We start from the raw sequence: 126,341 nt of genomic DNA on the forward strand, positions 1-126,341 counted from the left end.
GACAGATGCATGCTTCCAAACACATACACTGCATCCGAAATTGAATACTTCCCTACTATATAGTATGCGAAAAACAGTACACCAAAAAGTAGTATGTCCGAATACATAGTATTAAAAAAACAGTAAGCGTAAAGTTCCCAGATGATGTGCTACTTCCGCAGATATACTGAAGTGCGCATTTGATGGACACCGATTTTGTTTTCACTATAATAATTACTACAAACTAAGTTTGGGAGATCCAACCAAATCTGTCAAGGGTCTTGTAATAGAACGCATAAAGGGTGTTGTAGTGACGTGACTCTTGTACTCAAGGTATATAATAATAAACAACAATACTAATAATACATATAAAATTATTCTTTGTTATACTCTTAAAAAAAAAAGTCCTATTTTTCTCAAAATGTTTCATCATACATGTCAAGAAGTGCACAGCATAAATACATGCTTTAAATAAACATTAATATAAGTTTTGTGTGCCACATGCAGGATTAAACCTTGCTCACCTTTCATGATTTTGCAGGTATAAAGCTCTTGATTGCTCTAACACTATATAAGATCCTACTGATCTCACTAAATCCCATCAGTAGTTAGGAAAATGCAGAATAAAAGTTAGAGACTGACAACTTTTCCTCTTATGTCAAAACCTTGAGTCTGACTATATCTTAAGAAAAGACATGTCTAAGATACTAACAATGATGAAGTGAAAGTTAGAAAGTGCAAGTGTAAAAATCAGGATTTTTTTTTTTTTTTTTTACCTTTGTGGGAAAGTAGCGACTGAATTTGAACTTCTTCAGAGTGACAGTCATAGTGTAGGTGCCGAAGAACAAAATGAAGGACATGAGAGCAAGATCTGGAACATACTTGCAGGACTTTCCAACCAGTGAGCCCCCATATTTCACACATTCCTTCTTACTCAACTGAGTCCAGTCCAGAGCTGTTACGTTTAACTGAGAAGATGGGAGAAATGCAGAGACAAAAGGTACAAATCAGGGATAGGAGGGAGGAATGTAGACAAAGTAAAGGATAGAAGGGTTTCATGGTGGATAAATGGCAAAAAAAAAAAAAAAAAGAGAAAAATAGAGAATAAAACAGGACAGGACCAAAAACACAGTGCAATACAGCAGGCAAGATCAGTAAAAAAAGTGTCAATTTTAATTAAATTATATTGGATGTCACTCATCTGACATAATACAAAAACACAAAATATCATTGTGGGCTATAAAATCAGTGATAGTTAGTGCAAATACAGTGGATTCCTAGGCTGTAATCTAATTGAGGTCATGCTAACACAAATGTTAATACAGATGTGAGTGAGGTGAAGACAATAGGCACTTACACCAAAGAGAGCAGAGGAATTATCTGGCACTGGGACTACAACATCGAAGATCATTGGTGCCACTGAACAAACAGAGAAAGGGAGAATCAGAGAGGAAAATGAGCAGAACGAATGGAAATATGAATAACACTTTGTTAGAAGGATTTATCCAGGATCAAAGCCAGCTTTGGCAAATGTAAATGACTGCAGGTGTTGCCCGAATAAAATTTTCATTTGGTTTTTGAAATAATCCAGCATGCCTAAACTACTTTCAAAAGACCTCACTGCTACTTTTCATTCACTTCTGCAGGCCATTAGACTAAGTACAAACTCATAAAAAAAAACAAAAAAAAAACATGCTATTTGTCCAGGTGAAACTCACGCATATTGAAATGTACTCACATCAATCAGCAGCCACGTTTGGGGTTTGCAGCAAAAACAAACATAACACAAATAAGTTACAATAATCACATGCACTCAACCAGTTCTCTTTAATCCAGCCTGGTCTCATTGTTAATACGTAGGTATTAATACATAACTTTCAAAGACACAAAACGTACATTTTTGAACGGTGCTGAAACGTACAATATTGACGTATGTATAGCACTAAAACGTAAAAATACTTTTACAGTGAAAAAAACCTAAAACTATAAAGATAAAGATATAAAAGATATAAAAACCTAAAACATGAAGATATATGTATAATTTCCCTTTTATCGTTTTGTAGATAAAAACCCATTTTATACAGAATGTTATAAGAATAAAACAAAATGGACAGAAATGTGTAGGAAAATGACAATTTTAGTAAAAATATAACATTAAAAAGATATTTTGAGCCACTAATCCTACACCTACACCTACCCCTAAACCTACCCATAACCATTTCTTAAAACTACGTACTGTTATAAATAAAAGATTAACAGACAAGCATAATCACAAAGCGCGGGCTTTGACTGTGACAGACGCTGCTGAGAATGAAGATAAAGAATGCCGGATAAAGGGATGATTTTAGATCTGTTCCTTACAAACAAATACAGCGAACAAATAAAATTGATGTGATTTGTGAATTTATGTTGTACTTTGGTGTATCTTATTGTTGTATTGTCACTCGCTGCATAGGAGAAAACGCCTTCTGTGTCGCACAGAAAACAAACTTTTAGGGTTTCAAAGTGTAGTCTTGTTTAACATTATGTAATTGTCATGATCATGAGTTGGAGTGCCCCATTTAGCCACTAGAGGGCACTCCAACATGGACTCTTGTTTCACTGTTTTGGACTTCATTACCCATACTCACCTCCTGGACTCATTATCAGTGGCGGCTGGCCAATAGAGGGCGCTAGGGCGCCGCCCTCCCTGAACCACACACGCAAAATTATAATCATATAAATTATTTAAATGTATATTTGTATGATGTAATATATTAGAAAATCATCTGTGGAAAATATTTTTTTTCACAATCACCATATGTCCTCTCTGTGTGCACCACTCAATTTCAGCTGAGGGGCAATCGAGAAATCGCCCAAAGGAGGTGGGTCTTTGTAGAATTTAGTCAAATGCCTATTCAATATATAAATATATTCAAGATGTGACATAAAATTTAGCCAATCAGCGTCCTCAATTCTTATCTGCAATGGGCGATTTTTTTGTCGCCCCCATACTGCTCAAATGAGGGCTTGGCCAGTAGTGGCGCGATTTTTAATTAATGTTATGTGACAATGGCGGACTCATGACTTTCACAGACATATTCTCCATCTATAAAAGTTAGAAAGTCGAGAAAATATTTCCATTTTGCAGTCAGGCGTGGACGAGCCTTCAGCAAGCACAAACTTCCGTGAACGAGCGCCGTCGCGCGCCGAACAGACGGAGTTCAATCTGAGTAAAATACATTTTGCTCAAAATATTTGTTGACGAACATAATTATGTAGAATTTCGAACCTACAACTAAGTGTATTTGTACGATAGCAGTAACTGTGTAAAGTGACTATTGTAGGGTAATCAAAATAATAATAATTATTAGTCTGTTCTTTTGTTTTTATTTATTTTCATTTTTAGTTTATTGTATTTAATTTCTGCTTCAAAAAACATTTTGTTTTTAGATTGTAAAGGTACAATTTTAGAATGTAGCCTAGGCCTAATGTGATTTGACCCCTTTTTTTGCACTAATTTATAGCATATACTACACAATTACATTCATGTTTGTTTTTATAGCCTTCAATATGAACATTGTTTCTAGGACAATATTGGGCAGGATCTTAAATAAAATAGTTTTTTTTAAATTAAATACAGATTTATTTATTTATTTAGATCTCAGCCCTATGGCATGCTTTAAATACTGAATTTTCCATGTTTTAGATAGATACATTATTATATCACTTGTTAAATGGTTATTTAACAATTAGCCTATTCATTCCTGCATTTCTAAATTTTTTTTTTTTTTTTTTTTGTGCCCCCCCAAATATTTTTTGCACCAGCCGCCACTGCTCATTATCCCATTCATTGCACCCAGCTGTTTTGTGTTTCCTCGTCAGTGTCTGTTCAGTTGTTTCTGCCTTTGTTTGTGGTTTGTTACAATTATGTTACGTTCACTTTTGTACCTCTGGCTTTCTGTTTTTTGTGGACTGTTTATGTGGAGTTTGACCCTTGCCTGTTTTGTGGATATACGACTTTGGATTACCCTACAATAAATGCTGCACTTGGATTTGTACATCTCGTCTGTGTGTCCGTGACAGTAATCCTCCGAAACAAGTTTGCAGCACAAGTCACGAACAGAAATGTTATTTCATATTAAGTAGATGAGTAAATGCATTTAATAAATTTGACTAAAAACATGTATTGGTATGACAATCGAATACAACAGATTTAAAACAATGCCACGATTTTAACATTAATACATAGGAATTCATACACATTCACACTTGGATACGTAAATGATTTACGTTTTATTGCTGTTAATATGTAAGTATTTTTACGTTTTAGTGCTATAAATATGTCAATATTGTACGTTTTTGTGTATGAAAACGTAAGTAAATGTGCGTGTGGTAGAACCACAATTTACTTAAAATACACACGGATTCTCGGATCACGTTGCAGCAAACACCCAGTGGAACTTTGTTTAATCGAGAAATTACTATTTGACATATGAATGTATGCATTTTGACAGTGCAGTTACTCCAAAGTGAAATTTATTCCGTAACACTTTACAATAAGGTTTGATTCCTTACCAAAATCTAATGTTTAAAGTATGATGAAATAACATTGAATCATACCTCTACAGCATATTAATCTAGAATAATGTTCACTCTACAGTACATACACTACCGTTCAAAAGTTTGGGGTCAGTAAGATTTTTTTATGTTTCTGAAAGAGGTCTATTTATGCTCACCAAGGCTGCATTATTTGATCTTGATCAAAAATACAGTAAAACAGTAATATTGTGAAATATTAATACACTTTAAAATAACTGTTTTCTATTTTAGTATATTTTAAAATGTAATTTCTTGTAATTCATGTGATGGCAAAGCTGAATTTCCAGATTGAGAATTACGGAAGTAAAAAAAAACAAACTCTAAAATAACTTTAGCAGTCCTAAGATACTAAAAAGATAAACACTATACTAAATCACAGGTTTTGATAGTTAAAACTAACAAAACCTTAAAAAAAATAAAAAGATAAATTGAAAATAAATAATTTACCTACATTTTAAAAATCTAAACTAATAACTTTATTAACAAATAAAGGTATTTTGAACAAATATGATTTAACAATGAACATAAGTACTGCACTGTTAACTAATTGCACATTATTGCACCATTTGTTCTTCATGTGTAAATCCTGGCACACTAAATTAAGGTAATATTGCTCTACATCTAATTTATTACACAATTAATTCTTCATTTCAGAACTGATGTGCTCTATGCCAAGAATGGACTTACTCGGATCTGGAGCCACACACTCGCACTTGTAGGCCGTAACGTAGTCTGGTTTGAAGTCGGTGTTGATGGGATAGTATTTAAAGGATCCCACCATCTTCTTGATGGCATCAGAGATGAAGATGAAGGAGATGAGGCTAGAGAAACCTTCCTCCGTGAAGCGCGTCATGTACTTTATGATGTAACTGGCATCCATAGCGACCAACAGTAAGCACTGCAAGCAGGCGTGTATTCCGATCCACAGCCTAAGCTCCATGTAATCAATCCCATTATTTCTGAGGAAAAGAAAGTTTAAAGAAAAAATAAAGAGAGATAAATACTAGAGCAGCGAACACAAGAGAGCAAGAGCTTATTTGCATCAGTGAAGAGAGATGATTTATGAGGGTCTTTTACTGGGTTTATGAAAGTGAGCAATCAAGGCTGTACTTTATTGTCCTCAATAATAGACTGTGAAACTATGATGGATTTGTGCGGATGGCTCTCTCACTTGCTGAATTCATAAAGCAGCTTCTCAAAGATGAGGATGGGGCCTGTTGAGCTGAGAATAATGAGAGGTTGACCGCCAAACATGCAGAATACCGTTCCCGCTAGAGCGGTGCCCAAAAAACTCTCCATCACACCCTGACAAGGAAACAAGGTGAGAAAGAGGAGGACAAAAAAGAAAAGGGCTATAGATGAAGCTAGGTCACAAACCTGCTTGTTAAATGCTCCATAAAAGATGATGACATGCAACTTTAAGCAAACTGTCATGTTCAGTGTCAAGTAGAAAACTGTGAGGTGTACCTGGTAATTGTCTGTGGCATCCCCTAGAAGGCCCCCAAAGGTGATTGCATTGGTTATGCAGCCCAGGTAGATGAAGAGCACCGCAGAGATGGACTGAATGTGGAAGCCTTCATAAAAGTCGCTCGGGTACCAGGGAAGCTTCCTCTTGATGTCAAGGAAAAGGCCACCACAGAACCTGCCCCGTAAACATAGATGTTTAATCCATTATTCATCAGGGACCTGTCCTCTTTAGCTTGTATTAGACAGACAAACAGAGGCAAGATCTATCTTGAATATTAGCACCGAGTACTGCCAGCCATTTTCTATCTCTAAGTCCTAGCATACCCTTTAGCGCAGTTCCAAAAAGCGCATTGCATTTTCCTTTTTGGACATACTGATCAAGATATGAACTCTACTAAGCCTCGGAGCTCTAAAGTACCTTCCAATTATTTGTAAAGTCAGATAAAACAAATATATATACCCAAAAGGTATACTCAAGAGTTTTTCAAACTTTCAGCTGAAGCGTTTTAGAGACTCTGCAAGGTAAAGTACAAGTACAAGAACATTGGGTCCTAAAGATCAACAGGCAAATGGCCATACACTCTGTGTGGCCGTCATTTAAATTTCAATTAAATTCCTGAATTTAAGCTGAATTTGAATTGAGGTGGCAAACATAAGGCAGAATTAAAATGGGATGGATGAATGGATTGATGGATGGATAATGTCTAATCATGTCAGTCAGTGTATTCACACACCCACCTCCCCGTAAATGCCAATTCTTCACCAAGTTCATGTGGAACAGGCATCTCTTCATCCTCGCCAACAGGCCCTCCACCACCTGCTGTCCCGTTCATCTGACCCAGCTCATTGAGGGAAAACACAGACTTCCTTTTCAGAGAAACAAAGAGGAAAGTAAAGATGTGAAGCATTTGGGCCGTAAAAAAAGCCACAGAAGAAGAATTAGCTTTACCTTTTGTCTGCTGAGGGAGTTTTTTTGGGGGGTTCTATGCGAATTTTGGGGTCCCATTCTCCAGGTGGAAGAACAATCACCTCATCCAGGAACTCATCAATGCCAGCAATCAGATCCTCCCGGTCCCTGGCTTTATATGCTACGTCACTGAAGAGCTGCGGATAAAATCGAGGAAATCAATCTTGGATCACTTTAAATGGCAATGTTTATCCAAGTTCATCTGGAAGAACTGAACATTAAAGATGATGAGAATGTACTGTAGACTGTATGAAAGATACTTATTGCAAACAAACAAATTAATCAAACTTACATCATCCACCATAAGAGTGGCAATGGCACGTCCAATCTCATTGTAAGATTTGGCTTTACCAGGAGGCCCAAGTAGCACAAACAAGAATCTGTCCATTAAGAGATACATATTCAAATCCTTAGTTCATTGAACTTTTTCCATGATCTTTTTACAAAAATACTGTGAATGTGCAAAACTGTTACCTGGTGGGCACTGGGACTTCCGTCAGACCCCCAAGAGTGGTGGCCTGAGACAGCCGAACGAAAGCAACAAAGGGTTTTTCTAAGAAATCCACTTCTCCCACCAGAACATTGGATGCCTCTGCATCTCTGGGGATTTTCTTCATGAACTTGTTCTTCAGCTGAAATCAAAGTGAGCAAAGAAAAAGTAATATAAAAGGATTTGATGGGTACAAAAGGACCCATATGTTGTTCCATCACAGGACCCTTGTTGTCATTTAACCCTTCTGTTCCATCATAATGTCATCAAGGTCTTAGAAAGTTACAGCCCTTTAACTCTTCTATTCCATAACAGGACCCTACTGTTGTCATTTAACCCTTCTGTTACAGGACCCTTAAGTTGTCTTTAACCCTTCTATTCCATCAGAGGACCCTCATGTTGTCTTATTTAAAAGCTTTTAATTGTATTATTGGTCAGGAAAAGTGCTAAATTTAAGCAAATGCACTACTTGAAAAGTAATTGCTGTCTCAGAAAAACATCAAAGACAGAATTACGTTTTTGTCAGAATATGGGAAGTTATGTGCGGAGTGATGAATCACAATGAAACACGAGTTGCATGATGATGTTCCAGAGGGGTGTCTTCAAAAATCTGGAGAGAAATATAGTAATAAATGCATGTCCACAACAGTGAAGCATGGAGGAAAAGGTGTCATTGTGTGGGGAGCCTTTTTAGCTGCTGGTACTGGTGAGTTACTTCACTGTGAAAAGTCAACTATCACTATCATTTTCTATGGTTATTTATTTTAATAACAAATATCGAGAGCGCATCAATGTAATACGTAAACAAAACTCTCAGCTCAACTTAACGCTGGGCTCTTTGTGAAGCAAGTTTACCTGTTTAAACACAAAAGTTTAAACACAATAGTTGATTTACTGCTGTTCACTACTGTTCACACACTCACTTGTACTATTCTAAACTCGCTGAAAACAAAAAAAAGTCAGTTGCACTTTATTTTACAGTATGTGCACTTTAAATGTTCTTTCAGTGTATTTACCAAGAAAGCACTGAATAATATAAGGTTACATGGGTTAAGATTAGGTTTAGGGGTGGTAGGTTTAAGTTAACCAGTTATTGTAATTACTACAATAAGTATATAGTATGTACAGGCAAAACAAGACTGTAAAATAAAGTGCAACAAAAACGTCTTCAGGCTTTATCACCACAATTATCAGCACGATTCCTTCTGTAACCCTTGAGTAAAAGGCAGTCTGGATTTAGATTAGCCTTTCTGCTTTCCTTCTGTCTTTTTTTTAAACAAATCATAAACCAAGCATTCATCCCCCGCTGTTATGCCATTCACAGGATTATATATCAACTGCACATTGTACATGAGGGATGCATATGAATGGAGTTTAGAAAAGCTATTGGGTTATCTGGCAGACAGAGCTCAATGTGTTGAGGCATATTTTCCAAAAACCAAAATATCTAACTTCTTTGGCTAACAGCAGAGTTCCTCCAAACAATGTTTTATATTTTTCATATCTCCATGAACAAAATTGAAATGAGTTTTACAAAATTTATACAACAGCCTTTTGAGGGAGTGAAATAAGGTTGTCCTATTTCTATAACAAGCTTGATTTTAAACAAGGAAGTCAAGAAAAAATGTTCAATCATTTTTTTCAATGATTTACACTACCGATCAAAAGTCTCTTATGCTCACCAAGGCTGCATTTAATTGATCAAAAATACAGAAATATTGTTAAATATTAAATATTTAACAATATTATTATTTTTAAATATTAAAAATTTTAAGTAACTGTTTTCTATTTTAATGTATTTTGAAATGTAATTCTTGTGATGGCAATCTGAATTTTCAGCATCCATTACTCCAGTTTTCAGTGAAACATGATCCTTCAGAAATCATTCTAATATGCCGATTCGGTGCTCAAGAAACATTTCTTATTATTAACGTATTATGTAAAATTAAAAAATTGTGCTGTTAATTTATTCAGGAGACACAATAGAATATAATTCATTAGAAATCTTTTGTAACATAATAAATGTCTTTACTGTCACTTTTGATCAATTTAGTGCACCCTTGCTGAATGAAAATATTTATTTCTTAAAAATCCCAAACTTTTGAGTGACAAGCGTACAGGTATTAATCAAGAATTTGTGTTGTATTGAAATATGTAAGATGATTAATATTATACTTGACTACAGATTCTGTGTTTATAAATTTAAAGTTTAGTTTCAATATGCCATAAGGAAGTTCATTGTTTTCTGCTTGTCTTTATATATAGTCTTTTTGTCAAAATTATTTTGTTTAAGTCCAGCTAATGGGAGCTTTTTGTTAAGACAGGACTAACGAGCAAAGATATAAATTACATTTTAAAGGTAAAAATAATTAATACATTCCTGATACAATAGCAAAGCACAAAAGCAGGACAGTAATAAATGCGTATTGTGACTGGTGGCTACAGCCTTGTACATTGAGTGCTTATGGAAAAAAACAGTGACACCATTTTCCAGAGGGAGCGGGCCGCAGCTCCCGGGTATCTCTCTGCATGTGAGAGCTTAGCACGAGGACCACATAGTCAGATGGCACGTTTTACCAATGGCAGATCAATAATGACCTAGACACCAGACTACAGCAATGCAGAGCACACCAGATCAGCAGAACCACATACACACAAATATGAAAATATGGAAAGTTTATTATGGCCGGAATTTCTCATTTTGGTGATGATTCTGAAGGACTACAGGACTTGCTTTCTGTGACCTCAAAACATGGTCAAATCTAAAAATATATCTTTTTAATTTATATTCAGAAAAAACATAAATTGCGTTGATTTAAGTTATCAATCATATTCCAATAGTTTGACTATAAAGAAATTAGAAGAGGCATTGATTTATAGAATCTGTCTGAATTTGTCAGTCTGGAAAACTGAAAACAGCAGCTAAAAATATCTTTAAAGCAAATACAAAAAATCTGTGCAGACGCTATTGTGAACAATACAATGGCTGTTGTGCCTTGTCAAATTGTGGCTTTCTATAACAGATAAAGACACATTGTGATACCATGTGACTCACCTGGTCCGTGCTTGGTGTGTCTGCAATGTCATTCATACTCCTGCTTTGAGCGTGGCCTACGCACACACAGGCACACATATGCACAGAAATGTAATTACAAATTTTTAATCAAAATGATAAATAAGTCTTACTCTACTCCAACAGGATATAAAGCTGACTAGCTATTTGACAACTAATCTAGCATCACTCACTAACTAATTAAACATCTGAATACTCTTTCTGGACAGATTTAATGAAAAACGTTTCTATAAAAAAGCTAATTAAAAACACAAAATGTTGATCAATCACATTACCCTAAGCAGAATTAACTCTTTAATCAGTTTTAACCAAACCTAAAGATCACTGACACTTTCTATGGGTAACACTTTACAGTAAAGTTTTATTTGTCAACTTTAGTTAACATGAACTAACAATGAAGAACAGTTATCTTAGTTAATGCTAATTTCAACAAATATCTGTTAATATGATTCAATAGACCTTGGTTGCCTAGGTTACCGATTTAGTTGAACACTTGTTACTTGTTGCTTTGATTGGTTTGATATTGTATATAATGAGCTAGCTTTCTGTCTGTCTTTGTTTGGTATTCGTTGCATGAAGTTATTCCATTCGTGTTTTGATCCAGAGAATCCTGAGTGTTGTGAGTTTGTAAATAAAGCACTGATGCACTTAGATCCAGCTTTATTTTCTTCCCAGCTCTTCAACCAGCTGTGACATTACCAGAATATGAAATATTAAAAAAAAGGATGAAAAGAGACACAGACTCACGTAGTCGGCCATAGTTTGCTTGTTTGCTGCGCAGATCTTCTGTAGAGCGATTAAAATTTGCTCCAGTGGCAGGAGTTCGGGCTGGGCTCCGAGCTATGAAAGACAAACAACATTACAACTATTTAAATTACCTATTAACCCTTTGGTGCACAAGCTATGAAAACCCCTTCTAATGCGCAACATGGGTCAAAAATGACCCGTATTCATTTCCTATGTAATTTCAATCATGGTTGAGTGTTTCTTTGCTGAATCTTTAAAATAAATGTATTTTATCATTTATTTATTCCAGGTATTCCTTAAATATCTTGTTTTTGATTGTCAAAAACCATTATGTTCATTTTTTCTTTCTTACTTTATAAACAAACACAGTTTTGTATGTCTACATCAATTTTACACACATGGGGCAAAAATTACCTGTATTTATTTACTATGTTATTTCAATCATGACTGAGTGTTTCTTCGCTGAATCTTTAAAAGAAATTTATTTTGTCATTTATTTATTCCAGCTATTCCTTAAATATCTTGTCTTTGATTTTCACAAATCATAGCTTTTGTGTTTCTACATCAATTTTACACAAATGGGTAAAAAATGACCCATATAGAAAGCTTTGCAAATGTTCGCAAGTAGGAACATATTTACTGCAGACAACTGCTCATCTGCCACACATTTCATGTCTCAACATGGCTGCTTTTGTATATTTGATGGATGAAAGTCATATTATATTTCATTTAATAGGCTATATATTATATTTCATAATTTTTATTTTTTGTCATAAACCAATGCTACTGGTCACCTTTTACATCTATCAGTGGTCCTGAAAAGTAACAGTTTTGAACAAGGTTTCTGTCCAACAGTGAAAATATATAATAAATATTCTTGTGCTTTTGATTTTCTTTATCTAGAGTGTTAGCGGCTGGTCCTCAACAGAACTGAGGTGGATGATGACATCACCGTAAAAAAAAGTTGAAAGTATACTTTGCGCACAGTCGAACACAATTTAAATTTGTATGTGCAGGTTGCACATACACAGTTACAGAAATCCGGCGGAAATTATAAAGTTACAAAAATCTGTATGCTGACCCTCACGTACGCATAAAAAGTGAAGTATACTTTGGCCTTTAGAAAGATAATGACACAAAAAAAATTAATTCAAAAAGAAAGGAAAAATTTAAATAAGGATTTGTTAATTGAGTAATACCTGGAATAATGAATGATGAAATTAATGTATTGTAATATATGCAATATAGAAAAGAACTCATTCAGGTCACTTTAGACTCATGTTGTATATGTCCAATACTGTTACTTTTCAGGAACACTGACAGACATAAAGGGTGACCAATTCCATTGATTTATGACCAAAAAATATCTATATATATATATATACATATAGCCTAATATATTAAATATAATAAGACTTACATCCATCAAATATACAAAAGTAGCCTTGTTAAGATGTGAAATGTGTGGCAGATGAACAGTTGTCTGCAGTAAATATGTTCCTATACTTGCAAAAATTTGCAAATATTAAAGATTTCTATATGGGTCATTTTTGACCCATGTGTGTAAAATTGATGTAGAAACTGCATTTGTTTATAAAGTAAGAAAGAAAAAATAAACAATTATTTGTAGAAAATCAAAAACAAGATATTTAATGAATACCTGGAATAAATAAATGACAAAATACATTTCTTTCAAAGATTCAGCGAAGAAACACTCAGTCATGATTGAAATAACATAGGAAATGAATATGGGTCATTTTTGACCCATGTGTGTAAAATTGATGTAGACATACAAAAACTGTGTTTGTTTATAAAGTAAGAAAGAAAAAATGAACATAATGATTTTTAACAATCAAAAACAAGATATTTAAGGAATACCTGGAATAAATGAATGATAAAATACATTTATTTTAAAGATTCAGCAAAGAAACACTCAACCATGATTGAAATTACATAGGAAATGAATACGGGTCATATTTGACCCATGTTGCGCATTAGAAGGGTAGTGATACAAAAATGATTTTTATTCAAAAAGTAAGAAAGAAAAAATGAAAATGAGGATTTGTGATGATCAAAAACAAGTTAATTGAGGAATACCTGGAATATTGTATGATGAAATTAATTTCTTGCAAAGATATAGAAAATAAAAACTCAGCTGGGTCATTTTTGACCGTTTTTCTAACAAGCTGATGTTAATGATCTATGTAAAAAGAGCAATGAAAGAATTAAAATGGGATTGGGATTGTTCACCAAAAAGTCTATACTCACCCTCATGTCACTTGAAACCCATATGATCTTTTTTATGCTCAGGCTGAATTTAACAATGTTTCTAAACAATGAAAGTGGATGGTGACCAATGGCTGTCAAGTTTCAAAAAGAAAAAAAAGCAGCATAAAAGTAATCTTCTGAAGCTTTGTGTTTTTGTGCTTCCTTTGCTTTTTGTCCTTTTCAGAGCTTGACAGCCACTTGGCTCTCATTATATGGAAGAGACCGGCCTGAATGTTCTGCTGACAAACTCATTTTGTTTTTTGCGAGAGTTTACACAATACAAGTTTGATGATTCAATACAGGTTTAATGATCATTTTTGGATGAACTGTCATTTTAAGACAATTAAGCAATTAGGCTGCATGCATTATACTTGAATATGCACAAAAAAAAACATCTTCAAATTGACAACTGAATCGCTACAGCACTATAATTTAGTTCTTGTTCATTTACTCCTGCATTTTTCAACCTATTGTGCAGAATATGTGTAGGGATAGAAAGAGAAAACATTTAAAGATTGAATGAACACTCACTGCCGCCTCCAGAGCCAGACTTTCCCAGATCTGCAAGGGAGCGATGGATTGGCTTCTTTGTCTGGTGTCTGTGCTTTCTCAACAAAACAAAGCTGATTTTATCTCTCAGCTCAGGGCTGATCAACCCTTCCTCTATCTGACGTTCGATGATGTCATCTACATGAGACAAAAGTTAAAGAAGTTTTCTTTTAAAGTATATTGGTAGCAAAACATAATGCAGCGAAACTGTAGAAAAACATTATAATGCAACAAAACTTAAAGGATTAGTTCACTTTCACATAAAATTGTCTTATCTAGCGAAACGATCGGTCATTTTAGAAAAAAAATGTAAATGTATATGCTTTATATAAACAAATAATCGCCTTCCGAGTGCTTCCGCCAAAACTGCACTTTTGTTTCCTTCAAAAAGCTTGCGCTGTATGTCCTACGCCTTCCCTATTCTACTTACGGAAAAAATGGAACTGGCGCTGCGTTCGTTCCGTAAGTAGAATAGGGAAGGTGTAGGACATACAGCGTAAGCTTTTTGAAGAATACGAAAGTGTGGTTTGGAGGTCATTGAAGTCCATTATGAGGAGAATAATCCTGGAATGTTTTCATCAAAAACCTTAATTTCTTTTCGACTGAAGAAAGAAAGACATGAACATCTTGAATGACATAGGGGTGAGTAAATTATCAGGAAAATTTTATTTGAAAGTGAACTAATCCTTTAAGAATAAAATGAAAAAGATACCCTTTTCTGAATTACACTTCAGTATGCAAGACAATATCTGTTGTACAAAGGATTAGATGTCATTGCTCACCGACTATCTGTGGGAGTGAGTATCCCTCCAGGTCCAACAGCACTGTGCCTGTCTGTAAGCATGTCCGCAGTTCAAACAGGCTGTGCAGTGAGAGCGTGGAAACGTGGGGTTTGCTCCATCTCTCCCCACCCTCCTCAACCTTTTCCTCAAACTTCACCCACCTGCAGATACGCACAGTTACACACACAAAGTTGAAGTCAAGCAGAGAAAAAAAGAAAATGTAAGTTACTGATGTTGTTCAGATGTGGAAGCTGTTTGTTTTAAGGTGAAATGTGTCATTTCTGTCTCACTAGAGCAGAGGTGCCCAAACCATTTAGTATGAAGGGGCATAAGTCAAACTTAATTTGAGTTTGATTTTCTGGCATAGGCCGAAAATAAATGTTGCATTATATTTAATCATATTACATTCAAATTTATCGTTTTCAAAAAAATCTAATTCACTTGTATTCTTAACACTTCAATGCTAAATGTAACTTTTTAATAGAAAGATGTGAAATGAAGATATGCTTCAATAACGTGTTTTTTCAAATCTCTTATATGACATATGACATAAAAGGCCAAATCAAAGGTCATCACAGGCCAACTTTGGCCAGTGTCACCTGGTTTGGGGATCTCTGCAATACAGGCAGCAAATGGTAGTGAAAAAATAATGATTATGGATCCTTTTCACGGACTGTGATTACATGTTTCCATTGTTATCAACATTGCATATCTAGTAATTTTTTTATTTTTTAATGTAATACACATTTATAATGCTATACTTTGTGTTATTGTTAAGGTAGGTTAACAACTGTAATGTAACTTGGTCGAGACAGGAACACAGTGAAACAAAGTACAGTACGCCCTCCTCTGGAAAGGCGCATCTTCGCAATGTACAAGGTCCAACTGAGGACGGAGGGTGCGATGTCCTGAGATGAAGCTGGCCATGGTTGAGACCCAGATGGAGCAAAGGAGATATGGAGCCTGAGTACCATCGCAGCATCGCTAATCTCACTACTCAAGCGGAAACCAAAGAAATAATCATGGACACGACTCGAATGAAACCTCTTGCTGCCAAGGACCAATTCTAACCCCCTCGGTCATTGTAGCACCTATTCGTTGGGATATAATGGAAAAATTGCAAAGGGAACAGCAGACATGTCCCCCTGACCTGCATTATGTCCATAGGTCTCTACGCCAACGAATCATGCAATGGGTTCACAGATCTCTTAGCTCTGGGCATCCTAGCATTCAACAGACAATTGAACTGCTGCTTAACTCTTTTTGGTGGCCTAATCTAATTATGATGTGACTGTTTATGTTAAGTCTTGCAGTGTGTGTGCTCAATCCAAAACACCCCGGGAACTCCCAGCTAGTGATGGCCGATTTCGAAACACGTGCTTCATGAAGCTCCGAAGCTTCATGAATCATTTGTTTCAAATCAGTGATTCGGAGCGTGTATCAAACTGCCAAAGTCACGTGATTTTAGTAAACGAGGCTTCATTATATCATCACTGTTTCGAAACATTTCAAAAGTTTGAAATTTCAGTGGTTCACCGGAAGAGGGCGATGATAAAGTTAACCCATGAATCATGCAGATTCACTGAGAACTGTTGACAAAGTGTGTATGGGTTTTACCTGATCTCTGATAAGTTTTATAAATTTGTAGATGTTTTAATTAGACATTAGAATAATCAAAATAAATAATGGTAGTTATTAATCTCTTATTTGCCTGTTTAGCTTGAGCCATGGAACAGAGAAACAAGCCTTGAAAATTGATAAAAGAACACATATTATACAGACACAATATATTTAATCTTATTAGATGATTAGTTATTTGCATTTGATTGATTTTACTCTCAATAAAACATTTGCAATAGATTTGTAAAAGGTGTTTTTACTGCATGTTTAGTGTGAGTTTTGTTGCATTTACACTGTTCTGACCACTAGGTGTCACCGTGGAGTCGGGTGTCAGATTGTTTCGAAGCCTCGAAACATCACGGCACATTTGATTCAACTGCTTCAGTGTTTCACGAAGCCTCGCTCTGCCCATCACTACTCCCAGCTGGTCTCCTAGAACCCTTGCCAATTCCTCAGCGTCCTTGGTCCCATCTGGCTGGGTGGCTGCCAAAGACATCTTAGACCCATCCTTGATTCAGGTATTCCACCAGACACATCCCAGTCGACATGTATCCAGACCAAGGGTATGGCCATGAAGAACACCTGGAGGTGTTCATAGGGAAAGGGATTTTGTAACATCTGCATCCGCCATCCATTCCTCCAACCGCCAGAGGGAGCCATCTCCTGAGACTACTGACTACTGCTTGTTCTTCATGCATCAGTTCCTGTTCCTATCTGTTATAAGCCATGTTGTTTGTTCACCATGTTGCAAAGTATTGCCAGTTTATCCTGTCTTTACAGAGCGTTTCTCTTTCCTTGTTTGTTTGCCACATGTATGTTTCTCTGTTTGTTCTTGACTATGGTTTTTGGATTACAGATATTTGTTGTCATCTCCCATTCACCTCTATATAAGTTTACCCAACTATGATGACTTCCGCTTCTGGAAAACCCTGGAAATGTGAAAAGGGTCCATTTCTAAACAGATGTTCCAAACTCTCCTTCTGCCGTGCAATGTCTTTGTTTAAAAATGGCTTTTTATTAATTTTTTTTATTAATCTTTTAGTCATTTTCTTCTGTTTCAATTAACAAAAATGTTTTTAATTGTTTTAGTTTCTCGCCACAGAGCCACAGAATCAACATACAAATGGCTTACTAATAGTTGTCTCTTCCAAATGGGATAGGAATATTTTGATATTACAAAAATACAGATTTTCATTTCAATCACACTTGTCAAACTCCGCTCCTGGAGGGCCATTGTCCTGCAGGGTTTAGCTCCAAACAGCTCCACAACACCTGTCTCAATCAGCTCCCTAGCTTCTGAGGTTATGAATCAGTATATCGTGTACACAAATTTGGGCACTGGTAAGGACAATAAGGACCCAGGCTCACTACACATTGGCGCACTGATGACTCTATTTCCAGTGATATGAAGACATCCTCATTGTACAGCATCACTACTGGTATTTATGAACAACAGATACATTTTTAGCTTTTCTATAGTAAACTTACAAATTCAATACCATTCAAGTGGTTTTTCTGATTACATAGAGCTGTAGCAAGTAAGAGCAAGTCATGGCAACCAGATACAGTACATCGCATGCAAATTACTTGAGCTATGTGTATTTTTGCAGGGCTAGCAATAAACACGTTGAAAATAATGCACTATAAACATGTTTGTCAACAGAATCTCAAAGTAGACTTTTATTAAGCAAATCAAGGAGTGAATTACTCACCCACTGCTTTAAAACAGATATCTGTTGAACATGATTCAATTAAGCAGTTTATATTCAAGCAGTTTATAAGTTTTGTTTGGCCGCTGTACCACCTGACTGCTGTAGATTCATTTAGGCGTTGATAGTGGTGCCATAGAAACGCATAATTCCCAGTCAGAGGATGTGAACAGCTCCGAATATAACGTCACGTGTTGTCACCTCAAGATTACGGTAATTACACGGTGGCGTGAATGCAGCATGAGTATTTTCACATGCATTGTGGGACTTTTTAGGGAGTGAACGTTTCAGTGCACTGGAAGGATTTTATGATTGAGACAGTGCCCTGATTACCGATTACTGCCCTGGTTTCCAGTAATCCTGAAGACCTTGATTAGCAGGTGTGTTTGATTAGAGCTGGAGTGAAACTGTGCAGGACAAGTGGCCCTCCAGGTTTTGACACTCCTGAGTTAAATGATTTTGAATTTCCAATAGGTGTAAGACTGATGCCATTTGTGATGCCTTTGTGTGTATGTTTTTATACCTTGCGGATTCTTTCCACTCCAGCTCGTCTCCCTCGTGTTGCAGCGTGTCCATCTCAGTGAAGAGAGTGGGTGTGGGCATGGTCTCCTCCTCATCCCCTAAAATGTAGCGCAGTCGCTCTGCTGCAGGGGACACTGTGAGATGAATAAGAAGAGAAGTGATTGAAAACTTTCTTGCTTGGATCTCACTCAGTCAGAGATCAGAATGAGGTAGCCTTCATAAATAAAAGGTTCAGTGGCATGCAGCACCACACACAGTGAAAGTATTTGCCCAAAAGCTGAGAAGAAAAAACAAGGACCCCAACTGTGCGTTTGATACAGTGCTGTGTTGGCTGCCTGTGCGTGGATGAACACCTGCACAGTGTAAGCCATTGTTCACTAATTTTCTGGGTGAGGTTTAAAGTTGTGACTGAAGCTAAGAATCCACACTGTGCATGTTTTTCTGGGCTTGTTTGAGGTGATGCCAGGGAGCATGTGGCAACGTCCAGGTCTTTCTATCCTTTTTTAGGTTTCATTTCTTTGCTCAGCATTTCTCAGCTCTGTTAGAGCTGAGAAATGCCTGACAGAGCTGAGAAATGTACCTGTTAGGTACATCTTAGGTACATCTTTATTTTTCACTATGGTTTGATCATCGCTGCCTGTTTCATCCACACACAGGCTTCCTGAGGACTAAAGACATGACTCAAGAAGGAGAACAGAAGCCCATAGATGTCAAGATGTGAATGAGTTGCCAGCATAACAAAGAGCCTAGAAAGAGTCTCTTTTAATGCCATAGTGCAAGTGAGAGAATAAGGGTCTTTAAAACTATCCAGTTTATTATATGTGAAGAGAAGCTTGTTAGACTAAACACTGAGAACACAGCTGACAGAGAAAGGTGAGTTTAATTAAAAAGGCAAGAGGCAAAAATGCAAATTGTGCTGCTGTCGTGGACACTTCAATTATCATAATTCAGCAATAATGAAACATGAACAAGTGATTACTAAGAAGCTGTTGACTAAATTACAGTTTAATGACAAATTATTAAAAAGTTCAGTCTAAGCATCATTAATGCATAAATCCAGCATTAATGTCAGAAATAAGTCAGTATGAAAAAATATATATATTATTTATTTTATAAATGCATTTTATAGATCTTTTTTTATGTTCTGACCTCATGTTTAATCAAAATGTCATAACTGGATCTTCCTGTTTAAAGTGCAATGCCCACACCTCAAAGTCTCATTTTAGATAATCCGTTATACTCAGATGTATATCACAATACACAAGAAAAGGTCAATACTTCGGTTTCAACACAACTTTAAATATTTACTGTTACAAATGGTGGTATGTCTAAGCTGAAGCTGTCTGAAGCTGCACTGAGGTGATGTGTAATTACTCAGAAAAGATCAATAACATTGGCTGTGTCCGAAATCGCCCCCTATATCCTTAAATAGGGTGCTATTTGAGGGGACAGACATTCATAGTGGAGTCCGAAACCATAGTGGATGTCATCGAGTGCATTCAATCCCATAATGCGACGCAATAACGAGTATCCAACCGATGTACTGTACACTCAACCGTATATCTATCGGTGCTTCTCAATACACAAATTGATGCTTCCTCGTTTCCTCGCACCTACGTCCTCCAGCCCGTGACCTGGAAACTGATTGAATTCAGCCATTTTAAAAGACATCTCAATTCTCTAATTTCACCACGAGAAGGCAAGGAACGAGAAGTGAGGAAGCTTCCTGAGGAGTCATGAGCGAGGATACACAGGTGTATCCTTCCCTCGCATCTTAAAGGGTTAGTTCACCCAAAAATGAAAATTCTGTCATTTATTACTTACCCTCATCCCGTTCCACACCCATAAGACCTTTGTTCATCTTCAGAACACAAATTAAGATATTTTAGTTAAAATCCGATGGCTCCGTGAGGCCTTCATAGGGAGCAATGACATTTCCTCTCTCAAGATCCATAAAGGTACTAAAAACACATCTAAATCAGTTCATGTGAGTACAGTGGTTCAATATTAATATTATAAAGCGACGAGAATATAAAAAAAAAACAAATATCAAAAAAAGAATGTTAAAAAAAAACAAAATAACGACTTATTTTTTGTGATGGCCGATTTCAAAACACTGCTTCATGAAGCATCGGAGCACAAACGAATCAGTGTATCGAATCATGATTCAGATCGCATGTCAAACTGCCAACGGCTGAAATCACGTGACTTAGGCGCTCCGAACAGCAGATTCGACACACTGATTCATTTGTGCACCTAATCTTCCTGAAGCATTGTTTTGAAATCGGCCATCACTAAATAAGTCGTTATTTTGGTTTTTTTGGCGCTCCAAAAAATAATCTCGTCGCTTTATAATATTAATGAGAGAGGAAGTATCATTGCTCCCTATGAAAGCCTCACGGAGCCATCGGATTTCAACTAAAATACCTTAATTTGTGTTCCGAAGGTCTTACGGGTGTGGAACGGCATGAGGGTTAGTAATAAATGACAGAATTTTCATTTTTGGGTGAACTAACCCTTTAAGGGGGTGGAGCTAAGATGCGAGGGAAGGAAATGAGGATGCACAAATAAGAAATGAGAAGTACCCTATGCACTCATTGGCTAGAATACCGATAATGCAATGTGAGGGTCGTGCCGAATGAATTCTTGTGTCTCGCCAGAAGATGGCACCTGCAGCTGAATCATCCATTTTCCAAACCGCTGGTCCAATGTGGGTACAGCATAAGATCACACAGGTATAAATTCCTTTTTAATTGATTATTAAATTGTTTAATTAAAGTTTATACATGCTAGTTTCCATGACAGAGTTCAAGATAAATCTTTTCATTACTACTGGAGCTGCTAGTTTCAAATGGGTCCCACTTTATATTAAGTGGCCTTAACTACTATGTACTTACATTTTAATTAATCATTTGATACAATGCACATATTGTGTACATACATGTTTTTACATTGTACTTATATTTTAAAAACACCTGCATGTAATTACATCTGTAATTAATTTCTGTAATTACATTTATAATTACACTGTTGACCATCCCTTACACCTTACCCCTACCCTTAAACCTACCCATACCACCAATCCTGTCCCTAACCTTACCCATATCCCACCTCAATAGCAGCAAAAGTGTTTTGCAATTCAATATGAACCCAATAAGTACACTTTACTTATTTTTTGATGTAAGTACATAGTAGTTAAGGCCACTTAATATAAAGTGGGACCTTCAAATGAGTATTAAATGGCAAGCACAAACTAAGCACTAAGCACCCTTGCTCACTCTTTTTCATTTACTCCTTCAATCCAGCGATTTTTATTGTTATGTATGAGTGCTTTTTTCTCCTTTCACAAACAAAGAAAAAAAAAATGTGTCTCATTTGATTGAGTGGACCAGCCGTCAATCTGAGTGGGCCAGTGCCTCCCTGGCCCTTACATAGCCTCGCCACTGGTGCATTTTCTCTAAATGTTTGCTTATTTCATTGTTCTGTGCTGGCTGCAAACTTTGATGCCCCATAAGTTGTTTATTCTCAAGCGTTTAGAGATGCATCACCATAATTGTTTTTCATGGTCTTCTGCAGTGACGACTCTATCCTGCCCTCGGCACAGCATGATATTGAGAGTGAGGGTGCGGGGTATATCCGATAAACCGAGCACAACTCTATTTCACACACACAAACACACACACGCACACGCACAGAAACGTACGGCAGTATTGCTCCCTATAGACCTCTTGAACTTGCACTCTCACTTCTGCCTCACAGGGCATTTGAATTTAACCACTTCCCATCTTTTGCATTTGTGCATTGTGATTCTACATTCTACTACCTGTTTTTGGGGATCATCAGTCTTATTGGGGGTCACCATATTGGCAATGAAAAAGTAGAAAGATCTGAAAGTTTTTACCCTGCTCAGTCACAAGACACAAGTATCATCATATTTAATACTGGACATATTTTACAAATCGCTAATGTGAAGGACTTCAAGCTCAGTTTTAGAACTGATTGAGGACTCACTGGTTCTGTTGATGTCTGGTGGCAGGTTGTGTTCTGGTTGATCCAGGCCTCCCGCCTCGAGATCGTACCGGTCTCTGTCATCACAATCATAGTGTTCGTGTCTGTGATGGTCGTGCCGAAGTCTTCGATCTACATCTGCATCACGACTCGACGCGGACGACCGTCTCCTCCTGCGTTTGCGACGGTAACCGCGGGGGACTGGTACACCAATGTAGATGGACTGATGGTCTGAGGGAGGCAGATAACACTATGAGAAGAAGCTTAACAACATATTATTCGATGTCTTGGATTTCATTGATCTTGGAAAGTAATTTCATGCTCCATAGAAGATGTTCTGGTCAGTCAAGTCAACATGTTCAAGACCAAAGTGGCATGATCTGGTGTATCTACTGATGCAGTAGCCCTCAATACTGACATTGTAGGATCAATAAATGGCCTATTTATTTCAAATAATTATTCATGCTTCCAGTTCTGTCAAAGCACAGACACTAACAAGAGAATGTCTAGCCATAAGAAAAACATACTGTTTAAATTAAAAACACCCTCAACCTGTCATTCATCAAATTATTAGAGCAAATGAAGTGTTGGAAAGATCCATTAATCCAGGAAAATATGAATAAATATTTTTATTATTATTGTTTTTGTTATTATTAAATGTTTTAAGTGTTTGCATTTCAAAGGGCTGTACAGTACAGTTCAAAAGTGTGGGGACAGTAAAAAGTACTTTCTATTCATCAAAAATATCCTGAAAAAATATATAATGATTTCCAGAAAAAAACAGCACATCTGTTTTTAACATTACTAATAATAATAAATGTTTCCTGAGCACCTAATCATATTAGAATAATTTCTGAAGGATCATGTGACACTGAAGACTGGAGTAATGACCGCTTAAAATATAGCTTTGCCATCACAGGAATAAATGACTTATTTAAATATATTAAAATAGAAAATAGTTATTTTAAATTGTAATAATATTTCAAAATATTTCTGTATTTTGGATCAAATACAATGGAGCCCTTAAAAAAAGTTTTAAAAAATCATACCGTCCCCAAACTTTGTGTATGTATGATGGAGTGTTAGCGTATGTATGATGGAGAAGACCACACAAGATTCACTGTCAAAAGCACAAAGCCTCATTACATTATTTTCTCCCTCAGGGAACACTGTTGCTTTTGTAATTTCATGTCATAACTATAATTATCCCTCATCTTCACATAACATATGTTTTATGAAATGTGAAGTGGAGGAGGAAAAAACTGTCTGGCTAATTGTGAAAGCAAGCGGAAATGTGAAAAACATTTTAAGCTGTTGGCACAGTAATAATAACTTCACTAATTTGAACATAAAGTGCTTTTTACAATGTTTAATTTTCTATCTTTTTGAGATGGCAAAATGGTAGAATATTTGTGACACTTTATTTCCTGAGTGGGGTCTGTTAAATCTTGAAAAGATAATGATAAGAAAAGGACAGTGGGGTAAAATGAGCCTGTTTTCGGTCCAGTTTTTATTGTAGCCATATTTTGGAGGTGCTCAGTAATTGATAGGAGCACATGTTGAAGTGTAACCTTGAAGCACACATTCTAAAATCGTATATATAATCTAAGCTATAAAATTCTGTTTAATGAGCCCATTTTGTTTGTAACTTTATCAAAGGTGGCAAAAGTAAATATGTATATGCATTAAAGGATCTCTGACAATAATAACTACGCTCTTAAAAACATATATTTGTTTATTTGCATTGATGATTCCACGAGGTACCTTTAACATCCATGGAAACTTTCCATTCCACAAAAAGGTTCTTTATGGTGGAAAAAGGTTCTTTGGATTATGAAAATGTTATTTACACTAAGAAAACAATGGTTCTATTAAGAATTGTTCACTGAAAGGTTCTTTGGGGAACCCAAAATTGTTCTTCTATGAAATCACTCTGAAAATTATTTTTCTGAGCCTTTATTTTCAAGAGTGTATTTTAGTTGCTTTATTTTTATTATGAATATTATTTATTTGTTTGATTGAATTTTTACTTTGCATTTGTCTTCAGGGGCCGTATGTATAAAGGCACTCAGAGTAAAAGTTTGTAAAAAGTGTGTAAAAATTCTAAGAATGACATAATTTTACTCTTATTCCTAGACTTAAGAATAAGTGTCATAAGACTAGGTCTTGGCTCCTAAATTATTTAGGAGAGCTGGAGAGGTCTCCTAACCTAGTTAGGAGTAACAAGATGGCAGCAAAGAAGAAGATGGAGTTGATAAAATTATATAAACTTGATTGACAATTCTTTTTGTAACTGACCTAATAAGAAATGTAATAACTTTAAATGTAATAAATTTAATAAAATATTACTTAAACAATAATTAATACATTTAGTGCATTTTAATGACTCTGAATAAACATTTTATAACTTTAAATGTAATCTCCCACTCTAAAAATCAATACTCTGACTGTAGAAATGAAATAGTAATGACATTTTTTGGTAACTGGAAAAATGCAGCAGTGCACCAGTGATGACTTGGACCCATCAGTCTACAGTAAGCTGGCTCTTAAATAGTACTATTGATAAACTTACCACACCAACTATTTCAAAATATTTATTTTTATGTTTATATTTATATTATTTAAATGTTTTAAAATATGAGGGAAGACTAAAACACTAAACTAAGCAAAGGTATTTATCTGACAGCAGTTTTAGCACAAAAAAGGGGGGGGGGGGGGACTGTAGCTACAGGTTTCAGAAAAACAAAAAAGCTCAGAAAAAAAAAGCACACATTGACTATAACTTTTTAATATTTCATTGGTCCACTTGTTTTTGCATGTGTTCATAATTTCTTTGTATGACAGCCTGGCCAAAAATAATTTCAAATAATTTGAAATTTCATTATCTCACATGAAACAACTGACTCCAAGCACAGCTACGCGATATGTGTACATCTTTTAGCACATTTTTTAAAAAAATATTTAAATTAAGGCTGAAGATGTCAATTTTCATATGGCTGGACATCACATTTGGTCACTACTCTATGGCAGTTCATTGACTTTCCAACTGACCATCAAACCATGCAACAAAAGCAAGACACTTTTATGTTGATAATGGGCTTCCCTTGAGTTGTTGGAGCCATTGCTGAACTCATGACACATCATTGCTCCAACTGTGAATGAGGAGACATATATCAATAGAAAAACATTCCTCACCATCAATACTAATTTGTGATAATTTTGCACAATTCAAAACTATTTTAAAAAATAAATTTAAAAATTAATAATTTCAGTGTCTTAAAAAAAAAAAAAAAAAAAAAACATTAAATTATTGGTCTTGTACTGCTGTGACTTCACCCTTGCAGGCTCACTATTGGCTGATTCAGAGGTTGAGGGAGGCCATTTTGAGTTGACATCATTGTAGTCCTTAGTTCACAACACTTAAGTCAGCACTTAAGAATCAGTCTTAGACTTTACTAAAAGTTGCTTTTAGCTTCTTTATAAAAGTCTCCTACTCTTAGAGAAGTCCTACTTTTTACTAAGAATTTTTTGACACTTAAGTCAAAACTTAAGACTATTCTTTCTGAGATGTTTTATACATACGGGACCAGTTTTTCTTCAGCCAAGCTAGGGTAGAATATCCTTGTCACCAACGGTTTCAAGGAACACATGATGAAGATGAAGATCAGGTAGAACGTCTTTAATAATCCACTTAGAAGGCAGTACAAACAAGAAAAGCAAAAGAAACTAACCGCTATGCGGAAACATGACCAGGGCCCTAAGAGTAGGAGACTTTTAAGTCTAAGACTGATTCTTAAAGGGTTAGTTCACCCAAAAATGAAAATTATGTAATTAATGACTCACCCTCATGTCGTTCCAAACCCGTAAGACCTCCGTTCTTCTTCGGAACACAGTTTAAGATATTTTAGATTTAGTCCGAGAGCTTTCTGTCCCTCCTTTGAAAGTGTAGGTACAGTATACTGTCCATGTCCAGAAAGCTAATAAAAACATCATCAAAGTAGTCCATGTGGCCGTTGGCATCCAGCTTATTGGTGCATTACTGCCCCCTTCTGCTCCGGACAGTGACGCTGATGACGTGTTATGTAGTGCGCCCGAGCTTCATTTACAGTCTGAGGGAGACACACGCTGTATTCAAGCTATTCTACATTGTTTGTATTTTGGTATATCTATATTTTTTAAAATGGTGCGTAGGTGTGCATGTCACGGATGTCCTAATCATGTCACAGTCCGGAGCAGAAGGGGGTGTTAATGCACCAATAAGCTGGATGCCAACCGCCGTAGAAGAAGAAGAAGCAGCATCACTGTGGATATACACAGACCCGGAAGAGAAGACAATGCTGAATAAAGTCGTATTTTTTGTTATTTTTGGACTAAAATGTATTTTAGATGCTTCAAAAACTTCTAACTAACCCACTGATGGCACATGGACTACTTTGATGATCTTTTTATTAGCTTTCTGGACATGGACAGTATACTGTACCTACACTTTCAATGGAGGGACAGAAAGCTGTCGGACTACATCTAAAATATCTTAAACTGTGTTCCGAAGATGAACGGAGGTCTTACGGGTTTGGAACGACATGAGGGTGAGTAATTAATGACATAATTTTCATTTTTGGGTGAACTAACCCTTTAAGTGCTGACTTAAGTGTTGTGAACTAAACCTCCCTCAACCTCTGAATCAGCCAATAGTGAGCCTGCAAGGGTAAAGTCACAGCAGCACAATACCAATCATTTAATGGTATTATAAAAAAAATTTTTTTTGAAAAAGACACTGAAATGTTTTAATATTTTATTTTATTTTTAAAAATAGCTTTGCATTGTGCAAAATTATCACAAATTAGTATTGATGGTGAGGAATGTTTTTCTATTGATATATGTCTCCTCATTCACAGTTGGAGCAATGATGTGTCATGAGTTCAGCAATGGCTCCAACAACTCAAGGGAAGCCCACAGTCAACATAAAAGTGGCTTTCTTTTGCCACATGTTTTGATGGTCAGTTGGAAAGTCAATGAACTGCCATAGAGTAGTAGCCAAATGTGATGTCCAGCCATATGAAAATTGACATCTTCAACCTTAATTCAAATATTTTTAAAAATGTGTTAAAAGATGTAAGCATATCGTGTAGCTGTGCTTGGAGTCAATTGTTTCATGTGTGATAATGAAATGAAATTTCAAATTATTTCAAATTATTTTCGGCCAGGCTGTCATGCAAAGTAATGATGAACACATGCATAAACAAGAGAGAACCAATGAAATATTAAAAACTGATTATGTTGTAGTCAATGTCATATTTTAAAACATTTAAATAATATAAACATAAAAATAAAAATATTTTCCTCATATTTTGATGGTTTAAGCAAAATTGTTTGCAATTAACAAGAAACTCTTGTTTGTATTTACTCTTGTGTACTGTATGTTCATCTTTTGTGCTTCCTTGTCGTTTGTTCATCAACTGCACTTTACTTTTCATGAAGCATTTTGTTGCGTGTCAGCTGTGATAAACAGACATCCACTCTCATTATGTGTGTTACAGAGGCCAGGCAGTGAGAGTTTTGCAGGTTAACTACTGCACACTGATGCCCGCTAGAGAATGAGGTGTTTAACGTCATTGATAGTGCATTCGCCTCGCATGACAGCAGTGATCGGGCCGGAGTTCAAGATCGACTCGGAGCAGGGTGGTTAGTATTGGAGTGTGAGTTTTGAAGGCAGCGCAATGTTTGTTTGGGTTGATTTCAAATATCAACAGTGTTCAACAACGATTTTGAGAAATCACGTGTTAAAATGCATTAAACATACTAAATTATTGTTTAAGTAATATTTATTACATTTTTTACATTTATTTAAAGTTATTACATTTCTTACTAGGTCAGTTACAAAAAGAATTAGGTTAAGACATCTCTCCAGCTCTCCTAAATAATGTAGGAGCTAAGACCTAGTCTTGACACTTAGTAACCTTTATGAAACACACTTATTCTTAAGTCTAAGAATAAGAGTAAAATCACGTCATTCTTAGAATTTTGACACACTTAAAGGGATGGTTCACCCAAAAATGAAAATTTGATGTTTATGTGCTTACACCCAGTGCATCCAAGATGTAGGTGACTTTGTTTCTTCAGCAGAACACAAATAATGATTTTTAACTCCAACCGTCGCCGTCTGTCAGTCAAATAATGCTAGTGGATGGGAACTTCTACTATAAGAGTAAATAAAACTTGCATAGACAAGTCCAAATTAAACCCTGCGGATCGTGACGACACATTGATGTCCTAAGACACGAAACGATCGGTTTGTGCGAACAGTATTTATATCATTTTTTAACTCTAATACACCACTATGTCCAACCGCGTTCAGCATTCGCTTAGTGAGGTCTGATCATTGAAGTATAAGCGCGAGACATCACTGCCGCTGTCAGAGCGCGATCAGGTGTATTAGGGTGATCAGGTGTATTATTGGGTGAACTATCCCTTTAAGACTAAAATTTTACTCTGAGCAGCTTTATACATACGGGCCAAGACCATGAGTGAACAAACACGGCAACTTAAATAGAAAGGTAAACGAGGGTAATGATAACAAACACCTGTGATGATTAATGAATTACCATAGCAACTAAAAGAGTGGTGGGAAAACTGAACAAAGGAAGACATGTGACTAAAGAAAACAACTGAATGTCCATGAAAACTCATACAAACTGAACATAACTGTGACAGTCCTGAACTAACCTCACTGCACAACATGAACTACTGTCATGCTGATCGCCTGGTTAACCAGTCAGTTCTTATATTTGTGTGTGTGTGTGTGTGGGGGGGGGGATTCATGCCTTAGGCTACTCACCCTCCTCCTCCTCCTCATAGCGGTAACGACTGTTTCCCATGCCTCGATCATGGTCCATCCTGAGTGAATGCAGATAATAAGATTTAATATTGATATATATTGTAAAGACAGAATGCAAAAAGGTGTTTGCTGGTTTTGAGTCTTTCATATGTCAAAATTGCAAAGCAAATGTGTATTTCTGTAACATCCTTAAAAAATGTCAAATCATCACGCTCTCTCGTTATGAGCTTTGTTCATGCACAACAGAAGGTCAGGGGCATGACTGGGGGCAGTGGCACACACCGAGCATTGAGCTGCCTGCTGAAACTATGCCGATCACAGATCAATAGCGAAATAATTAACAGAGCAAATGACCAATGGAAAGATACATAATTACACGACCAGAGGAAAACTCATGCAGTCTTACTGAAGGCCGGTCTCTTCCATTCATTATAAAGCCACTAGAATTTTCTCACTGGTTAAGATTTTGATATACACTTACATTAATAATGTGAGTGCATTAATAATGTAAGTGCATTAATTTGTGCATTAATGAGCACAAATTATACTTCTACATTTTATTAGATGAATTACTGCGATTTAATTACAACTGTGAAATTGAATTACTACTGCCCGCTGACTTTGAAAGATATTCTGGATACAATCCAATAAATGTGCAGGCTATTTATTCTACTAATCAATCTAGCTCTTTTGTAATTTAAAATGAAAATACATTACCGTTTAAAAGTTTCTGAAAGAGATTAATACTTTTTGTCAGCAAGGATGCATTAAACTGATCAAAAGTGACCATTGAGACAGTTACAAAAGATTTATATTTCAAATTATTGCTGTTAATGCTGTACTTTCTATTCATCAAAGTATCTTGGTTTTTTTTGTTTTGTTTTTCACAGTTTCCACAAAAGTAATAAGCATCACAACTTTTTTCAACATTCAACATATTCATTAGTTAACATTAGTTAACTACATTAGTTAACATTAACTAATAATGAACTGCACTTCTACAGCATTTATTAATCTTTGTTAATGTTAATTTCAACATTTACTAAAACATTATAAAAATCAAGAGTTGTATTTGTTAACATTTGTTAACATTAGTTAATGCTCTGTGAAGTAACATGAACAAACTATTAAACTATCGAACTAACAAACAGCTGTATTTTTATTAACTAATGTTAACAAAGATTAACAAATACTGTATTGTTCGTGGTTAGTTCATATTAGTTAGTTAATACATTAATGTTAACAAATGAATCTTATTGTAAAGTGTTACCAATGAAGTTTCTTGAACACCAAATCAGCACATTAGGATATTTTCTGAAGGATCATGTGACAGAAAACTGTAGTAATGGCTGCTAAAAATTTAGCTTTGCCATCACAGAAATAAATGACATTTTAAAATACATTTAAATAGATCATTTTAAGTTGTAAAAATATTTTATAGCATTACTGCATTTTTGATGAAATTAATGAGGCCTTGGTGAGCATAAGAGACTTATATGACTTTTTAAGATACTTTTTTTTTTTAAATATTTGAAAAATCTTACAGTTGTGTATTTTTAACCCAATCAACAATGTACACTCTAAAAAATGCTGGGTTAAAAACAACCCAAGTTGGGTTGAAAATGGACAAACCCAGCAATTTGGTTGTTTTAACCCAGCGGTAGGGTTAAATGTTTGTCCAACCTGCTGGGTAGTTTTATTTAACTCAACTATTGTTTAAAAATTACTGTATTGCTTAATTAAAATTAACCCAAAGTATGTTGGAAATGAACATTTATTAATGTTCAATGAATAATTATTAAACAATAAACATTTATTAAATTGCTTATTAATAAATGTATATTAATAAACTATTAAACTATTAAATTTATATTAATAAAATATTAAAGATTATTAATAAACATTCACCTTTTGTCTATTATTGTTGCCTCTAATTGCATCTGGTTTTTAATTTCCCAACTATTTTGGGTTCATTTTAAGCTAGCCATATAGCAATTTTTAAACAATAGTTGGTTTAAATAAAACTACCCAGCAGGTTGGTCAAACATTTAACCCAACCGCTGGGTTAAAACAACCCAAACGCTGGGTTTGTCCATTTTCAACCCAACTTGGGTTGTTTAACCCAGCATTTTTTAGAGTGTATATACCAAAAACAACATGCTCATTTTTCTGATCAAAGTAATAAATACAGCCAATAAATTATGCAACGTAATTAAGTTTTTTTCCCCAAATGTCCACACTTCTCTAATACTTATTAATAGGGCTGCACTATAATTCTTGCTCAGATAAGCATGAACTTGCTCAGGAGAAGAATCATAAACTTTCAGATCATAATAAGGAAGCATGGTGTTGCATTTGATTAGCTCTGTTGGGTTCCAAACTGGATAATTAGTTGTCACATTGGTGTCCTTCACACCCAATGGCCATCAGAGCAAGAGAGAGAGAACAATGGTGAAAGGGAGAGAAAGAGAAATGCTGTCGGCCATCCTCACTCCCAGGCTCAATCAATGGGTCCCCATTTGTACTCAACCCACTTACAGCACTGGCCCAGTGTCCTCTCTCTCTTCCTGTATGTGTCGCTCTAATTTCTTTTCGCTAACCTCCCTATTCTTTTTCACTTCAGGCACTCTCACTCAGTCTATACAGACCCACATTCACAAAAAATAATTAGTAATTTCCCTTGGTAAATTACACTGTTTCAGTTGCTCATTAGTTTATGAGCAACACTCAGAATTTTTAGTATTGACAGCGTTAATTCACCATGAACATTTTACTTTTCATTGCCAGCATGAGATGAGGCTATTAAAACACTTGCAGCGTCAATCAGTGATTAAAATGCTCAAAATAGGTCTTGTTCACAGGACCCCTTAAATAGGATGTACAGTGACAGCCATTAACAAGAAACATGAATATATTCATCAAGTTAAATGAAATCTGATTCAGTAATAATAAGTGATTTATCTTAACAATTCTACAGATTATCTCATGCATTAAAATGATTAAAGATAAATGTCATCACTCATCACTTTTTTAAATTGCTTTTTTTTTTTAAATATTGCTTTTGAACTAGCATTGGAAAGTTTGGGGGCAGTAAGATTTCTTTATTTTTTAAAAAGTCTCTTTTGCTCGCTAAGGCTAAATTTATTTGATCAAAAATACAGTAAAAAGCATAAACATATTATGAAATTGTATTACAATTTTATTCTATTTGAATATATTTAAAAAAAATTACTTGATTCATGTGATGGCAAAGCTGAATTTTCAGCAGCCATTACTCCTGTTTTCAGTGTCACATGATCCTTCGGAAATCATTCTAATATGCTGATTTGATGCTCAAGAAATATTTCTTATTATCAGTGCTGTCAATTGTGCTACTTAATATTTTTGTGAAAACTGTGATATATTTTTTTCCAAGATTCTTTGATGAATAAAAAGTTTAAAAGAACAGCATTTATTTGAAATAGAAATATTTTGTAACATCATAAATTGCTTTACTGTCACAGTTGATCAATTTGATGCATAATTTCTCTGAAAAAAATGTATTAATTTCTTTTAAAAAAATCTTACTGACCCCAAACCATAGATAAATAGATAGACAGAATAGATAGATCTAAAAACTTCCAAGGATGCCCCAGAACCCTCTCAAGGATTTAGCAAATTTGCTTAAAAACCGGCCCTTTTACCTCAAAAACACAAATTTGTAAAGATTAAAAGTGCAAACAATGAATTACACCAGCAACGGAGACACCCAAACAACCAAAATGCAGATAAAAACATATCAAATATATGTCGCAGAACCCTAACACCATATTTCATCCGGTCAATGGATTACCCAAATTTCCTTCTTACAGGAATACAGCTACATGTAGTAACTTTTAATGAGGTATTAATTTTTGTTTTTCAACTTAAAAAAACATACTTGGTAAAAATTCTTACCTGATCTTAGTAGCAGTGCACGGATGGAGAGGTGAAAAGTGAATCAAAAGGAATCATCAATACAGGAAATCATTGAGGACCACAGCTCTATGGGACACGGGACAAAAACTGAATATGTTACTAACTAATCTGTAACCCTCTGTCAGTTAATCACTCCTCACATACACACAGAGACACACCCACTCATGCTAACACATCCACAACATTTGAGTCAATGGTATGGACTGGTGACAAGGTCAATAAGTAGATAACCGAGACTCAGGCAAATGGACCATTGAGAGCTGTGTTAAGGGACATTACTGACTCGCTGTGCACTCTCATGTTCATTTAACCAGACTATTCACTCTGTAAGGGAGGGTTTCCCTTCACTAAATCCTGTCCAAAACATTTTGAACTGGTCGTGTTGGAATGCTGAAGAAATACAAGTCTTACAATAACTTTCATGACATGTTATTTGCTTGAATTGGTCATAACCCCCTATTATATTTTGAGGATACATTTAAACATGGATATTTTAAGAATATATTTAGCATCACATTCTTAGTCAAATGTCGTTGGCTACAAAAATCTCAGAACTAGCAATACTTACCAAAATGTTTTTCTTTTTTGTGACTTCTGTCCTACAGCTGGGATACTGGGATTTTGTGGCCTCAAGCTTTTTTTTTCAGGAACACAAATGACAGGATAATGTCAGGATATGTGCTTTGACATTTATTGACTACTAAGAAAAATCCAATTCATAGCAGAAGCTGAACTGAGTGCACAAACTCAACACTGTGAGAGTCAAAGCACACACACACACACACACACACACACACACATTCACACAAAATCAATGATAAATAGAGACTCAAGATAACCTGTGTCCAGCAGCTCATTGGTTGATGATCTCATCCTTGAGGATACCTCATCCTTTGTGATTCCTGTTGACCTCAAATGATCTTGGTAATAAAGTCGTGGAGACCTTTTCCAGTCATTTCACAGTCTTTGGGCTGTAAAACGCTTGATCGAGTAACTACTATTTGGAACCTTTGACACATTAAATTAAGCATAATTTGAAAACCATAAAGACATATAGTAGAATTATCAACATTTAATATTAACATTTGGTAGAATTATCGATCCTGTGCCTAGTGATCTACCTATCTGCATGCTCAGATCCAACACACCTGTCTGTAATTATTGATCTACAGTAGTGTTAGATCAGGGTTGGAACTTAACTTTGCAGGAAGGAATCTCAGTTATTCTCTAATGTTAATGTTAATTTCAACATTTACTAATACATTATATAAAATCAAAAGTTGTATCTGTTATTATTTAATGGACCTGAGCTAATATGAACTAACTGTTGTGTTTTTGGCCTCCGTCAGACTGCAATGTTAATACCACTTTCAAGGCTTTTTTTTAAGCACATTTTCCGCTCAGTAACAAAATAAACACAAAACAAAAAATGACAGCGGTGACAGCATAAAGAAAGCATCTGATCATAGCGATGTGGATATGTTTGCACCAGCTCTGCAGTTCAGCACTTCAGTTTATTTAAATACCACTTTATACAATAGACTGCTTTACAGCAAGCAGCTTTACAATATTAAATATAAAACAAGAATTTTTTTAGAAATTAAAAACTGCTATACTGTGAACCTTTAAAACATATAGCTACACCTAAATAATACTGCAGTCACTTTACAATTTTCCCTTAGATTGCACAAAATAGTGATTGTGATATAAATGCAAATTATACTGTATTGATTAAATATAATAAAGTTCTTTGTAAGATTTTGTGCATATGGTGGTGTTCTTCATGACTGTTTCTAAAATTACATCCTTTTTCTAAAAAAAAACAAGAAATATCGCAATATATCGGCTTTCTTACAGTATCGCAATATATCACAATATATCGTATCGTAACCCCTGTATCGTGATACATATCGTATCGCCAGATTCTTGGCAATACACAGCCCTAGTCGTGACACTGAGACGGTGCATTCCAAACGGGATCGCCCTCCAAAGGGCACTTCGGAGTGAAATTATAGCCGCCATATTGAAGGGTCATTCCAAACCGAAGTTTCAAAGGGCCCTTCGGAATTAAGGATTTCGAATGGTACAACCAAAAAGAATAGAACAACTGATGGACACTTCAGGCCTCCATGATCCTATAAATGTATGTATAGTATTTTTCTATACTACAGTAATATTTATATGAGTTAGATTTGGTACATTAATATGGTCAAAACGACATTAAACAAAAATACTTTACAGCTCCCTTTATAAGTCCATTCAAATGTTTAAAATACATAGACAATATACAATATGGTGCAATAAACCAAAAATAAATAAATAAAATAACGTTAAACAAAGGGCGCAGCTTGCACAATCTAGGGTAGTCTTTTTTTTTTTTTTTTTTTTTAATGTTTAACAGAAGAAAAACAAACAAACAAACAAAAAAACAATAACAACAATTGTCATCATCATATAACAATAAAACAATACGCCAGAGACAATCTAGGCTAGTCCTCTTTGATTGTCTCGTTAAGATGACGCAGAAGTAGTGATGGCCGATTTCGAAACACGTGCTTCATGAAGCTCCGAAGCTTCATGAATCATTTGTTTCGAATCAGTGATTCGGAGCGTGTATCAAACTGCCAAAGTCACGTGATTTTAGTAAACGAGGCTTCATTATATCATCACTGTTTCGAAACATTTCAAAAGTTTGAAATTTCAGTGGTTCACCGGTAGAGGGCGATGATAAAGTTAACCCATGAATCATGCAGATTCACTGAGAACTGTTGAAAAAGTGTGTATGGGTTTTACCTGATCTCTGATAAGTTTTATAAATTTGTAGATGTTTTAATTAGACATTAGAATAATCAAAATAAATAATGGTAGTTATTAATCTCTTATTTGCCTGTTTAGCTTGAGCCATGGAACAGAGAAACAAGCCTTGAAAATTGATAAAAGAACACATATTATACAGACACAATATATTTAATCTTATTAGATGATTAGTTATTTGCATTTGATTGATTTTACTCTCAATAAAACATTTGCAATAGATTTGTAAAAGGTGTTTTTGGGTCATTCTACAGAAACGTCCACTTTTCTGTCCCTAGACTTTACAGAAATATTACACTTAAAAAACACTTTAGGATTACAATTTTTTTATATTTTAATATGAAACAATATGTTATTTGAACAATGAAACCTTGTTGAGCCATCAATGTGGCAATATTTGTTTTTTAATTAATTATAAAAATTCCAAGCGCCACAGAAGTGCTCGTCCCCACAGTCATGTACAGAGGGAAAGGGCTTTATTTTGAGCTCACAAACAGGTTTTTCTACCATTTCAAATACAATAATGTATGCATAACTATCAAATATATAATGTAAATGACATAAAAAAACCAAATGCTAAATAAATATTATACATTTTTTAATGAATGTAGTGGTCCCCTGGTGTTGTGTCACTGGTGTTACCTTTAACAAAAATCTCTTATTTTGAAAGAAAAAATCACACTGATGACATCACTTGACTTCCTTCTACCTGTTTCCTGAAGATCAATGAAGAAAGGCCAATGGAAAGTCCACTATCTCTTTTCAGTTATCAGATATTTTAATTATAAAATCATATTTTCATATGAAGCTTTTAGTTGAAGTCACTGGTGTGACCTACTTTGTTGCTAGGGAATTATAAAAAACTAGAATACAAATGGATTAAATTACTTAATTTAGTGAATATATCATGATTCACAACATGTGGATTGATTCCTTGCAGCAGCCATTTTGTAAAATGCATTTTTCATGAAAAATGTCACTAGTGTTACCTTTTTATGAAAATATCACTGGTGTCACCGTCACTGGTGTTACCCGTTTATAGATAAACTTTATTTAAAGCTATTCATTTAGTTATTTTGCATAAAAAAGCACTAAGATTACATGATTCTAACTTTTCTTTCTCATTGTTAATCCTCCTTTGGTCAGATATGGCTAAATTAAGGGGATTTGGCTAAATTCAGTGCAGCGACTTTAGTTTTAAAATGTTGTTTATGATCTTTTACTGACTGCTTTCACTAAGTGTCAACGATAGTCTTTTATTGTACACCAAATGTAAAAATTTAGTCCAAACTACTTAATTCTAGTTGAAAAATTAAGGATCTTTGGTCTTATGTATACGTCACTGGTGATTCATTTTGTCACTGGTGTTACTGTTTTTTGTCTGTCACATTAAATAAAATGTCATATGTGACATGATAATAATTTTACATTAATTGAATTCTGCTACACTCAAGAATTAAGATTTAAAGGATTGCATCATTACTGGTTTATAACTGTTTTTCAAAGATTTTTATTGTTATAGCAAATACATGGTTGCGCAATTGAATTAACATCATTCAATCACACTTTTAACTAACACTTTTAACTTAATAAATAACACATAATCTCCTTATTTTTTGCATTATTATTATTAATCTGTAACTCTGACTGAATGTGCAGAAAAAAATTGAGAAATAATATTTCATAAAAATGTTTACAAATGCCAAAGTAGTAAGGTAACACCAGTGACAAAAAAAAAGGGGACATGCAATCTTTAAATAAATGTACAAAAAAAATAAAAAATCATTAAGCTGTCATTTATGTGTATTCATAAAGTCCAAGTGTAATATAATAATGTGGTCTAAGTTTAAATGTTAAAAAAATATATATATATTTTAAGACATTTTGTCATACCAAAAGTGGACGTTTCTGTAGAATGACCCTTTTACTGCATGTTTAGTGTGAGTTTTGTTGCATTTACACTGTTCTGACCACTAGGTGTCACCGTGGAGTCGGGTGTCAGATTGTTTCGAAGCCTCGAAACATCACGGCACATTTGATTCAACTGCTTCAGTGTTTCACGAAGCCTCGCTCTGCCCATCACTACGCAGAAGTGCGTTCCAAAAAAAAGAGTGTTTTTTTTGTTTTTGTTTTTTTTACCCCTACACTCACACTGTGTAACCAGCGTCCCCGTTTTCCGGGGACAGTCCCGGTTTTTGGTGTTCTGTCCCCGACTGGAGCTATCCCCGGAAATGTCCCCGTTTTATATCTTTTTCAAACCCACCTGCAAATACATTCCAAAAAAGCATGACCAGCATACAGCAGCCTGCTGGTTATCGGAGCGTTACCTGCTGTAGTGATCATGTTCACCAACAGAGGGGGCTGTGCAGCTTCACTTGGTCGCGCGCGCGCCGCTACTTCATGAAAAACGTTGGCTAATCTGGCGGTGCGTTCCAAACGGGATATATCGCCCTCCGAAGGGCACTTCGGAGTGAAAATAATCATGGCCGCCATATTGAAGGGTCGTTCCAAACCGAAGGGTGCTTCTCAATTCTTATTTGTGCATCCTCGTTTCCTTTCCTTGCTTCCTTTCCTCACGTCTTAGCTCCACCTCTTCAGGATGCGAGGGAAGGATGCAAGGAAAAGATGCGAGGACAGAGGAATTGAATCAAGTGAAATGATGTATCCTCACTCCCTTTAGCATCACTTCAAAGCGTCATCAGCTGCACTTCAGGGACCTATCCATATGTTAAAAAAGTTTGGTTATTTTAAAAAATTATAATAAATATTAATAAAGCAAGATGCCCCGTTGAAATATATGAGGTATAAAGTTTATTTAAACTGTAAAAGTAAAGCATACATTTATATTATTGTGACAGATATGGAGGGGGAGGAGAATTTATACGTGCGTCACGTTTCTCGATGAGAAAGACTTCTGCAAAGGATGCACCTATCCCTGCGTTCCATTCGGAAGGGATCGTCCCTATGCCCTAATCCCTTCAAAGGGTTTACCCACTGGAGTGAGAGCTTCGAAGGGATGAAGGGTGTAGGGGTCAAAAATACTCCTTTTTTGGAACGCACTTCTGCGTCATCTTAACGAGACAATCAAGGAGGAGTAGATTGTGCAAGCTGCGCCCTTTGTTTAACGTTAGTTTATATATTTAGTTATTTTTGGTTTATCGCACCATAATGTGTATTGTGTCTATGTATTTTAAACATTTGTATGGACTGTTAAAGGGAGCTGTAAAGTATATTTGTTGAAGTACAATGTCGTTTTGACCATAAATGTACTAAATCTAACTCGTATAAATATTACAGTAGTATAGAAAAATACTATACATACATTTATAGTTAAAAGCGAACTCTGAGCCTCCTGTACCCATTCTGTGACGACAAACAACTTCCCTGTTTAAAGGATCATGGGGGCCCGAAGTGTCCATCAGTTGTACCCTTCGAAATCCTTCATTCCGAAGGGCCCTTTGAAGTGGCCGTTTTGAGCACTTCGGTTTGGAACGACCCTTCAATATGGCGGCAATGATTGTTTTCACTCCGAAATGCCCTTCGGAGGGCGATATATCCCGTTTGGAACGCACCGAATGTATCTTCGCTCATGACTCCTCAGGAAGCCTCCTCACTCCTCGATCCTCGCCTCCTCGCGGTGCAATTAGAGAATTGAGATGTCCTTCAAGATGGCTGAGCTCGATCGTATTCCGGGTCATAGGATGGAGGAGCGAGGAGACGAGGAGGGATATTAAGAAGCACCCGAAGTGTTCAAAACTGGCCACTTCACTGGGCCCCCATGATCCTTTGCACAGGGAAGTTGTTTTACGTCACAGAATGGGTACAGGCAGAGCCTCTGGGTACAGGAGGCTCGGAGTTCGATTTGACCAATAAATGTATGTATATTTTTCTATATTATTGAATATTTATACGAGTACGATTTGGTACATTAATATGGTCAAAACATTTGTACTTAAAAATACTTTACAGCTCCCTTAATCAGTCAATTCAAAAGTTTAAAATTCATAGATACAATATACAATATGGTGCGATAAACCAAAAATAAATAAATAAATAAACTAACTTTAAACAAAGGGCGCAGCATACACAATCTACTCCTCCTTGATTGTCACGTTAAAGGGTTAGTTCACCCAAAAATGAAAATTCTGTCATTTAGTACTTACCCTTATGCCGTTCCACACCTGTAAGACCTTCGTTCATCTTCAGAACACAAATTAAGATATTTTAGTTGAAATCCGATCCGATCCGTGAGGCCTTCACAGGGAGCAATGACATTTCCTCTCTCAAGATCCATAAAGGTACCAAAAACATATTTAAATCAGTTCATGTGAGTACAGTGGTTCAATATTAATGTTATAAAGCGACGAGAATTTTTTTGGTGCGCCAAAAAACCCCAAAATAACGACTTATTTAGTGATGGCCGATTTCAAAACAATGCTTCAGGAAGCATCGGAGCACACTGAATCAGTGGCTGTGTCCGAAAACCTAGGTAGCTGTCTTGCTGCCTCGCTGTCTTATAAGAGAATGACTTGTACGGCAGCATTTGTACATGAAGGTACCTCACGAAACTGATTTCGGACAGACTTCTGAGGCAGCGTAACAGTTTAATGATCTACAGCAATATAGCGCGAGCTTTGGTGAGAACTAAACAAATATTTAATTATTACAGTAGTAATTTCTCGATAGAAATTATATCAAAATTGAAATATGTTGGTCAAAATCGAACATTTATACACAAACTGAGCAGCAAACGCAACTTTCGGACGCCATCTTTATTTTTCTAGCTCAACTGTCACAGAATGGAAAGCACAGGATTGTGGGATATCAAAGGCAGCTAAGGATACATCTATGCTTCCTTCAAAAATCGATCTGAGCAAGGTATCTCATGAGACAGGAAGTGAAGCTAACATTGGATTCGGACGTACCTTGATGCCTTACTACCTTGAAATGTGTCCTCAGAAGGCAGCATTTTCCAGTTTTCGGATGCAGCCAGTGTATCGAATCGGTGTCAAACTGCCAACGGCTGAAATCACGTGACTTTGGCGCTCCGAACAGCAGATTCGATAAATAAGTGGGGTTTTTTTGGGGGTTTTTTTGGCACTCCAAAAATATTCTCGTCGCTTTATAATATTAATATTGAGCCACTGTACTCACATGAACTGATTTAAATATGTTTTTAGTAGAGAGGAAGTGTCATTGCTTCCTATGAAAGCCTCACGGAGCCATCGGATTTCAACTAAAATATCTTAATTTGTGTTCTGAAGATGAACGAAGGTCTTACGGATGTGGAATGGCATGAGGGTAAGTAATAAATGACAGAATTTTCATTTTTGGGTGAACTAATCCTTTAAGATGACACAGAAGTGCATTTCAAAAAAAGAGTTTTTTTGACCCCTACACCCTTCATCCCTTTGAAGCTCTCACTCCGTAGAGTAAACCCTTCGAAGGGATAAGGCATAGGGATGAGCCCTTCCGAATGGAACGCAGGATGGATCAGCAGAGCGCCATTATCGTCAAATATAAAAATAAACATCATTATCGGTTTCAAGGTAGTAACATACTAACTATTCATGTTAAATTAAAGTAATACTGTTTGTATGTTTTATAACAGGGCCTCAACAGGGTGCAAGATTGTTTTGCACAATTTTAAACGTCCACAAAAGTTCTGCTGTCACAACAATTTCCACACACGTCACATTACGTGGTGAAGGTACAATCAGATATGAATAAATAAAAAATCAACTAAAATAAATAATACTCGTGTAACTTACTTTGTGCTTAAAATTATCTAAAATGCAAAATAGTTAAAAGTTAACAGTTAACAGTAATTTCAGTATACAGTAAAAACAGCATGTGAAAATTAAAAAGATTAATTCAATAATGTTAAAAATATTTGTACTTCTTATCTTATATTTATGTTTTATTTTTGTAATGTAATGTGCTTTTGTAAAGTCATGCTTCTGTTATAACAGGCATATTGTTTTGAAATGCTTTTACAATGTTAAGCGTGTAGGCCTAATAGTTTGTTGGTGAATTGTATTAACACCAGAGCAAAAATATAATCAAACTAAATCATAATAATTATTAATGTAGCTAGCTAATAATAAGTAATCCACATCAATTTAAAAAAAAAAACCATAAAAAAAATGTATTGTCCCCGTTTTTTAATAAATAGTTAACAAATTAGATTTTGGTGGTATTTTGACCACTCAAATAGGAAATGTCCCCGGTTTCCATTTCAGAAATCTGGTCACCTGACCCTACACCCTTCGTCCATTCGAAGCTCTCACTCCGGAGGGTAAACCCTTTAAGGGATTAGGGCATAGGGATGAGCCCTTCCGAATGGAACGCAGGGTCTTCCATCATCCACACGGCGCCCTTGTTGACAGTCCATCGGAGTCAGTAGGGACACATTCCGCAACTGCCTGCAGAAACTCACTCATCATTCAACGGACAGCTCTCAATCATCTGTTCAAACAGAATATTTCCAGCAGAAATGACTTGTTGATGAATATGAAAAGCCATTTTCTACTGGAACCTCATGACAGAATCTTACATTGCATTTGTGTGAGTAATCAGGTACACTCAATGATATTCATTGCCGAGATTGGATTCATTCTGCCGTCTGGAGCATGGCAGTCCCAGTCTGATTCGTTCGATGATAACACCATATGGGTTTTTTGTCAGGAGATGATGAGAGGCGACTCAGTGCGTATTACCTTAGGGATCATGTCAAGGAAAGGCACAGTGCATAGCTATTACACTAGTAAACCTCAGAAGAATGAATGCCAGTGAACCAAAGTATGAAACGCAAGATGAAAACTCTAAATAATAACAATTTGGATGTCTTTTGCACTAATTTAGGATAAAATCTGCATCGACTGATTCAAATATTTTGACCTTATAGATGCAAGTTTTCTATAAAATCTTGCAGTTGCGCAGGTGAAGACAAGAATGGAAGAAAATTGGATAGACTACAGAGAATTGGAGGGCACAGGTGCTAGAAAACCAGCACTGTAATTTTGAACCCATTTTCTGTCATTTACAGTTCAGATTGTACCCTCATTATCTTATTAGATTCATTTAAGTTTGACATTTACTCTTTTTTGCACATTGTTTTTTTGTTTTTGTTTGTATTGTTTTTTTGCCGGGGAGCATATTAAAAGTTCTTCTTGTGGTTACAGCCATTGCCACGATAGATCATTTTTAAAAATTGCTTTAAAAAAGAGAGAAATATTTAGCTAGTCTAATATTTCTATAAAAAATGTTTTTCACAGTCAAAGCTGTGGCACAATAGACTGTGCACATGATTATATAAGAGCTGTTGGCACATGAGGAGACCAAGGTTTGAGTCTGACCTGGGTCGTGTCACAATCACACTTCCTCTCTCTCTTATTCCTACTTTTTGACTGTTCTATAAAATAAAAATGAAGTGCTATATTGTATCTATATTATATCTTGTTAACTTTCTAATTAAAATCATAAAAGTAAATCTTTCTATTCATCAAAGACTCCTGAAAAAAATGCATAGTATGGTTTCCACAAAAATATTAGCACAACTTTTTTTTATTGACAATAATAGGCTAATAAATGTTTCTTGAGCACCATATCAGCATATTAGAATGATTTGATGAATCATGGCTGAAGCCTGGAGTAATGGCTGCTGAAATTAAGCTATGCCATAAGAAGAATAAATTAAATTTTAAAATGTATATTAAAGGTCCCATTCTTCGTGATCCCATGTTTCAAACTTTAGTTAGTGTGTAATGTTGTTGTTAGAGTATAAATAAAATCTGTAAAATTTTAAAGCTCAAAGTTCAATGCCAAGCGAGATATTTTATTTAACAGAAGTCGCCTACATCGAACGGCCAGTTTGGACTACATCCCTCTACTTCCTACTTTAATGACGTCACTAAAACAGTTTTTTGACTAACCTCCGCCCACAGGAATACACAAGAGTTGCGTTTGTAGAGTGTGTTTGTCGCCATGTCGTCGAAACGCTGTTATTTTCATCCCGCAGTCAAATCACCGGGTCTGATTCCGGCTCAAATTGATAGGGTAAAATTAAAGACATGTTTACAATAACACTGAACGCATGCATCTCCACGTTATGGTAAGAGGCGTGACCTTTCCGGGCAAGATGCGCTAAACTGCTGTCGAATCACAACACAGGAACCGCTGGCACAATCAGAACTCGTTACGTATTTCTGAAGGAGGGACTTCATAGAACAAGGAAGTCATCAGCCCGTTTTTATGACAGTGGAAACAGCGGTATACAGATAAGTAAATTATGTGAAAAATACTGTGTTTTTTTACACGCGAAACATGAACACATGTTATATTGCACACTATAAACACAATCAAAGCTTCAAAAACCCACGAAAAACGGGACCTTTAAAATAGATAAGTAAAAACAACTTTTTTAGTAATATTTCACATTATATTTTGATCAAATAAATGTTGACTTGGTGAGCATAAGAGACTTCTTTCAAAAACATAAAAAAAATTATCTTACCAACCCCAAATGTTATTTCAAAGATGCCGGCCTCAGATCAACACATTATATCTTCATCCAGACTAAAACCTCCAAATCCCTATTGTAGTGCTTGCGATATTTATCTCCTTGCCTGCTGCGATTCACAATCCCCTCAGAGATAGATGTGCTGGGTTCATTACTTAGATAAAAAGACACAGCATTTTAAGCTGGAGCCGAAATGAGCCGTATTCCCTCTTTATTAAACACAAACAAACAGCTTTGGCCTTTTAATATTGTATTACACTTTCAGAGTAGCAGCATAATAATTGCTGTTGGAAAATGTTGATACTTGGGACACTCCTAACTATCCACAAATAAGCCTAATTACATCAATTTGAGCCATATCAAAATCTTGGCGAGGAGGTAAAACAATATTTTTCCTCCGTATATCTTTTTGCCCTTACTGCAGTGGCTCTATTCAGTAAATAACCATATTCTCTAAGAACTTCAATGTTTGGATTTTACTCCTTTCTCATCCCAACCCCCATCAGTTTTTCCAGATCCCAGACAAGCAAAAAACATCTACTTGAGCACTGACTATTCATCTGTAGTGCAGCACTTGATCTCCTTGCCTTATCCTCTTTTGATGCACTCATTCACAGAACCGAGAACCCATCCTCGAGAGTCCCTCAAGTCGACAATTGTTAATTACTGTTATTAATGCTGTCATTATTATCATAATTACGCCAGTGTGGATGCATTTTGTTCTCTGCTCTCAGCACACAAAGTGTTATTTTCGGTGCTGCAGTTCATTTCCCTTCATTGAGACACCAGCTATAATTATTCCACATGCCGCCTCTTGATGGCCATCACCATGAAGGGGAAAGTGGCGTGAGCATTGAGGAAATAATGGGAGAGAGGTTGAAGATAGATTGTTCTGCATGGGAATTAATGAAATTGATGTGTTATGATGATGCACGGAAAGCAACACTAATAAAACTCTTTAAATTCCCAAGTTACTATCAGAGTCCTTAAATGCAATTTGAGTTCTTTGGAAAATACATTAGTCTTACAGAACCATCTACACAATTCACAGAACCACTGGGACACCATTCTCTCATCAGAACAACATGAAAGTGTGATTATGCACTAGAAAACATGTTTAATGGTTCAGGTGACCGGTTTCCACAAATCCACAAGCCCATCTCCTCAGAAGTTTTCACAGCTCCTCGTATCGCTCCACTACAAGGCTCAAAAGATTAATTCAACAATATAGAAATAACCAGAGACGTATTTAAAAAGTTAATTCAAGCTGATTTTATTGAAAGTCACATCAATGTTACAAAACCAGAGCTACATTAGCTGGAGCACAGCAGTCCATCTTTAGCAACATCATCAAAAGGTCTATTAGCAAAGAGGTGCGATCGTGAGGTATTTCAAATAGACTACTTACAACTAAAAGGTGGGTTTTGTACATTAATGGCAGAGAGTCATAATTGTGACATCCTTCAAGCTAAACTTTTTTTCAAACCTTTCATAGACTTGAGAAAGATAAAACATGAATGAACTACACATTTAAAACAGCAGTTTATGACAACTAAACATTAATTATAAGCATTACATCAAGACAAATTAAACTTCAAGTAGTGTTAAACAATGCCAGGCCTCCCTTTAAAAAAAAAAAAAAAGTAAAAAATCCTTATTACAAATTACCTGCAAATCAATGTGGCTATTCCTGAATAGCCTGAGGTAAGAAAACGTCTGTTGTACTTAAGGCAACACTTTAATAAATAAATTGCATTGGTACTTATTACTGTTAAGGAAAAATGTTGGCATTACACAAACCACATGCTCTTTTAAAAGAAAAAGAAGATCCATAATATTCCTATATGTTCCTTCTTTACTGAGAGTCGGTTTCATGACAACAGTGTAATATAAAAACAATTAAAAACATGAATATAAAATGTTGCATAGACCAGAGATGAATGCCCAGCCTCATCTGCCAGTTACAACAGTGACGAATTCCAAAACTGCCAATTTCATTGAACTCATTGCAATATTGGCCTAAATGACATAATAAAATCATAAATTATTTTAAAAACATTTTAAAAATTGATTGCCAACAATTAATTAATAGAATCCTTTCTATGTACCTTATAAACTATTAAATGACAATATGACCAATAAAACAAGTCAAACTCCCTTAATCCCATAAGACAGAAAGAATTAAAATGGTGAAAAATAACTGACTGTAAACAGCATTTGAAATGATGTTTTTAAAAGTTTGATAAACACAAGCCTGATTCCCCCTAGTACCAAATGTTTTAAACAAACCTCCTTTTTTCATGCCTAAAAACATTTTTACCAACATGTAGTGCAACTAACTCGCTTTATCTTAACACAGTGCAAGGGCAAACTTTTCTATATACAAATCACAATTTAAAAAAACAAAAACAAAAAACAATACGCTTAAGATGCAGCTTCATTTTCTTTGTGGTTCTTAAGCTCGATTGTCCACTTCGTCCATTCCCACACCTGACTCAGCTCCTTGGCTCCCTAGTTGGGAATGTGTAAAGGCTATTTTGGGCTGCTCTTGTTCCATGTTGAAAGGGATGGGGTCTGGAGTCCAGGTGTCAGGCTCTGTTACAGGTACAGGCAGGTACCCTTCGTCACGAGGTAGACACATGCACCATCCAGCACCCGAGAGGTCCAGTTCGCTGTACTCAAAACCACGTTTTAGTAACTTAAAGTCCACCATGTCTTCAGACTCACTCATCTCCACCAAAAGATTCCAGAAGATACAGCTCAGGAGAATACCAAGAAGCTGAAAGAAACATTGAAGTTGTAAGTATCAAGAGGGTTTTTTTCTTTCTTTCTTTTTTCTTGATTACTATAAATTGGTTACACCTTATCTGCAGGTGAAACAGATCTCGGGTTACACCCAATTTGTTACTGCATGTTTGGGGTCAGTTAGTAAGATTTTCTTAAAGAAATTAATACTTTTATTCAGCAAGGACACATTAAATTGATCAAAAGTGAAAAACATTTATGTTACAAAAGATTTCTATTTCAAAAAATGCTGTTCTTTTGAACTGTATTTATCAACAAAATAAAATCAGTCCCACTTTATATTAGGTGGCCTTAACTACTATGTACTTACATTAAAAAAATAAGTACAATGTACTTATTTTGTTCATATTGTATTGTAAAACACTTTTGCTGCTATTGAGGTGGGATACAGGTAAGGTTTGGGACAGGTTTGGTGGTATGGGTAGGTTTAAGAGTTGGTGTAAGGTGTAAGGGATGGGTCAACAGTGTAATTATAAATGTAATTACAGAAATTAATTACAGACGTAATTATATGCAGGTATTTTTTAAAATATGTGCAATGTAAAAACATGTATGTACACAATAAGTGCGTTGTATCATATGATTAATTTAAATGTAAGTACATAGTAGTTAAGGCCACTTAATATAAAGTGGGACCAAAAAATCTTTGAAAAAAAAGTAATATTTTCAGCAGTAATAATAAGAAGAAATGTTTCTTGAGCACCAAATCAGCATATTAGAATGATTTCTCAGGGATTATGTGACATTGGACTACTGGAGTAATGGCTGCTGAAAATTCAACTTTGCCAGGTGTACATTTTAAAATATATTAATGGGCACCTCTTAAGCAAAATTCACTTTTACATGGTGTTTAAACATAAATGTGTCAGCAGTGTGTCTACAAAACCACCCTATAAATGAAAAAAAACGGAAAAAACGCCTTATTAGCATAGTTTCCACCCTGAGCAAGTTGTGCATTGTCTGCCATTGTCTTTATGCCGGAGCATATACAGTATGTAGTGACAAGAATGTCTGGTAAACAATTGAGGTGTTTTGTTGTTGAATGTAATAGTGAACAGTCTTATGGTGTAACAGTCTTTATTTATTCCCAACATCTGAACCGCTTCAGACGAAGTGAATTAGTTTTATTTTGTGCAACAGATCTAAATGTGCAACAGATCTAATATGCACTTGCGATTTCTGTCCCTGCTGTTTACGTTCACAGACACAACCGACTGTGTTTTTGTGTGAACTTTGTGTGTTTTTGACATAACCTTGTATTTCACAGTTTAGGCACAATAAAAATAAAAAAATAAAAAACATGAAAGAAGTTAGTTTACTCTTGTCATTTGACAGCCAGCTCTCTGTGCATGTGCTGTAGATGTGTGTGCTCAGATAATGATAAATTAGAAGTTTAAATGTATATAGCTTTAAAACACATGGAAATAATAAACTTTCATGATGAAGAAGAACTGCACTGTCCGTGAGCGTGATCACAATCTAGATGATGATCAAAACCTAGCAGATTGTCTTGTTATTTCTTGGCACAGTATCTGATGCAGACAGGAGCTGTGATCTTGGAAAGGGGGCGGGGAGCAGCAGCTCATTTGCATTTAAAGGCACATGCACGAAAACAGCATGTTTTTGTTTGCACTCAGAAATGGGTCTTTACAATATGGTATAATAAATTATCTGTGAGGTATTTTAAGCTGAAACTTCAGAGACACATTCTGGGGACACCTGGGACTTAAATTACATCTTGTATAAAGGTGCATAATAGGTCCCCTTTAAAATAGAAAACAGGGTTATTTTAAAGGTGCCATCGAACGTTTTTTTACAAGATGTAATATAAGTCTAAGGTGTCCCCTGAATGTGTCTGTGAAGTTGCAGCTCAAAATACCCCATAGATTTTTTTTTAATTATTTTTTTTTAACTGCCTATTTTGAGGCATAATTAGAAATATGCCGATTCATGCTGCTGCCCCTTTAAATTGCGCGCTCTCGGCCACCTCCCAGGCTCTCAACTCTATCACTCCATAAACACAGCTAGTTCACACAGCTAATATAACCCTCAAAATGGATCTTTACAAAGTGTTCGTCATGCAACATGTCTAATCGCGCAAGTAGAGTATTTAATTGGATGTTTACATTTGATTCTGAATGAGTTTGATGGTGCTCCGTGGCTAACGGCTAATGCTACACTGTTGGAGAGATTTATAAAGAATGAAGTTGTATTTATGCATTATACAGACTTCAAGTGTTTAATAATGAAAATAGTGACGGCCCTTGTCTCCGTGAATACAGTAAGAAACGATGGTAACTTTAACCACATTTAACAGTACATTAGCAACATGCTAATGAAACATTTAGAAATACAGTTTACAAATATCACTAAAAATATCATGTTATCATGGATCATGTCAGTTATTATTGGTCCATCTGCCATTTTTCGCTGTTGTCCTTGCTTGCTTACCTAGTCTGATGATTCAGCTGTGCACATCCAGACATTAATACTGGCTGCCCTTGTGTAATGCCTTTCATAATGTTGGGAACATGGGCTGGCATATGCAAATATTGGGGGCGTACACCACGACTGTTACGTAACAGTCGGTGTTATGTTGAGATTCGAAGGTCTTTTAAACAAATGAGATTTACATAAGGAGGAGGAAACAATGGAGTTTGAGACTCACTGTATGTCATTTCCACGTACTGAACTCTTGTTATTCAACTATGCCGAGGTAAATTCAATTTTCAATTCGATGGCACCTCTAAATTACAATAATATTCAAGTGTTGTCAAACGTACCAACCGCGATACCAAATCAGAGACTCTTTGACGCTTTGAGTGCTGTTGAGTGGATTCGTAGACACCTCTGATTGGCCTTTGTGTTCACGCACTCATCAGATATGTCTGTGATTGGCTACAATGATCAACGCACAGGAGCGTTTGAAAGCACACAGAAGTGTTTGAATTTGAAAGCAGTAGCAGGAGTGTTTGAAAGCAGGTGTCTATTAGCGGACAGACGCTGATAGACGCCTGCTTTCAAACACTCCCCTGTGTATTTGTGTAAGTGCTCAGTAAAGAGCGTCATTGGTGCGTATTTACAACATGTGTTTGAAGAGCTGATCATTGTAGCCAATCACAGACACATCTGATGAGCGCATGAACACAATTGCCAATCAGAATTGTTTACGAATCCGCTCAACAGTGCTCAAAGTGTCACATTTCTAAAACATTTCAGTACCTAATTGGTATCGCGGTTGGTACTTTTGACAACACTAATTCACAATATTAAAATTTTTACTGTATTTTTGATCAAATAAATGCAGCCTTGGTGAGCATGAGATTTCTTTCAAAAACATTAACAAAATCTTACTGACACCGACCTCAACGGTAGTGTAAAAACTCATACTTTTAACATTTTTAAATCGAAACACAATTCACCATGTGCAATTATAAGTGATCAGAAAGTTAATATCTTTAATTTCAGTTATTTTTATAATATAAAAATATGATTTTTAATTTAAAATATGATACAATATACAGTAATACTGCAGCAGATCACTAATGCAACCATACCGTAATTTACCAGACAGGTACTTTGTCACACATTCCATCATATCTGTGTAAATGGACTGTTCCTCTGCTCTAATTAGAGGATTAATGCATTAATGGAGGAATGTGACAGCATAGCCATGTGGCTGCATTTAATGTGACCTCTTCCCTCATCTCAGCAAGGGGCAAGATGAGACAGAAAGAGAGAGAGAGAGAGAGAGAGAGAGACAGCAGGCTGGTTATTTTAGAAAATAAAAGTTTGCCCTTTAGCAAGACTTGGTACCAGCTTCTCCAAGAGTCATGCACCCCTCTTTGGGTATTTACATCTGGTCAGTGCAGATGCCCATTTTCTATAATTTATTGTTTGTCAGAGGAGTCTCTAATGAGAGAAGAGTCAAACAGAATAGGTAGGCAATCAAAATGGAAATGTGGAATAGCAGGGGAGATAAAAAGTGCACAGGGAAAAGTACACGATCAAGAGATACATACATTTCTGGATAAGATGATTTAAGTAATAAACAGGAAGCACAAGAAGGGAAAGATAATTTAAAAAACCTGTGGCAGTCCAACCGCACAGCAAATTCCAATAGTAGCGCCAATGTTGTCCCCCATCCACAGGTTCACAGCATGTATGCAGCCACGCACATGAATTATGCCATCTAAAGCTTCACGCTGTAATACATAGGAGAGAAAGAAAACAAAATCAGCACAGGTGGCAGGTAATGCTCCGATTCTATGACAGAAGTGAAGTTAAAATATCACAACTAAAGTTCATCGTAATGGCATAATGGAGGTGGTGCTCGTAATGGCTCTGATGTGATTTGCTTGGTTTTTATCTATGGAAACAAAAAACAAAGGTTGCACCTGAAATGGCTATCAGAGTTTTTTGTTTTGCTGTCACAGCTCCTCCTTTAAAGGTAATTTCACTTGTCAAGATCCAGCAAATGAATCTTTCCAAATGCATCATTAGATATGAAAGTATTACGTAAAATGACGCAAGTCATTTAACATCAATCAGTGATGGCTGTTTGCAGGCCATTACAAGAATGTGGACTTAAAATGAGACTCCAGAGACCTCCACTTACCTGCTGATTTAGAGTTTTGTAGCCACAAAGTGTGTTCACAACTTCTCCAACCTGATAAAAATAAACACACAGGACTCAGTAATTTGCATATGAAGTTTTTGAAAACCTTCTCAAGTTGAGATGTGACATTTAGTCAGCTTGACGATGTTGGTGCAGAAGAGTATTGGTGAACTGGATGTTGTGTTTTGATTACCTTTGACCCTTAAAATAAATTTTATATTACAGAATTCCAGATGGAATTCCAGCACACACTTATAACCATGTTAATGTGACCTTTAAAGCAGAGGGTCATTGCAATGTTGGGATCTAATAGGACTGACGAGCAGGGAGCCCATCTAATCAGATTACAAATAGAATGCAAATCTGCCTGCTCCAGTCAGATACATCTCATACATTTTGCACCATGCGACTTTCACCTCCGTTTTCTCCAAAATGAATGCATCAGCTACCAGAAGCCATAATATAAGATGATGTGGTTTGAAATAGATGGAGAACACCAGCGGGGCTTCAGTAGTAAGGGAACAGGGTGAAGAAAGTGTCAGTTCCACAGATTTCTACAGAATTTTAAGGCCCATTACACCATAAATATTTTGGATAATCTGATTATGCTTTCAGCAACCGATAAGAGCATATTACATCCTTTACCATATTTTTTCCCCCTAAAAACCTGGGCAAAAAAGGCTACAGAAATCAGCAGATTCCTGAGCATCTGCACCTAGCTATAGTTCTTTTACTGAATGACAATTTGTTTACTACATTTCTTGTGCCATTTTGTGCCATTAGGATTGCACTTGATAAGGGGAACATCTGAAACACAAATTAATGATCTGATATTAAAAGGAGGATAAATTTCTGTCTCACATTAGGCTAAATATATCTGCATTACCTAGGATGAGAATGGAGAAAATAGGACAGGATGTGAAGAATATTCTAAGGAAGTTTTGATCATGTTTATAGTGTTTCATTCTTAGCCTGAAAAGGCCTGCGCTCTCTCACTGCATAGTGAGCTGTCATACCGAAAGGAGAACAGTGCATTAGTGCCCAATCAACATTCATTAACTCTGAAAGAGAAAGAGAAAGAGAGAGAGAGAGAGAGAGGTGCACATAAACAGCAGAAGAGACTCTATGCAGCATAGGGCAGGCAAATTAAATCCTCTCCATCATGATGCACTCTCCACTGACTCATGGAGAACAGCATTTACTAGAAAGCTCTCTAACCCACCAGAAAGAAAAACTCAGAAATCAGCTCCCTGCTCTCACAGACCTGTGGGTCAGACTGCTTCCACCTCAAACAAAATGTACATTCTCTTCTGCGAGAAGAGATTACTAGCAAATCATGAAAAACACCCTGTGGCACAGGCTTTTCTCGTCAGACTGCTGCGTACAGGGGGGACATATGCATGATTAATGTATCATGACTCAAAGACGTGACTAACGCTTTGACGGATGCAGCAGGTGTAGGGAACGCCGCAGGACAAAGCACTCGTGCCATTGCAGAAGTGGTACTGGTTTACTTCCCAATCCTTGTACTCATCTCCCCCACAACAAGAAAACTGAAAAGACAAATAAAGAGAGTTATTAAAAAAAAAAGAGGCCTAAAAGGGGTCATTTTAATTATAACTTGAGTGGCAGTTTTCTTCGTAAGGGTTAGTTCACCCAAAAATGAAAATTCTGTCATTAATTACTCACCCTCATGTCGTTCCAAACCCGTAAGACCTTCGTTCATCTTCGGAACACAAATTAAGATATTTTTGACTAAATCTGAGAGCTTTCTGGCCCCTATAGACAGCAACCACTTTCGGGGACCAGAAAGGTAGTAAAGACATCGTTAAAATAGTCCATGTGACTCTAATATAGTCAGTGGTTCAACCTTAATGTTATAAAGTGATGAGAATACTTTTTGTGCACCAAAAAATAACGACTTTATTCAACAATTTCTTCTCTTCCGTGTGTCTCTGACGCTGTTCATGTGAGTACAATGACGCGTGCGTGTGATGCTGACGCAGGAGCCCGCCAATACTGAGCCTGACAGAACCCGGAAGCGCTGCGCTGCACTCCGCTGTGTTTAAAGCGTGAAAAGCGTCAGAGACTGACACAGAAGAGAAGAAATTGTTGAATAAATTCGTCTTTTTTTGTTTTGCGCACAAAAAGTATTCTTGTTGCTTCATAAAATTAATGTTCAGCCACTGTAGTCACATGGACTATTTTTACAATATCTTTACTACCTTTCTGGGCCTTGAAAGTGGTTACTGTGTTGCTGTCTATTGGGGGTCAGAACGCTCTCAGATTTCATTAAAAATATCTTAATTTGTGTTCCAAAGATGAACAAAGGTCTTACGGGTTTGGAACGACATGAGGGTGAGTAATTAATGACAGAATTTTTATTTTTGGGTGAACTAACTAAACGCAAGGTCTCTAAATGCGTTTTTTAAAAGTTAAACTGACACTGACAACTGACACTTACACTTGAGCGCCACATTTTTAGAACGCCATGTCATGCGCAAGACACTGCAAAAGATCAGCGGTTATATACACGTCCGTCTAGCCCGTATTTGGATAGAAAAACAATGGAAAAGTAGTGCATTGGAATGGAAAAAACACGCTCTGTGTAAACAGCCCCGTTTTTGTTCATTAATGACGTCATCAGCGACTAGTCAACATTGACTCGAATTTAATCACATAAATGTTGACTTTAAAAAAATCTGAAGTTGTTCAACCGCTAGTCCTTACTGAATAAAAGTACTAATTTCTTTCTTTTAAATGCCATATTGTATAAATATGTGTATTGTAAAAAAATGTGTATAAAGCTGGATTACAGAACCATTCGAAATTTTGGTAACACTTTACAATAAGGTTCATTAGTTAACATGAACTAATAATGAACTGCACTTATACAGCATTTTTAATCTTTGTTAATGTTAATTTCAACATTTACTAATACATTATTAAAATCTTGTCACCATTAGTTATGCACTGTGATCTAACATGAACAAACAATAAACAACTGTATTTTCATTAACTAACGTTAACGAAGATTAGTAAATAGAATAACAAATGTATTGTTCATGGTTAGTTCATGTTAGTTAATACATTAGCTAACTAATGTTTAACTAATGAACCTTATTGTAAAGTGTTACCGAATTTCTTTTTACTATTTATGATGCACGTGACAGTATTGCGACATCTGCTATGAGATTGGGTACATGAAAGGGACTTTAATTGATACAAACTATGTGTTTCTGCTAGAAAGATGGACATTATTTATGGCTGACTTGATGAAGACCATATTAGAGTGGGTGTATAATTCACTTAGGTTCTAGTAATAAAACAGTTAAGTAAACAACCTTCTCTTGCACGTAGTCCAATATGTTTTTGAAGTCCAGGTCATCATAGTAGTGCTTGATTCCCTCACGTATACTCTTCTGAAATAATTTGACTGTCTAAAGAGAGAAAATTTGGACTCATTAACAACAAACCATACAACACAACATTCTCTCTGTTCTCAATATTCCTTACGTCTTACCGTCTTTTCAAAGATCAGGGCAATGATGAGGGCCAGAGCCTGAAGAGCCAGCAGAACACACAGCACGCACAGGAACTGCATGGAAAAGTTTATTTAAAGGGTTAGTTCTACCCCCAAAACTCATCATTTACTGTTCATATTTGGAACACAAATGAAGATATTTTTAATGAAATTTGAGAGATTTCTGTCACTCTATTGAACTCTGCTGCTTCAAAATCATTTATAAAGAGATTGTAAAATAAGGAAAAATGAGTTGAGCAGTTTAATTACAGTCTTCTGAAGAGACACGATTGCTTTATATGATTAACAGATTTAATTTTATTAAAGTTTTGAAGCGTCAGAGTTTTGGGTGAACAGACTTTCAATGGAGGGACAGAAATCTCTTAGATTTCATTAAAAATATCTTCATTTGTGTTCCGAAGACGAACAAAAGTCATATGGTTTGGAATGACATGAGGGTGAGTAATGGAAGACAGAATTTTCATTTTTGGGTGAACTTTCCTTTTAAGCCGCAAGTAAAAATATCACCAGTCAAATGGTAGAAGCTTGGCACACATACATATGCTCAGACAAGCAACACTCACCATGTGCAGCAGAGTCTTGTTGTCCCTGAGGGATCCCACCATCCCCATCACAGACACAGTGAACATGACGAGACCCAGCAGTATGAGGACCACGGCAGGAGCCAAAAACACACCCTCCAGGGTGCGATTCTTCTGTCTCTCCACTTCTGCATAAACTCCAATACATAGCACGCACAGACCGAGCAACTGAGGGGACAGGGGCAGTGGTAGGTTTGGTAAAACATCTGTACAAGTCACATCTGCTTACATAATTTCATAACAGTACATTTATATGATTAGATTAGACATGTAACAAAGATATAAAGTTGAAATCAGTGTTTTGATGCACAACAAAGTCATGTGGATCATGTGTATCACTTGTGTTCCTCAGATTAATGCCCAAGACGACAAATGTAATTTACAGAGTGCTTAGCTAAAATGCACAAACAATGTCAATGGAATGACGCAAATCATAAAGATTGATGTGGCAGTCTTAATATCAATTTGTATCCTAACAAAAGACTACATTAGTACAAAGCATGCCAACTGAAACCACTTCGTTTTTAATTTTCTTCCCTGACTGTTCTTTCTAGAGGGTTAATTTAATAAGTCTTGTTGGTTGATTAACTTTGTCATCTGTCAATTTCAATTATTTTCTGTTCATTGATAGATGGTGGTGCTTTAGTGATGTCTGATAAAGCAAGTGTAAAGGCTACAAATCAAGCATAAGAGTAGAGAAGGGGAGAGAAAAAAATGGAAAGAGAATTGAAGAGTATCCTGTGAGGCTTTTCTGCTTGTATCATCATGTTCTAAACACTCTAATAGTAAAGATACTCCCATAAGGCAGTGACTTAATGCATTTCCTGTGAGAAAACAGAACACTCTGGCTAGTGAGTCAAGAAGAATTCTGTGTTCCTTGTTGAATTCGATAAATAAATCTTAATTCTTGTAAAACAACACATAATTTACAGACCTGAAACCTAAAATATCAAAACCAGACATCAAATCAAAGAAAAATATAGGTTTTAGGGACGCACAAAATGTTTTTTTTTTTTTTTTCAATACTGATAAGCGAACAATTATTTTCCTGTTATGGCCAATAACTGCTAAAATACTTTGTTCAAAAACAAAATTCAAAATATAGTAAAAACATTACAATAAAAGTAAATGTAGATATCACAACATTACAATGCACATTATAAAGGATGGATAAATATTTAAATTAACTCTTAAAAAAAAAAGTCTTCAAAATAAGAGAAATAGCCTCTAAAAATAATTAGAAAAGAAAGCCCAAAGATTTAACCCTTTAACAGCGCTCTCTCTTGCAGAGTGCTGTCTCTTTAAGACATTCTTTTAGTACCATGTGTACATGTAATGATGCACAATTTTATTTTTTATTTTAATTTTTAAAATGAAGTACAACAAACTTTATAGCTTATTTATTTATTTATTAAATTGTGCATAACTATGTAATAAATGCATGTTTACCATAATCTGTCACTATCCTTTTACCTTATTATTTCAATCTTAAAATGAGCAGATTAAATTAACTATTCAATTTCGGTCAAAATATCTCTCAAAATATTTTCTGGTATAGTCACAAAAAGGCCAAATAATTAATACTTTGCATTTTTGCATCCCTAATAAACATTTCTATATATCCTATCTATGGATATTCTATCCAGAGCGATAGATAAGTTATATGTGACCCTGGACCACAAAACCAGTCATAAGTCGCATGGTTATATTTGTAGCAATAGCCAACAATGCATTGTATGGGTCAAAATTATCATTTTTTCTTTTATTCCAAAAATCATTAGGATATTAAGTAAAGATCATGTTCCATGAAGATATTTTGTAAATTTCCTACCGTAAAATATATCAAACATTTATTTTTGAGTGGATATGCAATGCTAAGGACTTAATTTGGACAACTTTAAAGGCGATTTTCTCAATATTTAGATTTTTTTGCACCCTCAGATTCCAGAGTTTCGAATAGTTCTATCTCTGCCAAAAATCTAAGCAAACCATACATCAATGGAAAGCTTATTTATTCAGCTTTCAGTGATGTATAAATCTCAATTTTAAAAAAAATGACCCTTATGACTGGTTTTGTGGTCCAGGATCACATATAAACTCGATAGGACGAGAAACTAAAGAAAACTAAAGTCACCAATCATTTACAGGAACCATAAAAAACACATTTACATTTACAGCAATAATAACAGCGTCTTGCCCCTTTAAATCTGCCAGCGGCGCCTGTCTGTTTCCTTTACTGAGCCACAAAGCTCAGCTGAGAAATTACAAAGAAATGAGGCAAATATGTATCCCAAAATTACCCTGTCAAGGGTACGACATTTATAAAGACTACCTATACTGTACGTTCAACACAAACACATGAGTGTACTCATTCAGGGCAGGTGTGTGTTTATGTGAGGTGAGGGAGAAACAAAGCAATGCTAGTAGTAGAACAGCTTTCAGTTTAAACGCACACTTACCGAGAATAGCATTGAATAGACATTTAGAGAGAATTTAACGAAATAATAGAAGTGATTGGTTTTTCTGAATTCTTCATAAGACGGCATGGTAACAGCATTAGTTGAGTTCAGTTATCCTGAGCTTTCCGTGCATTCAGATGTTAGCCGATGCCGCTAAGGCTCAATGAACCTTTGTTCTCTGAGAGACAGCAGACTGTTTTTAAGACCCGTCTGAATACATAATAAGCACTTCCGTCAAGTTTTCAACTTGGCTGTCGATTCCTCTGAAATGTTTTGAAAAACACATCAGCAGCTGTAAGGTGTAACTCTTATCCCAACAATAACTTCCGCCCCGCCAAAACAACATGCTGAACAAACCTTTTAAAGGGCCAGCACAGATTTAATGACAGACAGATCACATAGCCTACTTTCCATGTAAAGATTTTGACATAAATGAGATTCCCATCAAACACTTGATGTCTTGAAACATTAAATGACCTTACAAGCCCATGCCAGCCAGCTGACAGATAATATCTGTTTTATAAAAAGAAGATAGTACTTGTCTAGCTTGAAGAACTAAAGCCTCTTACGGGAAAGAAAGTATCTCTCTAAGATGTGTCACAATAGCTTTAATCCTCAGAAGTACTTGTTCACTTCTTATGGCAATACATCACGGAAAATCCTATTTTTTCTAGGCATGCTCACAGATATTGATTATCTCTCAGGTAGCTTGTGGTTGTAATTACGTTTTTCACAAGTCTTTTTCGTCACACAGTAGTCCTTAAACTCTCAGTGCAGCTTTTAATAGATCAATGTTCAATTTAAAAATGGTTAAATACATTTAGAGTAACAGTCTCTGCCATGTAATTGACATGTACGGGAGACCGGGGATGGTTGTAACATGGGGATGGTTGTAACACAATCAATTCCACCAATTTGGGACAAGATAGGGAGTCATTTGACCACTTGAGTATTTTCCTACTTTCTCTCCGATCCCACATGTTGATTGTCAAGGCTGGAAACAGGCACATTCAGAATATATAGAGAAAAAAATGATTTTAAGATAAGAAAGTAAAAATTTTGATCAAGACTATATTTTGTTTTGTATGTTTACTAATGCAGATAAAATTGTATGACTTATATTAGATTAAATAATAGTTTCTTAGGCAATATGTGATGCATTTTCCCCCTGCTAATTTGAAACCACTATGGTAATACAGCAAGCTAAACAATGGCTGCAGGGGTGGGGATGGTTGTAACACAAGTGTTACAACCATCCCCGGCCCTGTCAGCCATTGTCTTTCATACAACTAAGAATTTTCTAGGTTCAAATGTTTTTACAGAATGACATTGACATTGTTCTTTTATTTCAGTAAACCTGTTTTTGAACAATATCATATGGTATGCATGTGTTTTTGCTTCTTTTGTCTAATTGTTACAACCTACCCCAGCATGTGTTACAACCGGTTGTAACAAAGGAACACCATGTATTTAACATTAACTCACAAGGTCTGTGATATTCTTGTAGAGGGTTGAATTGGTTCCATTTGTAGTAAACAAAAGTGGGTACTTTGTATAAAAGTTTGAGAACTCAAGCTAAAAAATTCAGCAAGTTATGTGTGCTGAAGCAAAAAGTGTTACAACCATCCCCGATCTCTCCTATATTGACCCATGCCTGAATTAATTCTATAACTTCACTCTTATTAAATGGACTTACATAGTAAACACCTTTGTGAAAGGTGAACAACCAGGTGCAATATGGCAAATATTTGCAAAATAAATATTTTAAAGAATAAATTAATGGAACATATTGACAAATATTATTTCTGCTTCTGCAATTCCACATTAGATTCAGTTCACTGCTGCAACACTGGCTAGATGGACAATAAAAACCAAATCACTTATTCATTTTTATTCAAAGTCTTGACTTCAACTGCACACATGGCCAGATTTATGAAAAGGCACTGGGCTTTCAGAAGAGTCGGGGCATTTTTTTTTTAATTAATGAAGGTGTTGGGCAGCATTGGGCAGTTTGTGGCCCCTCTCTTTTGCTCTTTATTCCCTCAAGGTACATTAAATTCGATCCAAGTGGTTGACAGTTGGTGTGTGAAATTAAAATTCCGATTTCTTTGTCGTCGACAACCAGTGGTCACCCAAATCTTGATTTGTTGAGCAGAGCTCCTTGCCAGAGGATATTACAGTATGTTGCTATGATCAAAAAGAAGGTAGAGGTACACACGGGACTGAAAAAAATATAAGAGCATTAAAAGGATTGCCAAGCTACATTTTCTGCATTGCATTCTTATCCTTCAGATCATTTTGACTGCTTTAAGAACAGAAAATATCTTAAATCAACAAAATAAAAACAATGCAAATAGAACTAACAAGGACATAAAAATACACCCATACGTGTGGGTGGAATTGCTTGCAACCCAGATGCTGTCATGTTAATTAACATTGATGAGTTGCCACGGCACATCATAATTATGCTTCCTTAAATCCCACGGAGGTTCTTGTAGGAATCTGCATTTCAGGTAATGCATGTGATGGACTTTCCAACCCTCCTAGACCCATTGAATTGATTATCATGAAAGAGGGCTACAACAATGAAATTTGCATGCCTGTGGAGTACTTTCACTGAGTTATGGATTGTTTTTGATTATTATTAAAGGATTAGTTCACTTTAAAATGAAAATTACCCCAAGCTTTACTCACCCTCAAGCCATCCTAGGTGTATATGACTTTCTTCTTTCTGATGAACACATTCTGAGGTATATTAATAAATATCCTGATGCATCCAAGCTTTATAATGGCAGTGAATGGGACCAACGAGTATGAAGCTCAAGAAAGTGCATCCATCCATTATAAACGTAAACAGACATTGTGTGTGTAACAGTGGTCAAATAGAGTTTTGAGAGTTTTGCAGTTAAACTACTGCACAGTGACGAATGCTAGAGAATGAGGTGTTTAGCATCATTGGTAGTGCACTTGCCTCGCATGCCAGCAGTAATCGGGTTGGGCTTCGAGACCGACTTGAAGGTGGAGCAATGAAGAGAGGGTTGGGTTTGTTTGGGTTGATTTCAAATATCAACAGTGTTCAACAACGAATTTCAGAAATCACAAACAGCACCTTTAAATATGGGTATTTTTCTTACACAAAACGCATATCTTCAATTCAGATGATCTGTGTTTATAATTGATGTATGCACTTTCTTGAGCTTCATACTTGTTGGTCCCGTTCACTGCCATTATAAAGCTCAGATGCATCAGGATATTTATTAATATACCTCAGATTGTGTTCATCAGAAAGAAGAAAGTCATATACAGTACACCGAGGATGGCTTAAAGGGTTAGTTCACCCAAAAATGAAAATTCTGTCTTGTACTTACCCTCATGCCATTCCATACCGTAAGACCTTTGTTAATCTTTGGAACACAAATTAAGATATTTTTGTTGAAATCCGATGGCTCCATGAGGCCTGCATAGGGAGCAATGACACTTCCTCTCTCAAGATCGATAAAGGTACTAAAAACATCTAAATCAGTTCATGTGAGTACAGTGGTTCAATATTAATATTATAAAGCGATGAGAATATTTTTGGTGCGCCAAAAAAAACAAAATAACGACTTATTTAGTGATGGACGATTTCAAAACACTGCTTCAGGAAGCTTCGGAGCGTTATAAATCAGCAATTTGGAGAGCCATAGTCACGTGATTTCAGCAGTTTAGCGGTTTGACACGCGATCCGAATCATGATTCGATACGGGGTTTTTTGCCGCACCAAAAATATTCCTGTCGTTTTATAATATTAATATTGAACCACTGAACTCACATGAACTGATTTAAATATGTTTTTAGTACAACAATGGATCTTGAGAGAGGAAATGTCATTGCTGGCTATGGAGGCCTCACTGAGTCATCGGATTTCAACAAAAATATCTTAATTTGTGGTTTGAAGATTAATGAAGGTCTTACGGGTGTGGAACAGCATGAGGGTGAGTAATAAATGACAGAATTTTCATTTTTGGGTGAACTAACCCTTTAAGGGTGAGTAAAGCTTGGGGTAATTTTCTTTTTAAAGTAAACTAATCCTTTAGGAATAAAACAAACAAACTCTAACAGTCAAAAGATAATAATAACCAATAAATCTTTGCCTTAGTGTGAGATTATTTAAAAAGGGGTTTATTTCAAATCAGAGAGCTACAGAAATCAGTCACAAGAAACAAAGCAATTAATAAAACCTCACAGCAAAAAAACAAAACAAGTCACTCAGATAATCATGAATCTCAGTCAACCTTCTATTTATATTAAAATCCAAAAATTTGAGAATAGTGAATTATTCACTAAAATGCTGAAAAATTGCTTTGTAAAGGGCAGTTCCCTAGGCTTACTGTGAGTCATCTAGTATCAAAACATCCCTTTGTTATGTGGACACATTTGAATAATGCACGTATTCTGTATGCTGAATGATGGCAGTGAAATTATGGCCAAAAGAATGAGAACACCCTCTACAGAGCGGCATCCATACAGAAATGATTTACTGTGTCTGATGTGGAAGAGAAAGACCTCCACAAAGCCCAGACCCGAACCTCAGCGCATCACATGTCACAATGATGCTCCTATGTCGTGTTGAGCATTTAAAACATATTTAAAAAGCATTAATCCCACCCTTTGCAGCCATAACAGCTTACAGTTTTCTTGGAAGGCTTTTCACTAAATTTTGGAACATGGATGTAGAGATTTGTGACCATTCAGAGCATCAGCGAGGTATGGCACAACACTGACGATGGGCAAAGGTTGGCTTGCAGTCAGTGTTCCAACTGATTCTGTAGCTGTCCAGATCCAGTTTATCTGAAAAATAATAAAAGTTGTGTTTACTCTATGTCCATCATGTATATTGTCTTAACAGACTAGCTGATTGAGCTCACGTTTAACGCGCGTTCAGATGGAACCACCAGGGGGAGACCGTGAACTTTAATTTAATTAGACTACTTGTGTCAAAATTGAAGCGACTTGGTATAGGTAAATCATTGGTTTGATGTCGAACGGAACTGGCAAATGACGTTCCCAGCGCATCATAACAAGTAATTTATACCGTTATCAATGTCAAAAGTTCGAAATTATTAGTATATATATGACTTTTTCTGTCCAACCTGAAAGAACCAAACAACATCTTTCAATTTGCATACAAGGTGAGCTCTGAATTAATCGCATTTCATATTAAAAAGAAATGGATTTTCAAGCCTTGATTCTTTTTGTTTCATTATCTCACACAGCATCTGCGCGCCACCAAACATCATCTTTCAATCTACGTGGCACACCTGGCGCGCTCTGAATTACATATGCAGAATAGATTACTCAAATTTCGTATTAAAAAAAGAGAGAGAGAACTGTATTTGAAACCACTCGTCCCTTCTTCTCCTCTCAGAGCCGCGTGTTTGCAGCATCTGCTCATGTGTGCTCGCGACTTCTCTTTTGGCACGCGCTGCGCACTTGGCAGCGACGCTCAGAGGAGTGAGGTGTGTGTAACCAAGAGCTAAAATTGGTTTCATGATGAGGAAAAGTGAAGGAGCAAGCCGTTGCGATCTGTTCTCCTGTCTTGTTTGAAGGAACACAGGGTTCATCCTTCCTTATCAGAGAGGACAATTGAAGAATACTATTCGGAACACTTTTTGTGCCAAGAAACTCAATATTTTTACCTTTTTTCTCTTGAAAGGGAACATGGTCGATTGAACATTAATACGACATCCAGCAAAAAAGAAAAGAAACAATATTTAAATCGCACTTAACATTTTTTCAATAGGAATGGATTCGCTCATCACTTCCACTGACTTTCAAAGTAACTGGACGAACAACTCCATCGCACAGAATGAAACCGAGATATACTGGAACCAGTTTGTGCAACCGGTTTGGAGGATAGTGCTCTGGGCAGTGGCTTACAGCACAATTGTCATTGTCTCCGTGGTGGGCAACATCACGGTAATATGGATCATTTTGGCGCACAAACGAATGAGAACCGTGACGAACTATTTCCTCGTGAACTTGGCGTTCGCTGAAGCGTCAATGTCCGCATTCAACACCGTTATAAACTTTGTTTACTCCGTGCACAACGAGTGGTATTTCGGACTCTATTACTGCCGATTCCACAACTTCTTTCCTATAGCCGCCGTCTTCGCTTCTATATATTCAATGACGGCGATTGCGCTCGACAGGTAAGTTCCTTCATTCCCATTCACACTATGGCACGCGCTATGAGCGCGGATCTCAGTCAGCAGTTCGCGTGAGGGAACATTGGGTTTCTCGTTCACTGGCTGTGATTGCCTGTTCTGTCGCTGAAAATGTACAAAATATGAAGTACGCTTTATCAAATAGGCCTTTAAATGTGCTCAAAATTTAAATGTCTAATTTGTTCTTAGTAAAGCAGCCCCTTACAAAAACGACTAGTTTCCTCCTGATTGTAGAACATAACAGTGACATTTTCTTATCAGCCACCCCGTATAGGAGGGTCTAATTTTATATACAGTTCAATATTTTTACTCCACAAACCTAAAAACATTATAGACATATATAGCCTAGGTATTCAACATAATACAATGTCACAGATCTCCATTTTCTAGAGAAACTAAATCGGATCAATTAACCTCAAAACTAGCTAGCCTATATTTCGACTGACTGAATCTTCAAAAATTAAGAAGATCAAATGTGTTGAGGTGAGATTTTGTGTCATCTTTGGTCAAGAGGGAAAAAAAAAGAATATTGCCCCGGGGGCATCTTACCCCCATCTTAAAAAGAAAAGGTTTTATATAGCCTACTGAATAAGCTTAAACGGTTCAGGCCCTTCATATATAGAACCTTTCAGGGGTTCTCATGGGATCATTATATGGATTTAGTTTTAATTAATTAATTTTGTTTGAATACATTTTTAATTTTAATTTTTTTAAATTATTTTTTAAATTATTATTTTTAAATTGTTAATTAAACAGCTTACAAACATACTTTATCAGTTTAAAGTTACATTAAAAATGAAAAGTAATATGCAAATTATTTAAGACATTCCTCCATATAAAGCCATTTGGCATAAATGGGTCTTTTAAATCAAGTCAAGATAGAACCGTAGAAGGGTTTAAGGGTTTATTAAACCCCACAGGACCTTTTTTCTAAGAGTGTACCCTATGGTTACAATGGATATGTAGTTATTGTTGCTAACATTATAATGCAAACACAAGTGTAAAATCGTAGCTCTTTTCAGGTCCATATTAGGAATGATCACAGCATAGATGGCAGAGTTCATTGGTCTGTGATGTCATATGATAGATGATGATTATTTGTCATCCCACTCATAACATACAATAGTCATCATTTAGAAACCTTAATTTCTTTAGTCTGTATGTGGTTGAGATGTGATGAGGTAATTGTGCCATGTCTGCCTTGTTTCTTCATTCATCGGTTACCATGTCAAGAATAAGGAATTAGAAGGCCCAGATTTCAGTTAATGTCTGACCTTTCATCATCCCATTCTAATTGTAAGATGTCATGTTTCCAACTTTTTGACACAGCACAGCTAATATTAAAAAAAAACATGCCTGCTTACATTTATCTACATGCAGAAACATGAACTTTAAAATTCTATTACCTGAGAGACCTGTAGGGGAGATGGAGGGCAGGCTTCTTGGGAAGACTGCTGTGTGTGTTCAGGTCCTTGTAGAGTATATACTTGTCAGAGCACTAACAGGTTATTTATCTTAGAAAGATTCTTTTGAAAAAAAAAGAGAGAAAAAAAGCAAGCCAAGATTACATTCTCTATAGACATATTTTGAAGCACACACAGCAAATTAATCAAGTGTTTACAAACAAATAACTTAGAGCAATGCCTTGTTTTTTCTTATAGAGAAGACATTTACAGAGCCTAGAGCTTTTCATTAAGCACTCCAAGTAGTTCTAGTAGTCAAATCTGTAGAATTCAAGCATGTTTTATCTTCCGCCAGTTTTAAGTGATTTCTGTCATGCAGTGATTTGATTATCATCAACTAATGGGCAATATGAGGTTGGAAAACTGAATTATGCCTAAAGATGTAATGTAGAAGTAAAATTTAATTAGCATTCTCAGAATGCTTGGTTCCTGACAAACCTCAAATTGTTTTACATTAGATGAAACAGTTAAAGTCAGTATGAAATGAAAATTCGCCCTATCCTTTTTTTCTAAATGCATTTTATTGATCATATTGTGATCATCCAACAATTCATCCATACATTTAATTTTTTATTATTATTTTTTTGACCTCATAATCTTTAAACAAAACACCATAACTCGATCTATGGTAAAAACGACAAAATTCTCTCTGGTGATTATTCTTCAGTCATTTAGGATGCTTAAAACCCACCCCTTTCCTATAATTGACTATAAGCTCATAATCAGATCAGCCTCCATCCAATCAACAACCAGACAGAACCCCTTGTACATCACAATACAAAGACAAAGATCTGTCTACATTGTGCCTTTAGGAAAATCCAGACATTAGCGAAAGGCACAATAACAAAGCCGTTTGAAAAAGTTTTAATGCACACTCACCGGCCATTTTGCTATACACTTTGCTAGTACCAGGTTGACCCCTTTTTGCCTTCAGAACTGCCTTAATTCTTCATGGCATATAGATTCAACAAGTGCTTTTGGTCCATATTGACATGATAGCATCACACAGTTGCTGCAGATTTGTTGGCTGCACATCCATGATGTGAATCTCCCATTCCACCACATCCCAAAGGTGCTCTAATGCATTAAGAGCTGGTGACTGTAGAGGCCATTTGAGAATAGTGAACTCATTGTCATGTTCAAGAAATCAGTTTGAGATGATTTGAGCTTTGTGACATGGCGCATTATCCTGCTGGAAGTAATCAGAAGATGGGTACACTGTGGTCATAAAGGGATGGACATGGTCAGCAATAATACTCAGGTAGCGTTTAAGAGATGCTTAATTGGTACCAAGGGCCCAAAGTGTGCCAGGAAAATATCCCCCACACCATTACACCACCAGTAGCAGCCTAAACCATTGATACAAGGCAGGACGGATCAATGCTTTCATGTTCACACCAAATCATAATCCTACCATCTGGATGTTGCCACAGAAATTCGAGACTCATCAGATCAGGCAACGTTTTTTCGTCTCTGGCTTCAATAAGGCATTTTTACTCTCAGGACTGCAGCTCACTGGATATTTTCTCTTTTTCTGACCATTATCTGTAAACCCTAGAGATGGTTGTATGTGAAAATCCCAATAAATCAGCCGATTCTGGAATACTCAGACCAGCCCGTCTGGCACCAACAACCGTGCCATGTTCAAAGCCACTTAAATCACCTTACATCCACATTCTGATGTTCAGTTTTAACTTAAGCGGATCATCTTGACCAGTGTACATCTCAATCAGCTTCCTATTTCAGCAGTCAGGGCACTGATCAAGGAAGCGGCCATTTTAAGAGCTGTCTCAGTCATAAAATCATACAGTGCACTGAAAAGTTTGCTCCCTAAATAGTCTCACAATGCACCATGAAAACCAGGGAGAATCGATGCTCACTATGTTCCCTTATCTGAATTTCTGAAGTGCAAAACACAAATCATGTGAGTCAACTCACTACGCATAATGACAAACTATTATTTAGTTATATTTCAGCCTAAACATACATCACTAGATAGGAAATGAACATAATAACATCTATAGTTTATTTACGGCTGAAATGTTGCATGTATATACAACAAACAAAGTATTTATTATAATGTAGCATACTTTAAATAACATTAAAGAATAATGTCAGAAAGATATCAGTTCTGATGTTGTTCATAAATACTAGTGATGTTGTACAATGAGGACATTGCCATTTCGCCAAAAAATCAGTCATCAGTGTCCCAATGTGTAGTGAGCCAGGGTCCTTACTGTCCTTACCAATGCCCAAATTTGCGTACACAATATGCTGATTCACAACCAGTGTTGGGGAAAGTTACTTTTAAAAGTAATGCATTACAATATTGCGATACTCCCTTAAAAAGTAACTAATTGCGTTACGTAGTTACTTTTTTATGAAAAATAATAAATACTTTTTCTCACCTGGGCTGGGCTTGCTTGTTTTTTAATAACAACAAAAAAAGTTCTATTTTTGGCAAATGTCAAGGCCCTTTCACACCAAAAGTAACATGAATAAGCCTCAGGCTGAGGGAAAAGCATATTTACACCTGTAAAGTAGAGGGCGCAGCTAAAACAAACCTTTCAGCTGTGCTGACATTCTGGATTAAAGAAGAATAGGATACAGAACAAAGGAAGTTCAACACTCTTATTTCTAAATCTAATCTAAATTACAGGTTTGCATACAATTCTGAGATTGCATCTCACTGTTTTTTATTCATTTTGAGGAATACTGAATGTTTTTGTGCAAGTGAGATGAGTAAATGCATGTTCACTTGTAGTCTAGAACTACAATAACCATCATGTTTACACAGCGCACACAACACCTCTGCACTTTATTTCTCTCAACATGGGAACAGGAGAGCTGTCAGTCAATAAATGTGAAAAAGTAACTTATTTGAATTTTTGTTGTCGTTGTAAATTGAAAAAATAACGCGTTACTTCACTAAAAGTAATCTGATTATATAACTCAGGTTACTTGTAATGCATTACCCTCAACACTGTTCATGACCTAGGAAAGCTATGGAGCTGATTGAGACACACCCCATGTCCACATGCCTAAATGCATTGAGTTGCTGCCATGTGATTGGCTGATTACATTTATATTTTTAACATTTATTTACATGGATATTACTTACTATTTTGCCTTACTGTTCATATTATAATCATCCAGTAAAACCCAGTTATGAATAATTATTGCAATATACTCTCCTCAGCACTTTGGCTGTTGTTTTGCTTGCCCAGATTTCAGTTCTGTTGCTCTGGTTGAGTCATTGTTGCATTGTTAACACATGCAGACAGGTATACATTCACAAACAGCAGCAGGGCTGTCACCTCTGTGCAGACAGATCACTTGGGCTAAACTGCAGTGTGTGACAAAATTGTGTTACGTGCTTTGGTAGCAACGAACGATTGCCTCTTTGTCCAAATATAACATCTCACATTCTCACTTGCCTCACTTATCAGCTGTTTTTACTTTTCATTTCTTGCATTTAAACACATGTAGACCTAAAAGTGCTGGCAAGCACACACACCTCAAAGTCAAGCTGTGATGGCATGCTAAAGAGCATTTGTGTGCTGGTAAAATGGCGCATGGCTCAGAGACTCAAACTGTCATGTGTGGCAGGAATAGGATTCCTAATAAAATTACAGGACTAAAGCTAAATTTGAAAGAAAAGCACTGCAAGCATCAAATTGTGTAACCACACTGTCCATCTCCGCTCCCTCTAGCATGTTGTCATTATTGATTTAGCCCTGCTGCTGTTCAGACCGATGATCTGTTGCCTTGAACTCCATTTATGTCAAACAGATGTGCTTGAATGTATGTCAGTGCTGTGTCTGACCTCTTCACCTGCTGGAGAGTGTGCCATGAGTTCATTGTCAATTCCTCATTTACTCACTCATCTTCTCTAGCACGGTATGTAATAATGTTTTCCTTCAGGGCATTACTTTTAAAAAATCTGATTGTCTATTACATATGAGCTTAAGTGTGTGTGCCTGGTGGTGGTTTAACTGTAAGAGTTTACCTTTATCAGTGGAGTGGAAGTTCTCTCATTTTACTAAATTACAAATTTAAAATTGATGGGTTTTTTTTCTCTTTGATGTTTTATTTTAATGCTTTGAGGCAACAGATTACAAAGAATTTCAAAGCAATTGTTCACCCGGAAATGGACCTTTTATAATCATTTACTCACCCGTATTTTTCTAAACCTGTATGAAAAAAAAAAAAGTATTTTGAAGAATATCCTGCATGTTCTTCTCTCTCTCTCTCTCTCTGTATATATATATATATATTATATATATATATATATAAAGTGAAAGTGTGTTCCAAAGAAGAAAGAAAGTCATATGGTTTTACAACAACATAAGGGTGAGAAAATATTACAGAATTTTCATCATTGCAAGTGACATTGGTTTTCTCAACAACAACAACAACAACAAACAAGAAATATTCTGTGTGCATAAATATTCAATACATGCAGGGACTCTATGTTTGCACAGAAGAAAAACAATTGTCTTAACAAGGACACAGCTGCCTAACAATTGGCCTGAACCTTAATTTATTGAAATAAATTGATCATTATTCAGGTTGTGAATCTAAAAGACAGCTGCGAATATTAAGACTAGAGCATTCCAGTAAGTTGAAGACTAATTAAAAAAAGTTAAACAAAGAGAAGGAAATAAAAGTTTAAAACAATAGCCACATGTTTGGATGCCCCATGGGTGCCATTTTTATTGGTCAGAAATGTTTGTTCCTCAAAACCCTCTGCACACACCAGACAGAAACGTATTAATGAAGTCACTGAGAGGCCAGTCGTCACTTTGAAGGAAATACAGAGTCAGTTTTCCAATAAAGGAATAAAAGTGAACCAGTCAACCGTATCAAGAGCTCTGCTTAACATTAGCTTGAATGGAAGGATGTCACAAAAGACTCCATTACTGCCATGCCTGGAGTTTGACCAATAGAATAATAGTAAACCAGATTTTGTGGTCAGTTGAGACCAGTAAGGATGTGGTTCAGAAGTAATTAGCAATTCTGCTTCCATTTACACTTAATTGATTCCAGTTTCATTAACTATTCTTTTGAATTTGAAGAAGAAATTGAAAACATAAATGCAATTTACTAAATATAGCAACACAAGTGGGATGTTAACAGTTAACATGAAGGAAAGGAAAAAATTGAAATGCTATTGAAGTTATATTTGTTATTATTAAATATTAAGTTATGGCATTATAAATAATAATGTTATTATTATTGGTTAATGTTATTGGCATCGTTAGATGATTTACTTGAAATCACCCTAAAATAAAAATGTATTGTAATTCATTGCATTTTTCTTTAATCAAAGACCTGTCTCTGCTTAGTTTTATATATATATATATATATACACACACAAACAGTATATATAAACCCTGTGTTGAAAACCCTGTAACACCTTTGGTGTTCTCGGTCAAAAACCAGCATTTTAAAAATTGCTTGTAAATCTTTCGTCATGCCATTTTATCACCAAATATTGGATTCAAGCTTTTTGCCAACTTTTTTTCTTGATTTTTTTTCTTTTTCTTGAACTGATTGATCGTAGGCCTCATTGATCTACATAGAAACTTTTCTTCTGAGAGTGTAGTAGAGACCACACATTTTTAATGTTGGAATTCAGAATGGGAGTCTTTATATTTTTCAAGGCACTGTATGTGTGGCTAAAACCATAAGAAAAATGCAAACCAGACACAGATTCTGAGGGAAACAAAGCAATGTCTGTCAAAGCCTGACCTTCAATACCATCGCACAGTCGGAAAGTGATACATGGTATGCTGCGTGGTTTCTCCCAGCTCCAAATGACTAAGTTAAATAATTCTTGCCACAAGTGTATATTCATTGTCAGTATAACTAGAATAGATCCTATTTATTATTGCAGAGCTCATAATATCACAATGCTGCATTTGCCTGTTGTACTATATCACAAGCCCAAAACTAATAACCGCACAAATCCACTATTGTAGCTATTCAATAGATTAGTTTGCATGTGTGTGTGTGTGTGTGCATATTTGTGATTTATTAAAAATGTAAAAATGCAGAATGTTTCTGTGATGGGTAGGTTTAGGGGTCGGGGTAGTGTAGGGGGATAGAATGTACAGTTTGTACAGTATAAAAACCATTACGCCTATGGAATGTCCTCACTTTGATAGCAAAACAAACCTGTGTGTGTGTGTGTGGGGGATTTACTTTCTGGACTTCGTTCCGTTTTATAATGATACAGCTACAAATGATTTAAGAGGATTTATCTTAGATACCACTGAGATCTTTGTGTGCTGGACGAAGACCTATGTGTATATGTACGTGATGAAGTCATGTGATGTGTTGACAGATTAAATTGTTGAGAGTGCAGATCAGCACAATATCTCTTGCTTTCATGAGCAGCAAAGTACGAATGAAGATCACATTGAGAAAATAAGTGTGGTTGTAAATTGGGTGAAATGTGTGCTGAGAGCCAAATCCACAAGCAGACTGTTTGTTGTAATTTACGCCAAGGTTTTCTTTACTCTTAGAAGAAAAGATTCTATATAGAATCTTAAAGGGTTAGTTCACCCAAAAATGAAATTTCTGTCATTTATTATTAACCCTCATGTCATTCCACACCGTAAGACCTTCGTTCATCTTTGGAGCACAAATTAAGATATTTTTCATAAAATCCGATGGCTCACTAAGGCCTGCATTGCCAGCAATAACACTCCCTTTTTCAATGCTCAGAAATCTACTAAAGACTGTATTTAAAATATCTTTAGTAGCTTTCTGGGCATTTGAAAATGTTAATTATTTTTGCTGGCAATGGAGGCCTCACTGAGCCATCGGATTTTATCAAAAATATCTTAATTTGTGTTCCGAAGATGAACAAAGGTCTTACGGGTGTGGAACGACATGAGGGTGAGTAATTAATGACAGAATTTTCATTTTTGGGTGAACTAACCCTTTAAACAGTTCTGTCAGGCACTTTAGAACGTTTTAGGAGTTCCCATCATGGGATCATTTTATGAATTTAGTTTTAATTAATAATTTTGTTTTAATTCAGTTTTAGTTTTCATTAAATGTTATGAATTAAACAGCTTGTAAACATACTTTATCACCAGAAAAAAAATGAAATGACCCAATAAACTTGAAAGCATTACGCTATTACTTAAGACATTTATCCTTGGCAATATGTGTTCTTTAAAATTGAGTCAAGAACCATAGGGTTCAATATAAATCCCAATTGAACCTTTTTTTCTATTACATTTTTCTCTTTGAAAACAATGAATTGTTGGAGGTAAGGTTTTTTTATTAAGAAAAATATTTTTTTTTATTTTTTTTTTAAAGGTGCTCTAAGTGATCCTGGGTGGAGTAACTTCCTGTTGACATTCGAAGTGTTGTCAAACAAAACAGAGGCTAGCTAGACCCTCCCTCCTCCTCTTCCTCCCCCTCCCCACCCTGCTTCCTGAAACAGTCATGAACGCGCATTTAAAATCATTCTTGTTGGTTATTGGCTGGAGCATGTTTATTATGATTCGTGGTCCAGGCTGCACCAGTTTGTTTTTATTGCCGTTTTCAGAGCTTGTGGCGACTACAGAGACCGTTTTTTTTTACAGTGTGTTCAGGGGACAGGCAGCTAGCGGATAGTGAGGAGATGTTTGCTGTATGTGACAAAAAATGTTTTGGCCTAAAAACGTGTGACATCACTTAGAGCACCTTTAATTTTATAAATGCTATTTAATGAGACTTTAAATTTGACTTAAAAGAGGTCATTTAACTTTAATTTAACAAATGCATTTCAGACTTTCATTAAGGTGATTTCATAAAATACATTTTCCTTAACTAGAATAGAAACATTTAAAAACATACAATATTTACTGAACCACAAAGTGTTAATTTGCATTCATTTGTATTTGTGTTCATAATTAATATTTTCTTTGTTAATTTGGAATATTCATAATTAACCTATTAATTTTTATGAATTAAATAATAGTTTTTTTGTTTTTTTTTAAGTTCAACTGGAAATAAGCTTAAAGTAAAAATATAAAAGAGATTTTTTAAATACCTCAATGTAGGCTACAACAGATGTGGCGCTTTCAGTACATCTGTCTTGTTCTTCCACAGATATATGGCCATCATTCATCCCCTGAAGCAGAGGATGTCTGCAACACAGACGAAAGTGGTCATCGGGGTCATCTGGGTTCTGGCACTTCTGCTGGCCTTCCCCCAGTATTACTACTCTGACACGGACCAGCTGCCGGGCAGGGTGGTCTGCTACATCGACTGGCCCGAGTACACTCTCCTGGACTTCAAAAAGATGTAAGCATCTCACTTTTAACTAATCAACATGCTTATCACCCATGCTGCCTTTTGCTGACATTGGAAAATATTTAGGTTTAATATTTGAATCAGAGGTTTATGGCTGTAGGTGCATAGAATTTCTTTTCCAGATCGAATTTCACCAACATTTCCGGATATTGCTGGAAATATTACCTTTATGACTCTCTAATTTGGAGTAATCAAAAATCAGTGCTGCTTTCCCCCTAAGTGTTTACTTATATAACAACAGAGAGGAGCTTCATTACAAAGAAAACATTAAACACAGGAAAGTCATGGTCCTAAGAGAGAGAAAAGGAAAAAGTGCAAGACTATTAAAGCAAACATAATTGGAAATCTTGCCCAAGGGTAAATACAATGACTTTACAAGAGCAGATGCTAATGACTATTACTCCTCCAAACTGTGGGGTATACTCTCAAAAAGTTGGCTTGCATGCAGATTGACATTAATCTGAAGTGCTGAGGTGTAATATAAAGTTCTGTAAACATGGTGCACAAAGCCGTCGTCCAGTAGGGTTCAGTCCAGCGAGTCCATTAGAAGCCGAGATCATTCTGCAAAGAGTTTTTATGGGCGTCACTTTGTTTTAAAATGCAGTGAGGACAGTTGTTGTGGTGGTTGGGGGAGGGGGGGTTGATGCACAGATGTGCCTGTTATGATGTCACAAAACCGCTTAACTCACGAAATACGATTATACACAAATAACTCTGCTAAACAGAGAACTGTTTTCATAAATAGTGCATGTGGTGTACTGATCCAGATATCAGGTATCTATTGTGGAGTATTTGCTCATTTCCAGGTTACAACTAAATTGAAACATTAAGATTAGAAATGTGCAAAAGTCATTTAAACAGATCTTAACGTGATAGATTAGAGCGTGTGTCTGACAACTGTCGCACTTAGATATAAACGACTACAATGAGCACTTAGCAAAACAATAACAAATTCCAGCACTGGATTATTACTCATTGTAACACACTTGAACACACTAAAACTAAATAAAAACTTGTGCTCAACAATAAGAGATTCTTCTTCTTTATTAGATATATCACTGCTGTTATCTTTGCAGAGAAAGACACCAAAGTGTCATTTATCACCCCCCGCATTAAAAGCCTAGTTTCTCTTTCTCTCTCTCTTCTGTCTCTTTTAGGTTCTTTGTTAGATAATCTCTGTACATTTCAATCACCTGTTTCTGTTATATTCCTCCTGCCTTTACTGCTGTGAGTGAGAAGTGCTGCCCCTCTGTGTTAGTTAGCGAAGAAGTCAGCTTTCTAAGGCACTAGAGATGTTCCCTTAAGCACCCACCATCTCTCTCACTTTCTTACTCACTAAAACTCATTTCACATTTTCCCCAAACTCCCCTCTTCCATTACCGTGTCTTTCACACCAGTTGAGATGTGATATAAGATTTTTGCTGGTGTTTCTACCAAAGGTATGGAAGCTAACACATACATTTTTCTACCGTACAACGTTAATGAATCTTACCCCCGGTTTCACAGACAAGGCTTAATCCTAGTCTCAGACTAAAATGCATGTTTGAACTGTTTTAACTGAAAGCAATTTGCAGTGATATATCTTAAAATATGTCAGTGCCATTGCTTTATCTCAAAATGCACACAAGTAATGTTTTTTTTCTAAGGAACGTTTATGATTGCTACTTAAATGTCCCAATTGAATTAAGGCCTAATCCTGGCTTAATCTAAGCCCTGTCTGTGAAACCAGGTCAAAATCTCTGTTATTTTCTCATTTTACACTACAGTTATCCTTAAACTGTTAGCTGTCAACCCCCTTTTTTGAGCATAGATCTTAATTTAAAGTTGTAATTCATGAATGCTTTGGAATACAGTCATAAGGTTGGTCTCTTTTAAAATAAGACACTCTGCACTTATTATATAAGTAAAAGCATTTAAAAAAATTAAAGTGTAAACAGGACCATTTCCATGGTAACGCAATGTCCAATTTCAAAATGGTTTTCACAGGATGAATTTTGAGTGTTTAAGCTTTTGAATGATACTTAATTTATGATGATTACTAAAATATGTGATAGGCAAAAAAGGCAATTGTCTCACTACTATAGGCCACTTACAGCTAACGGGCTATAACAAGATAAATTTACTTGAGAAGCAATATTGTGTAAAACAATAAGACCGCGTTTACACCTGGTATTAAAGGTGCTAAAGAGGATTTTTTCGTCGACTGAGAATCCAAAGACTGTTACTGAGTTTTTGAAATGAGCGCATGCGTAAGAACAGCCCCCAAAAAACGCCTCCCAAAAATCGTGCACGAGTATTGGAACACGAGTGTTTACCACCGGCATTCGCTGTGTCGTGTTAGTGGATTCATTATGTCGGACTCACCGCAGGTAACTCATAATCTGCAGTTGTTACTCCTGTCTCCTGACAAAAACATTGCATGCGGCGCCTGTGGAGTGTGGAAAGTTACTGGAGAGAGCAGCCGCGCTCGTCTCTCACAAGGAACGTCACGGCAGTGACTGACAAGCCAGAGAGCCAATCCACGCACGTCTCTCACAAGGAACGTCACGGCAGTGACTGACAAGCCAGAGAGCCAATCCGCGCACGTCTCTCACAAGGAACGTCACGGCAGTGACTGACAAGCCAGAGAGCCAATCCGCGCACGTCTCTCACAAGGAACGTCACGGCAGTGATTGACAAGCCAGAGGGTCAGCGATCATCGCATAAACGATTGGCTGATGTTTTTAAGGCCCTACCTCGTGCACAGATGATGTATATTAATATTATTACTTTCAGTGCACCTAATAAATAGTCTTTTATCAGTTAGTAAAGACAGTTTCAAGTAATATTTCAAAAATGTATAAAACAAAACATCCTCTTTAGCACCTTTAACTTGTGTTTTTTTGTGATCAAAGCCAGGGGCGTTGCTACACTCTTAAAAATTAAAGATCTTCATTGGCATCTACAGTTCCATGAAGATCCTTTAACATCCATGGAACCTTCCCTTTGCTCAAAACGTTTCTTTGCAGTGACAAAAAGGATTCTTTAGATTATTTAAATGTTCTTCACACCAAGAATAACTGGTTCATTTAGGAACTGTTCACTGAAAGGTTCTTTTGGGAACCTAAAATGGCTCTTCAATGGCATCACTGCAAAAGCCTCATTTTGGAACCTTTATTTTTAAGAGCACGGGGAAAAGGTGGACTGTATACAGAGGCATTGGACGCACTGTTTACGACTATTGCGTATGATTGTCGCATTTATATGGATATTTAACCTAAATAACAATGTAATAATTATAAAATAATTCTTTCACAGAAAAAAATTATTCATAAGCGCAAATTTTACAGAAAAAGTGCATAAAGATTCATTTTGATTGGAATAATACATCACATCCGTTTGCGCAGTACAGTCACCCACAAAAAATCAAATATTTCAATGCACCCTATAAGCTCACATCGGATCCACAAATTCAGCATTCAAACTCCAAGCAGCTCCCATACTATTCTCCTTTGGAAATTAATAACTTCCTGTATGTGGTTTGTCAGAGATTGTGAAAAGGCGGCTTATACGATCATCCATCCTGAAATTGCAGCCGTCTTCTTTATCCTTTTCATTCCATTCCTTTCCCGCAACTCTCCCGCAAAAGTGATGTATTGTAAATAAGAGGAGAGTGTCTCGGCAAAATCCCAACACAAGTGGTCACAGGAGACGCATTTGAAATGCATGTTAACACCAGGTGGAAATGCTAACGCGTCTCGACCGACCACTTGTGATCGGATCACCGAAAACCCATCTTAAAACCAGATGTAAACTTGGACTTGTTTACCGGAATACATGATGTAGTAGATTTATTTTTCGTGCCTCATTGGCAAATAGTTTTTTGTGAGGATAAACTTAACAAAATATTGATAGATTTATGCTTTAAACAGGAAAAAATGGGGTAAAACTCCATTGAGATGTTAAAGTAGATTTTGAATAAATACACTTTTTTTGGAAGGAAATAAGAGAGTTAGGAAAGGCTGCCTGACATCAGAGGTTGTCTTAACTGAACATTTTCAGTAAATTATAGAAAATTTAGATAAATGTTAAGTATAATTTTAAATACCTACACTTAATTTGTGCAGTTAAGCTAAAAAATAATTAATATTAAGGTCTACTTGGTGTGCCTTCTTTAGAAAAAAGTCTCAGAGTAAGGCATTCTAAAAGAGAAGGGGTTTTAAGAGTTTTTTAATGAAAACCAAGCCAAAAATGCTAATTGCATTTTTTTTGTGCAATGTATACCAGTAACTTCTAACAACATCACCAATCTCACAACCATGCAGGAAATAAAAACTGAGCATACGAATCTTCAGAGCCACATGAGATTGGATGCACTCAGCAGGAGATCAAACTGTCTTCAGCACTGTAAGCATTGTGCCATTCATCAAAACCAGCTTAAAGATTGCTATGTCCTACATGAGATACTTTAGTGTAGCTCATTTCTAAATTTTCTTCAGACCTTCACACAAATTTTACATTCATAAATAAAATCATACTATACACAGCTTGAACTGATTGATTATAAATATCAAATTTATTCAACGAAAATAAATACCCTCATATTCAAATACTCTTTTGTAAATCCATAATTTAAGTGTCATTGTCATCCAGTCAGCTACAAATAGGATGCTTAACAATCACACCGTCCATGTCTGAATGGATGTAGCCCTTATTATTTTCATTATGAAGTTATAATGACTTGTACAGATGGGTCAAGTGCGGCGAACCGAAATGAGACCTGTCTCGTGTTAACAAAATAGATACGTCTGATTATAAATGACATCAGGTCTGTTTTATAGCCCTTGAACTGGGTTTGAAGTGTTGCACAGCACACTGTCTCGCTCTTATTCATGGCTTTGCCGTGCTGGGTGTTATAATAGACTGCAGACACATGCCAGAGTATAAATAGTCCACTGTGTTATGAAAGCTCACATGCGACATACCTGACATGAGTTCACATGCTTATATTCAAATGCTGACAAATTATCTGTATGTTACTCAAGTAACATTCACACACGTTTACATATACTTTCACGTTTATATATACTCTCACATACACATGCAGACCACCCAGAGAAAAGACTTAATGTTTATGTTTCATTTAAAGTCACCATGAAATGGGATAACCTGTCACTGCATGAGCAAACCACAACAATCCAATGATCCAGTTAATTCCCCATAGACAAAATCAAATCCCACCCTACATTTTTTCTTGTTTGAGAAGACGATTTACTTGGATATATGTCACAATAGGGGGGGGGGGGGGGGTGGAATCTATTGCAATAGGGAAGAAAAGACTAAGACTAGATCTTTTCATGCCCCACCCTCAAACCTGTATGACTTTTTGTCTGTAAATCACAAAAATATATATTTTGAAGAAAGTGAGGCTCCGATCAACATTGGATCCCATTGTAGCTTTGCATGATTAATTGGAAAAAAATTGAATTGTGATTGACTTGGTGCGATTATCAAATAGCAAAGGCTATGATTGAATTAATATTTGTTGCGTGTTTCAGAGTGAAGTTCATTTAGAGGTGAGCAGCTCATAAACCGGTGTTTTAAGCATCTCGATTCGCAGTAAATGCTGCTCCACACAAACTCATCTCTGAATCTACCTCGAGTTTGAGTCACTTCCAACTTTGGGATGCATTTGGAAACACAACATGCACCAACATGCACAAACCATCTTCTTATTGTTTTGGCTAAATAGTACAGCCCAATAAGCACAGCAAACCTGGAGCATTGCATTGTAAACTCCATTTTAAATAACTTTTTTTATCAGAACCCTGATAAACCCCTTTTTTTACCCTACCACACTGGCTTGCAAAAAATACTGAAACATATTTTAGAATATCTTTTTTTGTGTTCCATAGAAGAAAGTTTAGAACCACACGAGTATGAGAAAATGATGAAAGAATTTCAGACAGAATAACTATACTTTTAAGCAAAAGTCTCAATTTGATCTCACTGCTGTCTAGGAGAAACAGCTGTAATTTTAAAGAGATTGAATCGCATACTTTAACAGGAGACTTTGAGGCGGGCCAGCATCATACCGCGTATCATCTTATCCCCTATGCCCTATTCATCCTCTAGATGAACAGCCAATCTTAATACTTCAAAAGCGCAATTACACAGAGGCATTTGTACATACAGAGAATTATGAATATACCTACTTACATCGGGTAGTCCAGCTAAGGTAGCTAGATACCACGTTATCTTAAAAGTTTCTAAAAATTGGATTCAGAGTGACTACAAAAAATACTGAGATGTATGATGTTATCTCAGCAACCCACCACTGTTCTACCCTATCATCGTGTTCTCTGACTCTGTTTGATGGCGGTTCATAGATAACACATTCTCTACCATACCTACATCAAGACTGACAGCTCACTAACAGCATGTGGCCAGTCTGTTTCAGTTCGCCAAGCCTGGAACTAGATGTCTTTTTGGGCTACCCACAGGCTTGCCACAGGCTCCATCTCTCTCTACCTCCGTCTCTCTCTCGCTCTCCTTCTCAGCTCTTGCGAAAAATGGGGGAAATTGAGCTCTCCTCAGTCTTGATTCTGACAGGGTGCGCTCCGTGCAGTACTGATTTCTGCAAATTGCCATGAAACTCACATTTTACAAAAGAACTCACAGTGCAGTTAGCCATATTTTAATGCTCTGCAAATATGAACTAATATGAATTATTAATGAGGTGTCTGAAGACAGAACAATGCATAGCTGAAAAAAAAAGAGAGTCACAGTGGCCATTCTACAAAAGGAGAGATCCGCAGAAGGGGCAAATGTGCAGAAAGGGGCCAATTAATTACACATGTCAATATGATTATATCCTTTTGAAATAAGAAAAGAGATCAAAAATGTCTCTTATTCTCACTACGGCTGCATTTTGATAAAAAATAGAGTAAAAAAGAAATGTTGTTAAATTTTATTAAAATTTTACATAACTGTTTTCTATTTTAATATATATTAAAATGTAATTTATTCCTGTGATGGCAAATCTGAATTTTCAGCATCATTACCCCAGTCTTCAGTGTCATGTGATCCTTCAGAAATCAATCTAATATGCTGGTTTGTTGCTCAAGAAACATTCCTTACTATTATCTATACTGAAAACAGTTGTGCTGCTTAATATCTTTGTGAAAACCAGGAGACAGATATTTCAGGATTCTTCGATGAATAGAAAGCTTAATGAGAACCAACAAACAATTAAACTATTAAAATAAATAAATTCAACAATTTGCATTTAAAGAAAATAAAGTGATTTCAAAGAATCTACATTGAGCATTTATTTATACTCTGGCAAAAAAAATTCACCACCCCATCTATGGCATTGGCCACATTATTTTTGTCACAAAGTAATTTGGGCAATTCCATAATTGGTCAAGCATTTGGTGGTAATGAAATGATGTAAAGCAATGCTAAATAAGGTATAATCACCCTGTCCGACACATGTAAACCATATCAGATGTTCCAGTCTCTCTCCCTTCCTGTTTTTCCGATATTTGACCGACGTGTCCAAATCCTGAAAGAACATTTTCAAAGATTGTTTTTGCAAATGTTCCCCTCGAGCTGAGAGATCCAGTGGAGTTTTAGTAGAAAATCTAGAGGACATGCGGAGGTGAGAATGAGAAAACACAGCTTTTATTTGTTTTATAATTAGGTTTCCATCTGGTTGTCTCATTGCATACTTTTAGAGAATCCTAGACTTGTTTTAAATTAAATAATTGCCAATTTCTCCCTCCACTGCAAATGTCCTCGACTATTAGCTAAGGATGTTTCTTGGATGGCAAAAGACACATAGATTGTATTTGTACTTAAAAGCATTATATCCTGGGCATTACTGTGTTAGTTCTAGCTGTTCAAAAAGCAAAATGTTCTTTTACCATGGTTCAGAACCACAGACGTATCATGATGTTCTTTATTATCAATTTCCCTAAATGAGGTGCTGGAACTTGTATTTTAAATATCATTAGCGAGATACTGCTGCGTGAAAGTCCCTCACACTGCTCACTCGTGGTTAAAAAACAGACACTCCAAATCTGAAAGATGGAAATGAAATCAAAAGTGTGATACTGAGACATCGCTTCAAACTGGCAGCCTTTTTCTTCAACATAGTTGTCAGACACTTTGTTAGCAAAAGTAAAAATTCTTGACTTTGATGGTAAAAGGGAACAGGCAGGCTGGCCTATTGCTGTATCTCTTCATTACCTGTGACTGTGAATTGTCTGGTTGTTCTGACATATGGCATTCTAATTTACTCAATAACTTAAGACTGCAATTCACCACTTAACTACTATAATATTTCATACAGGAACTGCTCAATATTGTTGATGAAATTTCCACAGCCACAGATGAAAAATCACTTTCTCTCTGTAATTTTACCTTGCTAGCCTGAATATACTGGAATGAATGAAAGTGAGTACGTGGCGTCAGAATGAGTGTTAGAGTCGGGCGGGGCAAGATGGGCCGGTTGTGGTGTCACTATTACACAACACAACCTGAGCTCATTTTATATTAGGTAATCTTAAATCATCCAGCCGCATTATGAAACTGATATTCATGAGCCAAACCTTTGTACTATTCAACTATGTACTAAATTAGTGTTTTGTGCAGATAAGTTGTATGATCTTATAGACATTCTATCGAGATATACATTATGAAGCAAATGTTACATTTGCTTGGATATGTTTTATTAGCTTTTAATATTAATAAACTGAATTTCATTTTTGAAATTCCTTTTAAATTCTGAGATGTCAGAACTGAAAGGCAACAATTTAACATCAAGATGAAATATATATTAGAAAGTAGAAAAAAAAATATGATTCAACACTGCATGCTTTCTTATTCCCTAATCTATTTAAATGTGTCACTTTTTCCTCATTAAAAAGTTTCACATATTTCTTAGTGCAGGGGCAAAAAGGCACCTGTTTTAAATAATGTTAGGTTCTGAAACTAGAAAAAGAAAGTTACCCTATCCTAATTAAGTGATTATTAGCAGATGCTGTCCATCATTGTCTCAGCCTCTCACCCTCTCTTGTTCACTCTTTTATTCTTTTTCATGCTCTCGTCGTTTGTTTTACTCCTGTTTTTCTGATTGCACTCAACTGCTAGTGAAATGGTGAACGAGTCATAAGCTGTGGTCAGTTGCGAGGTGCCTGGACAGCCTCGCTTTACTCATCAGAGTTCCTTTGTGCTGTACCTCATTGTGTCGTGTTCTTTAACATCAGCCATGGAGAAGCTGTTAGTAGAAGAAGGGGGCGGGAGAAAGGAGCCAAGTACAATTCTCCTGATGACGGCATTCCACCTATGTCACTAAGGAATATGAAACAGTGGAAGTATTATTAATCATGGCTTTGTTTTTCAGCTCCCTAATGGAGAGAATCACTGGAAGCAACAATATTACAGAGACCTCTGTGTTCTCTTCAGATTGGCAGGTGGCATTCCTGATATGAGCATCTCTCAGTCTGGCCCTTAGGGCATTTTATTCAGTGTCTACTGTTTACTCTTAGAACATCAGGAGCATTTTATAAAGGATTTATAGCAGTTCAGCTACATATCTCAACCTGTGTTCGAAATTGAAATTTCAAGTTGTAATTGTAATATATATAAAACCCAGCCACTGGGGATGCAAAAGCCAGTGCACTCTCTCAGTGTCAGTCCCAAGCCCGGACAAATGGGGAGGGTTGCGTCAGGAAGGACATCTGGCATAAAACCTGTGCGAAACTTAACATGTGGGTCATAAGGCAGATTTCCATACTGGATCGGTCGAGGCCCGGGTTAACAACGAACGCCACCGGTACTGGTGGCCAGGAGGGTACCGGTGGACATTATGCTACTGTTGGGCAAAAGAGGAGAAGGAGAGGAGGATGCCGTGTCCAGAGACAGTGAGAAAAGTGGAAGGGTAAGAGTGTGGAGGTGTGAGTCGGAACATTGAATGTTGGCACTATGACTGGTAGTAGACATACTGTATGTGCAAACAAAGAGATGAAGTGTAAGGGGAGTAAGGCCAGGAGTATCGGAGGTGGATTCAAACTGTTCTACCATGGTGTGAATGGAAAGAATCAGTATAGGAGTAATCTTGAAGGAAGAGTATGTAAAAAGTGTATTGGAGGTGAAGAGAGTGTCTTACAGAATAATGAGTGTAAAGCTGGAAATTGAAGGGGTAATGATAAATGTCATCAGTGCATATGCCCTGCAAGTGGGGTGTGTGATGGAGGAGAAAAAAAGATTTTTGGAGTAAGTTGGATGAAGTAGTGGTGAGGGTACCCAAAGAAGAAAGAGTTGTGATTAGAGTGGATTTCAGTGGGCATGTTGGTGATAGGTAGGTACTGTGTAAAGTAATGTGGAAAGTAATGTGGAAAGGCAGATGGTGGTAGATTTTGCAAAATGGTTAACATATGAATGGTTAGCAAATGATTTTGCAGTGGTTAACATATTTTAAGAAGAAGCAGGAGCACAGGGTGACATATAAGAGTGGAGGAAGTTGCACATAGGTAGACTATGTTCTTTACAGGAGATGCAACCTGAAAGAGATCAGAGATTGTAAGGTGGTGGCAGGGGATTGTGTAGCTAGACAGCATCGAATGGTGAATTGTTGGATGACTTTGGAGGTAAAGAGGAGGAAGAGAGTGAGGACTGAACCAAGGATAAAAAAGGTGGAAGTTGAAGGAGGAACACTGTTCCATAAAATTCAGAGAGGAGGTGAGACAGGCAATTGGTGGCGGTGAAGAGGTTCTGAATGACTGCAGAAGTGGTTAGGGAGACAGCTAGGAAGGTACTTGGTATGACATCTGGACAGAGGAAGGAAGACAAAGAGGCTTGGTGGTTGAATGAGGAAGTACAGGAAAGCATAAGGAAGAAGTTAATGAAAAAAACTGGGATAGTCAGATAGATGAAGAAAGTGAGCCCCTGCCCTTTTGATCGCAAAAGTGAAAGTGCAATGTGCAGTCATATTGCGGTGCCCCCGCGTTCCCATTTCTCCTCCCCCACAATCAACCGCCAAACACCGCCCCAACCCACCCGCCCGGGAATGCAATTTCGCCCCTGCCCTCCCGGAGGTCTGTGCACGTCACTGGCGTACGGTGATAAAGGATGCAATTGGAAATGTGCTGGCAAGTGAGGAGATTGTGTTGAGAAGGTGGATTGAGTATTTTGAGGAACTGATGAATGTAGAAAATGAAAGAGGGAGAAGGTTGGATGATGTGGAAACGGTTCATCAGGAAGTGCAGGGGATTAGTGAGGATGAAGTGAAGGCAGCTATGAAAAGGATGAAGAGTGGAAAGGCAGTTGGTCCAGATCACATACATGTGGAGGCATGGAGATGCTTATGAGAGATGGCAGTGAATTTAACCAGGTTATTTAATAAAATCTTGAAAAGTGAGAGTATGCCTGAATAGTGGAGAAGAAGTGTACTGGTACCGATATATAAGAACAAAGGAGATGTGCAGAGCTGCAGTAACTACAGGGGCATAAAGTTGATCAGCCAAACCATACAGTTATAGGAAAGAGTAGTAGAAGCTAGACTGAGAGGAGAACTGGTTGAGGAGAGTTTGGAGAGGTGGAGGTACGCACTGGAGAGAAGGAGAATGAAAGTAGATAGGAGCAAGACAGAATACATGTGCATAAATGGGAGAGAGGGCAGCAGAATGGTGCAGTTACAAGGAGAAGAAGTGGTAAAGGTCGATGAGTTTATATAAATGGGATCAGTTGTCCAAAGTAATTGTGGTAGAGAAATAAAGAAGAGAGTGCATGCAGGGTAGAGTGGGTGGAGAAGAGTGTCAGGAGTGATTTGTGATAGAAGGGTATCTGCAAGAGTGAAAGAGAAGGTTTACAAGACGGTAGTGAGACCAGCTGTGTTGTATGGCTTGGAGGCGGTGGCATTGACAAAAAGACAGGAGAAGGAGCTGGAGGTGGCAGAGTTGAAGATGCTTCGATTTTCTTTGGGAGTGATGAGGATGGACAGGATCAGAAATGAGTTGATTGTAGAACAATTGCCACCAATGGCCTCTACGATCAATTTAGGCTTACGATGCTTTTGAGACATGCAGCCCAGGACTGGCGGTGTGTGATGAGGCACACCTGAAGATCGAGGATCGCCCCGGACCGAAGAGGGGAGCTTGTGCAGCTGCTGGGACCCCGCCCTCTTTACCTGGACCAACCCATCTGAACACTGCCTTTCCTTCATGAACCCAGCACAGAGAGGACACCAGATCCCCCATTTATTTGGATACTTTATTTCCCCTTTTTGGACATTTTATGGTTGGTTGAGGCTGTCAACTAGGTTGTCAACTAAAACCGTGCTTTTCTGTCCCTGTTCTGGTGCGAGAGGGAGAGCTGCCCAGAGAGATTCCCCCACCCTGTCCACTTCGAATGTTTGGAGCCTGGTTGAGGAGGTAGCATTCCCGGGTGGGCGGTGGCAGTGTGACGGGATAATGCTTGGTGAGTGTGGGGTGCTACAGAACGGCTGCTTCCCCATTATTATCAGCACCACCCCGTCCCTTAATTCGCTGCCCTTTGCCTAACAATTTGCAAGATAACGAAGACCCGTCACCGCCGCTGTTAAAAGCCGAACATGCTTCTCCTCGGGAGACCAGTCTCTTTACCTGTGCATGCACGCTGGTGTCCTCGCAGGTCCAGATGGGGAGTGGGGAGGGATTGCCACGCTGACATAGAGCCACTGGCCCCCTTTGCCCATGCAGGGATGCATGTGTGTGTATATATATATATATATATATATATATATATATATATATATATATATATATATATAGGGGTGTAACGATGTACCGCAGTACGATATTTCGCGATTGTTAGGTTTTTGCTCCTAATTTGTGCCTCATCCCAGACCTCTTATTTGGCAATTGAATGAGCAATCACTCAGCGCTGAGGGAGAATATAGTCTCCTTTTATTGATAAGAAAAGAGAGAATATATAGAAAGAGTACAAGGGGTGTAGTATAGTTTCAGCCAATGAGAAAGAGAATACATCATATAGATCATGTTATAGGAATGTGATACATATAGAAAAACAAGTCTAAATATGGTCATCTATTGGTCAGGTACCCATGAGGTCCCTTAGCATCCCAAGGACCTTCTCCTAAGCAGGGACCATTCCCTGTTTCACATTTACTCCTAGTAGAGCCTTATATGGAAATGGTTCTGGTACATAGAAAACCATATGTTTAAAACATAGTATACAACTTTGACAGAGGAAAAAAAAAAAGGAGCCTCAGTCCACATACTTCCAATGCTGAGACCAAAATAAAATCTATCAGCGATGCAAAAATATTACGATATGTATCGCAGGGTGATGGCGATACTTTTACGATATGACGGCAGTCTAATCTTATTGCTTGAGCTGCTGACGTGACCTACTCTGCAACATGGAGGTGGCAGTGAGATAAGCCGGGTTGTCACTGCATATTAAGGGTGTGTCTCAATCAGCTCTCTAGTTCATTAAGTGTTTCACGCACACATCGAATCTCGCTAGCAGGTTTAAACATTTCTCGCGTCAGTCTCTTGCTTGGTCGCGTGAGAAAAGTCGTGGCTTTCTTTCACCGCAGTGCCACAGCAACAGCTGTGCTCACAGAAAAGCAAAAGAAGCTTGCGATGCTTTGCTTTAAGAAGTTCTGCGGGGCCGTTCACATATTGCGTCTTTTCCACGTGCAAGTCAGTTATTTCAAATGTAGCCATGCGGCAGGCGCGCTCATAATGTAAGCAACGTGTTCGTGACACACATGCGTTGCGTTTTACAGGCGCATCGAAATGAAAAAATTCTCAACTTTTCAGAATGCCGCAAGCGCACCGCATGCCATGTGACAAGAACCAACCGGTCAGCTATGGCCTTTCTGTAACAAAACATCAAAATCTCAGCCGAACAGCTGATCATAGCTGTACAGGGCGGGTTTTTATTTCTCCTCTCCATAAATATATCTAGTAGTAAAGCTAATGCAAGGGCTAGAAATAATTTTATCCTTTGCTGAAACTTCCTGATCCTCTTGGCGAGCGCAGTTCAATGTTGCATAGTAACGACCAACGCCACAGGAGCGCAAGCGCTTTGGAAAGGAGAAGCGGTGCGGCTGCGCCTTCCACGCGTTTTTAGACGCGATATGTGAACGGTCCCTTAGGATTCTAATTCTAAGTTCATGTTAATTTTAACATTTTTTTTTTTTTCAGTGACAGACAGACCTATTCAGCTGTTAATTTGAATACAGAAGGTTTTTATTAAACCTTGAAATGTGATCTTGTATGTACAAGGAAAATTACTGAAATTTGTTAATGTTTTTTAAATAAATCTTATTTGAATTTCAGTTTCATTTTGTTCAAAATATCGTGAAACGTATCGTATTGTGAACTCCGTATCGAGATACGTACTGTATCGTGACCTGAGCATATCGTTACACCCCTTGTGCATATATATATGCACACACACACAATGAAAGTCGATTGTCCAATGAAGTTTGGACAATTGGATTGTGCAGTGTTGTTGGACTCCAGCGATCTTCTGCTTGCATTCTGCAGAAGCTAAAATTTCAAACAAGTTTGGTATGATATAAGGGTGAGAAAATTATATTGATATTGAAATATATTGAAATATAATGATATTTTTCATATTTGGATGAACTATTCCTTTAACTATAAAGACAAAATATGAATTATTAATGCTAATTAATGCTATTAAATGCTAATAAATGCTAACTGAGCAAATGTCACACTGGCTTCATATCTGTGTATAGAACTTCCACAAGGTCAGGCTACTTAACACATATGCACAGAACATCAATTTGTGAATAGTACAATGGTTTGACTCATAAATATTACATAATATTTAATTAATATTCATGAGCCAAAATAGTGACACCACAACCTGCCCCACTCTAACGCTCATTTTGACGCCACATACATACTTTCATTCATTCCAATTCAATCAGACTAGCAAGATAAAATTCCAGAGACAAAGTGATTTTTTTTTTATCTGTGGATGTGGAAAAAATTTTAAGCAGTTCCTTTAAAAAAGCAGTTCCTGTATTTTCATTTGGCCATGATTTTGCAAGTCAGGATTATGATTCAAAGATGTGTGGTGCATTTTAATACAGTAAGACTGTAAACCGAAAGAAAACATGATGCAATTTGATTGCTGTATTTCCCTTACTTGTTTATTTAATAATATACGCATTTAGCAGTCTATTTCACTTTGCAATTACTGTTGAGAGATTACTAAGTAAAGTACATTCATCTTTGACATTACATTCTGTGTTGGATTCATGATTTCAGTTTTTTAGCAGACCCAGTGCATTAGGGGTAACAAATGAACTGTGCCTAGATTTTTCAGACAGGCAAAATGACTCAAGTGTGACAGATTTGGCAAAACAAAAATGTTTTGAGAATGAAAAATAATTGAAATTGTACATTACTGTCTACTGTAGGTGCAATTAATTATTAATTTGTGGCCATGTTTTATTAATTTGTTCCCTTATTTTAGGTTCCCTCATTTTGCTCTCGTATTAATTTAGTTAAATCATGGAACAAATTCCTAATGGCCATGATATCTTGTTGTAAAATCAATAAATAAAATAAATAAATAGAATGAATAAAATAGATAATAAAATAACAATAAATAAATAAATGCACATGGGGTAGCACAAAACCATAATGGTTGGATAAACCAGTGGTTAGTGATTAAGAATGCTGAAATTGCATACAAAATTAATTATAACATCTAGAATTTTTTGAGTTATATTAATATTTGAATTCTCCTATCTATCTATCTATCTATCTATCTATCTATCTATCTATCTATCTATCTATCTATCTATCTATCTATCTATCTATCTATCTATCTATCTATCTATCTATCTTTTTGAAGGTACTTTGTGTGTGTAGCAGTGCTGATTTACTTCCTCCCTCTCCTGGTGATGGGCTGTGCTTACCTGGTGGTGGGTTTGACTCTGTGGGCCAGTGAGATCCCAGGAGATTCGTCTGACCGTTACCAAGAGCAGTTGACAGCCAAACGCAAGGTCTTCATCACATCATCCTCTTGCTCCTCCTTTTTTCATCATACTTTAAACCCATGACACTTGCTTACACACACAGTCCAGGTCAGACACTGAACTCTGAGTTAACAGAGTAGACAGAGTTCACACGCAAGGGGAGGAGGGTCAGACAGGGCCACATGAAATAATCACTATGAAACTCACCCACAGTGAGAAGCTCTGTCTGCTTCTTTCATCTGTATTCTGTGTGTGTATGTATGTCAGCCCCATTCACCACACTTGAAGCATGTGAAGTGAAGATATGCCATTTCCTCCACGATCTACTTTACATTTTATTGTTTTGCCTTAACATTTTCCTCTTCTTAAATACACAAAATATCTTAATCTATTTTCTCAGCACACATTGCTGGTACTTACAGTATGATGACACAATGTGACATATTACCTCTGAGCGCCTGAATGTCCCCATCTTTGGTCTGAGCCTCATAAACATCAAAGAGTCTGTGACATTCCGCTGGTGACTGAGTGATTTGCTAGTACATACTCTGGCTTCTGGCATAGTGTGTCATGGTGGTTTTCATGCTGATTCCAGGCCCACTTCATGCTGTATGTTGATCAGGAATCGCCAGTGTTGTAGAACAAGAGTAACTTTAGGCAACTGACCTACCTTTCACAGACCTAGAGTAGTTGGGACAGGTGCAGCTTATGGCCAAAAAGGCAGCTTTTCTGCGGTAGAACAACAGTGACAAAACAACTCAAAAAAATGACAAAATAAAATGCATTTGCTGAAAAGTAAGATGTTATTTGAAGGTGCACTCAGTAATTCTATGTTTTTTGTTGTTGTATTGGCCAGTATGGGAGCTATTTTGGACATATGCTGAAACAGCATGGATGCCATTGTAGAAATGCATGATTCCAGAGACATTTTAAGGTGATGAGATATCAACTTGTATAAAAATGATTGGGAGTTACAAAAGCTGCAGTTGCCTGTTAGTTCACCTGTGAATGTGCATGTCAAACCAAGCCAAACCAGCCTGGAAAATACATTTTGTGTTTGTGTGTGTAATTGACCCGTCGCCAGGAGTTTGACTGACAGGCAATCTAACCAATCATAACGCCAAATCTGCCATTTTTTCCGACAAAGCAGTCAGGGCAGTTAGCAGATTAACGTAGGTGGACTTGAACTTAAAAAAAGGTGTGTACTGACGTCTTTCCGCCATTGAAACAACATTCCTTATGATGTTCATTCATGTTTATTTGATGCTATAAATGAACTAGTAGGAAGAGATGATCGGTTGACGAGCCGCTTGAACCGAGGCTCCATAGTGATCTGTCACGACACATTAAAGAGCCACAAAATGGTATTTATTGTTTAAATTTCTTTAAAAATGACAAAATTTGAAATTTGAGACTTTGTTTCATATCAAAAGTAACCAGCTCTGTCTTGTGTGTCGATGCATTTTTTACTGCGTGAGAACATGATGTGTGGCGAGAGATCGGTATGGCCCATTGGACGTAGCAACAGTAACTAAAGGGGGTGGGTCTTTGCGAACAGTCAATTGGAGTTAAAGAATGAAGGCAACTCACAAGGTAACTCACTGCATGTAAAATAAAACAGCTTTTATTAGGCTACTGATATGACTGGATTCTTTTTATGTGAGTTTACCTCATTTTAAACATTTTTTTAAAGTACTACTCTTTCTTAATGTGCAATTATTTTTAATGAGGTAAAAATTACTGAGTGTACCTTTAAAGCTATGGCGTGTAATTTTGCACAACTAGCAGCATCAACTGGAATTGCAAATGTTCTTTGGTTTTCCAAATACTTTCCTCATCATCCTTTTTTTTTCAGATCAACAAGTAGTTCTACCTACATTCATGGCATTATTTGACCCAATGTGTCTGTGTCAGGTTGCCACAAATGATTACACTTTTGGGGGGAAATCAACCTGCATATGCCTTACTTATTGTCGCTTCATTACAGTAAGCTGGGGACAACATTTTAAACAAAGAAAAAAATGGTTTGAAAGGTGGCTCTTTCATAAATGGCTTCTGCACAATGCATAATTTAACTCTCTATTTATTTTGTTTTATTTTTATTTTTAAAGACAGGTTTGCATGCTGCTTGCTGGTGGTGGCTTAGGGCAATTGGACAACCTGAAAGCTAATGTTGAGAAAATTGTTAGGGGACATTATGTCTGACAGCATCCTGCCAGTTTTCGTACAATGTGGGCAGCATGCAAAGCCCAGGAAATCAGCTTGAGGGACAGAAACTGTATTTATAGGCATACAGTATAGCCAATATTGAAATGATCTCTTCTTGCCTGACCCTCAGGTGGTGAAGATGATGATTGTGGTGGTATGTACGTTCGCTGTTTGCTGGCTCCCCTATCATGTCTATTTCCTGATTCACCAGTTCTACCCGCACCTGTTTGAGCAGCCCTTCATTCAGCAAGTCTATCTGACTATCATGTGGCTGGCAATGAGCTCCACTATGTACAATCCCATTATCTATTGCTGCCTCAATGACAGGTAATTTCACCTGGAGTGAAAACACAGTAATTGACGCACACACACAGTCACATCTAGCTCTTTCCAGAGTCGCTGTAATATTTGCTATAATATCATTATTGTTCGAAATGATCCATCTTTGTACCGTAGAATGCAGTCCAATGCTGTGATGTATTATTCTGTAATATATCCCTCTATCTATTTTAACGCCTCACTTAGATGCTGAAAATCCATCACAGAAGCCTTTGAAAGACAAAGTAATAATATTCTCTATACAATTTTCACCTTTCTTCTCCAACATTTCTGCATGCCTCCTCAGGTTCCGTGCCGGATTTAAGCAAGCATTCCGCTGCTGTCCGTGCGTCCCTGAGGGATCCTACGAGGGTCTAGAGCTCAAGTCCACCCGGTACCTTCAAACCCAGACCAGTTTGTACAGAGCCAGTCGAATGGAGACCACAGTGTCCTGTGTGATGCAGCCGTGTGAAGATGGCCACAAGGTTACCTTTGGGAGCATCAGAGGGGCTGCTAGGAGGCCGGCAGCTCACAGCCCTTCCAAGGAGTTCACGTCCAATGGCTCGTCCTCTCGCAGTATTTCCAAGACCGTGTCGGAGACCTCCAGCTTTTACTCCAGTAATAACCTACAGGAATAAGAGTGCAGAAACAGAAGAGCAGGACGAATATCACCATCTTTTGTGGAGATGTAATCGTTTAGTGAATCCTCTTAAATTCTCCCCCCAGTGTAAATCTTGAGGATTACCTTGAGTGTGTGCGGGTGTGTTTTAGCTGGTTGAGGACACACACTGCAAGTGTTTTTCATTTCAAATGATCCATCATCTTTCATTCTTGTCACATTCTTTTCATGAGGTTTAATTATGATTAGAGGAATTTTTACAAAGATTTTTTCGGCAAATGTTATTGTAATTGACATATTTCATTGTGCTGACTTAAACGAGAGCCTGATTTATTGATCCTGCAATCACTGAAGACATTTTAAAAGTTTACATTAATGGACATGTGATGCAGTGGAACAATGAGTCATTATACTGTATATATTGAAAATGGCCACTTATATTGGTCTCTACTATAAAAGGAACAGGAGTAAGTTAAAAAAAAACATATCCCTCTTAATCACCCAAGATGGCCCACCTTCCCCAAATTATATATGAGCACATCATGTTTCTTCAGTGGCTTATCTTCAGTTGGGAAGATTATTTGAGATCTCACATCATATTTTCTCTGCAAGCACATCCTTCCTTAAAAAGCACTAAATTAGCTGAGACTGAAACACACACACACACACACACACACACGTTAGTTTTTGTGAATTGTGGGGACATTCCATAGGAGTAATGGTTTTTATACTGTACAAACTATATTTTCTATCCCCCTACACTACCCCTACCCCTAAACCTAACCATCACAGGAAACTGTGCCACTTTTACTTTCTCACAAAAACTCATTCTGTATGATTTATAAGCCTATTGAAAAGTGGGGACATGGGTAATTTCCTCATAAGTCACCTCTTTTCGTAATACCTATGTCATACCCATGTCATTATACACATTTGTGTCCTGGTATGTCACAAAAACAAGCACGCACACACATACACACACAGGGCAAAGATTATATTACTGAAAATGCCATGGTGGCTTCATGGTCAGTTAGAGCAACAATGATCTAGCCCATGAAATGAACATGACCCATGTCAATATCAGCACCTCCACAGGCAAATTAAATGACTTTTCAAGGTATGCCTAGAAACACAAATGCATGGTGGTGAAAGCTCTGAATGCCATTCTGATTCTGTGCTGCTTGGAAGAATAGATCAGGGGGGATATGTGATGTGCAGAGAATTTTTCAGGCTTTTTTTCTTTTCTCTCTCCCCATCTGCTTACCTTCATTTCTTTTTTTTAGTATTTGTTCTTTTCGTAATTGACCCTTCACTATGCTGCACCCCTTGGTTACTGTTGCCACCTTGGTTAGTACTGTTGCTGTTGTAGACAAGCAGAAAAATGAAAAATGAATTGGAGATGAGCAGCATGATTAAAATGTGCTCATAAAGTGATTTTAAAAAAATGATTAGATTTTATTTTTTACGTAGGCTGAAATGAATTTTGACATCGCGAATCATATTTTATGGCATATTTAAATTACGCACTGATAAACTGCAGAGAATAGAGGTAAATGCTTCTCAGTCAAATGAAAGCAAAAAAAAGTGAATTATTGAAAACATTAAAAGAACTGTTCCTAATGTTAAAGAACCATTCTTTAATTTAAAATCGAACAATGGACTGCATTTCCTAAAAGCATAATAAACCTCATGGATATATACACTAGATGTCGCCTTGGCTACTGCAGTTCATTGGAATGAATGCGTCAATAGAGCCGCCATCTTGGAACAGGGAAGCCCCCTTCTCTTTAATGCATCAGCGTCAATGTAGGCAAAGGTCTAACAGAAATAAAATCACCATAAATCGTCATGAATGCGATTTTCTAGTTTTTTTTTTTTTTGGTTCGTTCCAACGGTGAGACATGTATTTATCATTGAGTCCAGAGAAAATTTAAGGTTTTGATATTATGATAATCTACTTTTTAAAAATAAAATGCACAGTGCTAGTAGGCCTAAGTTTATTAGTCACATTCTTCCACTTTTGTAAACTTCGAATGAACTAACGCTTACATTTAATTATTAAAGAATAAAACAGAAAAACAACATGAAAATCACCACAGTGGTACTTGGGAACATTTATAACAAGAATCAGGTGAAGTTTGCAGTAAACAGTTTCATGTTATTTATTTTTTATGAATTATACAGACTGCAAGTGTTTAATAATGAAAATAGCGACGGCTCTTGTCTCCGTGAATACAGTAAGAAACGATGGTAACTTTAACCACATTTAACAGTACATTAGCAACATGCTAACGAAACATTTAGAAAGACAATTTACAAATATCACTAAAAATATCATGATATCATGGATCATGTCAGTTATTATCGCTCCATCTGCCATTTTTCGCTGTTGTTCTTGCTTGCTTACCTAGTCTGATGATTCAGCTGTGCACAGATCCAGACGTTAATATTGGCTGCCCTCGTCTAATGCCTTGAACATGGGCTGGCATATGCATGAATTTGGGGGCGTGCATATTAATGATCCCGACTGTTGCATCACAGTCGGTGTTATGTTGAGATTCGCCTGTTCTTCTGAGGTCTTTTAAACAAATGAGGTTTACATAAGAAGGAGGAAACAATAGTGTTTAAGACTCACTGTATGTCATTTCCATGTACTGAACTCTTGTTATTCAACTTTGCCAAGGTAAATTCAATTTTAAGTTGTATGCACTTTTAAAATACAGCATTCTGTGCAGATTTCAAAAGGGTCCAATACCTTCTGTGGTCTGAGCCGACTCGCGGTCCGCGGATATGATCCACTCTGCTCTCCTATCTCTGGACCAGAGCAAACTGTGCTCTGCGGTTCAGGTGAAAACGAACTTCACTCGCGTCATTTTAGCGCAAATGAGAGACAGTAAGTTTTGAATGCTTATATCTCTTAAATGCAAATTTCACAACTTACTAATTCATTCCCTTTATTTGCTAAATCGATTTTGCTGCCTGCGATTTAGCCTACTATTTTTTTCCTGCATGTCATGTGCAGGGCTCCGTAGACCACCAACTGCAAGTTTCAGATGCCATCTTTATTTGTTAGCTCAACTGTCACAGAATGGAAAGCACAGGATTGTGGGATTTCAAAGGCAGTGAAGGGTACATCTAAGCTGCCTTCAAAAATCAATCAGATGAAGGTATCTCAGGAGACAGGAAGTGAAGCTAACATTAGATTCGGACGTGCTTTGATGCCTTCCTACCTTGGAATGCATCCTCTAAAGGCAGCATTTTTCAGTTTTCAGATCCACCTACATTTACTGACGTACAATTGGTCAGTAACATATTTATAAGGTGGGGCTTAGCGAAGTGCCAATTCTGTAGTTATTATAAAGTCTGTTGTACAAGCAATCATGTGCACATATGTCTCTCACACTAGACAAGGCCAAAGTAAAATTAGCTCTTCAGGCACCTCCCTGGATACAGTCATAGCAATGTGATACTGAGGTATACAGGATTATGGGACAAAAGCAGTGAGGGGGTTATAAAAGTTACGCAAAGGATGTGGGATGGGGGGGTTGAAAGAACACCTGCTGCTGTTCTTGATCGGGATTGTGACAGTGGTGTCTGTTTTCCAAAGCAAGCAAGCATGATTGTGAGGCTGAGCTGAGCTTTATTGTTCACACAGAGGCAGAAGCTTGTTATGGTGCAATATGTTCAGAATATTTCTGAACATATTGCAATGTAAATGTCTGTGATCTGAATGTGCATGACTGTTTGGCAGGTGCTAACAGCTCATTCCAGGTGTAAATGAGCCACGCTCTGTTCCTGATCTACAAAATCTTTTTTAGAAATTCATAACCATCAGTGATGCTTTTGCACAGTCGCATCTGCCTTCACACTATATATATAGCGTGCCAAGCCAAAACTGGCAAATATTTTGTGGGCTTTTAATGGTCTTAACAATTTTAATCACAAATCACTGGTCAGGAAATTTGCAAGAATTGCACAAATACTGTAGATAAAGTAACTTAGCATGGCATAGACTTCCCCTTTATTTTCTTTAAATGTTTGAGCCATGTGGGTAAACTTGCAGACAGCTTTTTACAGGAAGAAGAGTCAGTGATGATCCACTCACTGTTCATGAGTAGGTAGTTGAAAAAATGTCTCCCAGTTCGTTTGAGTTTAACATGAGACCAGATATTCACTGTAGGGTTCAAATCTGGCTAGGCCAAAACATAAGCCTGATGGACTTGTCCTCAAGCCACTTCTTGGTTGTCTTTGCTATTTGGGCAGGAGCATTGTCTCATTGAAAAATCATTCCTGATCATTCCTCATTGGATAATACTTTTTCATTTGTAGGAAGCAAGCCATTCTGCAATATTCTCCTGTACTCCAAAGCATTAAATGACTTTTCACAATGAAGTAACTCACCAATACCAGCTGCTAAAAAGGCTCCCCACACACTCCATGCTTCACACGCATTTATTATTATATTTCTCAGCAGATTTTTGAAGACACCGCTCTGGAGCATCACCATGCAACTCGTGTTTCATTGTGATTCATCACTCCACACACAACTTCCCATATTCTGCCAAAAACTCATTCTGCCTTTGATGTTTTCCTGAGACGGCAATTGCTTTTTAAGTAGTGCATTTGCTTCAGTTTTTCTAATTTCCAGACCAATATGATAATTCATTATATATATACTGTATATAAAGCTCTGGAACAAAATTAAGAGACCACTGCAAAATTAGCAGTTTATCTGGATTTATTACTTATGTATGTATGTATCTGTTTGAGTAAAATGAACATTTTTTATTTATTCTACAAAACTACCGACAACATTTCTTAAATTTCAAATAAAAATATTGTCATTTAGAGAATTTATTTGCACAAAATGACAAGTGATGAAAATAACAAAAAAAGATGCCATTTACAATCACAGCTTTAGTGCGTCTTGGCATGCTCCCTATCAGTCGGTCACATTGGGTGACCTTATGCCGAAATAATTCCAGCAGCTAAGATGAACATTAAGACATAGGTGATCACATTTAAAAAAAGAGAGAAGAGCAATGCAAATTTTGTTCGACTGCCGGTTTGGGTTTTGTGGCACCTCTGTGGACAGTATTTATCTATGTGTGTGTGAGCACAGGAGGATTTGCTCTCATCAGCTCTATCTCTCTATAATCAGAGTAATTACCCAAGAGAAGAGAACACAGAGGGGAGGACAACAGCTGTGTATGAAAGCATTCACACACTACTCATCCACCCTCCAGCATTCCTCACATCCCTCCCAAGGCCCTTTTGCGTGGCTGCTTAATTTCACTCAAAGTTATTATTCGTGTCCGTACGTAAACATAGTGAGTGTGAGGGAGCGTGTGTGCGTTTAAACATACCTCTACATGAGTCCAGCTGGTATAGTTCATCAGTTATTCAGAAAGAAAGACATGCTTTGATTTCCATCCAGCACAGGAGGCCTGGGCTGCTGGTTTCACGACTTGAAATGTCCTATAAGACTCTGATCACAGGAATTCTTGGCAACACTTTCATTAGTTACATTAAAGGGGTCATGACAAGTCTTTTTTATGTCATTTTTTGTGTTTCCTGCACCAAGCACAGTCGTAATTTAGTTTTTATGACCATTTTCCACTTTCTTTCAGGCCTTTTGAATAAATCAAGCTGTTTCGCTGCTGTACCTTTAGGTTTTCTGTGTATACTTTCTCTTTCTTTGTGAAAAGAGTAGCAGCGCTTACTTGTGTGTTGGGGATTTGTTGTATAATAGAGTTGGCGCTGATCCATCTTTCACAAACGCTCTCTTGCAAAGCTTGCATTACAATGCGACAGGTTCACAAAACGAAATCTGTGTGCTTATAGTTAAGGTCAGACTGACATGATCAGGGACCTTGGTACATAAAAACTTCAACTCCTTCTGAAGGCCATGGTGCCACATATGTCACCCCACATATTTGATCAATTATCATTCTTTTTTTTTTTTTTTTAATTGTTTAGATCAAAGACTATTTGACCCCTTAACCACACATTAGTATATTACATGGTGTAAATGGTGTACAGATCATTATTTTATGTATATTCAGTTAGTTAAAAATGTAATTCAACTTTGATTCATATATTTTCATATGTATCTGAAAGTACATCAACAACCAATCTGTTAAGAATATAAGTGTTAATGACTTATTAATGACTTTACGTTGCCTGTTAATGGGTTTACCAAACTAAATATTATGTATTATGTAAATATTTCTAATATGCTTTTGGCAGTGGTTTCCAAAATATGTGTTTGTAATGTATTTAGTTCATTATATTGTAAGACTGAACATGCACCAACATGAGCAATCATATATGGCTAAACTGAACTTCCAGAACTGATGGGCCAAGTTGTAACTAAAATAATGGCCATCCACTTTTGCTTTCAGTGTTGTGCTGGGTTGCTCTCATTTTATGTATGCTTTTGTAAAGGATTTTGTATGCTTCTGCTTTGTCTAATATATCTGTATTGAGGCCTGTGTGTGCTTTAAAGGGAAGAGTTTGAACATCTAAGTTTGGCATTAAAGTCGTGAAGCAGATCAAGCAGGTTCAGCTAGTTAGGATAGATCATGTTAATCATTTGTGACACACAAAATGAGCCACTGAAATTATTAAGCAGAGAGAAAGACAAAAGTCTGTGTCTCACAGTAGGGTAGAGCTATCAATGTCTCGTTGAAATTCAGCTCAGTTTGTCTGGTCAGATGTTGAGTTGTGCCCTCGTCTTCAGAGCAGGGTTGATCTTTGTTGCTCTTACGAAAGCTGTCAAAAAGAGTTAATCTGTTAAGTCAATCTGTTCTTGCCGCCCCCTTTTTTAAAGAAAGTTTTCGAGACTTGTGACGAATATCAATAGAATTCATTGTTGTATATTTAGTGCTTTAGTTGACTTTGAGATAGGCATTTACAGCTTAAATTATTCATTTTAAATATAAATTTGCTATTATATTTTTTATTTTTTTATATTTTTAGGGACGCAATCTTATTTTAACCTTTAAAAACACTAATAGTTTAATATCACTGTTAAATGTAGTCTTTACAAAGCCTCAAAATGAATACTATAATGTTGTGACACCTAAATTCACTTAGCATTTAAAACCATGGATTTAGGTTTTTTTGTTTTGTTTTAAATTAAGACAAAAACGTATTTAATTTTAATGTCTGCCATTCAGTCATATAGCATGACAATATTATTGGCTAATCTGTATTAGAATAATATCAGCGCATCCCTACTAATTTCATGCATTAAGCTAAGAACTTAAATTATGAGGGATGACAGAAATGATATGAGATTGACTAAAAAGTTTTAGAATGAGAGGAAAATGAGAAAACCAAAAAAAACAAATTTAATGGCTCAGACTTGATAAACAGGTAAAAGTCTACTGAATAAAACAATCAATGGACCAAATCATTGAGTAAATGAGCAGGAGAGCTAAAATGGAGGCAGGGATCACTTGGGGCTTGACAAAGATTAGGACTTTGCAAAATCTAGTTATGGCTGTCTTCCACCGCTCATGGAAGCCAAAGAGTTATTTATTTTTCCTTTTGCTCTTCGATTCAAGAGCAGCTTTTCTCTGAGGAAAGAAAAAAGTACAGAGGGTATGATTGACAGCTAGACCTCACAATGATTCAATAGGATTTCCTGCTAATAATGAACTCAGAGTTCAGAGCATCTTGAAGCCAGTCAGAGGCTGTATTTGAGGAGTTTTTTCTTTCAGTGAGGTTGCCACTTCAAGGATGGTTCTGAATTATAAAAGTGTTTACATTTCTTTTACCTGATCCTTTTGCGGAATAGCAAGAGAGGAGATGGCGATCTTCTCTTCCACCAGAGTTTTGGTAGTCAGTGCTTCTATCCACCTCTCACAGCCTTGTAGATGCTAAATAAGCAAAATATGAATTTTAAAGCTAAGCAGAATGGTTACAGGCATGTTAAAATCTCCAAAGATAGGACAAAAAAACATGCCAGTCTCATTTTAAGTGAATTTTACATTGGTTCTTAAAATAGGAGACCTCTGTGGTAAAAATCATTAAATCATTTGTGAATTCACACTTTCAAATCAGTGCCTGAATGCAAATTCTTGTCTTTCTAAAGCCTGTCTTCATAGTTATAAATGGTGAAGAAATGTGTAGTTATTCAGTTTCAAAAGATGTTACAGTTCATCACTGAACAATAATGTTATTATTTCCCTCAATGTGCCATGGTAAAATGCTTGTATTGGAAAACCAGTCGCTTATGTCCCTTTAAGTTGTTTAGTTGAGTCAAGCAGAAATGCTATTATAAGTCAAAACATATATATGTTACCTGCATTTAAAAAATAAACAATAAATGTTATAAATTGTTTTGAAATCATAGTGGTCTTAAATGCATCTGAGAGTGTGCTGAGCAGAAAATGTTCATCATAAAACTGCTTTTCCAAAAAATCTCTTTGTTTGTTGTGCATAGAAACATACAAATGAGTGTGCGCTGGGTTTTATGTTTCTATATGTCTCTCACTCCTCTCTCAAAAATCAGGCATGCTGAATCAGTGCTGACACTAGAGGCTTCAGGGACCACGTCAATGTCAGGAGCAGACATGCATGAGACTTAAAATCTTGAAAAATATTAAGAGTATAGAACAACAAACTCATAATAGCCCTCATTAATTTAAAAACATTTACATTTGTTTGAAAGCCATAGACTGCACTGTGCAGAAATTACTGTTTTCAGAGCATATTGAACCATTCTCTTATGTTTAAGAGTGAAACGGGACCAATCAGTGAAAATATTATCAAACAGATCCAGATTAGAGAGGAGAAAGAGAATAACCTTCTAAGTCTCGGTTCAGCCTTTGCCTCCGGAGACCGGGATTGTAGGAAGATGCAAGCCCCTCTGGTTTCTCTTTCCTGACATCTTTTTCCTTCAGTTTCCCATCAAGCTCTCCACACGTGATTAAATAATAACAACAATGATGTGTTTGGCCTGCAGCGAACACATTGGATATGACAAATTAAATTGCCTCTTGTTGACAGGGCATGTGGAACAAGGAAGAATGTGCTGGTAATTTTTTTTTTTTTTTTTTTTCCCTGTTGTAGACGAGTAAAAATAGCTCTTTTTCTGTTTTATATTTTGGATTTGTTTCTCTATCCTCTCTATCCTTCTCTTGCATTTGTAGTGGATTTCATTTCCCACATTGCTATGCCCTTGGTATTGCACCGTTAATCTCTCACTCATCTGGATTCAAATGGCATTTCTGTCCTTAATCTAATGCTAACATCATGTTGTGGAGAAACTCAAAGGTCAAGCTGAAATTCTGCAACAAACAGCAACTTCGTAATCAATCTCACCATAGAAAAGAAATGAAACTATTATTTTTCATCCTCAGTGCATTTTATGCATATATAATACATCATCAAAACCCATGAGTATAGATCCATATTCAACCAGGTTTTAGATTTAATCTCAGTCATTCCCATGTTCACTAAAAAGGTTTGTTCCAAGACAATATTGTCAAAGGTACTTCATTAAAATTATGTGACACTCCAAAAACATGAAGTTTTTAAAGGGGTGGTTCATTGTGATTTCACTTTTTTAACTTTAGTTAGTGTGTAATGTTGCAGCTTAAGCATAAACAGATCTGCAAAGATACACACTGAAAGTTCAATGCAAACGGAGATATTGTCTTTTAATGAATTCTCTGTTTAAGGACTACAACAAAGGTTGTAGTTGTTGGTAACATCACTAACCCTAGAATTTACATAAACCCTGCCCCGAGAACACTCAACAAAGTGGGTAAGGCCATGTTACTGAATTACAGTACTTAACACAAATGCAATAGCATGTCATAAAAGCAAGATGACAAAATGACAAGTTATAACCGTAATAAAACTAAACTATACCTGTTCTATCTACATGCAGCATATATTTTTTGGCTCTGTAAGCATCTTACAACAGTTCCCACACGAGCGATTTATAGATGATCATAACAGAATATGATAATTAATGACTTAAGATAGTTAACGCCACATAAACTACATAAATTCATCAACTAACCGTTCAGAAACGTCCTGTTGCATTCAAAATGTTGTCACGTCTCCATTATTGTCCGACTCCATTTTGAACATAAAAGGCTAAACAGTTTCTGACATTTTCAGTGAGTCTGCCTGAGGTAAGGTTAATTGGAGCTGCTAAGTGCTAACATGAGCTCCTGAAACTCCGCCCCCTTTTGAGAGCAGCAGCTCATTTACATTTAAAGGGACACACACAAAAACAAAAAAGCATTTTTGCTCACCCTCAAAAAGTGACAAATTTAACATGCTATAAAAAATTGTCTGTAGGGTATTTTTTTAGCTAAAACTTCACATACACACTCTGGGGACATCAGAGACATATTTTACATCTTGTAAAAGTAGCATTATACTACCCCTTTAAAGATTAGAGCCAGTTTCACATATAGTGTGAACCAGACATGCACTCACCGACCACTTTATGTAAACCATGCTAATACCAGGTTGACCCCCTTTTGCCTTCAGAACTGCTTTAAAGGGATAGTTCACCCAAAAATGAAAATTTGATGTTTATCTGCTTACCCCCAGGGCATCCAAGATGTCGGTGACTTTGTTTCTTCAGTAGAACACAAATGATGATGTCTAACTCCAACCATTGCAGTCTGTCAGTCTTATAATGCATGTCAACGGTAACAAAATCTATTAGAGTTAAAAAAAACATGTACAGACAAATCCAATTTAAACCCTGTGGCTCGTGACGACACATTGATGTTCTAAGACACAAAGCGCCATAAGTGATCTCTTGCGCATATACCTCACTCATTGTTTACACAGTGCACTTACTTGCTCTTATCCGGATTGTTCAAACCGACTTAAAACTAAAAGATTACATTCTCTCACGCAAACTCATTCAGGAGTGGTGACTTCCTGCTCGCCTGAAGCTATGGTTGATTGCTCTTCGGCTGCATATCAACACACCCATAAACGTACAAAAGTTGTTGAGGGTCTGCAGTGATCATTTTTCCCCTGATGATTTTACATACGCAGGAGAGGATCATGTATGACTTAAACCATCAGCTGTGCCTATGGGTTTTCCACATCCAACTGAGGTATGTGAACAAGATCTTTGTATGTGTCCTTTTTATTTGTAAAGCTGCCCTTATGAAAAGAAACAAAATAAAATGAAGTTTTGATGTAATAAAACCATGTTTTTTAGTGGTCTACTTCTATTTGTATAACAATTGTTGTACTACAGACACCATGTTTAAATTACGCCAGAGTACGTACACACCTCATGCACTGGATGCCGTGTGCATGCTCAAGGCAGTTGGACATAGTGGTGTATTAGAGGTAAACAATGATATAAATATTGTTTGGTTTCTCGCACAAACCGATCGTTTCGTGTCTTAGGACATCAAAGTGTCGTCACGAGCCGCAGGGTTTAATTTGGATTTGTCTGTGCATGTTTTTTTAACTCGTATAGATTTTGTTACCATTGTCATGCATTATGACAGACTGCAACAGTTGGAGTTAAAAATCATCATTTGTGTTCTCCTGAAGAAACAAAGTCACCGACATCTTGGATGCCCTGGGGGTAAGCAGATAAATATCAAATTTTAATTTTTGGGTGAACTATCCCTTTAATTCTTTGTGGAATAGATTCAACAAGGTACTGGGAATATTCCTCAGAGATTGTGGTCCGTATTGACATGATAGCATCACACAGTTGCTGCAGAATTGTCGGATTCACATCAATGATGCAAATCTCTCATTCCACCACATCCCAAAGGTGCTCTACTGCATTAAGATCTGGTGACTGTAGAAGCCATTTGAGAATAGTGAACTCATTGTCATGTTCAAGAAACCAGTTTGAGATGTTCTGAGCTTTGTGACATGGCGCATTATCCTGCTGGAAGTAATCATCACAAGATGGGTACACTGTGGTCATAAAGAGATGGACATAGTCAGCAACAGTACTCAGGTAGGTTGTGGCTTTTAAAAGATGTTCAGTTGGTACTAAGGGCCCCAAAGTGTGCCAAAGAAAATACCCATTACACCATTACATCACCAGTACGGATCCATGTTTTCATGTTGTTTATGCCAAATTATGATTTTACCACCTGAATGTCGCAGCAGAAATCGAGACTCATCAGATCAGGTAATGTTTTTCCAATTTTCTATTGTCCAGTTTTGGAGTGTTCATGTGAATTGTAGCACCAGTTTCCTGTTCATAGCTGACAAGAGCGGCACCCGGTGTGGTCTTCTCCTGCTGTAGCCCATCTGCTTCAAGGTTTGGTGTGTTGTATGTTCAGAGATGCTCTTCTGTAGACCTCATTTCTAATGAGTGGTTATTTGAGTTCAACTCGAACCAGTCTGGCCATTCTCCTCTGACCTCTGGCTTCAACAAGGCATTTTTTTCCCACAGAACTACTGTTCAATGGATATTTTCTCATTTTCACATTCTCTGTAAACCTTAGCGATGGTCGTATGTGAAAATCCCAGTAAATCAGCAGTTTCTGAAATACTCAGATCAGCCCCCCCTTTGAGCAAGGCACCTAACCTCCAATCACTCTCTGGGCGCCACAGCAAAAAAGGCTGCCCACTGCTCTCAGTGTGTGTTCACGGTGTGTGCATTTTCAATACTCACCGCTGTGTGTGTGTGCACTTGGAACCAGACCCTTTTATTTAATATACCATAATTTAATAGTTTATTTGGTGACAATAGGATTTATTTTTGATTAGGTCTAATCTCATTTGAGACCGTAGTGAATGTGGCTGCCTCAGCCAGTGTAGACATATTTCACCTGCTCATGACAAAGACTGAAGGTCTCTCCTCCCTCTCTATCCAGTCTGATGGAAAACAGTAAGGGGCTGACATTCTCTGCTCTCATTCATCCTCTTTCTGTCCCTTTCTATCTATCTCTTACTTTCTCTGCAGGAGGGGATGTTGACATTCCAGCCTGAAGGAGGGTGGGATACCCCCACCGAGACCATGACCCTTAGTAGTGAAGCACAGGATGAGAGACGCCTGCATTAGCTTCTTCCTACTTCCCCTACCAATTATAATTCCTCAACCCAATGAAACCACCATGCCAAAACCCAGTGAGGCTGTATGGTGAATTCCCTGCTAGAGGTTTACTATAGGGAAAAACATACACTATATAACAAGATGCTTGCATTATTTTAGTTTATACTACGGGACTGTTGAATGCTCGACTCTAATTAGTTGACTTCAAAAGTGTGCAGTTATTTTCAGGGAAACACACAGCTAAAGTAGTTCTAGGCAGGTCTTGACCGCATTGCAGTTCCATATCACTTCGCCAAAGGATTTCAGTTATTTCAATAGGTCCTACAGCAGCAGCCTACCACCGCAAAAAAAACCCCAAAAAAACACACAACGACACTGACCAAGCAAATAAATATAGTAAGCAATAGGATGAAAACGACAAATTATTGTAATAGCTTTTGCCACAAAATACTTTTTGTGTCTCTCTCTCTCTCTTTCAAACGTACACACGTCACGTACTGTGTAGTACGGACACACATTTGCACAGAAACGTTTTGTCAGTGCTGCTCTTATGAATTAATCAGTAAAATAGTTTAGCAACTTAAAAGCTACATGATATTTCTCACCAGCTAGGTAATAACTGTGCGGTTCTTGAGGTAGATAAACTTAGTTTCGCTATTAGTAGAGATGCTGCTGCCGTGAAAGACGCACAGACTCAGCTAGGCTAATTCACATATGCTTATTCTCTCTCTCTCTCTCTCTCTTAATTGCGTTAATAACTGTATCAACGGTATTATTCTGCTATCAAGGCTCAAGCCTCCGTTACTAGTTGTGAAATGACATTTTGGAATTAGCAACGGAGGCTTGGGATGAGACGCGTAAGAAATTAGTTCCACACATAAGAGTGTTTTAAGGACAAAAACCTGACAAATGTCTTGAAATACAACATCGAAACAGTGTCTTGAGATGTGGTAACCGTAGTATAAGTGGAATAATTGAATCTGGGCCTTTGAATTCTTAGAAAATAATGCACACCTCCGCTTCTTGTCGTGGCCGCGTTGCCACCTCTAGTGTGCATTATTTTCTAAGAATTCAACGGCCCGTTGAATTTATTTACCTCAGCTTGTGGAAAAGATGTCATTTGATACATGTTTCTCACTACCACCTTTGTTTTTGGTGATTGTCTGTGTATTATAAAGGTATAAAGGTTGACATTATATCATTGTTTTAGTATATATATATTTTTTAACTGTAAGTTTAAGTTCAATTCGTAAAATTTAAAATGTTGCTACCATATTTTTTTACAGAAAATTTCTGGCAACCACAACTGCTGTTTTCTTTTCTTTTTTACAGTGTACTATGTTTTATATGAAGCGTTTTGACAGCTAACTTGTGCATTATACATTAGCCTCTGTCTCAGTACATTACTTGAAACATGGTGAGAGCCTGTAATGGTGCGAACAACCACACTGATGGTAGCAGGTGCATTATGTCCTGTTTCACAGCTGTAGATATAAACACCATATTTACTGCATCAAGTACCTTTTATGCATTGAAATGTTCTGTAATGATGGAAACTAAAAGCTGCAAATACTGCATAAACCCTATCATTAGCATCTTCCACTTCCATTTTACGAGAGATAATGAATTATTAGCATTTTACATTTGCATCTCTGCCGCAATCTATATATCGAGAAAATAATACAGCAAATGTCATATTATGAGACGTGATCCAACAGCAAATGTGAAGGCGAGGACAAACTGTTGTCTTGAGGGAGCCATTTCGCAAGTGAGAGGAGCAGAGTGGGTTCCTGTTACTAAATCAATGGTCTAGAAGACAGCTGCAGTCCTGTTGAGTATATAGGGAGCCAGTGGTTGTTAATGTAACAGATATGACACATTGATGGAGAGCCTGTTTCTCTGTGTGCATTTCACCCTTCCTTCACTAATGGAATTAAAAGACTATTGCTAGATCCCAGCCAGCTGGATGCAGAATACAGAAAACAACTTTGACATTCACGAAGATATACGCATGCACATGCATGAATACACAAATATGCATGGAAACTTTAAAGGCCTCTAGGCAGGAGTGTGCTTACTGTTTTCCATTATTGTAGATCATTTTGTCTATTTTCTCAGCTCTGAGTGAGAAATTACCTGTCATAGATATATAAAAGGTAACAACGCTGATCAAACTGACTTTTTTTTCAACAGTGTCCTTTAAAAAAAGGGCAAAAATATGTCTTTGATATTTATTACTTGACATTACACTGAAAAAAGTAACTTTTCAGTGTGATACAATTATAATACAGTTCTCTGCCCTACTAACATTCAAAAGTTTGGGCTCAATATGATTTTTAATGTTTTTGAAAGGAGTTCAAGATTTTCAGCAGCCAGTCTTCAGTGTCACATGATCCTTCTTGGTTCACAAGAAACATTTTTTATTATTATCAATATTAAAAACAGATGTGCTGCTTAATAATTTTGAGGAAACCATGATATATTTCTTCCAGGACTCTCTGATTAATAGAACAATAAAAAAAAAACAGCATTTATTTAAAATAGAAATATTTTTGTTACAGTGTAAGTGTGTTTACTGTCACTTTTGATCAATTTGGTCCATGCTTTCCAAGCAGCTTCATTAAATAATATTAAGATATAACTTAATACATTTAAATAATGTATTAGTAAATGGTGAAATTAAAATGAACTAAGATTAACAAATGCTTTAGAAGAATTTTTTACTGGTAGTTCATGTAAACTAAAGTAGTTAACTAATGATAATAAAGGAAACCTTATTGTAAATTGTTACTAAGAAATCATACCCAAACTTTTGAACAGTAGTGTACATTGAGGAGAATAATTTGAGAGGCAAAACCTATTTCTATAGGATCACAATGGGATAATTGCTAAATTATGTTGTATCCTGAGATAATAAAATCTCTGAGATTACAATTAGATAAAAGCACCATACCAAAGAAGCTGGAAGGCTGGCTGGAGGCAGTAAGCACCCAGTTAAATCACTAAGTTAAATCACTGAATCTGATTTCAGGGAATCAGATTGTTGATTTGCTGGTTCTGTAAATCATGTTAGGAAATATGACATAATGTAAATACCTGGAGATTTAAGAGCAAAATGGTTTCCAGCGGCCAAGACTGGGTCATATACTTCCAGCAGAACATTTATCCAAACAATACCAAAAAGGTTTTACACTGTAAAATAGGAAATACACTACTATAGCACATACAGCTATAGGTATACTCCAAGAAATATAATCCACATTGACGCTTTAGTTTATACATTGACAAAAATATAGTCGAAATCAATAGAATTAACATGGTGTAAGTCACAATTTAATTTAAGATTAATGAGAAATTAATGTCTGAGATGGTTAGACTTCCATGACCTCACCTTCTTCCTCCTTCTCTCACAAATATCTATAAGCATAAGAGTTTATTAATTGCTTCCTAAAGTTCAAAGCTAATCTTTTGTTTGCTTCATGGAGCATGTTCATTAAAGTATAATCCATAAACCTTTAATCACTAGCTGTCCTCTACTTTCTCAAAATAGAATTTAATGTAGTGGAATAAAATCAACACCTTCCACCCACTGCAACTTAAGTGACAGCTCGTTTAAAACTTTCCCCAACTAAATTTAGACCAAAGGCATGATCTTTCAGTGACGCACACTAACAAACACACACACACACACACACACACAAATGTGTGAGGGACTGCTGCCATTCTTCAGATTTTTTTTTCACATTCACACATATTTTTGCACTTGAACATGTGCTCATGGTTTCTCTCTCTGTGCATGTATTTACTTAAGTTCAATTCAGATCACTGTATCACATTATTTTGCAGTAGTATTTATCTAAAAGCTTTTTTAAACAATATGAATTCTTGACCTCCAATCAACAATGACTGGCTAAAAAAACTGAGTAAGAAAGCAACCTTATAAGGAGCTTAAATAATCTAGACTGGGAAAGATCAAGCAGTTTCTGTTACAATATGAAGATCCAAAAATAAAGATGAGGCAACAGGTATTTAAAGGGGTAGTGAACTGCGTTGTTTTATAATGTTTCCTGGGGTGCACTTATAATGTTAGTATGCATTTTACATTAAAATCATCATAATTTAATTTAAATAAATTTAAATACATTTTAATTTAAATAAAAGGCATTTTTCCTACCTTGATTTTATTTGAATGCTCTGTTTTAAGGGGCGAGTCTGCTGTGAGACTTCAGTGTAAACGCCCACTGCTGTGATTGGCTAACATCTTTCCATTTGAAATAGCTAAGTACTCTCGCTAAAACTTTTAGCATGTTTTTACTATTACAGTTTTCAAGGCTATCTATTTGTGAAAAGTGTTGCATTACATTTATATCTATGGCATTAGAACATTGTAGCCGATCACAGACACGTTAAAGCTGCAGTCCGCAACTTTTTTTGGTTAAAAATTATCCAAAATCAACTTTTGAACAAGTACATAACCAGCCAGTGTTCAAAACTATCTAATTATCTTGTCTCGATTCACGACGGTTAGCTTGTAATAATGTTTTATAATAAGAGCGAACTGGCGGATTTCCGTGGGAAATTCAAGCATGCAGCAGTTCGTCTGTGCGTCATTACGTCACGTCCGTAAACAGAAAGGAGTCCCGTCGAGAGGCTCAGTTAAATCATGTGAGGAAGCTGCCGGTAGCGGCACGTTTATAGCCTTTTCTCACAGCAGCTGAAATAATTAAACTTATAATTTTGATGGCGGATTGTAATCCAGAAAGGTCCAAATGACAATCATCAGTGCCAACTGGAGATTCACCCGTAGTCAAAAAGCAAAAGACTCTGGACTGTGGAGTGGATACAGAAATTGAAATCTACAGGTAACGCTAATACACACTAAATACACAGTCACGCAGTGCTGATGTTGTTAACATTAACAATTTGAGAACAATATAACAGTAATAATAATTTGCACGGTTTGGTGTGATCAGAGCTAAGCGATCATTAGATTTAATCATCATTGGCAGCGTGATTTATTGTAGGCCTTATGCTTTTTTCCTCAGTTGGTAAAAACAAAAGTGGCAGAAATGTTACTTACTTGTTCTGATGATATTTTCCAGTGAAAATTCTTATATTGGTCATACTTTCAAGACGTAGAGTCCAGGGCCGTGCACAGACCTTTTGAGGGGCATGTGCCAAAACTAAAAAAGGGCACCCCCCCCCCCAACCCCAATAAATAACACAAAATAATAGTATCAAAAGCTTTATATTTATTCACTATTAATGACAGTTATATAGATTTTATATATATATATATATATATATATATATATATATATATATATATATATATATATATATATATATATATGTGTGTATGTATGTGTGTGTGTGTATATATATATATATATATATATATATATATATATACACACACAGGGTTGCAGGGCTTCTTTAAAACCTGTGAGCCATGTGCTTGAAGACGTTTATGACTTCAATGTGATCCACTGGGATGTCCCTCTCAACACACATTAATACACAGACTACATTCTGCATGATAAAATATAAAGAAGCACAGTGACCTGATGATTCTGTAATATTTTTTAGTTACTACAACATTACTGTAGTAAAACCATGTTTTTCTATGTTTATACATGTGAAGACAAGCGGGGATTAGTATACAATACAAGATTTAAAAAAATATCTAGCGAGCAAATACTTAACATCGTAAACATTAACCATACTGTGTGACCATATATAATATGATTAAATGTTAATGAATTAAGTGTATCAGCAGATAGCCATCATAAATCAAATAAGAAATTTCTTAGAAATATATTTTACCTAGCTGACGAGGATCACTCGCTTTGTGTCAAAGTCAAATGCAGTTATATGTGTGCAAATGTGCAATGTGCAAAAACATCATCACATTAGGCTACGTCATCATCAATAGGTTATGAGCGCTCAGTTTTTCCTGTTGTAAAATACGTTTGGCCAAAATCTCAATTTATAAAAGATGTAATACTACTGTATGCACAGGCTATTTAAGGCTATTTGTATGCTATTGGCTATGACTAACAGAGATGGCAAATGCTAGCCCCCTCTCTCTCTCTCTCCGCCGCCGGTCTCAGGCTTCAAATGCATAAAATATGAAACTTTATAGACATACTAGTGTTTCTTTCGTAAAGACAACGACTTGTAGCCTAATTATTTAAACAACAACAAGATATTTATTTACCGTTGCAAGACGTTCAGCTGCTCTGCTGTGGAACTTCAGTTCGCGGCACTCAGGGGGCGGAGTTAAGAGGTTTGACTGACAGTTTGAGCGGAACCAAAACGATTTTGTCACAAGCTCTTTTTAATACCTTTTATTAGGCTAAATATATTTGTAAATCAGTCAGACATGCTTAAAGGGTGACCAATAGCATTGATTTATTGAAGAAAATGAATAAATAAAATAAAACACCTCCAAAAAAAGGGCACTTCGGAGTGTAAGGACAAAAAGGGCATGTGATCTGCACAGGTTGAGCCCTACCTGTGCACGTGCCTGGTAGAGTCTGTGATTCCTAAGTTGATGTATCCACACCGGTGCGGTGACTTACAGCAAACATTGCCGAGGCACAACGCACGTACAGATAACTGTTCCGCATATGACTGCAATCGCATGTTTCAAACAGAGATGGCGACAAAGAGGAAAAACTGCGGACAGCAGCTTTAAGCGCATGAAAGCAGTGATCTTGTCATTGCAACTCAATTTCTGCACACTAACAAATGCTTTTGTTGTAACTAATAGTGCAAACACATTGTAACTAAGAGATAAATAAAACAGGAGTTTTGGTGCATGTCCAGAACTCAAGTCACTGATAAACTCATTTGATTGACAGCTCCAGCGCGCGCTGTTTGATTGACAGCTCCAGCGATCGTAAAGGGAGCGTTCTTGAATCGCTTTCTTTATATACTTTAATCACTGTTTAAATAACAGATCATCCTATTAAGAGAAACAACTTGAAGTTGACCATAGTTACTGTTTAATTTACACTGACACATAGACAAAGAACATCTGACTGTACATTAATCATTACATATCAGATCATGCATTAGAATTTACACAGTTACTTACAGTATGTTGTTGCATTACTGTCGAGTCCATATAGTAAAAGTCTGTTTGCAAAGCCTGCACCGAAATGCGATTGATTTACCAAAGAATCCAGAGTGAAATCACGAATACAAATAAATAAATCACAACTGAGACATTCACATTGTTTAAAATAAAAAAACATATTACTAGCATTAGGATCCTTTGAAAGGTAATGTTAGTCTTGTATCACTATTCTCTCCTCGTCATCTCACTAACACGCCAGTGGGCGGGGCTAATGTTGCAATGATTAAGTAGCCGTTGATTTCTTCTGCGGGGGCGGGGTTTCACCTATCTATGATAGGCACATTCCAGGATCAGTCGTTTAATGGGCCTGGTGTAAATAAAAGCTTTTCCTGGACTAACAAGGAAGTTTTCAGTTATGAAATTTACACGATATATTTTTATAGTATGATGACCTCTTATATATCAAAAGGGTCTAATCAGGGTATCTTCCGTTCATTCATGTTTTGATTTGATATTGAAATCAGAAAAATGAGAAAACCGCACATTTTTTCGTTTTTCATTTTTAAAATGAAAACGAAAAAACAAAAAATTGGCTTGATTTTTCTTTTTTCATTTTGGGGTTGGAAACAAATAGCTAAGCAGTTTGAAAATTCGATCTCTACATGTGGGCGGGAATGAAACGCCTCTTTCCCCTGATTGGTCAACCAGATGTCAAACCATGTCGTCATCAGTTGTTCATCGGTTCCGCTCAACAGAATAAAAGTCCCTCGCTCTACAGCTGTACGGATTCTTAACGCGTTTATTCTACATTTAATCTAGTTCTATTGAAATATTAATTTACTTTGCTGCTGCACATAATTACCCCCATTCTACAACTTTAGCACACTGCCTGTTTTATTGAAGTGACCAACTATAAAAATCTAACGAAGCTGCTCGATGCACTGGGCATTATGCCTATTCTATTTTGTTTCTATTTTTTTTATTTTTTTTTTTCATAGAGAAGTGTAGGACATGTCAAATGTCAAATATTCAGTTATCCTTGTGTATCATATATATATAATAGGCAACATGCTATTTTTTCCTTTTCTTAAAGTTATGACTTTTGTTTAAGGCAATATTCTGAGTTTATTTCATTATTCATTAATACTCAATATTAATGAATGTCACACAAACCGGTGTTTTAATTTCTCTGCCGACTAAACTTCCAATGCAGATCAGAACCGTTGTCTGACTGACTCCTAGCGTACAGAGCAGTGTTTCATTCCTTAATGAATCTTTGAGTCTTTGAACAAATCAGTTGACTGAGTGATTCAATGGCCCAAAACATTATAGAGATCCAATTGATATATTCTTGAATGAATCAGCATTTTGAACGAATCGCTTAAATAAATGACTCAATCATTAACACAATGACTTGCTGACACCTACTGGCGACATTAATTTCATAATCCAATTATCGTTTCATTTTGTCATTTAAAATTTTCTGTATTCAAAATGATGTGTAAAACATTAATATCATTACATTATGCAACTCTAATTCCTACACATATACTGCCCTCTCTGAGCAATCTAACAACTCATAAATCTAAAAGCAACTGCAGGTGGTGCTTCTTTGACACCTTTGCAAGCCTGGTTGATACTGATTTAATTGGTAACAACCTATAGCGTCATATTATTCTAATTTAATTGACTAAATTTAAGAACTTAACATAAAAGAAAGCATACATATTTAATAAGATTAGGAAAAAATCCCAAAATCCCCTGAAAATCAATTAAATCAATTACAGTTAATTTCTGACACAGACAGATGACAATAAATAGGCTCTTTATCTCATTATTGTTAGTGTGATTTCAGGGTTTTGATATATAGCCTAATATTGATCAAGTATAATTGATATCTTCTTAAGAGAGCACTATAATGGTTATTTTTTAACACTGTTTTAACATTTTTCCCTTTATTTATTTTACTTTTTTTAAATGTGTGATAGCCTATTTCAAATTGGCATAAACGAGTTCACCTCCGTCATTCAAAACCGCACATTTTTTCGTTTTTCATTTTTAAAATGAAAACGAAAAAACAAAAAATTGGCTTGATTTGTATTTTTTCGTTCTGGGGTTGTAAACAAATAAGCAGTTTGAAAATCTAGTTCTATTGAAATATTATTGAATTCGCTGCCCAGTGCGTCGAGCAGCTTCGCTAGATTTTTATAGTTGGTCACTTCAATAAAACAGGCAGTGTGCTAAAGTTGTAGAATGGGGGTAATTATGTGCAGCAGCAAAGTAAATTAATATTTCAATAGAACTAGATTAAATGTAGAATAAACGCGTTAAGAATCCGTACAGCTGTAGAGCGAGGGACTTTTATTCTGTTGAGCGGAACCGATGAACAACTGATGACGACATGGTTTGACATCTGGTTGACCAATCAGCGGAAAGAGGCGTTTCATTCCTGCCCACATGTAGAGATCGAATTTTCAAACTGCTTAGCTATTTGTTTCCAACCCAAAAGCTCAAGGAAAAGTTGATTTCTCAATTCATGACCCCTTTAATAATAATAAAATTAACTCAGGTAAATCCACAAGGCATAACAGAGTACTCACAACACAAACGACAACTGAAGAGAGAAAAAAGGAGGTACTTAAATACACAGTGATAATGAACTACAAGCAACTGTGAGGATTAATCTATGTCCATAGAAACTAATGATCGGTGGGAAACTAAGACAAAGGAGAACATGTGACTGAGAAAAACAAAAGTCCATGAAAATGAAACTAACTAACAGAGCCGTGACAGTAACAAAGTAACACAACACAGTTTGGGTTGATATGTTTAAGTCAGTTAACTATAATCTATTTAAATAATCAGTTTTATCATCTATTTGAGTCCCTTTACAGTCATTTGTGCAGCATTTTAGAACTTATTTAAAGTGAAATATTTAGTTAAATTTTGCTGTTCATTACTATGTTTTTGACTAAGTGTATTCTCTCTTTTTTTTTTTGTATTTAGTGTAATTATGTTTAATTAACTCTTCAAGCAAGTAATTATCTTGTCAAGTTTAATGGTGTCATAAAAAATTCCTTCAAAATCCTTTTGTGCTTAGCTGAACTATTATGAGCAGCTTGTAGCTTGGAAAGTTACAGTTTCAGAGTAGCTTTTTCAGCACGGTGTGATGTGATGACAATTGAGGTCAAGAAGAGTCTGTCACGGGGAGTCTACGTACATATGACGAGGACAGGCTTGGTGGGATACACACAGATGAGCAGCGAGAGCAAGCATACAGAGCAGGTGGTCCGGGGTCAGGTAAGCTGGATACAGCAGACCTTCCATAGCTAATGAGGATCTTGGGGCCAAGGAAGTAAAGGAAGAATATGTATTAGTAATGAGTAAGTAAAGCTGTTAGTTAATTGAACCTCCTTTGAAACTGAAAACACTTAGGAAAAGATATAAAATTATATAAGAATTTTAAATTGAAAACATGGAAAGGCATATTATTCAATGAAAATAGTGATCAAAAAAATAGAGAGGAACAATCTTTCCTTTTTCTTCTTTGTTAACAGGATTCAAGTCCTTTTATGAGTTTGCATCATTCCTTAACACAATTTCCACTGAGGTTACATTTACCAGCCTTCTCTGTTTTGCACACAGAATTATGTACATACTGTAGAGGTTAATCAGCTCCTCTCTGGGGCATTTCAGTCAATGCCGTCATGCAGATTGTCATGGGCATCGTGCTGTTGCATGGACTAAGTGTGTATGGGGGGGGGGTCAGTACAAGGGAAACCAACAAGAGAATAGAAGGAACAATTGGAGGGAACAGAAAGACAGCATCATGGTTGGACGTCTATGTCTGATCACAGCAGGTGCTCCTTAAGTGCTGCAGAGACAGAAATGTTATTCTGTAACTCCACAAAAGTCTCCATTCATCATTATCCCTCTAATTCTCTGTATTCTTTCTTTGCTCCCTTCCTTTATTTGACCAGCAAACCAAACCACTACTTTCTTGTTTTCCATTTTTCCATTTCACTGCCTAATAATGTACCATGAAAACATGTTCATTTAAAAAAAGAAAATCTCTTAGTGCATGAGCGAGAGAGGTGAAGTTGAATGTCCATATAAGGATATGGGCGTGTTTTATGCACATTACACGCCCTGCCTCATTTAGAATTCTGATTCATCGTCATTAGAAGGTACGAGTAAATTTATATCAGCCTGATTTGAATGGCGTGGAAATAGAGCGTAAGAATTTTTTATGCACACATAAACATGCAAACTGTATACATTATTAGTGAATGAGACATTATTATTGTGCTTAAAGATTGTGATAACTTTTCCCTCAAACAACAATCTGTCCGGAGACGTCATGGCTGATTAAAAACAACTCAGCAGGACCTTTTTTAATTCACCCATGAGCATTAACTACTAAATAAACATTTAGTTGGTTTACCCTTATATCAAAACAATAATAATAATTCCTACACCGGAGCAAATGATTAACATTCTTAACATTCATATTAACATATTAACATTCTAGAAAATATTATTAATAACAAAATCATCCGATTCACAAATTAGTCAGTAATAGCACTTAGTTGAATGAGGTAGTTCACTCTGAGCTTATCGGTAACTATTCCCAGAGGACTACTAAAAACTACAGGTTCATAATTAATGTGAATAATGCATAATGTATGATTAAATCTAATGTGAAGATCATGGTAACCCACTAGTAATGACACAAGTGTTACTACATCCTTCAGAAGGAATTAGCCTACTAATTATTTGGATCAGTATTCTAAAGTGAAAAGCAATAGTAATTGAGTAGATAGATTTGGTAACAATTGAATCATTACTATGATTCATGGTTACTTTGATCTTCACTTTAGAATACTGATCCTAATGACCAGTAATTCCTTTAGAATGATGCAGTTACTCCATGTCTACACCGGATCGTTGTCGCTCGCGTTACAACAGCTAAAAGTTGCCTAAAAGTTGCTAAAAGTTGCCCAACCAGCTGCCTTTGTTTATATTGATAAAATATTAGCAGCACCAATATACTATGCTGAAAACATTGCAGTGTTTAAAGAAACAGTTTCATAAACCTTCTGTTTTAACTGTGATGACTTCCATGAGGCTGGAAAACAACGAGAGAAAGAGAAACATAAAATTAAACAAGGAATCATAGCAACCAAATATTATCTCTAAAAACAAGACATAAATATTCATGTTTATCTTAAAAGTTCTTGTTGTGTAGAGTTTGATTGACATGTGCAGTCTTCCATGTAATGTTTCCATTTACATTAATGTTCGTGGAAGATCTAAATCCAAAGTCTGTTTATTTGGCTTTTCATATTTGCCTGCATTTAAAAGATAGCACTAAAAGTCATGAGAAACCCCAGATCCACCTTGATATGTTACCGCATTAATCAATAGACTAAGCAGGACTGATCTGTTTAGATTTTACTTTGGCGAGCAGGTTTTGGTGGATGATGGGATGCAATAAACACTTTCAAAGGCTCACATGAAGAAGTAGATCGATCACATCCAAACGCTGAAACAAGAATCATGCGTGTTAAAGTGCAACAGAGAAGCTCTTACTGGAGTTAATCAAACAGACTCCAAATCAGAGTTTCAAGATGATCCTGTTGCCTAGGTGATTTTTGGGAGCTTGCTTTTGGATTTTGTCAATGTTTGCCAGATATAAGGTGTCAGCGTTGCTGTGATTCGCAAAAAGCGTAGCAGTGTCTTCTCACAGGCAGCATCCCTGCCATTTATTCAAGTCAGAAAAAAAGGTACGGCGATGTCACTGGGGCAGTACCCTATAAGGTACAAAAGTGAAAAGGTACATCTTTGTACCTTACTTAACCCTAAATGGTGCATATTTGTACCTTAAAGGTACATATTAGTACTGTAAAAGTACATATTTGTACCTTTTTACCTTTGTACCTTAGGGTGCTGCCCCAGTGACAGCGCCGTACCTTTTTTTCTGACAGTATAGGCTCCCGCAAAGCGCTTACTGAGCTATCAGACAAGGCAGGAGCAGGACGGAGTGACTCCTTTGATTTAGTGCATTGTGCTAGTGAGTCTGTAGAAATGTATTCCTCTAGTCTCTTAACCTTAGATGCAATTAGTTGCTGCAATTATATAATTGCTCTCACCATGAGGACATTAATTATTAAAATTTCCCTAAAATCTAAAGGACATGAGACTGGGGAAATGACTGCAAGTGGAAGGAAAATTGAAGTAATGAAGGCCACACTGACATAAGAAACTTCTCAAGGATTCTGATTTGTGTGTGTGTGTGTGTGTGTGTGTGTGTGTGTGGTCCTGGATGCATAGTTGTAAGTTTTGAAAGTTTTCTGTGAGGTTTGTGTTTAGGGATATGGTTAGGGGATATAATACACATGTTTGTACAGTATAAAAATCATTATGTCTATGGAAAGTCCCCACAAAACATGTATAAACCCAACATTGTGTGTGTGTGTGTGTGTGTGTGTGTGTGTGTGTGTGTGTGTGTGTGTGTGTGTGTGTGTGTGTGTGTGTGTGTGTGTGTGTGTGTGTGTGTGTGTTTTGGTATTTGTTAATGTACCAGGAAAATTAATAAAAAATGCCTGTTGTGTGTAAATGTTGCATTATTTATAAAATCTTTAAACCTTTAAGGAAAAGAAAATCTTAATAGTCATGTCAAATAAAGATATTCAACAAGGTAATGAGTGGTGGAAGAAAATTACATTTAATAATGTGATTACATGATAATTGACATTTTTTCTGTTGCTGCCTTTTTTTTTCTTTCTTTTTTTTTTTTTTTTTTACAGAGCACTCAGATAATAAAACAGCATTCAAAAACACAAGTAAACCCACAACAGAACATGCACAGCAGCAGGACAAAGGGACTTTCACCCAAAAATGGAAATTCTGTCATCATTTATTAACCCTCAAATATTGTTCCAAACCTGTATGAGTTTCTTTCATCTGTTTAACACAAAAGAAGATATTTTGTAGAATGTTGGTACAAACAAACAGTTGACGGTAGCCCATGACTTCCATATGGGAAAAAATAATATGGCAGTCAATGACTACCATCAACTGTTTGTTTTGTACCAACATTCTACAAAATATCTTCTTTTGTGTTCAACAGATGAAAGAAACACACGGTTCGGAACAACTTGAGGGTGAGTAAATGATGACAGAGTTTTCATTTTTGGGTAAACTATCCCTTTAAGGGCTTAAATTACTCAGATAAATAATGTAAAATGCACAACCGCATTCCCAGTAAACCTATACTCTAAAATGAATCTAATTTAAAATAAATTATTGCTTATCTAGTGTTTGGATAGATGATTATATGTTGATTATTATTTATACTGTATATAAAATCTAGAAAGACTGTTGAAAGGAAATAAATGCCCTCTTGGAGACAAAGAGGAGAATGGCAGAGGTGTGGGGACGGAGCGCAGGAGAGGGGGCGGATGACAGCAGATGGAGTGATTGCATTCATGTGGAGGAGGCCTAAATGTCTCGAATTTGGCTGCAATATTCTCACATTAATAACCGGACCCACGTTATGAATCCATAACCAGATAAGTAGCAAAGGGAAGTGAGAACAGGAGATTAAGAGAAGTGTGTCTGGACAGAAAAGTAAAATCTTGTAGCCTTTTATTATACATGGAATAGAAATATGAAAGAAACTGAAAAACATGGAAAGAGTGAGAAATGGACAGTGCACATGTGTATGTCTGAATATGTCATTTCATCCCAAAAAGCACAACCCATCAACCTACCCCGTCATAGGTCAAGAAGGAAGACATTGCGCAGAGAGATCCTCGCTCAAACTGGATTTCCATTATCTAAAACTGAATGCAATTTCCTGAGAATAAAGTAGAAATAAGAGCAAGATAACAGCTGATTCAACCTAAATTACAGCCCACCCAAAACTTACAATGGCAGACTGAAATAAGCAACAGTTATAGTAAAGTATTTCCATGATTTTTCAGTTTTTTTCTGCAGTAAATCATAGTCATTCAAAAATGCTACTTAAAAAAAAAAGATCTATGAGTAAGTATCTTTCATATGAAAAATAAAGTTAATAAAGTTTTTAGGTTGATTAAACTATATCTAATGTAGAAAACGCTTATAGAAAATTGATTGTAAAATTCAACTTTTAGACCATTTAGTACAAAAAACAGAAAGAGCGTTCGATATTAAACATGGTCATGTAAGCTAGTGATCTCCAGTGCTCAGTTCTGAGGAAGACATAAGGTAGATTATTGTGGAAATAATCTAAACTAATAAACTAATTTACTTTTGGAGCAATCCCTAGTTTTGGAGCAATCCTTTTTCAAATGTAAATTAGAAACTGGTAGTCAAAACATGTAACACTTTTTGCTGATTGCAAAGTCTTATCATGTCTGTTTCAATGTCGAAAACCCAAGCTCAGATTCAGCTAAGCATGGCATGGTATTATCAGGTTGGAGGAGATCAATTTGTCGGATAAAAATTGCTGGTTGGTGGGGACACAAGGAGCATGATGACATTTCTTTCTTTCAGACTCTCCCTTAATTAACTCTGCACACAGCAGAAGAACCTGTTGAAATCAAGATGTAACCCCTCACCTGAGAGGAAAATCACTGGTGAGGAGCCTAATAGGCTGTTGGATTCTTTATATTTTATTCCTTATCTCTTGATAAAGACTGACAAAGTCATGCTGATGAAAATTAATATCCTTGAAGAGGAAAATTTGTTAAATGAAACTATAATGAATAAGGAATACAATGTCAGTAAATGTTTCACTGAAACAAATAGTCTGCACCACTTCTTTTTAATTAGTAGCCTATATGTATTCATATATTCAAAACTTCTATTGCTATGCAGATGACACACAACTGTATATATCTGTTCTCAACACAAATGCTCCTTTCCCCACCACCTCAATATCGCCTTGTAATGATATGCTTGGATGACCAGTAACTCAACACTGATAAAAACAGATCTTCTTCTTATTGTTTTTTTTCACAAGATGTAATATAAGTCTGAGATGTCCCCTGAATGTGTCTATGAAGTCTCAGCTCAAAATACCCCATAGATTTTTTTTTTTATTCATTTTTTTAACTGCCTATTTTGGGGCATTATTAAATATGCACCGATTCATCGTGCTTCCCCTTTAAATCCTCGCACTCCCCGCCCCCAAGCTTGCGACTCTATAATACATTGCACAAACAAAGTTCACACAGCTAATATAACCCTCAAAATGGATCTTTACAAAGTGTTCGTCATGCAGCATACCCGATTATGTAAGTATAGTATTTATTTGGATGTTTACATTTGATTCTGAATGAGTTTGATAGTAGCTAGGCTGCGGCTAATGGAGCTAAAGCTAACATTACACACGTTTGGAGAGATTTATAAAGAATGAAGTTGTGTTTATGAATTATACAGACTGCAAGTGTTTAATAATGAAAATAACGACGGCTCTTGTCTCTGTGAATACAGTAAGAAACAAATGTAACTTTAACCACATTTAACAGTACATTAGCAACATGCTAACGAAACATTTAGAAAGACAATTTACAAATATCACTAAAAATATCATGATATCATGGATGATGTCAGTTATTATTGCCCCATCTGCCATTTTTCGCTATTGTCCTTGCTTGCTTACCTGCATAAAGTCTGATGATTCAGCTGTGCACAGATCCAGACGTTAATACTGGCTTTTCTAATGCCTTGAACATGGGCTGGCATATGCAAAAGTTGTGTTGCGTCACAGTCGGTGTTATGTTGAGATTCGCCTGTTCTTCAGAGGTCTTTTAAACAAATGAGATTTACATAAGAAGGAGGAAACAATGGAGTTCGAGACTCACTGTATGTCATTTCCATTTACTGAACTCTTGTTATTCAACTATGCCAAAGTAAATTCAATTTTCAGTTCTATGGCACCTTTAACATTGCTGAAGTCTTGGTTCCACCTTCCACCACTGTTAAAAACCTGGGTATAATCTTTGACTCTTTTCTCTCCGTCCTTTTTCATTTCTTCACTCACAAAGTCTGCCTTCTTTCACCACTGTAATATCACTGGTTTACGTCCCTTCTTAAATATCAATGATGCCTGCATTACTTCTCGACTCGACTACTGTAATTCTCTTTTCTATGGTTTACCAAACACATAAATAATCTCCAATATATTCAGAACTCTGCAGCTAGGGTTCTCACAGACTTCATTGGCTCCCCATTCATTTTCATATTCAAGATACTCCTTATCACATTCAAAGCACTTGAAGTGCTGTATTTCTGATCTCATTCATTCCTACTCCCCAGTTTGCACACTAAGATCTTCTAATACTGGTCTGTTAGCGTCGTTTAGTGGACGGGCATTTTGTATCTCAGTCCCCACACTCTGGAACTCTATTCCCAAACACATCGTGATCTCTCATCATTACATGACTTCAAAACCCACTTTAAAACATATCTTTTCCTTTATTGTTTCTCTGATCCCTGATTAGATCTGATTCATGTTATGTATTTTATGTTTATCTGTATTGCTTTTCTGTCTGCTGTTTATGTTATAATACTGTAAAGATACCTTGAGTTTGCAGAAAGGCGTTATATAAAATAAACGTATTATTATTATTATTATAGCTCATGTAAAACAACAACTGTACATTATCCTAAATTATTCAAAATAATAAAGTACATTATCCTAAACATTATCCTAAATTATTCAAAATAATTTAGTCCAGCCACAAATACTTTTTTCAGAAACAAGAAAAAAAAGAAAAGAAAAAAAAAAAGAGAGCATATGAACAAGCTACAGCAGAATTACTGTTGCAAGTAATTATATGTAATTGACATCAGGTATATGGTAAACTTTAGGATGTTCCATGTTTTCTAACTGTTTGGCCACAAGTCTACATAAGTGCCATTGTTTTAAAATCATTTGCATGGTGCCCAAGGTTAAGCTCTGGATATAGCCTAAAGAAATTCCATGTGATAAAGACTTCAAATACCAAAATACATCAAATTCATTGCTCTTATGACTGAAGGCAGTGTCAGAAGAGGACGATGCCCATCATAAACACTTCTGAAATATTACCCATGCTGTCCTCACCTTTAACCACAGGCTTTCTCCACTAGAATGGTGTAAAAAAAAAAAATCCTGCCTGCTGCTGCTTGGGAGTTCAAGGCCTTCATCTTCTCCTCCTACCTGCTGTGACTGCCTTTACGCTTGTTTCTGTCACTTTGAAGTGACAACATTTCTGCCTTGATTCACCCTGTTTTTAAATCTTTTGTGGTCTCATTATCTGCTGCTGCATTAATAGATTAGCAGTATGCATCCTTGCTATTGCTATTTGCTATTGCAACATAGGCAGTATGTCAATCACAAGGCTGACCAGAGGTCACCTCACCACCGGTCAACCAACAAAGGAAAGACCTTGAAGCACCTTCCCTTCTCAAACTATTCATAGTTCAAATAAAATCAATATTTGTCTGCAGGACTGCATGAGAAACATTTCTTTCTTATTGTGACGTATATGAAACAGTTCTCGAACAAGAAAAAATGTCGGATGGGACTTAATTTTGTCCATCAGGAATTGATTGAAATGGTTGTGGTTTGCTATTTCTGTGATCTCATGTGAGTGGCAGGTTGTAAACACATCATCAGAGAAGATATGTCACTGGAAGTGGGAGGGAATGTGATTTTGATTAAAGATCATTTATAATAAATACTACAATATTCCATATAAAACAAGAATTTTGATTTCATGGTGACTTAGCTCCAGACTTAGGAATGTGAATGTGTGGAAAGTAAGGACACAAAAAAGACAGAGAGGCAGAAGATAAACATCAAACACAAGCAAGGGAAGAAATCAGTATTAATCCACAATGTGGATCTGTTTATTTATGTGGATATATTGCGGTCAGCTGCAGCATCATCATCAGCAAATTCATTCACGATCAGCGCCAGCCTTACTGACATTTGACGTGTGTGCTTGGGCAAATGCCATAGTTAATGATATACATTGGCCATGTGCACACTCGTTTCCTCTCCTACCTATTTGGTTTTCCAGGTTTGGAGGAAGATATTCTCTTGATGGTTCGATTGAATCCTCGAGCAATCCATTTAAAATATATCACAGTAACCGTATTTGCCTCTTATCCAGCCAGATTCAAACCTCAAGGTGCAATATAGTAGATAAAACTGTTTTA

General features: G+C 36.5%; 3 protein-coding genes across 4 annotated transcripts in view; 1 reads left to right on the forward strand and 2 right to left on the reverse strand.

The window, feature by feature from the left end:
* The window catches only part of slc4a5a (solute carrier family 4 member 5a), a 44,489-nt gene extending 9,490 nt beyond the window's left edge, over positions 1-34,999 (reverse strand). The window contains exons 1-19 of one of the 2 annotated variants that reach the window (XM_048187271.1): positions 34,394-34,999; positions 34,123-34,188; positions 33,534-33,620; positions 29,598-29,656; positions 22,766-22,993; positions 18,756-18,888; positions 14,904-15,064; positions 14,104-14,259; positions 11,305-11,397; positions 10,540-10,595; positions 7,469-7,626; positions 7,287-7,374; positions 6,977-7,131; positions 6,766-6,894; positions 6,028-6,202; positions 5,732-5,865; positions 5,248-5,519; positions 1,337-1,371; positions 756-947 (exon numbers count right to left, since the gene is read on the reverse strand). In XM_048187271.1, the coding sequence (XP_048043228.1) occupies positions 756-947; positions 1,337-1,371; positions 5,248-5,519; positions 5,732-5,865; positions 6,028-6,202; positions 6,766-6,894; positions 6,977-7,131; positions 7,287-7,374; positions 7,469-7,626; positions 10,540-10,595; positions 11,305-11,397; positions 14,104-14,259; positions 14,904-15,064; positions 18,756-18,888; positions 22,766-22,993; positions 29,598-29,655 (2,223 nt within the window). In that variant the 5' untranslated portion in view covers position 29,656; positions 33,534-33,620; positions 34,123-34,188; positions 34,394-34,999. Of the gene's footprint in view, positions 1-755; positions 948-1,336; positions 1,399-5,247; positions 5,520-5,731; positions 5,866-6,027; positions 6,203-6,765; positions 6,895-6,976; positions 7,132-7,286; positions 7,375-7,468; positions 7,627-10,539; positions 10,596-11,304; positions 11,398-14,103; positions 14,260-14,903; positions 15,065-18,755; positions 18,889-22,765; positions 22,994-29,597; positions 29,657-33,533; positions 33,621-34,122; positions 34,189-34,393 lie in introns of both variants that reach the window. The other variant, XM_048187270.1, reaches the window with a different exon arrangement.
* Positions 35,000-46,137: 11,138 nt separating this feature from the next.
* On the reverse strand, positions 46,138-59,252 carry zgc:110329 (uncharacterized protein LOC550500 homolog). The gene is made up of 8 exons (XM_048187280.1): positions 58,897-59,252; positions 56,420-56,605; positions 55,836-55,910; positions 55,657-55,752; positions 53,749-53,865; positions 52,313-52,363; positions 51,783-51,899; positions 46,138-47,668 (listed from the first exon to the last, which is right to left on the reverse strand). Exons 1-8 carry the CDS (start codon positions 58,981-58,983, stop codon positions 47,345-47,347), a joined length of 1,053 nt encoding a protein of 350 aa, XP_048043237.1. The 5' UTR covers positions 58,984-59,252; the 3' UTR covers positions 46,138-47,344.
* A 4,844-nt stretch (positions 59,253-64,096) lies between these two features.
* On the forward strand, positions 64,097-94,811 carry tacr1a (tachykinin receptor 1a). The gene is made up of 5 exons (XM_048187281.1): positions 64,097-65,087; positions 74,678-74,872; positions 90,770-90,920; positions 93,232-93,428; positions 93,727-94,811. The coding sequence occupies exons 1-5, from the start codon at positions 64,681-64,683 to the stop codon at positions 94,055-94,057; spliced, it is 1,281 nt and encodes a 426-aa protein (XP_048043238.1). The 5' UTR covers positions 64,097-64,680; the 3' UTR covers positions 94,058-94,811.
* The last annotated feature ends 31,530 nt before the right edge of the window (positions 94,812-126,341 follow it).

This window comes from Megalobrama amblycephala, linkage group LG4 (genome assembly GCF_018812025.1).
Source record: "Megalobrama amblycephala isolate DHTTF-2021 linkage group LG4, ASM1881202v1, whole genome shotgun sequence".
NCBI classification, from domain to species: domain Eukaryota; kingdom Metazoa; phylum Chordata; class Actinopteri; order Cypriniformes; family Xenocyprididae; genus Megalobrama; species Megalobrama amblycephala.

Bases quoted from the DNA above. Each gene is read 5' to 3' on its own strand.
- zgc:110329 (XM_048187280.1), bottom strand. From the start codon at position 58,983: ATGCCGTCTTATGAAGAATTCAGAAAAACCAATCACTTCTATTATTTC. The intron at 56,606-58,896 runs GTAAGTGTGCGT...CTGTCCCCTCAG, and splicing joins TCTATTCAATGCTATTCTCG to TTGCTCGGTCTGTGCGTGCT. The intron at 53,866-55,656 runs GTTGTTTACTTA...TTGTCTTTTCAG, and splicing joins TGGACTACGTGCAAGAGAAG to TTTTCTTGTTGTGGGGGAGA.
- tacr1a (XM_048187281.1), top strand. From the start codon at position 64,681: ATGGATTCGCTCATCACTTCCACTGACTTTCAAAGTAACTGGACGAAC. The intron at 90,921-93,231 runs GTCTTCATCACA...CCTGACCCTCAG, and splicing joins AGTTGACAGCCAAACGCAAG to GTGGTGAAGATGATGATTGT. The intron at 93,429-93,726 runs GTAATTTCACCT...ATGCCTCCTCAG, and splicing joins TATTGCTGCCTCAATGACAG to GTTCCGTGCCGGATTTAAGC.